Source organism: Mobula birostris, chromosome 17, assembly GCF_030028105.1.
Source record: "Mobula birostris isolate sMobBir1 chromosome 17, sMobBir1.hap1, whole genome shotgun sequence".
NCBI classification, from domain to species: domain Eukaryota; kingdom Metazoa; phylum Chordata; class Chondrichthyes; order Myliobatiformes; family Myliobatidae; genus Mobula; species Mobula birostris.
This window is the reverse complement of record NC_092386.1, coordinates 56,162,462-56,306,640: the sequence shown is the minus strand read 5'-3', so window position 1 is coordinate 56,306,640 and position 144,179 is coordinate 56,162,462. Positions and strand designations below refer to the sequence as shown.

The 144,179-nt window shown below is 40.6% G+C and overlaps 2 protein-coding genes across 10 annotated transcripts in view; both read left to right on the top strand.

Moving 5' to 3' along the window:
- LOC140211695 (transcription factor RFX3-like) overlaps positions 1-15,972 on the top strand; it is a 329,720-nt gene extending 313,748 nt beyond the window's left edge. For all 8 annotated transcript variants that reach the window (XM_072281765.1, XM_072281764.1, XM_072281762.1 and 5 more), the window contains 2 exons: positions 3,419-3,461; positions 6,568-15,972. In XM_072281765.1, coding sequence (XP_072137866.1) covers positions 3,419-3,461; positions 6,568-6,806 — 282 coding nt within the window. In that variant the 3' untranslated portion in view covers positions 6,807-15,972. The remainder of the gene's footprint in view (positions 1-3,418; positions 3,462-6,567) is intronic.
- Positions 15,973-64,381: 48,409 nt separating this feature from the next.
- carm1l (coactivator-associated arginine methyltransferase 1, like) lies at positions 64,382-132,964 on the top strand. 2 transcript variants are annotated; one of them, XM_072281755.1, is made up of 13 exons: positions 64,382-64,654; positions 90,803-90,928; positions 96,671-96,777; positions 102,338-102,442; positions 104,081-104,191; positions 113,960-114,137; positions 115,084-115,174; positions 118,478-118,559; positions 119,298-119,383; positions 120,357-120,446; positions 122,368-122,505; positions 127,472-127,561; positions 127,958-130,660. In XM_072281755.1, exons 1-13 carry the CDS (start codon positions 64,495-64,497, stop codon positions 127,971-127,973), a joined length of 1,380 nt encoding a protein of 459 aa, XP_072137856.1. In that variant the 5' UTR covers positions 64,382-64,494; the 3' UTR covers positions 127,974-130,660. The 2 variants fall into 2 exon arrangements, with proteins under 2 accessions (XP_072137856.1, XP_072137857.1); XM_072281756.1 differs by lacking the exon at positions 127,958-130,660 and adding an exon at positions 130,670-132,964 and having other exon boundaries at positions 64,383-64,654.
- The last annotated feature ends 11,215 nt before the right edge of the window (positions 132,965-144,179 follow it).

The window sequence follows — 144,179 nt, the reverse complement described above, 5'->3', positions numbered from 1 at the left end:
CCCCCCATCAGCAAAAAAAAGCAAGCATTAGCAACACTACCGAGCACTCAAGCATGAGCAAAGCAATAGCAAAGACACAGACTTTGCGTTTCACCCGGCATTCAACATACCACAGGTTCTCTCTCTCCCTAATAAAGGAGAAACTGGTATCTCCATTTTCCCAGCAAGTGGGGAGACATAACAAACAACTCTCTGGTTCACGATGTTAAAAGTCCATTACGTCGCTTTTTCAAGCTCTGTGCTTGAAGATCGCAAAGATCCCAGGTCTCCAGGCACACAGCAGATGTCCCGATTCCCCCGATGACCATACAGGTCTCCTGTCATGGACACATGGGTCTCCTGTTGTGGTCTCACCCAGGCCCTGTAAAAATTGCAAAAAACCTTCCCTACTGTTATGTTCTATACCCCTTGCATAAAGACCAATATTCCATGAATCTTCCTAATTACTTGTTGTACCTTCATGGTAACTTTTTGTAATTCATGTACAAGGTTCTTTTGTAGTCTCACGCTCTTTAAATATTAATTTTACTTTCCTTCCTTCCAAATTAATAACCTCACGTTTTTCCACAATATACTCTGTTTGGCAGCCTCTTAATCAGTCAACTTGTCTATATTTTTTTTAGGCTCTCTGTATTCTCTCGCAACTTGTTCACCTGCCTAAGATTTTATCATCAGCAAATTTAGCTGCCATGCATCCTGGTCAACAGAGTGGATATAAATTGTTAAGGCAGCACTGATCCTTGTGCCATCCCACTGATTACTGATATCTGTCTGAAAAAGATTAGTTTATTGCACCTTTCTGTGTTCTGTTAACTGATAACTGCTCAGTTCATGCTATTATATTACCCCCAATCCCATATTTTCTTATCATATGCAATAACCTTTTATGTGACATCTTATCAAATGAATAGATTGCTGGTTCTCATTTATCCACCCAGTTTATTACAATCTCAAAGCACTCCAACAAATTTATCAAGTTTCAGTTGCAATTTCTATGTTGACTCTGCTTGCGGTATGATTTTCCAAATGTCCTGCTGTTATCTTATTTTTAATGATTCTCAGCATTTTTCCAATAACAAATATTAGGATAACTCGCCTATAGTTCCTGATTTTTATCTCCATCCTTTCTTCAATAATGGCATTAAAATTACAATTCATTACAATTTGAAAAAAAATTCAGCGTAAAATAATTATACTCCACCTGGCAAATGGAACAACAGCGGCAAAAAAAAAAATAGGATTTCTAAGACTCATTGTGGGGTGCAGTAACAGATTTTTTATTGTTTTCTGTAATCTGTGGGACTGATCATATTAGTTACTGTGCATGCTCCAAGCGACAGGAGTGCCTAAACTGCTCTAATAATTTTTGAACAATTTTCTATACAGTAATTTAACAAATCCACCTAGAGCTTAATTGTCCTTTATTTTATCTGTACTGTAACAAGATATTAATGTAATAGTACTGTATTTTAAATTGTGTGAATATTTAAAGTCCTCAATATTTCAGCTTTAATTATCTTTGAAAAAATAGAAATACTGTAATAGGATCACAAAGCACTCGCTAACCATCAAATGCCTGATTACATTAATCATCCCCTAACACATTTTAGTCTCCCCATGTTCTCACAATTTATAGTTCTTAATTAATTTACCAAATTTGAGATATGGCAGTAAAATAGGGCACCCAGGTGAAACCCATGCAATCACAGGGAGAATATACAAATTTCATAGACACCATCCTAGGCTAGAGTTGAATCTGGATCAGTAGAACTGTGAGGCAACACTTCTAGCTATGCTACCTACCTGGATGCATAGTGAGGTAGAAGAAGGTTGATAATTCGTTCAGGTAAAGGATGTTGGAGAAATGGATAGGTGAAGTCTTGAAAGGATTGAAGCATAAGGATGGAAATTTAAATGAGAAATGCTGAGAGACGAGGAACCAGTGCAAATCAGCCTGGACAGCATGGATGAGTCGAGAGCACTTGGTGCCCAGTATGAAGAGTCAGTAGAGATGGTGCTGAGTTGAACTTTATGTAGAAGGATAAATAGGCCAGCCAAGAGAACAATGTAATTTTCAAATGCATGGATATCAAATGCATTGATGAGGGTTTCAAAGGCTGAGAGTATAGAAACTGGTGATCTAACAGAGAGAAGGGTGGTCTTGTTGATGTGCAGTATATGAAATCATCATCTAGGATGTTGAGATTGCACAGAATCCGATTCTTGAAACATTGGCTAGGGGAAGGATAGAACTAATGGTAATAGTTCCCAAAGTTTAACTAGAATATGATATCTGAGGCAGTGAAGGAATAGACAAAGGAGGTAATGTTAGAAGTCCCCATTTTGAGTGTAAACTCCAAAATAGACAGTGGAGAAGCCAATATATGTGTTAGAGATGAAGAGGTGGGAATTGAACAAGAACAAGTATTTAAATGAAGTAGCAAAAAGACCACAGACTGTATCATGGTGGAGGAAGAAAAATCTTATTTACAGATGCAATGGCTGCGATTGGACTGATAAGAATAGAACTGTGAGCATAGTACTATAAAGCGAGATAAATTACACTGCCCAGATCAAGGATTCCATCAGAATCTCAGGACTTGGAAATTAGTACACAGTGAGTGACATCAGGTACTTATTAGACCATCTGGGACATCATTGAAAAGCAGAGCCAAGAAATTATGACAAAGAAAATCGACCATACAGAATATGCAACAGGCCCGCAGAAAGAAAGATGGGGAAAAGATTGCTATATCCCTTAATAAAATCAAGGGCGCCACAGTAGTGTAGCGGCTAGCAGGACACTTTTAACGCAGGGTGTCAGAGTTCAATTCCAGCGCCATCTGTCAGGAGCGTGTACATTCTCCACTTCCTCTGAGTGCTCCAGTTTCCACCCACTGTCCAAGTGGGTCAATTGGTCATTGTAAATTGTCCCGTGATTAGACGGGGTGTAAGTGGGTGGGTTGCTGGGCAGCACAGCTCACTGGGCCAGAAGAGTCCGTTCCACACTGTATTTCTAAATATAAATATAGAGAATTGTTAAAGCAGTTTATTTGCTGACCTTAAACTTAGCATCTTGAATGCCTTTTTCAAATCACCATCTTAATGCTACCAAATTTAACAGCAACAGGTGCGTGCACACAGGCTGGGAACATCTGCCTTGCTCCATCAGAATTAGCCTGCATTCATTAGAAAATTGTTTGATGTCCACAACTATTTCCATTTATAAACTAATTTCTATTAATCAGGGCTGAAAATATTCAAAATTCTAGGTAAATTTAAAAATACATTTTAAAGCTAAACAGAAGTATTATGTGTAAATAGGGTTTTAACAGTAGGAGTTCCTTTTCCCAGCTCTGTTCTTGTAACACACAAATTGTGAAAGGAGCATGATAAATGAAGCTTGTTTATGTTGCAGTTTACTGATCTCAGCATGATGTCTCCAATAAACATGGACAAAGGCAAGTATTTCTTGAATGATGTTTTTTCAATTGTTGCATTTGAAAATTTACATGCATTTCAATATTTTAAAAACTTAAAACTGTTTTGACAGTAACAAGTATTAAATTTATGGTAGACTGATTTTCATTTTCAGATGTTCTTTCGCAAGCATAGAATGTTCCTAACTCACAAATACAATTAGCCTATAACAGTTTATAGAGTTATTCTTGCATATGAATGAACTATAGTGGTGTCTGCTTTTTGTGGTCTGCTTACCTTCTAAGTAGCTGGTCAGTGGTGTCGTGGCATCCACACTGGACTTCGGGGCGCGTGGTCCCAGGTTCGAATCCAGCCGGCTTCTTGCATGTTTTTTATCATGCTGGGTTGAGCGCCGAGCTATAAACTCGGTCTCGTAAAACAGATAAATGCTAAGGAAACGGCAAGGTTGTCACCCAATGCGCCAGTGAGGCGCTGGAGGATATTATTATTTTTATAAGTATGTTGATTCACTCCAGTATTCTTGAAGCTGATTTAAATTGTGATGAATGTATATATTCACAAAAATCTATAATGTACCACTAACTGTTTCTTAAACATCATGATTATTCAGTGTTTTTAGGTGCCATGTCTGCATGATAACGCAGAAATTTAGCATTTCACTATACATTTGTAACTGTGTATTTACACTGATTACTGCCGTGGAATTATAGAATAGGAATGGTAACATTCAGCCCACAGTGCCTGTGCCAGATTTGTGAATTATTTTCTCCTGCCTGATCCTTCTCCAGAGCCTTGCAAGTTTTTCCATTTCTTGTATTTTTCCAATTCCCTTTTTAACATTATCATTGATTGTTTAAGTCCATCTAACAGGCAGTATATTCCAGATCACAAAGATCTGCTGCACTTTGTGAAATATTTTGTATACAATAGTTCTACATACCATGCCAAGTATGCTTTGCAGTTTCTTGCCTTCCTATCATCTTTGCCTACCTCCTTCAGGGAAATGAAAATGTCTACCCCATCTCCTCAGTATTGTACCTACTCATGTTTTTCCAACATATTTAATCATTTCACCAATCTTCCTGATGTCTGCAACATTCCTGCTCTTTATTGTGGTTGTTATTTTGTTGCCAGTGCTGTCCCTAGCAGACTGCACTGCCTGCTTTTCTCCAACCTGAAAAGAAATATACTGGTCCCTACCTCATACTCATTACTCAGTTTTGTACTCATCACTGCTAGCCACTAAATTCCAGGAGTAATATGGAAAATAGAAGTTTATGGGATGATTTAAAATTGAAATATATACTATCTATTCTACCTCCTTCATCCATTCTTTATTTTACTTCCTTAAAGGATTTTGATTACTAACCACAGTTTGCACAAATCTATGGTATCTTGTCTTAACTAATTCATGCTTCTCTGAATGAGAATTATTTTTATTTTCTTTTGCAATTCTGTGTCCCACTGTTGGCCTTGGATTGATTGCCTTCTGGTTGTTAAGCTTATCCCTTCTTTGAAGAGAGGTGTGTAACATCTGCAGTCCTCTCACACCTACTAAACATTACTAAAAGGATTGAATGATTGTCCAAAATGTTTCTGTTCTTCAGCTCTGTCTCTGTCAGCAATCTAAGATGCACCACATCTGAATCAGGTTGTTCGTTAACCTTGAATGTTGCCAGCCTGTTCAGCAACTCCTTTCTAGCTACTTTCTTCAAAACATTGATGATCCTATTAGGGGATCAAGAGCATATTTGTTAAAGTCTCTGAAGTAACTAAGACTTGGACTATTGATCTAAGAATGTAAGTAGGAATCCTGCCATGTAAACTAGGCTATTTAATGCAAGTAATTTTTTAAAATCCAATTGTAAAAACAAGCTGGTTTTACTGTGCAACTACTGAATTGTCCTGAAATCTCTCTCTAGTTAATGAATGATCTTTGTGAAAGGAAATCTAGTGTCCAGACTCAGCAAAGCAAGTCCCAGTCCTGCTCTTATTTCACTTAACCACACTTACTTGTTCTTTCTCGTATACCTATCAACTCCCCTTTGAGGCTTTTGCCATGTATCTACTACACTGGTGACAATTTGCTGTAGCCAGTTAAGTTGCCAATGTATTTTTAGCAGGTGGAGGGAAATCAGAACATGCAGTCATGCAACGAACGTACAAAGTCCACACAGACATCTGATCAAACACACAAGACTGGAGATGAGGCAGAAATATGTGCCGTAACAACGTTCTAATGACAACGCAAGATGTCTTGGTGTGACTTGCGCTAATTTTTGTTACCTGAAATACAGGAGCTTTTGTAGTTATCACACAGGACCAGTCCCATGATCAGGCACAAGAGGAGTAAGCCCAAACATAACATTGCTCATTCCAGATGACGAGGGATGATATCTGCTGCAGATTACACAGTGCAATCCAATGCTTCATTTCCTCCCTCAAGAAGCTCCTGCAGGGAAGGAGAGGGAAATCGATATGCTTGAGAAAAGTTGGCAGTACATGTATGCACATTTGTTGGCACAGTGGTCTTTATATAGGTTGGGGAATTGCACCCAACACACAAATGGCATTGCAGGCTCCCATATCATTTCACAACACCAGAGATTTTCTGAACTCAGGGATGCCCGACCTGGTTTCATGCATTATCTAAAAAATGACACCTCTCATGATGCGACATTCCCTCAGTGCAGAATTTATGTCAGGTAGGACTTCATATTCTAATCCTGGTTTGGAGCTTGAACCAGAGCTGTCTGTTAATTTAGTGCTGTCAACTAAACCAAGCAGACAGCATGTTGCAGGATTGGAATGAACTACAGGAATGGTGAGGCTGAAATTTAGAAGTTAACATTTTTAACAGCTTTTTAATTAATTCCAAGTTCTGTACTAATCTTGAATGACTTAATCCCAAATCCAATCCACATTTTATCTTGCATATAACACATGCTCATTTATAGTTTCTTTTAATCCTTGTGTAACCTACATGCAATTCTAGATTCTATATCCTGAGATGCACAAGTTAAACCTCAAAAGCATGGCTATTGAATATTGTATGCTTCAACAGTGATAACCTTGTGATATAACATTTTCACTAAGTACTTTGTATTTTTTCCTTTCCTTCTGAAGATGAAGGAAGTGAAGTTGAGAGCGAAATGGATGATGAATTAGAAGATTCTGGAGAACCACCTTTCAAACGAGAGAAAATAGATCTAAACCAGACATTACAAGGTGTGTGTGTTGCATCGCCCCTCAACAGCACCATACAGCCAGACCCTCTGATCCCACTTCATGCTGATCAAATCATCACAAGTGTGGCAAGTGCCAGGCACTGCAATGCTGCTGGAAGCACATACACAGCAGTCTAAACAATAACATGAGCTTTGAGAGATTACCCCTCTTTACATCAAGCCTGAAGCGTCACACTGTTAAGGCTTCAGTTATTCAGATGACACATTTTACTATGCTGAATGTTACTCTCATACACTAAATGAGTGTATATAGATCTTTTGTTAAGTTTTGTTTAGTTCAATATTGATCAATGTTGACTACAGGAGATTCTCTGTAGCTATGGCAAATGTAATTATGATGAACTTATAACAATACAAGTTGTTTTAATTAGTTGAGGTTTTGATTCAGAATATATTCTTATACATAATTCAGGGCAGGATATACTCACTTGACAGCAGAAGTATAGAAAGGCCAGAGCTTGAATTCAACAATATCCTGTTATCTTACTGCTCGTGTTAGCATTTTAATTTGATTCTGTATTAGTGAGGTCCAGAGTGATATTGCTGCCACTTTATTTGAATGCACTTAGAAAAGTTTAAAATAGGATAAACCTGTAGTTAATACAAATTATAATACATAGGAGCTTCCATCTTCCCAGCATCATATGGGTTGGTATGGCATGGTAATCAACAATAGTATTCTTGACCAAAGTGTTTGCTTAAGTAACAAGGTTTGTGCCTCACCACCATTAATGCCTCAGATTTCAGTAATTTTGCTGTTACCTCAACAATTGTTCCAACTACGTTCAATTAATTTATAATCAGAAAATATAAACTCTTCAATATGTAATATTTCAATTTCTTTTGACCGTGCTTTTCAAGGATGTGTTTTTCCACCAGAAAGTATTTCTCAAAAGAATTGGAGGTTCCTTTTTAAAAGAAACACTTTTCTGCTTCTTGACCCAGCTGGTGGCGAAAGGTCCCGAGTTCGAATCCAGCCAGCTCCCCTGCACGCTGTCCATCTACGAGCTGGTGATCTCTTTGGAAACTCACCCAGCAGAAGGCAATGGCAAACCACTGCTGTAACTTGCCTCGTACGTGGTTCCCCACTACGTCAGAGAGGCATGGAGGGAAATTGTTCGCTAACTGGAGAAACTCCGGATGCGACGTTCCTTTCCTTTCCTTTATATAGTCACTAATCTGAACAAGTAATTGGGTTCTCTACTGGATTCCAGTCATTAAGCAGTTAATTTCAGCATATTGATGTGCTCTAAGCTTTGGCCACAAATATTTGACTGTTACACACAGAAGAGTCTATTTTTTTCCTTTAAAATGAGCCACACTTCTGCTGTTGAATGATGCAGTTTTGGAATGTAGATTGAGGTTAAAGTTGAAAGCTTGAGGTAGGAGGCAGTATTCATTGTTACTGATCTCCTAAAACTGTACTGTATTGTCAAAAATCAAAATCTATTAATTTCTTTTAAATGACCTCCTACCTTTACAGTAGGTCTAATGGAGTTCCCTTTGAAATATCAATTTTTTAATGCTACTGATCTGTATAGTAGTGCAGCCAGAATTAACATCTAGATTAGTTTATTAAAATTTTGGGGAGAAATGTGTTAATAATCAAGGCTGCGGTATTTGGTAAAATATATTGCATTTGTTGCAGTTATAATAACACTTTATAAATAGGGTCTTTTTAGACCAGCAAAAAGTATACTGTTTCATTGAAGTTCAGTGTACCTGTAGTTAATGTTAGGACAGACAAGAATCATTCATTGCGAATTGATTTGTCTGTGCCATCTGTTTTGCTCTAGTGTCTTTAGCTGCTATGTCTAATAAGACTTTACAAGGGGTTGACCAATACTACCTGTTGCCAGTGCTCCAAGATATTTTCAATGAATGAAATAAGTATCAATGTCAGTTTTTTTTCTGTAACGTTATATGTAGATTTCAAATAATTTTGACTTCAATATTAGAAATTGGACTGAAATTTCTCAAGATATATTTAAATTTGCTTAAAACTAGCTTGATTGCTGGTAATTACTGTGATATCCTAGCTGGTTCCAGTGGCTGTATTAGCCAACTCCTCAGTGCAACCACAAAATACAAGGAATGTAGCACTCAGCATAGTCTTGGCAGCTTTACATTGAGTTTTCTGTGTGTTCTGTGTGGTTGTCCAAAATGACTAGACCAAAAGTACTGTAGCTGGCACACCTCACACATACTCATCAATTCTGTAGGAACAGACTTGGTAGGCAGTTAAATGCCACTTCAGGAACGTACGTCAGGGATTACTGTACCTCGGCTATTACACAGTGCCTTAAACAGTTATGGGAAGAGTTAATTTTTGTAGCTCAGCAAGGTGTGCCTGCTGTTTTTCTATTATCCACAGGGGGAAGAAACAGTAAAGTTCGAGTGACAATTCTTAGAAACCTATGTCTTTTTCTTACACTAAGAATGAGTATATTTGTTCTTGAAGCCATGTGGAATAAGCAAGTATATACATTAATCAGGATTTGAGGCATTTCTCTATTAATTAAAATGGGGAATGTAATTCATCTGATATATTGAAGCACCCCAGAAGTTACTAATCAATGAAAGATTCTTGACTTATTTTAGCACACTCTAAAGAAAAACAGGTTATAAACATTGTCATAGGCAGTGCACACATTGTTCTCCCATATATAATTGCTTGAAATTTAATGAGCTACTCAATATGTTCTATATATATTCTGAAAATTGACCCTGAGGAAATGAAAATACAGTGTAAAAATATTAGATCCTGTAATTAAACATATTATAGGCATCCTGTGTGATACTATAATTTTTTTTTACAAACTTCCCTCTCACTTAGTGCTTTTTTTTTTGAGGGAAAATGGATCCCTCAACATCAGGCTTTTTATTGTGGCTTTCAAGAAATATGCGCTAATTAATCATTTTAAATTCAAAGTAATGGAAAAATCTTCTTACAGCATGGTTACTTCAGTTTGTTTTCAGACAAAATAATTTTCAGTGCTGTGACAGAGAACCATATAATTAAGATGATAAGTAAAAATCTGGGTTTTGAAATGTGTTTCCCTGAAGCCAGATATGGTTTTAGGTTTTGAAGAATAAATAAAATTTCTTAACAGTCCAATACATCCCCCATCCTACAGGAAAAAAAACAGTGTAAAAGTTTCTTTTTAAAGATAATTTGATATTAAAAATGTTACATGTTAAGGCCAATTGAAATAATTCCTAAACTTTAAAAAAAGAACATTGTTTCATTGTAATAAACTGATTTTTATTAAACTTGTTAGGTTTAAACAAACATACTCATTCTTTTTAGCACCTGATCATTATTCAACATTCTGATCAGGAACTACAAATGATCACTGGACAGCTTTGACTGCACCTTAGTGAGTTATGGGAGAGGTGGGGTGGGTCTCCTTGATTCTGTTTGCTGTGCTTTGAAACCAAATTCCAACGGTTTAATTTTTCTCACAGATTCTGGTCTTAACGGTTTTAACATTAATTAAATCAATTTGGGGCACATATTCCAAGCATTCTGCCTGCTTTCAATCTTACAAATATTGTATTACTTATTTCTGTTTTATGTTAACATTTGCATACTGTTCTGGACCAAAATGTGTTTATATTGTGTATCCAGTGTGTTTGTAATGATTAAGAAAGGCCTTCTATATATTTCTTATCTTTGCTCTTTTTTCAGTGTTTAGTTGTCCTGCAGATATATTTGGATCGTAATGTGCAATTTAGAGGATTGTTAAGGGGGTGGGGGGGTCCATTCATAGATCCTGTGTTGACAAAATGTAGTTCTGTAGAACAGAACACACACTGCTCTGATTAATCATTAGACTCATTGAACTTTGCTAGTAATGAGCATTTTACCTGGCATAAAAACTGGAATTGAAGCATGCCCTTTATATTGAGTTTCAGTACTGACGGATAACAGTCCAGTGAATTGTTCTCATACGTGAAGGTATGCATTGAAAGCTCTGTGTTTTGGCAGTAGAAGTGCTTCTCAGTCTGCATGCCTTTCTATATGCTGCTAGATAGTGGTTTTTGTTTTGGTACCAGTTAGGTAACCACATTTTAATTTTCTCGCACTTTTTCCTGCTTATACCATCATGTTTCAAAGAGCCACTTACAGAGTGAATTATTTCAACCTTTATTAAATATTTATACGTAAACTAAGTACAAACCCATTTAAGCCTTATCGCAAAATATAGTGTATTTATCTTTTTTGCCAAATGGCATGATGTGGAGTACAGAAGCATTGAACAGGGATTGAACATGTTGTGACATTCAATTATTAGTGTGTTTCAATCCCAGTCAATGAAAGTAGCAGCCAGCAGCTTTTCATTAAGTGTGTCATTGTTAAAAGTTTACCTAATTTGAGAACAATTATAAGTCAACCCCATTTTAAGACAAGTCCTTCTAGAAGAATTTCATGGCTTTAATTTTGTGAGCAATCTTCTTCCCTCTTGTTTACAGCAATTTTTGTGACTTAAGTACATAATATCATTTACCTAGCCATGAACCAATAGGATAATTTATGCTCAACCTTTTTCCAGTGGTACCTCCCTAACCAATAGGAAGTATGCAACAGTGGCACATATTAACTGATGTACTAGCTATTAAACCTCTGGAATTTCAGATAACCGATAAGAGGAGTTCCTTTTCCAGGGAACTGCATCAATAGTGGGAAAGGATTCATGTTTCTCAGCAACTGATGCTCCTATAGCATTGGTAACCTAAATTTCTAGGGTCAGAGTTACTTTTGGAATATTTAATAAAATATTCCAATCTGAAATGTTTCAGCAGATAAGGACCTTTTTTTTGTTGTTTTGAAATGTCAGCTTTTTATCCACAAAATACAATGTTTGACATCTATTTTACAGGTTGATTTTATAAACTTTGCTGGAAAGACTAGTTTATTAAACTATGTATTTAGAAAGAGAAATTTGTCTTTGGTCACAATACTACACACTTGAAGTATTGTGAGCAGTTTTGGACCCCTTATCTAAGAAAGGATGTGTTGGAATTGGAGAGGGTGCGATGAGGTTCTTGAGAATAATCCCAGGAACGAAAGGGTTAACATATGAGGAGCATTTGATTACTCTGGGTCTATACTCGATAGAGTTTAGAAGAATGGGGTGTGTGTAGGAGATCTCATTGAAACCTATCAAATATTGAAAGGCCTGGATAGAGTTGGTGCAGAGAGGATGTTTCCTATAGCGGATGAGTCGAGGACCAGAGGGCACAGCCTCAGAATGGAAAGATGGCCTTTTAGAACAGAGATGAGGAGAAACTTCTTAAGCCAGAGGATAGTGAATCTGTGGAATATGTTGACACAGACAGCTGTGAAGGCCAAGTAATTGGGTATAATTAAAGTAGAGTTCAGTACGTTGTTAATTAGTCAGGATGTCAAAGATTATGAGGAGAAGGCAGAAGGAGAGGGATAATAGATCAGCCATGAAGTAATGGCGGAGCAAATTCAATGGGCCAAATGGTCTAATTCTGCTCCTATGTCTTATGGCCTTATGAAGTCGGGAGAATGGTAGCAAATGGGTCAATCTGGTAACACTGCTATATGTTCAGGGAAGTGGAAAGAGAATAGTCATTTCATTGTATTGGCAGTGTGGGAGAAGTAAGGTTGGAGCTGAGTAATTTACTTACAAGGAAAATGTTCCAGTTCAGTTCAGTGCTTGTAAGACCATTTCCTGAGAATGCCCAAAGACAGGTGACCCAGAGAGCATGGCCCCAGTTGTCCGACAATACATTGTGTGGGAAAGGCAGAGGGGTGATTAGTGCCAACTAACTTTGCAGTGATGTTAAACAATCAATAAATGGTTGTTATCCTATTTAACTCTAGGAATAAAATATAGATTTTTAATTGCATGGCACTGTGGGGGAGAAAAGCAGCATGAAGCAATTAAATTCCAGATAAATAGAACTGGATGTATGGAGTCTCATTTGCATTTAGCAAAATTAACCAAAGACAAATTTCTCCCCTTGCTGTTTCATATAGTAATTGCATGGATTAATTTGCCTAGTGTAACCATGGCAACCATATTCCTGTGATGATTCAAGGAACTCAACTAGCAATTTTACAGTTGGATGTTCAAAAGCAGTTTGAACACTAATAGTACCATTTCATTAAATATATAATATGTATAGAAAATTAAAAACACTATTCCACTCAATATACCTGCTTCACATCTAAATATTGAATGGCATTTCTTATTTCCAAAAAATATTTTCTGATTCTTTATGTAATTTGTTTTAAAATTTCCAAGTATGAAAGATTCAAAGAAAAATCACTAAGTTATATGAAGGAGCATATTGATCAAGATAAAAATATTTACAAACATACTTTAGAATGCCATCACAACCAAATATTACTGGCCAAACAAATAAATTTTCATGCAAGTATTTTTTATAATCTTGTAGGAAAATGATACTTTTCCTTCGTTCCCTTTATTGTTTTCTGTCTTTCGCATCCCGGAACTGTTCAGGATAAATGTGCAGAAAAAGTTTCCAGGCTACAGTCCCTCTGCCACTGTCCATCAGGAAGACTGAAATACTTATCTTGGAATTCTGCTATGCTGACATACTAACTCCATTTCAGTCATGGGCTTGCCACTATAAACTTCAATAACACCCAAGGCTATTACTCAGTAAAATGTATATCAAAAGCCATTGTGAGCACAAGAGAAAAATATATAACATTAGATACTTGGAGAGGTGAGTCTCAGATAATGGGTGAGGTGGGGGAGGGAGTAGCTTAACAACAGCTTTATAGTGGAGAGGGTCTAATTTATAAAATGCAGATATGGTATTTAATGGTGCTGCATTATGAACACCTGCTCACAGAGTAATGCCTAACATTGACAATTCCTGAGACAAATTGTCAGATTTTCTTCTCTGTCATCCAAGAGAAGCCTTACATGAGTAATGATTTAATATTTTTATGTGGCTATATGGAAATTGCATCACAAATCAGAAACACACATCAAAGTTGCTGGTGAACGCAGCAGGCCAAGCAGCATCTGTAGGAAGAGGTGCAGTCGACGTTTCAGGCCGAGACCCTTCGTCAGGACTAACTGAAGGAAGAGTGAGTAAGGGATTTGAAAATCAGAAAATCCACAGATGCTGGAAATCTAAGCAACACACACAAAATGCTGGAGGAGCTCACCAAGCCAGGCAGCACCAATGGAAAAGAGTAGGGTCGACGTTTTGGGCTGAGAAGAAGGTCTCCATTGATGCTGCCTGGCCTGCTGAGTTCCTCCAGCATTTTGTGTCTGTTGCTTGGAAATTGCATCAGATGTGTAAGTATAACTCACACGTTAAGTACTGAAGAGCGCAGACACAAGACAACCATGGGAGTTTACTCGATGCTATTTTCTGTAAACAGTACTACACAATCTAATTTGTGGTCCACTATCTGTTGGGAACCTGCCAGTTATAATACTTTTTACTTGAACAATCCTACACTATTGATGCTTTTCCATTAGCAGATTACAAACATACCTCTTCCTCCCACTGAAACTTAAAACTGCGTATGGATTACCCCTTTGACCCAGTTAGTATTATCTATATCGTGCCCTTCCCTCATGCATTTTGTTTCAAGGATGAATATTTTATGTGTACAGTTCAACATGCCATGCCACTCAGGCAATTTTGCATTGGTCACCCTCTGCACACTTTCATTGCTTTTTACCCTTGCTGTCCATTTAACATGTAAACCTCTATCTCATGGCTATCTGTCATGCTTTTTTGAAATCAGGACTGTGGTCATGTTTAAGTAGCTATTTCATGGAGACTCCTAGCAGATTTTGCACCCTAAGCACTTGGGATGTGGAAGCCCTCCCGATGCCTTAGGTCTTGTTTTAACTAGAAGATTTGGAGACCTTGCCAGACTTGCTACCCAGCTGTCATGCAGAAGTGCTAACGTTTCAGCAAGGAGCCAGGCCATAGATGTATAGGATTAGTCCCCAACAGATGAGCCTCAGGCACAAAGGATATTATGGACTCAGTGAAACTGGAGGCAAACTGAAGCCCATGGATTCCTAGTGGGGCCTGGGAGAATTCCTGCTTGTCCTGGCTCTTACAAAACCTTCCCCTTTCCTACCTCTTTCCCCAACCCCAAATGCAGGGATTCATAGGCTGGTAAATTTTGACTACCAAATGGAGCATCAATAAAGCAACAATATACCAAATATATAAAAGTTATTTGAATTGATTGACCTTGAGGAGAAAAAGACAGTGCCTTTTCAAAACATTGGTTAATCTTGTGCCTGATTTGTACATAAGCACCCAGGCTGCAGAACAACATTGATTCAGTACTTCCATGCACTCCACATCATTTTTTTTCTTAATATTAAGTAAAGGCAATATATATTTTTGGCCCAAGAGCTGCAAATTAGGCAGCTGAATTGTCCCTTGTTACAGTGTTTTAAGCTTTAGACCTGCTGAGGAAAGTCATAATGTATAAAACTTTATATGATAATGTTCAACTCTAGCAAAGAGGAAGAAGAATGAGCTGCTCGATACACTCCACACTGTCATGTTGTCACATCAGAGAGGGCAATTCATTTTCTGTACAAAATGTCTGATGCAAAATTTCTTGTTGACAATTTATGACAGATTCTTACAACTACAGCCTTTAACACTGAGTGATTAATTGGCAATTCAGTATAGGATACTTTCCAATAGAATTTTTCAGTGCCATTTTAGAATTCACTTACTAAGTGGCAAATTGGAGTAATCAGATGCACAAGCACAAAAAGGCCCAAATTATTGGGGGATTTTTTTTTAATTGGTCTAACTACATCTGAATTGTGTGAAGTAATAATGTAAAAGTTAAGATTTTTTTCATAATTTTTTGTAGGGAATGTATTGTGAAATTATGTATTTTTTCCGGTTATTTTGAATGACAGCTACATATAGTTTTAATTATTTAAACACTTACAAGGAGGATGTGATTTTGAATACCCTTCAATTATGTAAATATATATTTCATGCTGTGATTTTTGTGAGAAATGTTTTATGAAATCTTTCAATATATCATGACCTTTATAAATTGGTTAAAGCAAACCAATAGTGTGCGTGTGAAAGGTTTGTACTGTGTACTGTTCAATGACAGGAACTTTTTGTAAACAAAAATATGAAATCTTACAGTGTGTTCTTATATGTAGACAAGCAACTAGTATATATTGAAGAGACTTGTGTAGAAAGTTTTTTCTTAATATTTCAGACTTGAACTCAGGCTAGCTTTTCTTGTCGTGTTTCTATAAGCTGTGGCTTGTCTGTAAAATCAATAAAATATTGTTTTTGTTATTCTTGTTTTCGGAAATATTTCATGTATTTTTCCACCTCAAGGTTCATAAAATTTTCAGCAACAATTAACTGATAAAGGCATCAGAGCTGCCTATCCCTGATAGAGTTTGCATGTGGAGAACCCTGTGCTATTCATTCTCTCTGTGATACCTGTCACCACCAATTGTTTTTCTCCATCTTGCTGATATAAATTTATTTTCCATTACTACTATTCAGAATGGGATATTTTCACAGGACTCCATGTGACCGAGGAATGCATTTACCAACACAGACCTATATCAAAGTGAGACTATTGTACATATTTTAATTTTGGGACAGAGACCTTAAAATATATAACTTAGCTAAAATAAAATGCAAAGTGATAGCTATAATAGATGATGTGTGTATATAAGCTATAGCAGAGAGAGATTAGTGGTTGCTGAATATTTTTTCAGTAAAACAATATTATAAGTGACATGAACTTGGATACAAGGACAACAATTTTGAACTTTGCACATAATAAAAAAAACTAAGTAACATTATTAATAGTGAAGGGGTTAATCGCACACTTTGGAAGGCTATGGTTCAATGGAATAGGCAAACAAACAATTAACAACACTTGTGGTGTGTAAGCTGTGACAAGTTTACTGGAAAGAAAGGCCTCCTGAAATCCTGCTCCCTGAAAATGATCGCGACAGCTTGCCCTATTATCCAAAACTTTTGTTCAGTTGTGGCGATAAAAATAATAATCCCAGTGTGACAGCCAAAACAGTGTCCTAGCTAGAAATAGAATTCTATGCAGTGACACTTTTATGCTGCAGTTTAGGAGAGGAATCACAAAGATACAGCCTCTATGAGTATTCTGGGTCTAGAGTCATAGAACACTTCAGCACAGAAACAGGCCTGTTGGCCCATCTGGACTGTGCCAAACCATTAATTTGCATAGTTCCAGTGACCTGCATCCAGACTATGACCCTCTATACTCTTCCCATCCATGTACCCATCCAAATTTATCTTAAATTTTGAAAGTGTGCTGGCAGCTCGTTCCACACTCTCACCACCCTCTGAATGAATATTCCCCTTAAACATTTCACCTTTCACTCTTAAACCATGATCTCCAGTTGTAGTCTCACCCATCCTCATTGGAAAAAGCCTGCTTGCATTTACACTGTCTATACCCCCTCATAATTTTGTATACCTCTATCAAATCTCCTCTCAGTCTTTTACATTCTAGGGAATAAAATCCTAACCTATTCAAACTTTCACTATAATTCAGGTCCTCAAGTCCCGGCAACATCCTTATAAATATCCTCTGCACTTTTTCAATCTTATTTACATCTTTCCTGTAGGTAGGTGACCAAATTAGACCCTTGCAACTTCATACAGTTTCAACATAACATCCCTACTCCTGTACTCAGATTTATGAAGGTCTATATGTCAATAGCTTTCTTTATGACCCTATCTACCTGTGACACCATTTTAAAGGAATTATGGATCTGTATCTGCACTCCTCAGTGCCCTACTGCTCACTGTGTAAACCTACTCTGGGTGGTCCTCCCAAGGGGCAATGCCTCGCACTTGTCTACATTAAATTCCATCTAACAGCCCATTTTTCCAGCCGGTCCAGATCCCGCTGCAAGCTTTGATGGCATTCCTCGCTGTCCACTGCACCCCAATCTTGGTGTCATCCGCAAATTTACTGATCCATTTTACCACATTATCATCAAAATCATTGACATAGATGACAAAGTAACAGCAGACCCAGCAGTGAGCCCTGCGGAACACCACTAGTCACAGGCCTCCAGTCAGAGAGGCAACCATCTACAACTGCTCTCTGGTTTCTTCCATGTTTAATCCAATTTACTACCTCCACTTGATTGCCAAGTGACTGAACCTTCTTGATCAACCTCCCATGTGAAATCTTGTCTAAGTGCATGGAAACAACATCCGCTGCTTTGCCTTCATCACCCTTCCTTGTAACTTCCTCTTAAAAACTCTATAAGATTGGTTAGGCACAACTTAACATGCACAAAGGAATGTTGACTACCCCCAATCAGTCCCTGTCTATCCAAATACTTATATATCTGGTCCCTTAAAATACAGTACCTTCTAATAACTTTTTGATACTGATGTCAGGCTAACGAGACTATAATTTCCTGACTTATCCTTAAACAATGGAACAACATTAGATATCCTCTAATCTGCCAGCATCTCACACGTAGTTAAGGATACTTTAAATATCTCTGCTAGGGCTCCTGCAATTTCTGCCCTGCCCTCACAAGGTGCGAGACAACAGATTGTCATTCCTGGAAATTTAACCGCCCAAACTTGCCTCAAGACAACAAACACCTCCTCCTCCATAATCTGTATATGGTCAATGACCTCCCTGCTGCATTTCCTCATTTCTGTGTCTATCTTCTGAGTAAATACAGATGCAAAAAAAAAATCATTTACGATCTCCCCCATCTCTTTTGGCTTGACACATAGATTACCATTCTGATCTTCCAGAAGACCAATTTTGTCCCTTGCTATCCTTTCACTTTAAACATATCAATAGATCCTTTAGGATTCTCCTTCACCTTGTCTGCAAGAGCAACTTCATGTCCTTTAGCCCTCCTGATTATCTTCTTGAGTGTTCTCGTGCATTTCTTATACTCCTCAAGTACCTCATTTGTTCTTGCCTGCCTATACTTGCTATTAAACTCCTTCTTAACAGGAGCCTCAATATCTCAAAATCCAAGGATCCCTGAACCTGTTACCCTTGCCTTTTATTCTGACAGAAACGTACAAACTCTGTGCTCTCAAAATCTCACTTTTGAAGGCCTCCCACTTACCAAGTACACCTTTTCCAGAAAACAGCCTCTCCCAATACAGAATTGCCAGATTCTTTCTGATACCATCAAAATAGACCTTTCTCCAATTTAGAATCTCAACCTGAGGACCAGATCTATTTTTCATAATTACCTTGAAACTAATGGCATTATGATCACTAGATGCAAAGTGTTCCCCTGCACAAGCTTCTGTCAACTGTCCTGTCTCTGATATCATGCTAATATGTACTGATTAAGAAAACTTTCCTGAACACATTTGACAAACTTTTTCCCATCCAGCCCTTTTACAGTTCAGGAGTCCCAGTCAGTATGTAGAAAGTTACAATTACTTACTATCACAATGGTATGTTTCTTGCAATAGTCTGTGATTGCTCTACAGATTTGTTCCTCTAAATCCCATGGACAGTTAGTGGTCTTAGAATATAATATAATAATGTGGTCATACCTTTCTTATTCCTCAGTTCTACCCATAATGCCTCACTAGACAAACCCTCCAGTCTGTCCTGACTAAGCACTGCTGTGACGTTTTCCCTGAATAGTAATGCTACGCCTCCCCCTTTAATCCCTCCCACTCCATGACATCTAAAATAACAGAAATCAGGAACATGGAGCTGCCACTCCTGCCCTTCCTGCAATGAAGCCTCATTAATGGTTACAATGTCATAATTCCATGTGCTGATCCATGTCCTAAGCTCATCCGCCTTTCCTACAATACTCCTTGCATTGAAATATATGCAGCTCTGAACATTAGTCCTACCATGCTCAAGCTTTTGATTCCTGACTTTGTATGTAGGCTTAACAACTTCTTTTTCCACTGGTTCCCAGCCCACTGCACCTCTAGCTTAAACGTACCCCCCCCCCCGACCCAGTGCAGCACTAGTAAACCTTCCTGCTCAGATATTAGTCCCATTCCTGTTCAGGTGCAAACTGTTTCTTCTGTCCTTCTGTACAGGTCCCACCTACCCTGGAAGAGAGCCTAATGATCCAACAATCTGAAGCCCTCCCTCCTGCACCAACTGTTTAGCCACTGTATGTGCTTCCTATTTCCGGCCTTCTTAGCACATGGTACAGGCAGCAATCCTGAGATCACAACCCTGGATGTCCTGTCCTTTAACATAGCACCCAAGTCCCTGAACTCACTTCGTCACCACCCCTAACCTCACTATTGGCACCGATGTGGACCACGACCTCTAGCTGCTCACCCTGCCACTTCAGAATGCTGTGGACTCAGTCCAAGAATTCTCTGACCCCAGCACGTGGGAAGCATCAGACCATCTGGGAATTTGTTCTTATCCACAGAACCTCCTTTCTGTTCCCCTAACCAACAAATCCCCTATCACTACAGCTCACCACCTCTCCCCCTTCCCTACTGAGCCACAATGCTAGAGACTTGACCAGTGTGGCTTTCCTCAGCTAGGTCATTCCTCCCCCCACACCGCCCCCCCAACAATATCCAAATCTGTTGCTGAGGGAAACAGCCACAGAACTTCTCTGTACTGGTTGCCTATCCTCTTTCCCCATCCTGACAGTCATCCCAGTTACATGTGTCCTGCACCTTGGGTGTAACTACCTTCCTGGTCCTGTATCAACCCTTCAGCCTCCCGAATGACCCGGAGTTCATCCATTTCCAGCTTCAACTCCTTTACATGGTCTTTTAGAAGCTGCAGCCAGATGCATTTCTTGCAGGTGTAGTCATCAGGGACACTGGAGGTCTCCCTGTCTTCCTACATCCTGCAAAAGGAGCATTCCAGCATTCCTATTGTTCTAAATGTACAATAATAAAGAAAGAAAAAATACTTGCCTATGGCCTACACTTCTCCTCATTGAAGCCTTGATGAGCCAAAGCTTCAAATCCCCACTCCAACACTTACCATTGCACACAATAGCTGTTCTGCTCAAAGCTAACCTATTTTTATTCGTCCTTGTCAGGTGCCTAACTATGCACAATCCAATATCACCTTAGGAACTGGGGTACACAAAAAAGAGCTGACTGCCCCTGATCGCAACTTTTAAACTCTCCTCTATGCAATCCAGTATCTCCTCGGGACTGTAACTCACAAGATGAGCCAACTGCCCCCACATGCTTCTTTTAAACTTTCTCTCCTACGCTACGTGATCCAGTGTGGCGTGCAAAACATTTAGATGGAACTTTCAGATTTTCTCACACCCTGCACCTTCAACTGCCCTGAAAGGAATATGTTTTAAGTATTTAAAGCTTAATGTTGAAAATTTTTAATGAACCTGCTTCCACCATTTCGCTTTTCATTTATTTGCCAACTACTCAGTATCTTTGGCATATCAAATACCACTGAAAACTATTCATTCTTACTATATCAAAAGTATTAATAATCACAAAACAACTATTTCCTCTTAATCCTTTTCGAGGGAATAACAATGGTTTCTGAGCATTCACTGAACTTGCTTTATCCTGGTACCATTTTAGAAAAATTTTCCACCTTCTTAAAGCTTTTTCTCTCAAGGTATATGGCATAAAACTGAATGTGGTCCATCAAAGGCCTAAACAGTAAACATTATAAAGACACGATAGAAGTTACTTGATTTTGCCTCAATTCCTATGTTAAAAATCCTGACTGCCTACTTAATCAGCATTTCACAAAATTGCACACATTTAATCCTGTATATATTGTCCTAAATATTCACTGATACCAAGGATGGTCCACTAAAGTGTAAATGTACAGCGAGGAACAACCTTTGACTATGGACACGCTCCAGCAAAATTCTGTACCAGTTTAGGCCCGATGTACTTGGTGAATGCATTTTGCACAGAGAAAAATGGAGCTCCAATCAGAGAGATCGGAAGCATGAGAAGACGCAGTTCACTCAGGTTCACCAATCGAGTAGAAAAGGCAGCGACTCAGGGCGGTTTAAAGCTTTGAACAGTAGCCACTCAGCCTTCAGGATTCATTGGCAAGAACAAATTAAAGTAAGGTGGGGCAAGCAGAGTGGACGAGTTAGAGCAGGAATTCTGAGGTTTTAGCTCTTTGAGGCTTCGGCAAGGAGACGCTTGAGTGAGAGAAGACAAAAAAGCTGTAGGTGAGTTTTTTTTTCTCCCCCCCCCCCCCCACAGTTTCCTTGAGTTAAGTTAGAACAGTAGCAGTGGAATGCTCCTCTTGCGGGAGGTGGGAAGACAGGGAAATCTCCAGTGTCCCTGATGACTACCCCTGCCGGAAGTCCATCCAGCTGCAGCTTCTAACACTCTGCATTAAGGATTTGGAGCTGGAACTGGATGAACTCCTGATCATTCGGGAGGCTGAGGGGGTGACTGATAGGACACAGAGGGGTAGCTACACCCAAAGTGCCCCTGTAGCCATCACCCTCAACAACTTTGGATACTGTTGGGGGGGGGGGAATGACCGAGGAGAGGAAAGTCACAGCAGTCTGGTCTCTGGCACTGAAAATAGGTCAGCAACTCAAAAGGAAGGGGGGAGAAGAAGCAAACAGTGGTGATAGGAGATTTGTTAGGGGAACATAAAGGAGGTTCTGTGGACAAAAATGAGATTCCCAGATGGCATGTTGCCTCCCGGGTGTCAGGGTCTGGGATACCTTGGATTGAGTCCTCAGCATTCTTAAGCAGTCAGAGATCGTGGTCGAGGTAGGTACCAATGGCATGGGTAGGATGGCAGCTGGCAGACAGACAGTGGCAAGGTTCGCAAAGTAAGTTCAGGGAGTTAGGTGCGACATTAAAGGGCAGGACCTCCAGGGATGTGATCTCAGGATTGTTACCTGTGCCATGTGCTAGTGAGGCCAGAACTAGGAAGACTATACAATTTAACATGTGGCTCAGGAGTTGGTGTAGGAGAGAGAGCATAAGACTTCTGGATGATTGGGCTCTCTTCCTGGATAGATAGGACCTGTACAGAAGGGACAGTTTGCACCTGAACTGTAAAGGGACTAATATTCTAGCAGGAAGGTTTGCTAGTGCTGCACGGTGAGGTTTAAACTTGAGTTGCAGGGGAATGGGAACCAGAGTGCCAGAGCATTTAGTGGAGAGGTTGTGGGGACAGATGTTGGTAAGACCTCAGACAGAGTCAGGAATCAAAATGTTGAGCATGGTGTGAACTGCGTATACTTCAATGCAAGAAGTATCGTAGGAAAGGCAAATGAGCTCTGATCATGGATCAACACCTGGAATTATGATATCCTAGCCATTAGTGAGACTTGCTTGCAGGAGGGGCAGGACTGGCAGCCCACTATTCCAGGGTTCTGTTGTTTCAGACACAACAGAGTGGGAGGGATTAAAGGAGGAGGGTAGCGTTACTAGCCAGGGCAAATGTCACATTAGTGCTCAGTCAGGACAGACCAGAGAACTCGTCCAGTGAGGCATTGTGGGTGGAACTGAGAAATAAAAATGGTATGACCACATTAATGGGGTTTTCAAGAGATACTGAGACCCTGATTAAGAAAAAAGGAGACGCATAGCAATATGGGCAGGTAGAAACAAATGGGGTGTTTGTGGAATATAAGAAATGCAAGAGACTGGGCTCTAAAAAAGGCATAAATGCCACCCAGCTGGAAGGAAGTGATATCTCAGCTATACCGAAAAAAGGCAAGGATAAAATGGAATGTGGGTCATTTAGACCAATATCCATTCTTAATGTAGATTATAGATTATTTACCTCCATCATGACCAAGCAATTAGAAGAGTTTCTACCCATACTGATACATAAGGATCAGACAGGTTTTATACAACAACACCAAACACAAGACAATATACGAAGGACACTTCACATTATGGATCATATACAAAACAAATCGAAGCAATAGTGATACGCGTGGACGCTGAAAAGGCATTTGATTCAGTTAATTGGAATTTTCCTTACAGAGTTTTACATAGATTTGGTTTCCATAACACAATTATTAAAACTATACAGGCACTATATGACAACCCTACTGCTTGGATTAAAGTCAATGGATATTTATCAAATAGTTTTACCCTAGAAAGGGGCACGAGACAGGGTTGTGCATGGTCACCACTACTCTTCGCATTATATCTGGAACCATTAGCTCAAAACATCAGATAAAATGAAGATATCAGGGGAATTACTATTAAAGGGACAGAGCATAAATTGGCCTGTTACGCGGATGACAGTTTGATCTATCTAGGGCAACCAACATACTCTTGACCTAATTTGATGCAATCCTTTGAACAATATGCTCAATTATCAGGATACAAGATCAACATAGATAAAACCCAACTACTTTCATATAACTATAGCCCACCAAGAGAAATTGAAAGTAGATATCATCAAATATTTGGGTATCATTATGCCAAAAGATCTGTCAAAATTATCAGAATGCAATTATCAGCCTATATATGAAAAAATTAAGGAAGATATAACAAGGTGGAACCTAATTCCTTTTTTTTAAGTCTCAGTTCAAGGATTGAATCTATTAAAATGAATATATTGCCCAGACTATTATATCTCGTTCAGACCCGACCAATAGAGATTAACCAAAGTCAATTCAATGAATGGCACAAAATGTTATCAAGGTATATATGGCAAGGTAAAAGGCCTAGAGTTTGTCTCAAAACTTTGCAATTAACCAAGGAAAAGGGGGGATGGGCCTACCTTCTCTTAGAGATTATTATTTTGCAGCACTGTTAATAGCTGTGATATGTTGGTGCAACCCATTGTTCAATGGAGAAACATTGAGGAGGGAATACTTCCCATCCCCATATAGGCAATTTTGGCTGATAACAACCTACAAAGGTACATAAATACTATTGATAATCCATGGGTGAAATGGACTCTTAAAATATGGAAAATTATTATAAAAGAATATAAACTAGAGGGAGATATTGCAATTCTTCAATGGCGTGCATATGACTCGGATGTAACCAAGGCAAGTACATGTTTGATAGAGCTATTTAGAAAAGCATATAATTCAGGTAATGGTAGCAGAGTCATTTCAAGCGTGTATAAGGGTTTGTCAAATCTTAAAACACATTCGACTTCATACATTAAAACAAAATGGGAGAAGGAAGGAGGGATAATTATATCTGAGGAAGAATGGACAATAATAAGAAGGTATCAATGGAAGTGCACCAGTTCACAGAAATGGAGGGAGTTTGGGTGGAAAAACTTGATAAGATATTTTATTACACCCTCTCAAAAATCCCATTATGATAGTAACCTCCCTGTTTGCTGGAGAAATTGCGGAAATCAAAATGTAAACTATTACCATATTTTCTGGGATCGCCCCGTTATCAAAGCCTATTGGAGTGGGATACACAATGCCCTACAAGATATCTTTAAATGTGAAATACCCTTAGAAAGTAAGACCATATATTTTGGGTATATACCTCAAGAATGGTTGAAAAAAGATAAATATTTAATGAATATACTGCTGGTGGCTGGTAAAAAGACTCTTACCGGGAAATGGTTATCACAGGAGAGCCCAACTTTAAACACATGGATGGAAATTACAAGGGAAATTTACAAAATGGAGAAGATAACAGCATCTGTCAATCATAAAGTGGAACAATTTTATTCATACTGGGAAAAATGGATTAACTACATAACACCTCATAGGCCTGATTTTATTCTCACAAACCAATGAATATGTTGTTAAAGAAAAGATCACTCCCTACTTGTACATAGTTTTCTCCTTTCGCTTGTTCTTTCTTTCCTCTCTTATCTATAGGTGTATACCTCAGGTAAATATTAAGTGGAGATTTGTGGCAAATATGATTATATGATATATATGTACAATACCTGAAATACATTTTATGGAAATGTTTGTTTGATGATGAACTTCAATAAAAAATAAAATTACAAACAAAAATGCAAGACAACACTTAAGAAAGAAATCAGGAAGGCTAAAAGGTGGCATGAGGTTGCCCTAGTAGACAAGGTGAAGGAGAATCCTAAGGGATTCTACAGATAAGTTAAGAGCAAAAGAATTGCAAGAGACAAAATTGGTCCTCTGAAAGATTGGAATGGTAATCCAAGCCAAAAGAGATGGGGAATCAGAATCAGGTTTAATATCACCAGCATATGTCATATGTTTGTTAACTAATTGGCAGCAGTACGATGAAACACACGATAAATATAGAAATAATCAATTACAGTAAGCATATATATGTATATTAAATGGTTAAATTGAAAATAGTGCAAAAACAGAAATAATTTAATAAAGTTAGGTAGTGTTCATGGGTTCAACGTCCATTTAGAAATCGATTAGCAAAGGGGAAGAAGCTGTTCCTGAATCACTGACTGTGTGCCTTCAGGCTTCTGTACCTCCTTCCTGATGATAACAATGAGAAGAGGGCATGTCCTGGGTGATGGGGCGGGGGGGGGGGGGTCCTTAATAACAGATGCCGTCTTTCTGAGGCACCGCTCCCTCAAGATGTCTTGGATACTACCGAGGCTAATACCCATGATGGAGCTGATTGATTTTACAACCTTTTGTAGCTTCTTTCAATCCTGTGCTGTAGCCCCACCCCAAACCAGTGATGCAGCCTGTCAGAATGCTCTCCATGAAGAAGAGCATGGAGTAGAAGTTTTCAAGTATTTTAGATGACAAACTAAATCTCCTCCAACTCCTAATGAAATACAGCCACTGTCTTGCCTTCTTTATGGCTGCATCGATATGTTGGGACCAGAATAGATCCTCAGAGATCTTGACACACAGGAACTTGAAACTGCTCACTCAACTTGGATCTTAAATTTAAGGTCTCAAATAATTTTTTTGCAGCTTTATTTACTCAGGAGATGGATACAGAGTAAACAGAAGTTGCCTGGATTGGGGAGCATGTCTTATGAAAACAGGTTGAGTGAACTTGGCCTTTTCTCTTGGAGCGACGGAGTATGAGAGGTGACCTGATAGAGGTGTATAAGATGATGAGAGGCATTGATCGTGTGGATAGTCAGAGGCTTTACCCCAGAGCTGAAATGGCTCGCATGAGAGGGCACAGGTTTAAGGTGCTTGGGAGTAGGTATAGAGGAGATATCAGGGGCAAGTTTTTTACGTAGAGTGGTGAGTGCGTGGAATGGGCTGCCAGCAACAGTGGTGGAGGCAGATACGATAGGGTCTTTTAAGAGACTTAGGGACATGTTCAGCACAACTTTGTGGGCCGAACAGCCTGTATTGTGCTGTAGGTTTTCTATGTTTCTAAGTGAGGCAAAACAGCATCAATTTCATGAACCCTATACAGATTACAGAGGTATTTGCAGTCCCTATGAAAATTAGGGTAGATAAATTCCCAGGGCCTGACAGGGAGGCAAGAGCAGAAATTGCTGAGTCCCAAGCAGAGATATTTAAATCATCCTTAGCGACAGGTGAGGGGCCAGAGGATTGGAGGATAGCCAGTGTTGTTCTGCTGTTCAAGAAAGGCTCTAAAAATAAAACAAAAAGATTATGGTCTGGTGAACCTGATATCGGTAGAGGGAAAGTTATTGGAAGGTATTCTGAGGGACTGGATATATAAGTATTTGGATAGACATGGACTGATTAGAGATAGTCAGCATGGTTTTGTGCGTGGTAGGTAATGTCTAACCAAACTTATAGAGTTTTCTGAGGAAGTTACTCAGAATGTTAATAAGGCAAGGTCGTGAATGTTGTCTACATGGACTTCAGTCAGGCATCTGATAAGGTCCCGCATTGGGAGGTTGGTCATCAAGTTTCACTCAACATTCAAGATGAGGTAGTAAATTAGATTGGACACTGGCCAGAGAGAAGTAGTAGATGGTTGCCTCTCTGACTGGATGCCTCTGACTAGTGGAGTGCAGCAGGGATTGGTGCTGTGTTCTTTGATGTTCGTCATCCATATTAACGTTCTGGATGATAATGTGGTTAACTGGGTCAACAAATTTGCGGATGACACCAAGATCGGAGGTGCTTAAGGGGAACACGAGGGGAAACTTAACTCAGAGGGTCATGAGAGTGTGGAATGAGCTAGTGATGCATGCGAGTTTGATTGCAACACTTAAGGGAGGTTTGAATAGGTACGTAGATGGTAGGGCAGGTCGATGGGAGTAGGCTGCTTAGATGGGCCAAAAAGCCTGTTTATGTACTCTATGACTTTAAAGTTCTTGGGCAAGACTAGGATTGACATCCTGAGAGAGAATGTACCAGATGTTGGTTGCAGAAGGTGTGTGGGGGGTGCAAGATCCAGTTGAGAGGTTAGGTTCCCAGAATGGGAATTCCAGGCTAGATTTAGGCTATTTGTGGAATCAGGATGTTAGAGAGGGAGTTGGTTCATGAAATCAGGGTTTCAAAGGGAACAAGATCAGTGTGTAGGGGCTATGGACCAATTTGGTGAGATTAGTGGGTTAGATGCAAGTCTTACACCAATTCGTACTGAGGGAGATCCAGTCTAGGAATCTCAAGCCTCCTTCTCCAGCCCCATGTTAACCTTACTTCTATGTCAATGAGTACGAGTTGTTCCTACCGTGCCTTTTAAATTACTCTATAATTCCTGCAAAATCCATCAGTGAGATCTTAACACATTTCCTACTCATATTCCCAGCATAGATGGCAAAATAATTTCAGCCTCCATCACCACTGTTTCTGTTTAGGATGTCTTTGGCTTAGCCCTAGGAAAATAACAGTTCATAGAAGACTGCCTTTGCCATCTGCAGAAACATTTGTGCAAACTCCTTATATTAAGTTACGTTGTTTGCAGTCACTGTGTTGCATGGACATGCTCCTGACTGCACTCCCCTGAGTCATCTTCATCTGCTTGTATATTGAATACTGAAAACTGACCTGAGAGTGTTAGAACTCAGGAGGAAAGCTGCACTGTGTCCCTCTTCCTATTTCATGGAACATCCTTCCATGAACTATGCATCGGAATTCTGTGACTGTGCTGTCACCACGCTGTAGAGCACACAGCCTCATGCACACATTGCAATGGCTCATCGAGCTCAAGAACCCAAAGTCTGGCTAAGCAGCTGAGGCTTGTCTGGCGCACCTGGCTATTCAGGAGACAAACCGAGCAATCCTAGGAGATGCCCAAGTAGTATGGAACACTAGCAGCAAAGCCAAAGAGCTCCAGTTGCCATGTCCCATTTAAGGTGAAGACAGAGATCCTTGGAACCTAGTCCCAGGAGCACAGGGACATTTGCTGCACCTCATTGCTGATGTCTGAGGAGTCAGACGAAGGCTTGGGCTGTGATTTGGCCTAGGTTTTCACTAAAGACTCAAGACTCTTATGGATCTATGGGGGAGACTCTGAGGTCTGCCGAATCACCCCTGCTACTGACAGAGTCTCAGGAGTCATCTTCAGAGGAAGGTTTGTGGGTAATTGCAGCACCCAAGTCGGTAGAAATCTCTTCCGCTAACAAGGGTTTGGAAGAGGTCTTCAGTAAGATAAAGGCCTTGACTCTTCCACCGCACCAATCCTTCTACTATCTACTATCTACTGCCTGGTACTTGTCTTCCACGGGGTCTATTATACGCACTTTCAGACCCAGAGAGAAGCGCTATGGAGGAGTATATTAAGGAGGCTCTTGCCGAGGGATTCATTCAGGCCTTCACCTCTCCAGCCAGTGCTGGCTTCTGCTTCATGTAGAAGAGAGATGGGAGCCTGTGGCCTTGCATTGATTATAGAGGGCTGAATCGGTCAAGATTTGTTACCCCTTTTTAGATTAGATTATGAGAACACTCAGTCCTCTTTTATTGTCATTTAGAAATGCATACATGCGTTAAGAAATGATACAATGTTTCTCCGGAGTGATATCACAGAAAACAGGACAGACCAAAGACTAACACTAACAGAACCACATAATTATAACATATAGTTACAGCAGTGCAAAGCAATACCATAATTTGATGAAGAGCAGACCACGGGCACAGTAAAAAAAGTCTCAAAGTCCTGAGTCCCCAGTAGCAGGCGGCAAAAGGGAGACACTTCCTGCCATAAACCTCCAGGCACCGTCAACTTGCCGATACCTTGGAAGCAGCTGACACTGAGTCTATCCGTCCGAAAACTTCGAGCTTCCAACCAGCCTCTCCGATGCAGCCTCCCGAGCACCATCCTCTGCCGAGCACCTTCGACCTCTCCCCAGCCACTGAAACACGCAAAGCCGAGGATTTCGGGGCCTTCAGCTCCGGAGATTCCGGTTACCACACAGTAGCAGTGGCAGCAAAGCGGGCATTTCAGAAGTTTTCCAGATGTTCCTCCGTGCTCTCATGTCTGTCTCCATCAAATCAGAATTGTGCACGGTCTCCTACTCGACAGATAACAGATATCATCTCTGAAGTGGCCGCACGCGCTGCTGTCACGTTGCCATCTTCTCCCCGCTCCCTTCCTCTCATGAACACTGCCTCTGAGATTCTCCAAGGGACAAGAGTATTCTCAAAGCTACACTTGTGAAGTGTGCACAACCTGGTTCGCGTAAGGGAGGGTAATGAATGGAAGGCGGCATTCAACACACCAACAGGGCACTATGAGTACCTGGTCATGTCCTTTGGCCTTGTGAGTGTGCCAGCAGTTTTCCAGGCCTTTATAAAGGATGTGCTCCAGGCTGCTCTCCATAAGTTCACCTTCGTCTACTTGGATGACATCCTAATTTTTTCGAAGTCCATGTAGGACCACCTCACTCAAGTCAGTGATATCCTAAAGAAGCTTCTCGATAGTGGAATTAAATCAAGCTGGAGAAGTCTGAATTTCACATAACCACCATTTCATTGTTGGGCTTCACCATCTCTAATGGCAGTCTTAAGATAGACCCTATTAAGAATCTAGCAGGTAGTCGGAGATTGACCGCAACCAATCAGTGTGAAACAAGTCCAATAATTCCTGGGATTTGCCAACTTTTGCCGAAAGTTCATCAGAAACTTCAGCTCAGTGGTGGCTCCACTGACAGCTCTAACCAAGAGATCCATTGGCCCTTTTGTTTGGACTACCTAAGCAGAGGCTGCTTTCGCAGAGCTCAAACAGTGGTTCACAACAGTTCTCATTTTGGTTGCACCTAACCTGGAATTTCCCTTCATTGTGGAGGTGGATGCTTTTGCCCCTTTTCCTGTCAGTAGAGATGGTTCCGCCAGGCTTAGTAGCTAAGCCACACATGAAGGCCAGGAGCTGGACTTGGTTGTCAGAGGCTATTTGAGGTGCACGCCATTGAGAGCAATTAATAGGTAGTGGGAGCTTGTCCCCATTACCACCCCTGGCTATAACAACCTTAAGGGGTCAACTGACCTATATTCTGCCGTTTAATAATCCTTTATCCTGTCCACAACCCTATCTATCTTGGTGTCATCTGCGAACTAGGCGAGAGGAGAAGATGGCGCGATGCAGCGCACGCGGCCTCCTCTCCGGTGATGAATATCTGTAATCTGTCAAGTAGAATGCCATGCACAATTCTGATTTGATGGAGGCAGATGTGAGAGCACGGAGGAACATCCGGTGAAACTTCTGAAATGCCTGTTTCGCTGCCGCCGCTACTGTGTAATCCAAAATCTCCGGAGGGGAAGGACCCGAATCCTTGGCTTTGCCTGTTGCTTGGCGGCCGGGCTGGGGTCGAAGCACTCAGCAGAGATGGTGCTCGGTGCTCAGTTTCGGAGGACTAGTCGGAGGCTTGAGGTTTTCGGACAGACTCAGAGTCGGACTGTGGTTGGGTGCTTCCAGGATGCTGCATCGGCAAGTTTGCGGCACTGGAAGTTCATGGCAGGGAGAGTTTCTCCCTTCTACCATCTATGTGAGATGTTGGGGCTATCGGGACTTTGAGACTTTTTTTTACCGCGCCCATGGTCTGCTCTTATCAAATTACGGTATTGCTTTGCACTGTTGTAACTATATGTTATAATTATGTGATTTTTGTCAGTTTAGTCTTGGTCTGTCTTGCGTTTCTGTGATATCATACTGGAGGAACATTGTATCATTTTTTAATGCATGCATTTCTAAATGACAATAAACGAGAACTGAGTGTCCTCATAATCTAAAAAAAGCTTGCTAATTCGTCCATCTACATTTTCATCCATATCATGATATATATCACAAACAAAAGTGGTTCCTGTCACCAATCCTTGCAGGACACCACTGATCACAGACCCCCCTGCCAGAAAAACAACATTTCCCCCCCTCCTTTCTGACTTCTATGGGCAAGCCAGTTCCAAATCCAAACTTGTAAGTCTCCCTAAACCCCATGCATATTTACTGTGCCTTCTGAAACAACCTACCACGAAGGACCTTATAAAATACCTTACTAAACTCCATGTAGACAACTTCCACTCCATACATACATCGAATTCCTTGGTCACCTCGTCAAGAAAACTTGATCAAGCTTGTAAGCCATGACCTGCCCTACACTTAAGGACATAAGAAATAGGAGCAGGAGTGGGCCATCTGGCCCATTGAGCCTGCTCTACCATCAATAAGATCATGGCAGATCTGGCCATCGGCTCATCTCCACCTACCTGCCTTTTCCCCATAACCCTTAATTCTCCTACTATGCAAAAATGTACCTAACCTTATCTTAGGTGTATTTACCGAGGTAGCCTCCACTGCTTCCTTGGGCAGAAAATTCCACGGATAAAGCCATGCTGACTGTCCCTAAGTAAGCCATGCCTTTCCAAATGCACATAAATCCTATCTCTCAGTATCCTCTAAATTCTTCCCTCCCACTCACATGAGGCTCTCTAGCCTATAATTACCTGGATTATCCCTACGTTCTTTCTTGAATCAATGTTGGCTACTCTCCAGTCCTCTAGGTCCTTACCTGTTACTACAGAAGACATAAAGATCTTTGTTTAAGCTCCAGCAATCTCCGCAGTTGCTCCTTTCAATATGCTGTCAGGCCCTTAATGTTTTTCAGGCGACCCACACTATCTTCTCCTTAATCTCAAAATGTCCCAGCACATTACCATGCCCAACTCTGTCCTCACTATCCTCAAAATCCTCTCTGTGAATGCCAAAACAATGTATTCATTTAATACTTGCCCTGACTCCAAGCACAAATTCCCTCCTTTATCTTTGCGTGGACCTACCCTCTCCTTAGTTATCCTTCTTTTCTTAATGTGGGTATAAAATGCCTTGGGAGTCTCCTTGATCCCGTTTGCCAAGGAAATTTCATGGCCCCTTATGGCCTTCCCACTCACCTGTTTTAACAGGGACTTGCACAATTTTTATAGAGTCCATGTTTATTGAGTTTCTCTAGTTTCCTTTAAGGTGCTTACTGAACTAGTCCATGCCTCAGAAGCATACAGGAAGGCAGGAACCACTGCTGCCCAGCAAACCAGGAGATTTATGCTGGGTTTAAGGCCATAATCTTCAAACATTCTTTTCTTCTGAGAGCCAAAATCTGGACTGGCACACTCAGAGCAATACTGAATCACCTTGATGGCTAACTTCAATGGGAGCAACACACACAAAATGCTGGAGGAACTCAGCAGGTCAGCCAACTTCTACAGAGAGAACATTTAGGCTGAAACCCTTCATCAGGATCTCCGACGGAGCTCAGCCTGAAACATCAGCACAGATAGAGACTTTGCAGATTTTGAATATAAAATCCTGTAAAGGAGGGATAGGCCAATCCATTCTACTGACAACAAGAAAGCACTCTTAAAGACAAAAACAAACAGTATAGGACATTAGATTCAGGATGTTGGACAGTGGGGCCAAATTTTAAGAAGGATGACCTGTTAAAACATGCGAAGACCATAAGGAGAAAGTCAAGAAATGGTGACTCTCACAAAGGATGTTGTTTGTACAATTGGTTCAAATTTCCTCAGTGCTGTGGCAGGTGTAGAAGCCCATGTGACAGGTTGTGATGGAGTAATGTCCTCATTCATGTGCCATTGGAAATGTGATGTGGGGTGTCAATCTTTCTGGGGCAGAGCTTCCCAGGTGCCCAAGAGTTCTTGGTTTCCAGACTTAGCTCTGTAATCAGTATTTCCATCAATCTTGTTGTATTGGCCAGTGCAATCCTCCACCTCAAATGAAACTCTTCCTTCCATTATTGCCTATAAGCTTCCTGCAGAAGTTCTACACAGAAGCTGAAATGAAACACATTCAAAGAAAATACAATCTGCAATGCCAAGACGACCATCCATCCCATCCCCTCTCATTCTAAGATTTTCAGCAACACTGTGCATCCTCAGAGTACACCATCAGAGGTTGTCATGAAAGTCCAGTGCTTGGCTGGACTGGATGCATTGATCAATGGCGATATTTGTCAGCATCCCACTGTGACAAAGCTCAGTGGTGACTGAGGGCAATATCAGGAGCATGGCTAGTTTCTAGGTATGTGTGGCAGGAGGGAGAAAGGTAGAAAAAAAGCAGCAATGGTGGAGAAGGATACATCACAGGTTTATCGAGCATTGTTCAGGGATTTGGTCAGGTACTCGTTAAATAGAAGCTAGTGGTTCCAGCTTGGAGACAATCCTCAAAACAGGTTGGACAGGTTGGGGAGAGCTTTAGTGAAGGCAAGGATTTCAATAATCTTGCAAGCCTCCCACTGCAGGCATCCCAAGTGTCCCAGATGACGTGGTCATAACTCCCCAGCAGAACTCCAAGAAGAATATTACACAGGAACTGACATCATCCTCTCTGTCTTTGTACTGAAGTTGTGTCACCATAAAGAAGATGACTCACAAGAAGAAGTGTGTAGTTTACCTTCCCAAATGGCATGATCTAACTTGAAAATGGCACCAAATACTGCTTATACTAGGGTCATCTGATTTACTGACAGAGTACAGACAGAGCACAGCCAGAGCAGTCATACACAGTTACTTTTTTTTCTAAACTCTATTTCATCTTAAATAGTTGATGTTTTGAACTTTATCCTAATCTAAATCCAGCTATATTTTCCTCAAGTATCACTTCCACACACCCACGGTTTTTGTCCACACTTTCCTGGGTACATTTAGTAAGATTTCTCTAACTGCTGCATTTCCCATTGCCCTTTTGCTATTGCCAGTTGCCCAGTCTTCAGATATTGTTTCATTTCCTCAGAATAACTTAGCGCTTGCATGGTCTCCACTGGGTGTCACTGCATTATTGAAGGCAGTATCTGGTTCCACGATGCATCAAAATTCATACCACATGATATATGTATACGTGATGTACTTAAAGACACCTTTACACAACAAAACTTTTGCTGAAAGTTGTTTATTCAGTTAAATAAACAATCCAAAATTTGTTGTAGGCGGTCTCTTAGTAAGAACTCTCCGGAACTCGCTCCAAACATAGACGACTTGCACACTCCATTGTGCTGCATAGTGTAAAAGATAGGTCTGCCAATTACTGAACTGAGTTATCATTCAAAAAGAACACTGAGCTGATAATACCATAAGGAATAAATAATCTGTTAACTCCCAGTCCTTATTCTTCACAGAATAAATAAACTTATTTGACTGTGTCCCACTTCGGAAACAACAGGCGCTGTAATTCATTTAAACATATTTCCTTTGGAGTTTGAAATAACTTACAACTATTTAAAGTTAGGATGAATGACTTATCTATAGAGTTCCTTGGTCGCTATGCAGCCAAGGCCAGCATGAACAGTTGTGGAGGGAGGAGGATAGAGGCAGAGGAGGTTCTTTACAAGTAACTGAAACTTTCATGCCCTGAGCAGAGTTTTTACGTTACAGAAACTGCAAATGTTGAGTTTAACCTACCCTGCAAGCAGTAACAATATGCTTGAGGAACTCGGCAGGTCCAGCAGCATCTGTAAGGGGAGAGGAACTGTCGATAATTGGAAAATCACCTCTTCTTCTTCTTTTGTGCTAATGGAGGGGGGGGGGAGGTGCATTACCGCCTCCTACCGTAATGGAGTGTATGGACATCAGATCCTGCCTCCAAAACCTGTTTTAGTTAAAAAGTTCACTAGGGCCCCACACGACTTAATCATCCCTGCCTCAGGTGTCAGAATATCTTGCAAACTAGGCACCCCAGATCTATCCAATAACTCCCAAACAGTTTCCTCCATTCCAATGAAAATCTGTGGCACACCATGATCACATCTTCCATTACCTCTAGGACCAGCCTTATAAAAAACACACCACCCATTCCCATACTTACCAACAAGTGCCAAAGTGGAGTGCAAACCCATATGTCTAAACCTCAGTCTTGCCAACCACATATCTTCCCTCCTATTCCTTCCCAAAGGTGCCTGCCCTAAACTGATGGAAATAAATTGTAATGCCACTCTCTGTCCCACTCCTATGCCACAATTTCTGCCATTTTCCAATCCCACTCAACGTAATACAAGTTTTGGCTTCATACTTTCCTATATTGACTATAATATCTACCTCTAAAGTAGTAAGTCCCTGTTTTGCTGTATCATCTGCCCTTTCATTACCCGTTACACGCTCACGTGTAGCTACACAACAAAACTGTACAACTATTCTCCAGAACATATAAATTACAATACACTTCCATCAACAGATCAAGTCTATTTGAATGCTTTGATTCCAAACTCTGCAATACCAAGGAAGAATCTGAGTAGATTTCAAGTCTATTTAGCTTAACTTGTACAACCCATAGCAAGCTCATGATAATGGCCATAAATTCTGCTGCACAGAGAGACAACCCATCTGTCAGCCTTTTCCCCACCTCAACATTAAACCAAGGGATAAATATCGCAGAGCCCACCAGTTATTAACAGAGTCTTTAGAACCATCTGTAAAAATAAGCAAAAAGGAAAGACACTGCTGACAACTTCTCATCACGTCTATCTCCCAGTAACATCAAATCTATTGCCACATCTGAAAGTTTCCAAGGTGGAGAGTTCTTGGCCAGGCCACTGTTAGGCTAATCCGCAAGTCCCCGAGACCATACTCCTGCACATATTCCCTAATTATCCACCCAACCCACTTCCCTTTCCGAGCCACCAACTAACCTATGGAGCGAACAAACTACCAGTGTAGTAGAAAGTTGGAGGGAAATTTTCATTCTATAGACAGTCCAGTGTGGTGATTTTTGAAGAGGAGGTGTGAGATGGAAGAGGAGGATTCTAGGCCTATGGACAATTCTGATAAGGTTAACGATGAAGAACTACAATCTTCTGAGTCATTTCACTGCACTAGTGCAACAACAGGCACAAAAAAGTCTGTCTTTTTTTAAACAAAACTGTAACAGTTTATTTACACAACAAATACACAAAGTACAAACATTAAGTATTTACAAGACAGTGCATAAATTCAAATTTAAATATGATTACTACTGTCTATAAAATGGTCAGTTACCGGGGGGGGGGCACTGCTCCCAGAAATCCCCCAATGTGACCACACGCTCCTTCTCCAAGAACAGCTGGGCACGAATCCCCAGAAGAGGGGCAGGCTGTTGCCCTGGCAGAGCCTGCGACTTGCTGCCGCCTGGACCCATGAATGGCCATCTTGGCCAGGCCCAGGAGCAAGCCCACAAGCGGATTCTCCTCGTGACCCACCCCCTTCCGTATTGGGTGCCCGTATATGAGGAGCGCGGGGCCGAAGTGTAACTAGAACCTAAGCAATAGACTCTCCAGATACTCAAACAGGGACTGCAACCTTTCACACTCCATATAATCGTGGTACACTGACTCCTCCCGGACACAGAATGGACAGGTTGATGGGGTGTCAGTGAACCTGACAAAAAAACCTGTTGCATGGTGCTGCCCTGTGCAACACCTTGCACCCCAGGTCCCCAATGTACAGGGGAAGGACTCCTGTTTAAAGAGATTTCCACCGGAGACCTACTCTGTTGCTATATGCAAGACGAGTCTGGTCGGCAGACAAAGGCAAGGAAAGGTGTGCAAGAGCAGCCTGTACAAGAAACGATTTGGAGCATCACGGAAGGACAAGGTGGGCATCCCTGAGAGATGGCTCACGTTGTTTGGAACCCTCTCCCGCTTGGTATCCTGAGGCCTGGGTCCAAAGAGCACTTCTGGCCCATCCACTTCCTTGAAACCCCCTCATCACCCACCTAGGTCCAAAGAGCACTTCTGGCCCTCCACTTCCCTGAACCTTCCTGTCACCCACTGTGATAGGATGGGGACTAGTCCCCCTCACAGCTAGAGCACCCGGTCTGGATGAGGTTAGACCCCATACCTTAACAGCTCTCGGCAAAAGCAAGGCAGCTCGCTCAAAGCAGCATGGCTGATGCTGTCTCCTGGAAGCCGTGTGCTCTCCTGCAGAGAAAGTGCGTCACCAGTGCATACCATCTCAGAGGTGGTCGGCTGAGGCTGAATTGCAGGAGTACTTTCAAGAAAATAGTGTGCCAGATTTTGTTAAGAATGAAGAATGGCTGCAGAAACTAGCCTACCTAACAGACATTTTTCATCATATGAATCAGTTGAACAAGTCTCTGGAGAAAATATTTTGACTTCAGGTGACAGGTTTTTAGATTTAAAAGGAAACTGAATCTTTGGAAAATTAATGCTGCAAAAGGAAATTTTGAAATGTTTCCATTGCTGCTTGGGCTTGAGAGTGAGGAAGGATATCAGAAAGTCTCAAGTCTTATTGAAAACCACCTGGAAGAACTGCAGAACAAAATTGAACAGTATTTTGCCTCCCTTTCAACACAACAGTAAGACTTGGTGTGGGGCCCTTTTCCTGAATCTTCTGTTCAACCTGAGAACTTGACTTTGAGAGAAGAGGAAGAACTTTGTGAGCTGCACTCTGATTATGCACTCAAGATGAGATATACTGACCTGCCCCTGGACAAGTTCTGGATTTCTGTGAAAGAAGAGTATCCTGCCATTCATAGGAAAGCAATGAACATTTTGCTGCAGTTTTCAACTTCTTACACGTGTGAGCAAGCTTTTTCTTGTTTAACAAGCATCAAGAGCAATGATAGAAATTGCCTCATTTCAGTTGAAGGTGAAATCTTATCTCAAGGTTATCTCAAGTTCAACTTAGAATTGAGAAATTTATTATGTTTGCCTTGAGAGTTTTTTAAATTTATGAAAGAGAAAAAGAGTAATTTCAAGAAAGGTAAGCTAAGCTTAACCATTTTTTTTCAAGAAAGGTTGGCTAAAAATTCATTCTCTACTCAAAAGTGCATTGACAATTATTTTTGGATTATTCTATCTACAACTTACTGATCACACTAACATACCATGAGCTCTAGATATAATCATTTTTAAGCAGGGGTTCCGAGACCTGAAAATTATTTCAAGGGTTCCTCTAGGCCAAATACGTTGAGAAAGGCTGCTCTAAACAGTCAGCAAGGGTTGCTTGGAATGTGAAGGCCAGGGTTAGGGTAAGGCTGTAATTATGTGGGTAGCAGGAAAATTACCCCTCTTGTGTTTCTTGATCTTAATACAGGTGATTCAGTGTCACTTGACCCTGGCACTTTGATCTGGCCCACACCTTTCATTAACCTGGCCCAACACTACTTGGTTTTACTAACCTGGTGTGCACCGGGACACATCATCAGTAATACAACCCGGGGTCTTTTGCTGTTTCATTAGATATTAGACACCCTCACCTATGGTGACCCAGCTAAGGTCTGATTAGACCCAGCTTTTGTTTTTCCAATGGACCAAGATAATGAAAGGCATGTCACTTCGAGGGTTTGGGTATTTTAGACCTCATTATTTGGTTTTATTTTGACTATTTGAGCTGTAGAATCTTTTGAGGCTTCATCTCAAATTAAGATGTAACTTTTCTACTTTAAGTTTACACTGATCTTTATCTTGTATCTGGATGTGTGGGGATCCCAATGATGAAATTAATCCATCTTCCAGTCAAGGAGGCATCAGTGTATAATGCTCCCTCGACCAACATCTTCTGTATAGACAATGAGCCTATTTATTTCACTTCTTTTACATCTGTTTTTCATCTTGAATGAGTTTCTGGAACCGTTGGTGCCTGCGATTTGCAGTTTGGAGATCGTTTGGGTGATCCAGCGCTTTGCTGTCTCCGAAAGGATTCCGGGAGACAGTGAGCATGAGACTTGAGGCGAGGAGTCTGCGGAATGGGCTGCGAGCTGATGTTCAACTCCATTTCACTGATTAAGGCTTCCATTCTTCACCGATTAAAGCAACAAGGGAGATTGAAATAGAGGCAAATGAGGAGGGACACTGTCTGCCTTCTGATGGCTGGTGGGATCACTCTGCTGCTGGACAGGGAGCCTGTGTGGCCTATGCCTGTGCCCAGATGGTAGGCCTCTGGGTTTCTCTCCTTCAAGATGTTAGAGTATGTTACCAAACTTTTCTGTGTCTATAGATTTGGACTATGAACATATTTTTCAGTCTTACAGGTTTTATATTGTGTTTTCACCTGTTCTTTCTTGTTTTTTTGTGCGGGGAGAGGGAGTCTGGGAAGGGGTCGATGTTCTTGTTTCATTTCATTCATGGAGTGGTTTTGGGTTCTATGTTCTTGCTGTGTTTTTGTTAGGCTTTTGGGCGGGGAGAGGGGGATTTGGGAGTCGATGTTCTTATTGCGTTTCATGCAGGGGAAGTGGGGCTTAGGGGTTGATGAGCATGTTGCCATTCTTTTTTGTGTGGGGTGGGGAGGGTTTTCTGTTTCTCTCTGAGCATGGTTCCATGGTTTTTCTTTGTTTCATGACTATCTGGAGAAGAAGAATCTCAGAGTTGTATACTATATACATACTTTGATAACAAATAAACCTTTGAACAAAAATACCAGTTGTAAAACCTAACATCCATAACAAGTTTACTGCATTTAATCAGAAGCCCCTCCCTCCATAACTTATCATAACCTTTTTCAATGGCCAAAAACACTGCAACTACTGGTTCTTTCACTGTAAAAGCTTTCTGAACATCATACAGGGAAATCAAATGTAGATCTCCCTTTAGAAAACCCACATTAGTAGCAACTAAGTAATTCTCTCTTCTCCAAGACAAACATCAGCCTTATTACTATCATTTTCCATTATTTTACATAATGAAGAAGTGACAGCAATAAATCTGTAGCAATGTTCCCTCTAACGTGTATACATGTGCACACACACACACCTCTTTTGCTACTAGCGCACAAAGGAATTTAAACTGTGCACAAAAGGTTGTCACCCTCTACCTCGTTGGCATGTTAAGTGTATTTCACAATCAAACACAATCATATTTCCTCTTCCGGTTTCTGATGCAGACGGTGTTGACAATGTGGAGTTTGTGCTGATTTGTCTGCAAATTTTAGAACTGGCTTATTTAGACTGTTTTTATTGAATAAGTTTCAAAGAAGCAAAGGGCATGAAGTGCAATAAAAACCTGTTAATTCACAAAGTGGAATAGCTTAATGAAACAGCAGAAATTGTGGTGTAGGTTTTGTGAGAGTGCAGATGAACAAGCGAAAACGATCAAACCCAGAGGAGATTAAACTTCTTATAGACAGTGTTTTGCTAACTGTTAAAATGAATGCTAAAATTCAGTGCGCACATGTTGCTGTCACTGGGCAAAAAGTTGCACAGCACAAGATTTTTGTGCACTCTGGTCATTACAAATTAGAGGGAACACTGACCTGTAGCTACCTGGCAGTGTCGGATCCTTCCCAGGTTTAACAATAGGCAGCACCAAAGCCCTTTCCAGTCTCCTGGGAGCATTCCTTGCTTCCAGACCTTATTTTAAAACTTGAGAAATTTCTTTAGGGCTGCCTCAGGCAGATGCTGGAGCATATGATACCTAACCATATCTCGTCCTAGGGCTGTAGTACTTGCACTATTGACAGCAAATTTCAGTTTAGCCAACATAATGTCATTATCTATGGCACTCTCAAACATCTCTTGCTTATCACAAATCTTCCCACTGTCCATCAAAATATGCTGTCGTCTCTTAATATACTCATCCCCTAAACTGTCTATTCCACGTATCTTTGCAAACCTGTTTCCCAGACATTCTGCCTTTCCTTTATCCATTGTAGCCAAATTTCCATTCTCCACTAACACTGGAATCTAGTTATAACCTCTGACACCATTCATTTTCTTCAGCATTCTCCACACCACTATCAGACCAGTTTCCCTCCCAAATAATGAGCAAAATGCCCTCCAAGCCACACTTCTAGCATTCCTAATCTTAATTCCCACTAAACCCAAATTCCTTGATGCTACATCCACTACTATTCTGAGTCTTATCAGATTTCTTTCCCACCTGTACTGTTCCATTAACCACAGCGCATAGAAATGCAAGAAAATCTATGCTTTAAAGAATCAATACCTCACTAGATGCTTCACCTCCCCCACTCCCGCCTATACAACTTCACTCCATCATCTTCCTCCATCTGATGGCGCTATTTTTCCCTTCTGAATTTCCCAAGCCTTTTGTAAAATAGGGCAACCTAAACAAGCAGTTCTATTAGCAGTCCCACACGTGGAGAATCTTCCCTCGGCGCCATCTTCACAATTCGCATATAGTATTCATGTTCACCTGCGCATTTTGCACGTCGTAGGAAGCAGCAACATGCCCCACTCGTTGGTATTTAACACGCAGTGGTGGAAGGTCATACATTCTGACAGAATAAATAGACTTAACGGTCGCTCTTCATCAGAAAAACACAACAGAACAAACTATCACATCTTTCTCTTCTCTCCAAGTCTGTAATCTCTTAGCCCAAACAAGCTTAACTCCTCTCAGGCTATCCCTAGATATCCATAGATACTCACAGAAATATGCCCGAAATATCACCCGAACCTTTGTTTTCCCTCCTACAAATGTCCTAACAATTTTACTCCTGTTCAGAGTCTTCATTTTTAGTATTTCTCCCTGTTCTTTTAAATCAGCACATGTAACCAACGCTCCACTATCCACAATTTACTGACGTTACTTTATCAATATCATTCTGAATAACCTTCGTCAATCTAACCGGGTGAAGATTTTTTAAATCACAATATGAACGTAGTCATTATCTGGAAATCGACGACATCTTCCGCCAGTCCTAAAACCCCTCATGGGCGACCTTTCTCTTCCAAAACCGCCCCCCCCCCGACTCACTTTCCTTTTATTTCTCGCAAAAATCCATTCCAAACTATCTTAATTCCCCATATGAATGTCCCGCCGCCACATTACATGTGGTGCAAACCGCCAGCCCTCATCACTCTCGCCGAGAGCCCAGAACACAGCGCAGTTCCGTCCAGCCACCGACAATCGCTCCTCGGCCGACCTCTCCGGCAACTAACTCGGCTTTCCCTCTCCTCGGGAAATCACCTATTCCGCGCCAGATGTAAACCTGGTGCACGGCCTGAGACCCATTTGAGTTGTTCCATTTAATGTTTCTAATTACATTTGGTTTCAGTATGTTTACCTTTACTTATCATAAAGACAATACAAATAATTTACGTTCACTTTAATACGGTATGCGTCGCTTAACGTCCAGGATACGTTCTGTGAAATCGGCCGTTGTGCGAACACCATATTATATACTTAGCAAACCTATATGGAGTACTGTAACGTACCCGTATTGATTAAATAGCCAAAAACTAACACTAAAACCGTATACTGTACATTATAATACATACATACACTATAATTTTTTAGCAACACACAGAAAAGTTGGTGGTGAACACAGCAGCCCAGGCAGCATCTCTAGGAAGAGGTACAGTCGACTTTCGGGCCGAGACCCTTTTATTCCAGCATCTGCAGATTTCCACGTGTTTGCGGCTATAATTTTTTATTTCATTTTAACCTTTTTAATTTTTTTTCACTTTTTAAACTTCTATGTAAACACTTTCTTAGCCTGTATCACACACAGTTTATCAAAGATGATCAGGATCATCCACATCACTGGTCTCAACTTCCTCATAGTGTTCCACTGGAAGAGTTTCAGGTCGAATAACCTGCGTTTGGAAGCCATGATGCACTTCACGGTAATATTTTAGAAAGAAAATTAAACAGAGAGATAACTCTACTACACTCAAGAGATGCGCGATACACGAGACTGGTTACGTCCATACGTCATGTGCTCCGATCGGGGCTACGGACGTACATGCGATCGGATATTGTCCGAATGGACGTTAAGCAGCGCACGCCTGTAGTTCTTTATTGTTGGTGCCTTCCTTTTGACTTCTCTTTACTGACGCCTCTATGCTCCGGGAAAGCTTCCGAGTCGCAGCGATTGACACTCCGACTATGGACTAGTTAGGGACGAGTGTGAAGCGCTTCCAATCAGAACGACTGAGAGTGGCATTAGCCCATATCATCAACGGCACGAACTCAGACTATGCCAAGCTCCTGTGTCTCATTTACAGTGAGGAATTTGCAGAAAATAATTTAGAAAAGACACATAAGGAACTTGTTCAGAAACTTTTAAATATATTGAAAATGAGATTTCTGGAATCAAAGTTATTGTACTTTTTAATCAATTACTTTGAATAACAAGGTATAATTGGCATTATATTGCATGGGAAATTGCATTGTAAGTGCTCCATTCAGTTGCTGATAAACTTGTTTTTTTTTTCCCCCCAGCATCTCTGGATACAGTACATACAATTTCTGGTTGAAGTCAGCCAAAAATTAAAAAATATTTCTCCTAGTCATAACACAATATTTCAGCAAACATGTGTTTCCTGTGGTAGTTACAGTAGAGTCCTTGCCAAAGTCCTTGGTATTTGAACGCAGGAACAAGATTCACATTCTTTTAATAGGGAAATTGGCAAACTTAGCAAGCTCATTTGACACTGCCAGTTACTTTATTAAAGTTCAAAGTTCCTTTTATTATCGAAGTACATGTATGTCACCTTATACAACCCTGAGATCCATTTTCTTGTGTACATATTCAATAAATCTTTAGAATAATAATCATAATGGAATCAGTGAAAGAGTGTTCAACTAGGGCATTCAACCAGAGCAGAAGACAACAAACCATGCAAATAGAAAATAAGAAATTAATTAATAAGCAAGCAAACAAGCAAGCAATAAATATCGAGAACATGAGATGAAGAGTCCTTGAAAGTGAGTCCACTGGTTGTGGGATCATTTCAATGGGGAGGCAAGCGAAGCTGAGTGAAGTGATCCCCTTTTGTTCGAGAGCCTGATGGTTGAGGGGTAATAACTCTTCCTGAAACTGGTGGTGTGAGCCTTGAGGCTCTTGTACCTTCTTCCAGATGGCAGCTGTGAGAAGACTGCAGGTCCTGGGTGGTGTGGTCCGATGATGGATGCTGTTTTCCTGTGACAGTGTATCATGTAGATATGCTCAATGGTTGGGAGGGCTTTGCCCATGATAGACTGGGCCATATCCACTATTTTTTGTAAGATTTTACTTTCAAGGGCATTTATATTTCCATACCAGGCTGTGATGAAGTGGGTCAATGTACTCTCTACTTATTATTGTCATTATTCAGCTATATTTACTGAATTATAGATAAAATCCATTTGAAATCACAAGAAGAAGCACTGTACCTCAGCACTGCACAGATACAAGCGTTCCAAAAGCAGTGTGAGAAGCACAAATGCAAAAGTAATCATTTGAACAATTAAAAACAAAAACAACAGGAATTCTGCTGATGCTGGAAATTCAAGCAACACACATCAAAGTTGCTGGTGAACGCAGCAGGCCAGGCAGCATCTGTAGGAAGAGGTGCAGTCGACGTTTCAGGCCGAGACCCTTCGTCAGGACTAACTGAAGGAAGAGTGAGTAAGGGATTTGAAAGTTGGAGGGGGAGGGGGAGATCCAAAATGATAGGAGAAGACAGGAGGGGGAGGGATAGAGCCAAGAGCTGGACAGGTGATAGGCAAAAGGGGATACGAGAGGATCATGGGACAGGAGGTACGGGAAGAAAGACAAGGGGGGGGGACCCAGAGGATGGGCAAGAGGTATATTCAGAGGGACAGAGGGAGAAAAAGGAGAGTGAGAGAAAGAATGTGTGCATAAAAATAAGTAACAGATGGGGTACGAGGGGGAGGTGGGGCCTTAGCGGAAGTTAGAGAAGTCGATGTTCATGCCATCACGTTGGAGGCTACCCAGACGGAATATAAGGTGTTGTTCCTCCAACCTGAGTGTGGCTTCATCTTTACAGTAGAGGAGGCCGTGGATAGACATGTCAGAATGGGAATGGGATATGGAATTAAAATGTGTGGCCACTGGGAGATCCTGCTTTCTCTGGCGGACAGAGCGTAGATGTTCAGCAAAGCAGTCTCCCGGTCTGCGTCGGGTCTCGCCAATATATAAAAGGCCACATCGGGAGCACCGGACGCAGTATATCACCCCAGTCGACTCACAGGTGAAGTGTTGCCTCACCTGGAAGGACTGTTTGGAGCCCTGAATGGTGGTAAGGGAGGAAGTGTAAGGGCATGTGTAGCACTTGTTCCGCTTACACGGATAAGTGCCAGGAGGGAGATCAGTGGGGAGGGATGGGGGGGACGAATGGACAAGGGAGTTGCGTAGGGAGCGATCCTTGCGGAATGCAGAGAGAGGGGGGGAGGGAAAGATGTGCTTAGTGGTGGGATCCCGTTGGAGGTGGCGGAAGTTACGGAGAATAATATGTTAGACCCGGAGGCTGGTGGGGTGGTAGGTGAGGACCAGGGGAACCCTATTCCTAGTGGGGTGGCGGGAGGATGGAGTGAGAGCAGATGTACGTGAAATGGGGGAGATGCGTTTAAGAGCAGAGTTGATAGTGGAGGAAGGGAAGCCCCTTTTTTTAAAAAAGGAAGACATCTCCCTCGTGATAGTGGAGAAAGGGAAGCCCCTTTCTTTAAAAAAGGAAGACATCTCCCTCGTGATAGTGGAGGAAGGGAAGCCCCTTTCTTTAAAAAAGGAAGACATCTCCCTCGTGATAGTGGAGGAAGGGAAGCCCCTTTCTTTAAAAAAGGAAGACATCTCCCTCGTGATAGTGGAGGAAGGGAATCCCCTTTCTTTAAAAAAGGAAGACATCTCCCTCGTAATAGTGTAATCGTATCAGTTCCCCTCTACCACCACTCTGCTCCGTCTAGCGGAATTAGTCCTTACTCTTAATAATTTCTCCTTTGGCTCCTCCCACTTCCTCCAAACTAAAGGTGTAGCTATGGGCACCCGTATGGGTCCTAGCTATGCCTGCCTTTTTGTTGGGTTTGTGGAACAATCTATGTACCGTGCCTATTCTGGTATCTGTCCCCCACTTTTCCTTTGCTACATCGATGACTGCATTGGCGCTGCTTCCTGCACGCATGCAGAACTCATTGACTTTATTAACTTTGCCTCCAACTTTCACCCTGCCCTCAAGTTTACCTGGTCCATTTCCGACACCTCCCTCCCCTTTCTAGATCTTTCTGTCTCTGTCTCTGGAGACAGCTTATCCACTGATGTCTACTATAAGCCTACTGACTCTCACAGCTATCTGGACTATTCCTCTTCTCACCCTGTCTCTTGCAAAAACGCCATCCCCTTCTTGCAATTCCTCCGTCTCCGCCGCATCTGCTCTCAGAATAAGGCTTTTCATTCTAGGACAAGGGAGATGTCTTCCTTTTTTAAAGAAAGGGGCTTCCCTTCCTCCACTATCAACTCTGCTCTTAAACGCATCTCCCCCATTTCACGTACATCTGCTCTCACTCCATCCTCCCGCCACCCCACTAGAAATAGGGTTCCCCTGGTCCTCACCTACCACCCCACCAGCCTCCGGGTCCAACATATTATTCTCCGTAACTTCCGCCACCTCCAACGGGATCCCACCACTAAGCACATCTTTCCCTCCCCACCTCTCTCTGCATTCCGCAGGGATCGCTCCCTACGCAACTCCCTTGTCCATTCATCCCCCCCATCCCTCCCCACTGATCTCCCTCCTGGCACTTATCCGTGTAAGCGGAACAAGTGCTACACATGCCCTTACACTTCCTCCCTTACCACCATTCAGGGCCCCAAACAGTCCTTCTAGGTGAGGCAACACTTCACCTGTGAGTTGACTGGGGTGATATACTGCGTCCGGTGCTCCCGATGTGGCCTTTTATATATTGGCGAGACCCGACGCAGACTGGGAGACTGCTTTGCTGAACATCTACGCTCTGTCCGCCAGAGAAAGCAGGATCTCCCAGTGGCCACACATTTTAATTCCACATCCCATTCCCATTCTGACATGTCTAACCACGGCCTCCTCTACTGTAAAGATGAAGCCACACTCAGGTTGGAGGAACAACACCTTATATTCCGTCTGGGTAGCCTCCAACCTGATGGCATGAACATCGACTTCTCTAACTTCCGCTAAGGCCCCACCTCCCCCTCGTACCCCATCTGTTACTTATTTTTATGCACACATTCTTTCTCTCACTCTCCTTTTTCTCCCTCTGTCCCTCTGAATATACCTCTTGCCCATCCTCTGGGTCCCCCCCCACCTTGTCTTTCTTCCCGGACCTCCTGTCCCATGATCCTCTTGTATCCCCTTTTGCCTATCACCTGTCCAGCTCTTGGCTCCATCCCTCCCCCTCCTGTCTTCTCCTATCATTTTGGATCTCCCCCTCCCCTTCCAACTTTCAAATCCCTTACTCACTCTTCCTTCAGTTAGTCCTGACGAAGGGTCTCGGCCTGAAACGTCGACTGTACCTCTTCCTACAGATGCTGCCTGGCCTGCTGCGTTCACCAGCAATTTTGATGTGTGTCATTTGAACAATTACACTGGAGAGGATGCAGAGGAGACTTACCAAATTGTTGCATGGGATGGAACATTCCAGTTACCAGAAGGGACTGTATTGGGTTATTTGTTTTGCTTAGAGTAGAAAAGGCCAAGAGCTGGAAGGAGGAGGTGCCTGGTTGAAATATATAAGATTATAGAGCTAATAATGAGAATCTTTATCCCCTAGCAGAGGGTCTATGATCAGAAAGTATAGGTTTGCATTAAGAGATTACGAGAGGATTTGAGGAAATTTTTTTTCCACCAGAGGTTGGTTGAAATTTAAAACACTGCCTGAGAAGGTGGAGGAGGCAGCATGGAAGTGGAGATGCTCACCTAAAGGAGAATGGAAAATGGGATTAATATAGGCAGGTGGTCAAGTGGGCTGAACTGGAACCAGATAGGGGAGGGAGGGAAGAGCCAGTGGAAAAAATGTCGGAAATGGGTTGATGGACTAAAAAGAGAAGATAGGTAACAGATCTTTTGGATATAGAATAGAGTGATGGCCCCTTAAAGGACTGTTGAATAGGATGGTGGAAGAAGAGTAAGATGGCAGACTGAGTAAGACAAAGCAACATACTCAAAAACACAAGAAATTCTGCAGATGCTGGAAAGCCAAAGTAACACACACAAAATGCTGGAGGAACTCAGCAGGTGAGTTTTAGGACTTACATGAGGATCCGATCACATTTTAGATCATATTCTTGCAGAAATAGAAGAAATTCTACAAAGTTTACTAACTTTCTAACACTACTGTAGGTGAAGCCAGCTGGGTAGGAAAGGTAAAGGGAGAGGAGGGAATCTGATAGTAGAGGAGAATGGACCATAGGAGAAAGGGAAGAAGGAAGGGCACCAGGGAGAGGTGACAGAAGGATAAGAAGACGTAAGAAGCCATAGTGGGGAACAGAAGAAGAGGGGAGGAAGTAGATAGGGTGAGAATGTGAAAAAAATTAAATGACTAGTTTAAAAGCATTGTATTTAAATACATGTTAAATCTAAATGAAGGTGAATGAATTAACAGTATGGACAGTCATAAATGGGAATGCTCTAAATGGCAATACAGAAATTAGTCGATAGAGTAACCAATGCTGGAAACTCAACTTTCCAGAATATTGAACATTTAACAAAGACAGACAAAAAGGAAAAGGACATGGGTTGTTCTGTCAGTGAGGAATCATACCTGTACAGTGGTTGGAATGGATCTTGGTTCAGCAGATATTAGATTCAGCTTGGATGGAGTAAGCAATAACAGGGTGCATAAACTATTGGTGAAGCTGTCTAAAGGACTTCAAATAAATATACAGATGACTTTAGGGAACAGGAGCTGGAGCTGGATGGCCTACAGATCATGCAGAAGAATGAGTAGGAGCCACAGAGAGGCAGTCACAGCTAAGGTGCAGGAGGCAGATAACTGGGTGAAAGTGAAATAGAATAGGCAGATAGTGCAGAATATGGCTCAGAAGGGAAGAGGGGAGAAGACAAGAACAGTGGCGATACCGAATCCAGTAGTCAGGGGAATGGATAGGAGAATCTGGGGACATGAAAGAAACTCTTGGATGATGTGTTTCCTCCCAGGTGCCAGGGACTGGGATGTCTCAGATCAGGTCCATAGCAATAGGGAAGGAGAGTAGCCAAAGGTCATGGTACACATTGGTACCAACAATATACACTTAGTGGCTGCTTTATTTGGTACCTTAGTGGCCACTGAGTGTACGTTCATGAACTTCTGCCGTAGCCCATCTACTTAAAGGTTCAACGTTGTGTGCTCAGAGATGCTATTCTGCACACCACTGTCGTAATGCATGGTTACCTGAGTTACTGTCGCCTTCCTGCCAGCTTGAACAATTCTCCTCTGACCTCTCTCATTAACAAGGCATGCTAGAGAACAGACTGTCACTCGCTGGATGTTTTTATTTTTACTTTGTTTGGTGTATTCTCCATAATCTCTAGAGACTTGTACGTTAAAATCTGAAGGGATCAGCAGATTCTGAGATACTTAAACCACCCCGTCCGCTACCAACAAAGTCAGTCAAAGTCACTTAGATCACATTTCTCCCCATTTGATGTTTGGTCTGAACAACAATTGAACCTGTTGACCATGTTGTCTGCATGCTTTTATGCATGTGATTGGCTGGTTACATACTTGCATTAATGAGCACGTGTACAGGTATACCTAACAAAGTGGCCAGTGACTGTATGTAGGAAACGGGATGAGATCCTGAAAAGTGAATACAGAGAGCTCGGTAGGAAACTAAAAGCAGGACCTCAAGGATAATAATCTCTGGATTGCTGCCTGTGCCAAGCACTAATGGGGTAGGAATAGAATGATGTGGCAGACAAATGTACGGCTGAAGAATTGGAGCAGTGGGCAGTGTTTCAGCTTTGTGGTTCACTGGGATCTCTTCTAGCAAAGGTAAGACATGTACAAAATGGAAGGGTTGCACCTGAACTCATGTCCTTGCGGGCAGGTTTGCTGGAGCTGTTGGGTTTAAACTAGGTTGGTGGGGATGGAACCAGAGACAGGTTGATGCAATGTGTAGAGAGATTGTGAGGAAGGATAGGCAGTGGATAGGGCATAAATTAAGTCTGCTGAGTCTGTTGAAATGTGCTTATTTTAATGTGAAAAGTATCAGGAACAAGGGTGATGAACTTAGAACATGGATCAGTACATGGAACAATGGCATTATGGCTGTCACAATGACAGGAATGGCTGCTGAAGGGTTTAGATGTTTCAAGGGAGATAGGGAGGGAGGTAAAAGATATGAAGGAGTGACGTGGATGGTATCACAGCTGCAGAAAGGGAGGATGTTGGGGAGAGATTGTCTGAGTCAGTGTTGGTGGAAGTCAGAACCAGGAAGGGAGCAATCACTCTATTGGAAATATTCAATCGACCCCCCCCCCCCAACACACACACACACACACACACACACACACACACACACACACACACACACACACACACACACACACCACACACACTGAGGAGCAGGTCGTGGAAAGGTGCAAAAACAACAATATTGTTGTCATGGATGACTGCAACTATCTTACAATTGATTGGCACTTCCTTAGTGCAAAAAGTTTCCATGGAGCAGAATTTGTTAGGTGTGTCCAGGAAGGATTCCTAACACAATATATGGACCACTCAACTAGAGGCAAGGCCATCAGTAGTTGAACATTTCGGAGATAGCAACCACAACTCCCAGACCTTTAGCATGGCCTTGGACAGGGTTAAGAGTAGATGGTATGGGAAAGTATTTAATTGGGAGGACAAATTATAATGCTATCAGGCAGGAATTTGGGAGCATACAGAAAATTGGAAACAGATCTACTGAGTGAAAGGTACAATGAAAATGTGGAGGATGTTAGGGAGATACGTTCCCCAGTACTTCTGCCCTCTTCAATAGGATTCTACTACTAAACGCATCTTTCACTCACCCCACTTGCCACTTTCCATAGGGATTACTTTCCATTTGACTCTGTTATCCACTCATTCCTCCGCACTGATCTCCCTCCTGGTACTTATCCTTGCAAGCCAGACAAGCGCTACACCTGCCCCTATACCTCTGCTCTCACCACAATCCAGGTGAGGCGACACTTCACCTATGAGACTGTTGGAGATGCCTACTGTATCCAGTGTTCCCCATGCAGCCTCCTTTACATCAGTTGGTCCTGATGTAGTTTAGGGGATTGTTTTGTTGAGCACCTTCACAAATCTGCCACAGAAGGTAGGATTTACTGGTAGCCACCCTGTTCAATTCCCATTCTCATTCCAACAAGTCTATCCATGGTCTCTTCTACTGTCACAAAAAGGCTACTCCCAGGCTCATTTTCCATCTGGGCAGCCCCCAGCCCGATGACATGAACATTGATTTCCCTAACTTCTGGAATTTCTCTCCCCTCTTCTTTCCCTCTTTTTCTATTCCCCACTTTAGTTCCCCTCTTACCACTTATCTTCTCCTCTGCCCACCATCTCCCTCTGGTGCCCATCCTCCTTTCACTTCTCCCATAGTCCACTGTCCTTTATCACATTCCTCCTTCTTCTGCCTATCACCTCCCAGCTTCTCACATCATCCCCTTCTCCCACCCACCTTCTTATTCTGGCTTCTTCACCCTTCCTTTCCAGTCCTGATAAAGGGTCTCGGCAGGAAAAGTCACCTGTTCATTCCTCTCCATAGATGCTGCCTGACCTGCTGACTTCCTCCAGCACTTTGTGTGTGTTGTTTAGGGAGCACTTGCATGGGGTTTTGGATAGGTTTGTTTCATTGAGATAGGACAAGGATGGTAGGATGGAGGAACCAAGGCTGACACAGAAAAGCTGAACATTTTGTCAACGGGAAGACAGAAACTACATTAAAAATGATGATTTATGGAAGCTTGTATGGCCTGTAGCTCCGGGTTTGTACTTCAAATGGGTTGTTTTTTTTCAGGGTTTTTTTTGTCAGCAGGGTTTTTTTTGTTTTAGTTAGTAGGGGTTCTTTTTCCTTCTTCCTTTTTTCCCAAAAAAAATAGCTTTAACATTTTGTTTTTTCCTATTATTATTGATATATTGTTTAGCTTAGTTGATAGTTTAACTCTTATTGTACATATTGATATGTTGACTTGATTACTTCAATTTTTTGTTGTTGATTTTCAATAATAATTAATAAAAAGATTTTAAAATAAAAACGAAAAACGATGACAAGTGGACCTGTAACAAATATACATTCTGAAAAGGCAGAAAACCCCGAAAACTGTTTCAATCATAGATTACAAAAGAAATTGATTATAGTATAAAATCAAATACTTTGAGTTTGTCCCTATAGAAGACCCCAAAAAAATCTCCTGAGATCCTGGAGAACTAAAGATTTAATTTAAATGGGCAAGTGAAAGAAATAAGTAAACAAGTTAATGAACCTGAATATTGACAAACTTCCAGGGCCTGATGATTTACAACCCAGAGTTTTGAAAGAGGTGACTGTGAAGATAATGGATGCTCTGATTATCAAAGTCCAAAATTTCATAGATTATAGAATGGTTCCTGCCAATGTGAACATAGAAATTATGACCCCACTATTTAGTAGATAAGTGGGAGAAAGAAAACAAGAATTATTGAACTGTCAGCCTGATATCAGTAATAGGACCAATGTTGGGATTTTGGACTACGCACAAAATGCTGGAAGAACTCATCAGGTCAGGCAGCATCTATTGGGGGCGGGGGGAGGAATAAATGGTTGACATTTCAGGCCGAGATCCCTTGTAAAGACTCATCTTTAATGTGATGCCAAGAGAATTAGAAAATAATATCAAGCTAAATGTTGAAAAAGTCTTCGAAATGGGAGATAAGGAGGGCAGATATATTCTCGTAAGGGGGAATATAGACGGGAATTCAGTTACTCTACTGAATATATACGCACTCCCAGGAAGTGATTTTAGTTTCTTCCAGAAAATCACTGGTTATGGTATAACCAGTGATATAACAATATTATGGTAACTGAAACAGAAGGTCTCTTGATATGTAGGGGAGAATTAAATTTACAATTACAACCAAACTTAGACTCTTCCAGTAGAAAAACCCATGAAACAAAGTCATTACATAAGAAAGCTAACACACTTTTTGAGGATGTTGGTCTAATTGATACATGGAGGGACCTTTTCCCTGACAGAAGGGATTACACTCACTATTCTGCCCCCAATTCTTTATATACAAGAATAGACTATTTCATAACATTTGGAAAAGATAAAGACAAAATAAACACCTGTGGAATTGGGACAATAGATTTAAGTGACCATGCACCTATATATTTATCTGTTGATTTTGACCTGCAACCAAAGAATATTATATGGAAACTAAATTCAAGTCTACTCAATCATCCCTATTTTAAGGAACAAATTAAAAAAGAAACTGGTCTTTACTTAGAATTCAATGATAATGGAGAGGTTTCACCTTCCATTCTATGGGATACTCTGAAGGCTGTCTTAAGAAGGAAAATTATAACAATATTTTCATATAAGAAAAAAATAAGGAATAAAACATTAGAGGAATTACAAAACAAGCTGAAGGAACTAGAAAAACAACACAAATTGAGTTTGGCACAGGATACATTAGAGGAAATTTTAAAAATTAGGAATGAAATTAATCGTTTGGCTACACAAGAAATCAGGGAAAATCTAATGTTTCTGAAACAGAGACACTATGAAAGTGGATCTAAATCTATGAAAATACTGGCGTGGAAACTGAAAAAAAAGGATAGCAGAAAATACAATTCATAGAATTAGAGCTCCAAGAACAAAAAGTGATAAAAAATAAGCTAAGTGAAATTCAGGAAGCTTTTGAAGTGTTTTACAAAACTCTATATTCTAAAGTTCCAGGGGGAAGCATAACCCAAATTGACACCTACCTGAATTCTCTGGAATTACCCACTTTAAACAAAGAACAAACTAGAACGATGATTGCTGACATAACTGAAGCTGAACTAAAAATTTCAATTAGTAGGCTTAAATTAAGTAAGTCACCAGGATCAGATGGTTATACAGCAGAGTGGTATGAAGAAGTTAAAAATGAGTTAATTCCTGTTTTACTCCCCACACTGAACTGGGCTCTAAGAAAGGCGCAAACGCCACCCAGCTGGAAGGAGGTGATAATCTCAGCTATACCAAAAGAAGGCAAGGATAAAATGGAATGTGGGTCATTTAATCGTAATGTAGATTATAGAATATTTACCCCCAATCATGGCCAAATGATTAGAAGAGTTTCTACCCACACTGATACATAATGATCAGACAGGTTTTATACAACACCACCAAACACAAGACAATATACGAAGGACACTACACATTATGGACCATATACATAAAAATAAAATTAAAGCAATAGTGATAAGTGTGGACGCTGAAATGGCATTTGATACGGTTAATTGGAATTTTCTTTAGAGTTTTACATACATTTGGTTTACATGACACAATTATTAAAACTATACAGGCACTCTATGATAATCCCACTGCTAGGATTAAAATCAATGGATATTTACCAAATAGTTTTACCCTAGAAAGGGGCACTAGACAGGGTTGTGCATGGTCACCGCTACTCTTCGCATTATATCTGGAACCACTAGCTCAATACATCAGACAAAATGGAGATATCAGGGGAATTACTATTTATGCTCTGTCCCTTTAATTGGCCTATTACGCAGATAACATTTTATAACCATATAACAATTACAGCACAGAAACAGCCCATCTCAGCCCTTCTGGTCCATGCCAAACTCTTACTCTCACCTAGTCCCACCGACCTGCACTCAGCCCATAACCCTCCATTCCTTTCCTGTCCATATATCTATCCAATTTAACTTTAAACGACAACATCGAACCTGCCTCAACCACTTCTTCTGGAAGCTCATTCCACACAGCTACCACTCTCTGAGTAAAGAAGTTCCCCCTCACGTTACCCCTAAACTTTTGCCCTTTAACTCTCAACTCATGTCCTCTTGTTTGAATCTCCCCCACTCTCAATGGAAAAAGCCTATGCATGTCAACTCTATCTATCCCCCTCATAATTTTAAATACCTCTATCAAGTCTCCCCTCAACCTTCTATGCTCCAAAGAATAAAGACCTAACTTGTTCAACCTTTCTCTGTAACTTAGGAGATGAAACCCAGGCAACATTTTAGTAAATCTCCTCTGTACTCTCTCAATTTTATTGACATCTTTCCTATAATTCGGTGACCAGAACTGTACACAATACTCCAAATCTGGCCTCACCAATGCCTTATACAATTTCAACATTACATCCCAACTCCTATACTCAATGCTCTGATTAATAAAGGCCAGCATACCAAAAGCTTTCTTCACCACCCTATCCACATGAGATTCCACTTTCAGGGAACTATGCACCATTATTCCTAGATCCCTCTGTTCTACTGCATTCTTCAATGCCCTACCATTTACCATGTATGTCCTATTTTGATTAGCCCTACCAAAACGTAGCCCCTCACATTTTCCAGCATTAAACTCCATCTGCCATCTTTCAGCCCACTCTTCTAACTGGCCTAAATCTCCCTGCAAGCTTTGAAAACCTACTTTATTATCCACAACTCCACCTATCTTAGTATCATCTGCATACTTACTAATCCAATTTACCACCCCCCACCCAGATCATTAATATATATGACAAACAACATTGGACCCAGTACAGATTCTTGAGGCACACCGCTAGACACCGTCCTCCAATCTGACACACAGTTATCCACCACTACTCTCTGGCATCTCCCATCCAGCCACTGCTGAATCCATTTTACTACTTCAATATTAATGCCTAACGATTGGACCTTCCTAACTAACCTTCCGTGTGGAACCTTGTCAAAGGCCTTACTGAAGTCCATATAGACAACATCCACCGCTTTACCCTCGTCAACTTTCCTAGTAACCTCTTCAAAAAAATTCAATAAGATTTGTCAAACATGACCTTTCATGCACAAATCCATGTTGACTGTTCCTAATCAGACCCTGTCTATCCAGATAATTATATATACCATCTCTAAGAATACTTTCCATCAATTCACCCACCACTGACGTCAAACTCACAAGCTGATAATTGCTAGGTTTACTCTTAGAACCCTTTTTAAACAATGGAACCACATGAGCAATTCGCCAATCTTCCAGCACCATCTCCTTTTCTAATGACATTTGAAATATTTCTGTCAAAGCCCCTGCTATTTCCACACTAACTTCCCTCAAGATTCTAGGGAATATCTTGTCCAGATCCGGAGACTTATCCACTTTTATATTCCTTAAAAGCGCTAGTACTTCCTCCTCTTCAGTCGTCATACTTTCCATAACTACCCTTCTTGTTTCCTTTACCTTACACAATTCAATACCCTTCTCCTTAGTGAATACCGAAGAAAAGAAATTGTTCAAAATCTCCCCCATCTCTTTTGGCTCCGCACATAGCCGTCCATTCTGATTCTCTAAGGGACCAATTTTATCCTTCACTATCCTTTTGCTATTAATATAACTGTAGAAACCCTTTGGATTTATTTTTACCTTACTTGCCAAAGTAGCCTTGTATCTTCTTTTAGCTTTTCTAATTTCTTTCTTAAGATTCTTTTTACATTCTTTATATTCCTTGAGCACCTCATTAACTCCAAGCTGCCTATATTTATTGTAGATTCCTTTCTTTTTCCGAACCAAGTTTCCAGTATCCCTTGAAAACCATGGCTCTCTCAAACTTTTAACCTTTCCTTTCAACCTAACAGGAACATAAAGATCCTGTACCCTCAAACTTCACCTTTAAATGACCTCCATTTCTCTATTACATCCTTCCCATAAAACAAATTGTCCCAATCGACTCCTTCTAAATCCTTTCGCATCTCCTCAAAGTTAGCCTTTCTCCAATCAAAAATCTCAACCCTGAGTCCAGTCCTATCCTTCTCCATAATTATATTGAAACTAATGGTATTGTGATCACTGGACCCGAAGTGCTCCCCAACACATACCTCCGTCACCTGACCTATCTCATTCCCTAACAGGAGATTCAACACTGCCTCTTCTCTAGTTGGTACCTCTATGTATTGCTGCAAAAATCTATCTTGCACACATTTGACAAAACTCCAAATCATCCAGCCCTTTTACAGAATGGGCTTCCCAGTCTATGTGTGGAAAATTAAAATCTCCCACAATCACAACCTTGTGCTTACTACAAGTATCTGCTATCTCCTTACAAATTTGCTCCTCCAGTTCTCGGTCCCCATTAGGTGGTCTATAATACACCCCTATAAGTGTCACTACACCTTTTCCATTCCTCAATTCCACCCAAATAGCCTCCCTAGATGAGTCCACTAATCTATCCTGCCAGAGCACCGCTGTTGTATTTTCTCTGACAAGCAATGCAACACCTCCCCCTCTTGTCCTTCCTATTCTATCACACCTGAAGCAACAAAATCCTGGAATATTTAGTCACTTCATTTTGATCTATCTAGGGCAACCAACATACTCTTTACCTAAACTGGTGCAATCCTTTGAACAATATGGTCAATTATCAGGATACAAGATCAACATAGATAAAACCCAATTACTTTCATATAACTATAGCCCATCAAGAGAAATTGAAAGTAGATATCCCTCGGCATGGCAAACAGAGTCTTTCAAATATTTGGGCATCATCATGCCAAAAGATTTGGCAAAATTATCAGAATGCAATTATTTGCCTATATATAAAAAAATTAAGGAAGACATAACAAGGTGGAATCTAATTCCTTTCTTTAGTCTCAGTTCAAGGATTGAATCAATTGAAATGAATATATTGCCCAGACTATTATATCTCTTTCAGACCCTACCAATAGAGATTAACCAAAATCAATTCAATGAATGGCACAAAATGTTATCACCGTATATATGGCAAGGTAAAAGCCCTAGAGTTTGTCTCAAAACTTTGCAATTAGCCAAGGAAATGAGGGGATGGGGCCTACCTTCTCTTCGAGATGGTTATTTTGCAGCACAGATCAGAGCTGTGATATGCTGGTGCAACCCATCATATGACGCTCAATGGAAAAACATTGAGGAGAAGATATCTTCCATCCCCATACAGGCAATTTTGGCTGATAGCAACTACAAAGTTATATAAATACTATTGATAACCCTTGGGTGAAATGGACTCTTAAAATATGGAAAACTATTATAAAAGAATATAAACTAGAGGGAGATATTGTAATTCTTAAAGGGTGTGTATATGACTTGGATTTTACGCTGAATAAACTGGATGCTAGATTTAAGGGCTGGACAGCTAAAGGAATAACAGTTCTATGCAACATAATGAAAGAAGGAACACCGTTCAATTTGGAAATGCTTAAAGAGAAATACTTATTAGAAAAACAAGATTCTTAATCGGTATTTGCAGATGCAACATTATGTTAATAGGAGGGTGAAAAATGTAACCGAGGCAAGTACATGTTTGCTAGAACTGTTTAGAAAAGCATATAATTCTGATAATGGTAGTAGAATCATCTCAAGCATGTACAAGGGTCTGTCAAATCTTAAAGCACACTCAAATTCATACATTAAAACAAAATGGGAGAAGGAAGGAGGGATAACTATATCTGAGGAAGAATGGACAATAATATGGAGGTATCAATGGAAGTGTATCAGATCACAGAAATGGAGAGAGTTTGGGTGGAAAAACCTGGTAAGATATTTTATTACACCCTTTCAGAAATCCCATTATGATAGTAACCTCCCTGTTTGCTGGAAAAATTGTGGAAGTCAAAATGCAAACCGTTACCATATTTTTTGGGATTGCCCCGTTATCAAAGGAGTGGGAGACACAATGCCCAACAAGACATTTTTTTAAATGTGAAATACTCTTAGAAAGTAAGACCATATATTTTGGGTATATACCTCAAGAATGGTTGAAAAGAGATAAATATTTAATTCAAAAAGGAAAAATTTAAAAATTTATTTCTTTCATGATTCAAAAACAGACACTTAAACAAGTCAATCTGATTCAAAAACAGACACTTAAACAAGTCATGACAAAAATGGGAAACAGATTTGAATATTAATATTGATGAAACAAATTGGTCAAGACTGTCTTGACAGTATGACAAATACAATAAATGTTCGACTCAGATTAGTACAATATAATTTTTTACACCAATTATATATTACACTGCAAAAAATAAATAGATTAAATTCAAACTTATCTTATCAATGTTTTCGGTGTAATCAAGAAATTGGTACTTTTTTACATTCTACTTGGTCCTGTTCCAAAGTTCAACCTTTTTGGATAAATTTAAGAGTTTTATTGGAACAAATTATTGGAACTCAACTTCCACATAACCCTATATTATTTTTATTAGGTGACATTGAAGGGATAAAACCGAAACTTAAATTGAATAAATACCAGAAAGAATTTATAAAAATTGCATTGGCAGTAGCCAAGAAGGCTATTGCAGTTACTTGGAAATCAGATTCGTATTTAAGCATGGATTGTTGGAATAATGAAATTTTTAGCTGTATTCCACTTGAAAAAATTAATTGTAATTTAAGAGATAAATATGATACATTTTTGAATATTTGGCACCCTTATTTACAAAAGATAGGATTGTATATATAGGTGCTCCGATGATAAAGATGTTGGTCCTTTGGGGAAAGAAACAAATAAATATATTAAATTTATTTTGAATTCCATGGAGCATGTGGAGACCTTCCAATACCCAGGCAGGCTTTCTTTCTTTTTTTTTTCTTTTTCTTTCTTTTCTTTTAGGTAGGGATATGTATCGGGGGGGGAGGGTTGGGGGGGGGTCGATATTATTATTCCATGTAACCAAGTTTGAAAACTCAATAAAAATATATATATTTAAAAAATGGTTGAAAAGAGATAAATATTTAATGAATATACTGTTGGTGGCTGGTAAAAAGACTCTTACCAGGAAATGGTTATCACAGGAGAGCCCAACTTTAAACACATGGATGAAAATTACAATGGATACTTACAAAATGGAGAAGATAACAGCATCTGTCAATCATAAATTGGAACAATTTGATTCATACTGGGGAAAATGGTTTAACTACATTATTCTCACAAATCAATGAATATGTTGTAAAAAAGAGATCACTCCCTACTTGTACACAGTTTTCTTCTTGTTTGTTCTTTCTCTTCTATAAGTGTATACCTCAGATAAATACTATGTGGAGATTTGTGGCAAACAGGAACATATGATATATACATACAGTATCTAAAATACATCTTATGGAAATGTTTGTGTGATGCTGAATTTCAACAAAAAATAAATTACAAAAAAAATAAATAATATGATTGAATAGAGTTAATGTGAAATTACTTTAACTAATCTATCAAAGTTCTTTAAGGATGAATCTATTAGAATAGATGAGGGCAGCTAGAGGCTGTGCATTTGGACTTTCAAAACACCTTCAATAAGAATGTTAGAATTGTTTCAAATATAATGTGTTTCAATTGCCAACAGGAAAGAGGTTAACAAGGTTAGAGCTCATGGAATTAGCAGTTATATGTGAGCATGGAGCATGCAACTAAGAAAGATATACAAGGTCCATTGCTGTTCCATTCAATAGAATCACAGCAAATCTGATCTTTAGTCTCAACTCTACTTTCCTGCCTGATCCGCATAATCCAATAATCCCTCCCAGTTTTGAAAATATTTAATGAATCCCACATCCACAACTCTCCAGGATAATGAATGCCAAAGATTCACATCCCCCTAGAAGTGTTATTAGGTTTTTACAGCTGACTGTCTTCTTTTGTCTGATTCCCAGCTCCCACTTTAACAGGCATTCTGGATGTTCCCTGTGCCTCGTCCCACCATGTCTTCACCTGATGAGTCCTTCCGGCACACTTCCAAACTTCCAGCAAAATTATGGCAAGGGATTTTTTTTTTGTCACATTAGGCTAACTTCATATTGCAATAAATATATTTGATTTTTAAAAAGAATTAAAATGAAATGCCATGTAATTCCTACACTATATTTTGGGGAAAATTAAAAACACGAAGCTATCACAAAGCAACACACACACAAAGTGCTGGAGGAATTTAGCAGGTTAAGCAGCATCTATGGAAATGAATAAACTGTCAACGTTTTTAGGACTGAGAAGGAAGGGGGAGGTGCCAGAATTTAAAAAGTGGGGGGGGGGGGAGAGGGAGAAGGAGGATAGATAGAAGATGATAGGTGAAACCAAGTGGGTGGGAAAGGTAAAGAGCTAGAGAAGAAGGAATCTGATAGGAGAGTGGCCCATAGGAGAAAGGCAAGGAAGAGGGGACCAGGACAAAGGGATAAGCAGGTGGCCAGAGTGGGGAATAGAAGAAGAGGGAGGAAAACATTTTTTTACCAGAAGGATTTTTTACCAGAATTTTTTTACAAGGATGTTGCCAGGACTTGAGAAATTGAGTCACAGAGAAAGGTTGAATAGATTAGGACTTTATTCCCTGGAGCGTAGAAGAATGAGGGGAGATTTAATAGAGGTATATAAAATGATGATGGGTATAGATAGAGTGAATGCAAGCAGGCTTTTTCCACTGAGGCTGGGGGAGAAAAAAAACAGAAGACATGGGTTAAGGGTGAACGGGGAACATTGGGGGGGCTTCTTCACACAGAGAGTGGTGGGAGTGTGGAATGAGCTGCCAGATGAAGTGGTAAATGCAGGCTCACTTTTAACATTTAAGAAAAACTTGGACAGGTACATGGATGAGAGGTGTATGGAGGGATATGGTTCAGGTGCAGGTCAGTGGGACTAGGCAGAAAAATGGTTCGGCACCGCCAAGAAGGGCCAAAAGGCCTGTTTCTGTGCTGTAATGTTCTATGGTTCTATGGTTCTAAGGAGAAATCGATATTCCTGTCATCAGGTTGGAGGCTACCCAGATGGTACATAAGGTGTTGCTCCTCCAAGCTGGGAGCAGCCTCATTGTGGAGGTAGAAGAGACCATGGACTGACATGTCAGAATGGGAATGTGAATCGGAATTAAAATGTTTGGCCACCAGGAATTTCTGCTTTTGGCAGCTAGAACAGAGCTGCTCAATGAAGCGGTTCGCCAATTTATGATCTTTTTTGCCAATGTACAGGAGGCCACATCGGGAGCACCAAACATAATAGATGACCCCAGAAGATTCACAGGTGAAGACTGAAAACATGTTTTTCTTTTTTTAATATGTTCTGCAGACCAGTTCACTCTCTGCATTAGCTCTTTAAATTTCCCAACAGGTGAAATGGAAATGGAGTGATCAACTCTCATCTGTTGGTTTTGCTCTGCTCTGACATCTTGTGAGAACTCCTGTCTCAGGAACTATTATAGAGTCACAGACCCTTGTCAGAGGCTGAAGTCAAGACAACAGGAAGATAGAAATGTTCATCAGTTGGAAGGGCTTAAGTGAAGATCATTACAAAAACCTGAGATACTGGAAATCTAAAGTTAAAATAGAAAATGCTGGAAATGCTCTGTAGGTCAGGCTGCATCAGTGAAGGGTTAATGCTTCAGGTCAAAGATCCTTTGGCAGAACTGGGAAGAAGAGAAGCTTGTTAAGATTGCAGAGAGGGTGGGCTAGTGACAATATCTTTGATAGGGAAAAAAACAGAATGACCATGGGGATAAGATCTAGACAAGGTTCTGTGGTCAGTTAAAGACACTGTTTAAGTGATTTTCACTTTAAATTATTGTGGAGTTTTAGTTTAACGAGACAAGTTTCTTTAAAAAAATGAATACGGTACATCTGCTATTGCTCTCTGTAATATCTTGATCTGCCAGATCTCTCATCCAACTCAGTGGCAGAATCATTTGGTCTCCGAACAGCAAATTAACCACATCAATTCCAATTGCACCCAATAATATTAATGAAGATAAACATTCAAAACATTGCAGTGAGAACACCTTGAACACCTTGAAGTTATCAGCCTTAAACCAAGGATATTTAATTTTTCCCCAATGCATCCCAACCAAGGAACAAACAAATCTGCTGGGAGAACTCCACAGATCAAGCAGCATCTGTGGGAGGAAAGGAATTGTCAGCATTTTCAGTTAAAACCCTGCTTCGGGACTGAGAGTGGAGTGGCGAGGTGAGGCGAGATGGCCAGCGGACAAGAGGATGGGAGAGGCGAGGAAGGACTCTGAGGTGATTGGTGGACTGAGGTGCACGTAGTGCCGGATGGCAGAGGTGAGCAGCATAGGAGATGGAAATCTGTGACAGGTGAATGATAGATGGATACTGACAAAGGGAAAAAGGAAAAGTGTGTGTGTGTGTGTTCAGATGGAGCAAGGTGAAGGAAGGAGTGTGAAGATGGAGACAGCTGCACCTTGCTTCACGAGTTTTTTTTCTTCTCCCACAGATCCTGCTGGAACTGCTGGGTTCTTCCAGCTGATTGTTTATTGCTCCAGGTTCCAGCATCTACAATCTCCATCCTAACCAAGTGTTTGCCCAACTCCATTTCTAGGGTGGAAGAGGTTAAATCCACAATGATCTCCAGGCTCTTGCTCCAGTGCCTTACTGGCTTGATTTAAAACGATCAATTCCATTCATTATGACGAGGTTTGATCGGTTTGCAGATCCGAACTGCCCGCCTAGCGTTGCAATCTCCGTGTCAGGGCGAGGTGGTGCTGGTGCTGGTGCTGGTGCCGGGACTGTGCGCCGTCAGTGGGCCGATCTCACCAGCAGGGGACGGAAGGTGTCCAGCGGATCTCTCCGAACAAGGCTGGCGTTTCCGTCGTCCTCCAGTCGCCGGTTTCTCGGAGTCGCCTCAGTGCTGTCGTCGGTGTCTCGCCTGGTTATGGCCAGCTCGGCTCAGCAGCAGCACAGTGTCTCGTTGTTCTTCGTCCAGGAGGATCAGAAGGGGGGAGTTCATTTCTCCAATTCGCTGCAGAGTGAACAGCCACTGAAACTGCTAGTGGAAACAGAGGAGGGGGGAGCGGAACTGCGCGTGATTGACGGTAAGTTTTGCTGCCTTTAGCTGCAGCTGGATCACAGGCTCCCGGCAGTTTACTTCCCTCTGCCTCGTACACTGCAATTGCCAATGCGTGCTCCATGCGCCGCAGGTAGACGTCGAGCCTGCACTAACGTGCAACCTTCTCCTGCAGATCCTGTGTGGGCTCTATTGTGTGTATTTTAAATGGCAGGAGGCAAATGGGCGGGCGCAGTCCTGCTTTAGTTATTGGGAAGGTTAGTAAGCACCCATATTACTTAGAGTACGCCTGAGTATTTCATGCCATATCAAAATTATCTTCCGGTTGTAGGGGTGAGGAAAGCGTCTTACCGCACCCCTAACTTCAGAACATTTCAGACTCTCGATCGGTAGCTGATAGTCGCCAATCTCTGCCTGGGTATTCATCTGGAGTTATCTAACACCATTCTGTGAGCACTTAATCACTTAGTGAGGTATTTGGCTCATTTCGTCGTGTTTTTAAAATATACAGTCAGAGGTAATGTAACTGCGAATTTTGTGATTTGAAATTCACAATATGACGTCAGTAGGAGACTAACAACGACAATTCGTCGGGTAGGGATGAACATGCTACAAATCCCTGTCTGCAGATCCAACCCACAATTGCTGATACAATAGCGGTTGCAGTTTACGTTTGTAATCACGAGGTGCTGTCAGCGTGTGTTTGTCTTACGCAGTGAAACTGACAACAACTTATATGTAGAGTGGTAACTTAAAGCTTCTGAAGTTCTTTCAAGAAGGCGAATCCTTGCATGCTGTCAGGCCCTGATGGTGTACCTGGTAAGGCACTGAAAACCTGTGCCAACCAACTGGTGGGAGTGTTCAAGGACATCTGTGATCTCTCACTGGTGCTGTTGGAGGTTCCCACCTGCTTCGAAAGAGCAACAATCATACCCATGCCCAAGAAGAGCAGCGTGAGTGGCCTCAACCACTATCATCCAGTGGCACTGACATATACTGTGATGAAGAGCTCTGAGAGGTTGCTTATGAACAGAATCAACTCCTGCCTAAGCAAGGACCTGGACACACTGCAATTTGCCTACCACCACAGTAAGTCTTCAGCGAATGCAATGTCACTGACTCTCCGCTGGCCCTTGCAATACCTACATCAGGCTGTTTACTGACTACAGCTCAGCCTTCAACACCATTGTACCCTCAGTATTAATCAACAAGCTCCAGAAACCTAGGTCTCTGTACCTTTCCCTGCAACTGGATTCTTCGCTTCCTCATTGAGAGACCACAGTCAGTGTGATCCTCGCTGACAATCAACACTGACGCACCTCGAGGATGTGTGCTTCGCCCACTGCTGTACTCTCTCTACACCCATGACTGTGTGGCAAGGCATGACTCAAACGCCATCTGTAAATTTGCCAATGACTCAACTGGTCTCTCAACTCTTCTGTCTTGCCGCCATTACAGACATTTACACCACACACTGCATTCGCAAAGCTAACAGCATTGTGAAGAACCCTATGCACCCCTCATACAATCTTTTCTCCCTCCTGCCATCTGGCAAAAGGTATCGAAGCATTCGGGCTTTCACGACCAGGCTGTGTAACAGTTTCTTCCCCCAAGCCATTAGACTCCTCAATTCCCAGAGTCTAGTCTGACACCAACCCACCTACACACACACCATTAAACACCACTCCACTCCCTTTGCAATTTTTGCTCATTTCTTTCTCAATTCCTGCTAAAACATTGTTTTACATTTACATTTACATCATTTATTATTATATTGTAAATTGTCCTTTACTGTGCCTATTGCCTTGTTTATTAATTATTGTACTGTCTTGCACTGTTTTGTGCATTTTATGTAGTCCCGTGTAGGCCTGAAGTCTAATGAAGTTTTGTGTTGTTTCACATAGTCTAGTGTAGCTTTGAGTTGTTTCACATAGTCTAGTGTAGTTTTGTGTTGTTTCACGTAGTCTAGTGTAGTTTTGTATTGTTTCATGTAGCACCATGGTCCTGGAGGATTGTTGTTTCGTTTTTACCGTGTACTGTACCAGCAGTTATGGTTGAAATGACAATAAAAGCGACTTGACTTGGTGATCAGTTGGTTGAGTGGTTGATTTGTTGATTTCAACAATCTTGCACTCAATGCCAGTAAGTCCAAGGAATTGATTGTGGACTTCAGAAAGGGGAAGTTGAGGGAACACACCCCAGTCATCATCAAGGGAGCAGTAGTGCAGTGGATGAGCAGTTGCAATTTCCAGGGTGTCAACACTTCTGAGGATCTATCCTGGGCCTAACTTATTGATACAATTACAGAGAAGGCACAGCAGTGGCTATATTTAATTAGGAATTTGAGGAGTCTTGGTATGTCACCAAAGACTCTCGCAAATTTCTGGAGATGTACCATGGAGATCATTCTAACTGGTTGCATCACCATCTGGCATGGAGGAGCCACTGCACAATATTGCAGAAGGTTGCAGATTCAGCAGGCTCCATCATGAGCTCTAGCCTCCCCAGCATCGAGGACACCTTCAAAAGGCGATGCCTCAAAAAGGCAGCATCCATTATAAAGAACTCCCGTTACCCAGGACATGCCCTCATCTCACTGATACAATGGAAGAGGAGGTACTGGAGCTTGAAGAGAGACACTCAACATTTTAGGAATAGTGTCTTCCCCACCCCTATCAGACCTCCAAATGGACAATGAACCCATGTATACTACCTCACTATTTTTTTCTTTTTATGCTCTCCTTTTGTGCTGTAATTTCTTACTGTAATTTATAGTTTTTATTGTTATGCATTGCAGTGTACAGCTGCAATAAAACAACAAATCTCATGACGTATGCAAGTGATATTAAACCTGATTTCCAATATTCTGTCCCTCCAGGATTTGTTTTCTAAAATACAAACTTCAGATACTTTATACTTCATACTTTATTGTCGCCAAACAATTGATACTAGAACGTACAATCATCACAGCAATATTTGATTCTGCGCTTCCCGCTCCCTGGATTACAAATATTAAATATTAAAAATATTAAAAATAGTAAAAAATTAGTAAATATTAAAAATTTAAATTATAAATCATAAGTAGAAAGTAGAAAAATGGAAAGTAAGGTAGTGCAAAAAAACCGAGAGGCAGGTCCGGATATTTGGAGGGTATGGACCAGATCCGGGTCAGGATCCATTCAGCAGTCTTATCGCAGTTGGAAAGAAGCTGTTCCCAAATCTGGCCATACGAGTCTTCAAGTTCCTGAGCCTGCTCCCAGAGGGAAGAGGGACAAAAAGTGTGTTGGCTGGGTGGGTCGTGTCCTTGATTATCCTGGCAGCACTGCTCCGACAGTGTGCGGTGTAAAGTGAGTACAAGGACGGAAGATTGGTTTGTGTGATTTGCTGCGCCGTGTTCACGATCTTCTGCAGCTTCTTTCAGTCTTGGACAGGACAACTTCCATACCAGGTTGTGATGCACCCTAGAAGAATGCTTTCTATGGTGCATCTATAAAAATTAGTGAGGGTTTTATGGGACAGGCCAAATTTCTTTAGTTTTCTCAGGAAGTAGAGGTGCTAGTGGGCCTTCTTGGCAGTGAACTCTGCTTGGTTGGACCAAGTCAGGTCATTTGTGATACTGACTCCGAGGAACTTAAAGCTTTTGACCTGTTCCACTTGCGCACCACCGATGTAAATTGGGTCGTGCAGTCCGCTACTCCAGAACTTCTGAAGTCAACAACCAATTCCTTCATCTTGTTGACGTTGAGGGATAGGTTATTGTCTTCGCACCATGCCACCAGGTTCTTAATTTCCTTTCTGTACTCAAACTCATCATTACCGGAGATACGGCCTACAATTGTTGTTTCATCAGCAAACTTATATATTGAGTTTGATGGAAACTTGGCTACACAATCATGGGTGTACAGTGAGTACAGCAGAGGGCTGAGTACACAGCCTTGTGGGGCACCGGTGCTCAGAGTGATGGTAGAGGAGAGCTTGTCCCCAATTTTTACAGCCTGGGTCCTGTCTTGAAGATCCAGCTGCAGATCTGAGTACTAAGGCCCAGGTTCCGGAGCCTTATAATATAATATTTTCACAAGAATTGCGTACTGATACTGTAAATGCTCAAGTTAAGCTTCCTGTAATGATTGCATGCTAAAACATTGCTGCTTAATACCTCTCCTGAATTAAAAAAATAGTTTTTGGAATTTGTAACACTCATTTCATGTCGTGGAGTTTATTGTCATGTGCACATGTATACTGATACAGGTACAAGGAGAAACCTTGAAGTAACATCACAAACATGTAAGTAGAGACAACACACAGAATATAAATTATGCAAGACAGTGAGAAGAGAAAAAGACTTCAAAAACAAACATTAGTGCAAAAAAAAGGCACAGAGACAAGTCTATGATCAGGCAAGAAGTCGTCCACAGTTCTCCATTGCTGAGGTTGAATTAAGGTGGTTCAAGAATCTGATGGTTCAAAAGTGAATGATTTAAAAATTGAATGGATTGTAAATCTTTTAAAATGAATTAAATATAAGAATATATAATTCATTTTTGCCTTAATTTCACACAACATACAACCGTCCAGCTAGCATACTGAGAGATTGCAGATGCCGGAATCTGGAGCAACAGATGATGTGCCAGAGGAACACAGTGGGTCAGGCAGCTTCTGTGGGAAGAAAGAAATTGTTACATTTCAGATCAAAACCCGGCATCAGTACTACAGATGCTGCATGACCTGCTGAGTTCTTCCAGTGCTTTGTAGAGAGGATGATATGTTGGGGTCTGTAGTGAAGAAGTTATTTCCTGGTGATTATATTTGGTCTTATCAACACAACCAGACTGATGGAGAGGAGTAGCTACAGGGAGCCCAACTAAATTCCAAGATTTTGCTTTTACGCCTCTGGAATTGTAAATGCCCTTCATTTTTCAGCTTGGATATTCTCTCTTGATTACCAGAGTGCAGAACAGCCGTTTGCACTGGAGACATTTGTGTGATGTTGAAATACATGAGAAATGAAAGATAATAGCTTTGAGGTGCACAGGTAACAAGGGTACAGCTGAGAATGAGCTATGCCAAAGTTACATGAATCTGACCTTGTACTGTGACTGTAATTAGGAAATTGAGGAGCTGGGGAGGACAGGGCAAGTAATAGACATTTTACTCAAAAAGCAGGGGAAAGTGAAAAGTAAAATCCTTGCTTGGTTCTGTAAACTACCTCCTATATTTTGGCTCCAACGTGTTTTACCTATGGCCCACTTTCTCAAACACGATCTTTTATTTGTCTGGGTAATGGAAGTAATTCTGAGTTTTGGATTCACACAAGTTGTTCTGCTCGCTGGTAAATTATCAGCAGCACTGCTTCTGCAAGATCCCTGAAGTCCACTGGCAGGAAAGACTGATTCATGTCAAGGTCCATGTCCAGTACTGAGATTACGTTCATCTGGGTGGACCACAATATTCACACATCTACACCAGACTGTCAAGGTGCACTCTACTCTGAGCTTCACCATGGTGGGCTACTTACTGGATTACAGAAAAAATTGATCCGGGTACATTGCCAAGGCAACTGCAATAGGTCTGTAGTGCAGCTAGTGGAGCTGCTGCCCTGTAGATCGGGTAACCCCAATTTAGCAACACAAACAGGAGGAAATCTGCAGATGCTGGAATTTCAAGCAACGCACATAAAAGTTGCTGGTGAACACAGCAGGCCAGGCAGCATCTCTAGGAAGAGGTACAGTCGACGTTTCAGGCCGAGACCCTTCGTCAGGACTAACTGAAAGAAGAGATAGTAAGAGATTTGAAAGTGGGAGGGGGAGGATGAGATCCAAAATGATAGGAGAAGACAGGAGGGGGAGGGATGGAGCCAAGAGCTGGACAGTTGATTGGCAAAAGGGATATGAGAGGATCATGGGACGGGAGGCCTAGGGAGAAAGAAAGGGGGAGGGGGGAAGCCCAGAGGATGGGCAAGGGGTATAGTGAGAGGGACAGAGGGAGAAAAAGGAGAGAGAGGGAAAAAGAATATAGATATATAAAATAATAAATAAATAACAGATGGGGTATGAGGGGGAGGTGGGGCATTAACGGAAGTTAGAGAGGTCAGTGCCCTGACTTTGGATGCTGCCTTTGCTGTGTTTGCATGTTTTTGTGTGTCAGCTTGGTTTTCTTCTTCCAGGTGCTCCTTTCATCCCAACAATGTGTGTAAGTCAGTTGACAGCTGTAAAATTCCATTGGGGCGTTGTTAGTTAATGGGAATGTGGGTGATTTATGGTTGGTTGAGCTCAGTGGCTGAAGGGTGTTTTACAATGTGTCTTACTCAGCATGTTCCAATCTTTGTATTCTATGTAGTAGAAAATGTTTAAAATATTGGTTAATAATCAGAGTCAAAGAACACTACAACACAGAAACAGGCTCTTCAGCCCATCTAGTCTGTACCAAACAGTTAATCTGTCTAGTCCCTTCGGCCTGCACCCAACTATAGCTCTCCGTAACATTCACATCCATGTACTTATCAAAGTTTCTCTTAAATGTCAAAATTGAGCCCACATCTCCCAGTTGCGGTGGCAGCTTGTTCCACATTCTCACCACCTTCTGAATGAAGATGTTCCCCTTAAACATTTCACCTTTCACCCTTAACCCATAACCTCTGGTTGTAGTCTCACCCAACCTCAGTGGAAAAAGCCCTGTCTATACCCTTCATAATTTTGTATACTCTATCAAATCTCCCGTCGATGTTCTACATTCCAGGGAATGAAGTCTGAATCTATTTAATCTTTCCCTATAACTCAGGTCCTCAAGTCCTGGCAACATCCTTGTAAATTTTCTCTCTACTCTTTCAATCTTATTTACATCTTTCCTTTAGGTAGACGACCAAAACTGCACACAATGCTCCAAATTGGGCCTCACCAACATCTTATACAATTTCGACATAACATCCCAACTCCTGTACTCAATACATTGATTTATGGAGGCCAATGTGCCAAAAGCTTTCTTTATGACACTATCTACCTGTGATGCCATTTTAAAGGACTTATAGATCCGTTTTCCCAGATCCCTCTGTTCTACTGCACTCCTCAGTGCCCTACTGCTCACAGTGAAAGACCAACCATGGTTGGACCTCCCAAAGTACAACACCTCACACTTGTCTACATTAAATTCCATCTGCCATTTTTCAGCCCATTTTTCCAGCTGATCCAGATCTTACTGCAAGCTCTGATGGTCTTCCTCGCTACCCACTACACCTCTAATCATGGTGTCATCCGGAAATTTGCTGATCCAGTTTACCACATTATCATCATCCTCTAGATTGTTGATATAGATGACAAACAATAACGGTCCCAGCGCTGATTCCTGCGGCACACCACTAGTCACAGGCCTCTGTTCAGAGAGGCAACCATCTAGTACCACTCCCTGCTCCTCTGGTGAATCCTATGTCTAATCCAGTTTACTACGTCGTCTTGAATGCCAAGCAACTAAAACAACTTGACCAACTTCCCATGTGGGATCTTGTCAAAGGCCTTGCTGAAGTCCATGTAGACAACATTCACTGCCTTGCTTTCATTAACTTTCCTGGTAACTTCCTCGAAAAACTCTATAAGATTGGGTAGACATGACCTACCATGCTCAAACCCATGTTGACACTCCCTAATCAGTCCCTGTCCATCCAGATCCTTATATGTGCAGTCCCTTAGAATCCATAACTTTTCTACTACTGATGTCAGGTTATAATTTCCTGACTCATTCTTAGAGTCTTATTTAAATAACAGAACAACATTAACTATCTTCCAATCCTCCCGCATCTCACCCGTGGCTAAGAATGTCTTAAGTATTTCTACTAGAGCCCCTGGAATTTCTGCACTAGCTTTGCGTAGGGTCCGAGGGAACACATTGTCAGGCCCTGGGAATTTATCCACCCTAATTTGCCTCAAGGCAGCAAACACTTCCTCTGTAATCTATATAGGGTCCATGACCTAGCTGCTGCTTTGCCTCACTCTGTGTCCATCTTATGAGTAAATACAGATGCAAAAAATACATGTAAGCCAGGGGTTCCCAACCTTTTTTTATGTCATGGAGCCCTACCATTAACCGAGGGGTCTGTGGATCCCAGGTTGGGAACCCCTGATTTAATATCTCTCCCATCTCTTTTGACTCCATGCATAGATTACCACACTGATCTTCCAGAGGACCAGTTTTGTCCCTTGTTCTCCTTTTGCTCTTAGTATACCTGTAGGAGCCCTAAGGATTCTCCTTCACCTTGTCTGCTAGAGTAACCTCGTGCCTTCTTTTTGCCCTCCTGATTTCCTTCTTAAGTATTCTGTTGCTTTTCTTGTATTCCTCAAGTACTTGATTTGGTCCTACCAGCCTATACCTGCTATGCACCTCCTCCTTTTTCAATATTTCTCAAAACCAAGGTTCCCTAAACCTGTCACCCTTGCTTTTATCCTAACAGGAACGTACAAACTCTGAACTCTCAAAATTCCACTTTTAAAGGTCTTCCACTTACCAAGTACAGCTTTACCAGAAAACTACCTGTCTCAATACACACTTGCCAGATCCTTTCTAATACCATCAGAATTGGCCGTCCTCCAATTTAGAATCTCAACCAGAGGACCAGATCTGTCCTTTTCCATGATTACGTTGAAGCTAATGGCATTATGGTCACTAGATGCAAAGTTGTTCCCCTACAACTTCTGTCACCTGCCCTAATTGGAGATCTGGCATCACACTCTGTTGATTTGGGACTTCCGTATGCTCATTAAGGAGGCTTTCCCCTGAACATATTTGACAAACTTTTTCCCATCCAGCCCTTTTACATCATGGGAGTCCCAGTCAATATGTGGGTTATTAAAATCACTTACTATCACAACCTTATGTTTCTTGTAATTGTCTGCGATCTCTCTACAAATTTGTTCCTCTAATTCCCACAGACTGTCCGGTGGCCTGTAATATAGCCCATTAACATAGTCATGTCTTTCTTATTCCTCAGTTCTACCCATAAAGCCTCCTTAGACAAGCTCTTCAGTCTGTTGAAAGAGCACTGTCACGACATTTTCCCTGACAGTAATGCCACCCGTCCACCTTTAATCCCTCCTACTCTATCATGTGTAAAACAACGGAACCCCAGAACACTGAGCTACCAGTCCTGCCCCTCCTGCAGCCAAGACTCACTAATGGCTACAATGCCATAATTCCAAGGGCTGATCCATGTCCTAAGCTCATCCGCCTTTCCGACAATACTCCTTGCATGGAAATATACACAGCTCAGAACATTAGCCCCACTTTGATCCTAACTTTGATTGTAGGCTTAACAACAACTTTCTCCACAACCACTCTACTATCTGTCCTGGTGCTCTGGTTCCCATCCCCCTGCAACTCTAATTTAAACCCTCCTCCCCCACTAGTGCAGCATTAACACACCTTCCCGTAAGAATAGTAGTCCCCCTGCAGTTCAGGTGCAAACAATCCCTTCTGTACAGGCCCCACCTTCCCTAGAAGAGAGTTTAGTAATCTAAAAATCTGAAGCCCTCCCTCCTGCACCATCTCCTTAGCCATGTGTTAAACTGTATGACCATCCTGTGTGTGCCCTCACTAGCACGTGGCACAGGTAGCAATCCTGTGATCACAACCTTGGGTGTCCTGTCCTTTAACTTAGCGTCTAACTCCCTGAACTCACTTTGCAGGACCTCGTCACCCCTCCTACCCATGTCATTCGTACTGATGCAGATAATGATCCCTGGCCACTCACCCTCCCACTTAATAATGCTCACCTCTCACCTCTTCTTCGCCTCTCCCCCCCCCCCCCAGAGCCACAGACCCAAACTCAGTGCCAGAGACCTGACTGCTGTGGCTTTTCAAGTCATTCCCACCCCAACCCCCACCCCCACCCCCAGCAGTATACCTGTTTTTGAAGGGAACAGCCACAGAAGTATTCCGCACTCCCTATCCCTATTCCCTCCTCCTGACGGTCACCCAGTTACTTGGGTCCTACACCTTAGGTGTAACTACCTCCATATATGTCCTGTCTATCAACCCCTGGGCTTCCTGAATGATCCAGAGTTTATCAAGTTCCAGCTCTAACTCCTTAACACAGTCTGTTAAAAGCTGCAGCTGGATGCACTTCTTGCGAGTGCAGTCATGAGGGAGACTCGAGGTCTCCCTGCCTTCCCACATCCCACAAGAGGAACATTCCAGTATCCTGCCTGGCATCTCCACTGCTGTAGGCGTGCAACAAGAAGGAAATAAAGAATAAATAGTGAAAAAAAATTACCTACTGCCTATGCCTCTCCTCGCTGAAACCTCGATGAGCCAAAGCCTCAGCTCCCTACTCTAATACTGGCCCATTCGCACAATGGCCACTCTGCTTATAGCTAACTTACATTTTGGATTTTCCCAAGTGCCTAATTATGCCCAATCCAATGTTTCCTTGGGAACTGTGGCATGCAAAATGTGCCGACTGCCCCACTTGCTTCTTTTAAACTCTTTCTCTCTCTCTACGCAATCCAATCCAATTGTGCCTTTTACCTTGTGGAGTGCTGTCTCAGAGAATTCTTCTAAGTTACCAGTTGCTTACGATGCTTGATAATGTCATCTCTGCTGAGTTATTATTGCACTGATTTATTGTATGAACTAATACGCAATAGTTGGCATTTCCTTTAATAGCTGCCAATTAAATGTAAAGGCGTCTCAAATCTCAAGAGAAATAACTGATGTCAAGTTCTGTATAATTCACAAAAATACTTTGAAATTGCAAATAAGATTCTGTAATCTGCAATTTAAATTATCTAAGTATATATTTGAAAAATCTTCTTGATATTATTAAAGTTATTCGAGTCTGCGCGGAATAAATTAAAAGCAGTCTATATGATCCATCGCAAACTCCAATTTATTTCTGTTCAAATTTCTCTTGTAGATAACTGTTGCATTGGAAATCTGAATTATTTCAGCAAAACTTGATTCAATTTCATCAAGTTTATTGATCCTGTTCTTCATGTATAATTTCAAATTAAAGCTTTCACTTCCTCTGATGCTCGTCTTACCTCCTGCATGTTTCAAATGCTCTGGTTTCCAATAAATGTCACCTGTTCCTGTTATACCACCTTAGAGGTGTATTGATCTTTTTCTCTTGAACTTCTCTAGTGCGTCATACAGAAATATTGGCACTGGTAAAGTTATGTTTATAACACTAAAATCTTACATTCAGTACAAGCACAAATACACTTCTTTGTCACTCGCTCCTTAACTGGCTGGGATAAAATTAACTTTAGAAATGCACAAGAGTCTAAGGGCGATAGGACTGTGCGGTTATAGATGTAGGAGGGGAAGATACGATGGAAGGATTTAAAAACATGGGTAAAAATTGAAACATTCTAAATCCAAGACCATCATAGTTCAGGAAGCAGACATTTGTTATGTGGATCTGGTGAGAATTAGGATATAGAACAGAACATTACAGCACACGATATTATGCCAACCATTTAGAACATAGAGCGGTACAGCACAGGAACAGGCCATTCAGGCCATAATGTTGTGCTGAACCAGCTAAAAAGCAAATGAAAAATGTCCAAAACACTAATCCTCCTACCTACACAATGTCTATATCCCTCCATCTTCCTTACATCTATGTGCCTATCCAAACATCTCTTAAAAGCCTCTAATGTATTTGCCTCTCCCACCATACCAGGCAACACATTCCAGTTATCCATGACTCTCTGAGTAAAGAAAACTTAGCCCTCGCATCCCTGTTGAACCTACCCTCTCTCACCTTCAATGCATGCCTTCGGATATGAGACATTTCTACCCTGGGAAACAGATACTCCCTGTCTACTCTATCTATGCCTCTCATAATCTTATAAACCTCCATCAGATCTCCCCTCTGCCTCTGTCACTCCAGAGAAAACAACCCAAGTTTATTTAGCCTTTCATATTCACACATGCCTCTAAACCAGGCGGCATCCAGATAAACCTCTTCTGCACCCTCTCCGAAGCCTCAATATCCTTCCTATAGTGGGATGATCAGAAATGTGCACAATACTCCAGATGTGGCTGAACTAGAGTTTTATAAAGTTGCAACATAACCTCTTGACTTTTGAACTCAATGCTTTGAATAATGAAAGCAAGCATTCCATAAGCCTTCTTAACCACCTTATTGACCTGCGTGGCCACTTTCAGGGAGCTATGAACTTGGATCCCAACATCTCTCTGCTCAGCAACAATTTAGCAGCATACTGTCTCGTTGCATTTGCCCTACCAAGCTGCAACACCTCACATTTATCTGACTTAAACTCTATCTGCCATTTGTCTGCCCGTATTTGCAACTGATCTATATTGCACTGTATTCTTTGCCAGTCTTCTGCACTATCCACAACTCCGCCAATCTTGGTATTATCCACAAACTTACTAATCCACCCATCTACATTTTCAACCAGGTCATTTATATAGATCGCAATCAGCAGAGGTTCTAGCTCTGATCCCTGTGGAACACCACTAGTTACAGACCTCCAGCTCAAACAAGACCCTTCAACCACTACCCTCTGTCTTCTATGTGCAAGCCAGTTCCGAATCCAAACAACCATTTTGCTACAGATCTCATGCCTCTTAATCTTCTGGATTAGTTTCCCATGAGGGACTTTGACAAACACCTTACTAAAATCCATGTAGCCAACATCTCTCATCAATCTCTCTTGTCTCCTTGTCAAAAAATTCATTCAAGCTGGTAAGACATGACCTGACCTGCACAAAGCTATGCTGGCTCTCCCTAATTAGGCCATGGGTTCCCAAATATTCATATATCCTATCCCTAAGAATTTACCTACAACTGATGTGAGACTCGTGGGTCTATAGTTTCCAGGATTTTCCCTTCTTCCCTTCCCAACCTTAGGCACTCACCAGTCCTCCAGGGGCTCTCCTGTGGCTAGAGAGGACAAGAAAATACTGGTCAAGCCCTCAGCAATCTCATCTCTTGCCTCCTTCAATAACCTGGGGTAAATCCCACCAGGCCCTGGGGACTTTTCTACATTAATACTCATTAGGAGGCCTAACACTTCCTCTTCCTTAACCCCTTAACACCCTGATGTATTTATCCTAGTTCTCCATATGCATTTCCTTGGTAAATACTGAAGCTAAGTACTCATTAAGTACCTCACTCACATTCTCCACATCCAAGGAAATATCCCCCTCCCTTATCTTTGACTTGTCCTTCCCTCTCCCTAGTTATCCTCTTACTCTTGATGTATGTATTGAATGCCTTGGGGATTCACCTTAATCCTACTTGCCATGGGCCCCTTCCTAATTCCCTTCTTTAGTTCTTTTCTGTCGTTAAACTCCTCATGTGCTTTGTTTGATCTAAACTTTCAAAGCTTTACATTCTTTTCCTTTTTTTTCTTGACTAAATAATTCATCACCTCTCTGGATATCCAAGGTTCTCCTATCTTTCCATCCCCGTCCTTCCTTCTAACAGAAACATTCCTTTCATTGAACTTTCATCTTTAAATACCCTCCACATGTTTGATGTGGACTTGCTAGAAAAAAAAGGTGTTCCCAACTCTGACCCTTCCCTTCTATATAGTCCATTTTCCTATCATTCATGTGCTTTTCTAAAAGGTTCTTAAATACCGCTAATGTATCTGCCTTTGGATACACCCACCACTCTCTGTGTAAAGAACTCTGACATCCACCCTATCCTTTCCTCCACTCACCTTAAAATTATGCCCATTTTGTTGGGGAAGTTTTGGAGGAGTTCACATTTATTCAGAAATGAATGAGAGAGGCAGGCCAGAAGATAATTGATATAGAGTTGTGGGATCCAGGTGGTGTGAATTAAGATTTCAACAGCAGATTAAGATGAGGGATTTGAGGTATTTAATATTACTGAACAGCTCCAGAGACAGATACTGTCTTGGAGCTCTACTCCCAAAATTAATGTTGCCCCGAGAAGTACTTCAGTGGTGGTGTCCTTTCTGTACTCCTCCTTGGCCTCTGATCTGACAGAATGGGAAGTATATTTGAAATTTCTCAAAAAGATAGTGTTTCTACGGGCTTCTAGAATGTATTCAGTAATGTTCTATCTAAAATTAGAGGCAGTGTTTGACCAGATAAGTATTTGGTTAGGAGATAAGAGTAGGACAACTGGATGTACACCTGAATGGTGTTATGTCTTCCCTGATGCGGTTTGTCTCTAATTACCAGTTCTTACTAATTGTTTAGTTCACAGCTGCTTTTGCACATTATCACATTGTTAAGCAATTAGCTTTTGTTATCAGGCTGGCCATTTTATATTGTTTGTACGTTTCAGTCAGTTAGAAGCCATTGTAAGTTGTGATCAGTGTTTGAACCTACCTTTTGTTATAACACTGGGAAGTACTGTCTTGGGGAATAATAAAACCGTCTTCAGCTACAGCTATGCCGGGACTGGCGTTGTCTGTCTGTCCAGTTTAAGAAAGCAGGGAATACTCTTGAGTGAGGGCAGAATAAGAGGGAAGTAATTCCTAACAGATGAGTGACTTGAGAGCCACATAGTCAAGTTTACTAATGACATCAAATTAAATGGCCAAATAAACTAAATAGATAGGAATGGAAAGTTCCAGAAAGATATTGAGAGGCTATGTGAGTAGATGAATGGGTGATATTTATTAGGGTACAGAAGGTGGAGAGCTAAGGGGGAAGAAAGTATGTGGTTACTAATTTAAGAATATGAGAAATGCAAATAGGAGGAGGCCATTTGACCTCTCACACCAGACCTCTCGCAGTAAAGGCCAATGTATTATTCGCTTCTTGTACCTACATGTTAACTTCCAATAATTATTGTCCATTGACACACTGAACAACACTCCTTACTCTCTCACCATTGTTAAAGTCACTTTTTAATTTTTTTTCTCTACCAAGTGAATGATCTCACTTTTTTCTGTTATATTCTATTTGCCATGTTCTCATCCTTTCTCATCTTCTGTCTATTACTCTTTGAAGCCGTTCTCCATCCTCCATGCAACTTGCTACTACCCTACAACGTATCTTCTGAATGCACTGCAGCAATTCCTTATTGACACATTGCAGCTGTTTCTGGACGGCTGATTTCAGGTTAACTGGTTTATTTTGGCCTGCTTTTCCTTTTCTCTTTTTGAACAGTATGCTTAGAGTTTGGACATAAGGCGTATCAGAGTATTTTGTAGTTAGTGAGGAGCCAAGGGCTTGTAATGAGCAGAAAATTATTAAAGCCTTCATTATAAACTAATACAAATACGTATAAGATGCTGGTGGCCTTTTCACATTTAAGACAAGGGGACTAGAACACACAGGAGGAGCAACACACACGCACAAAATGCTGGAGGAACTCAGCAGGCCAGGCAGCATCTATGGAAAAAAGTACAGTCGACATTTCAGGCCGAAACCCTTCGGCAGGACGGGAGGAGAGTGTGCAAAGCTGTATAAAGCGCCACGTGGGCCAGGACTGGGGATTACACCTCACAAGTCACCAGAGTGTTACCTGGGCTAAACAAGTTAAATGCATAGATATAGCTTACACAGACTATCCTCCATGCAGATGATTAAAGGGTGATCTAGTTGAGATAGTTAGTGAAGTGTAAACAGTTGACAGAGACACCAATTCCTTTGGTGGACAGACCAGAGACCATAAATCTAAATTTAATGACAAGCTCTTCATGTATGATGCCTGGGAGAATGAGAAAAATCATCCTCACCTGCAGTAATCTGTTAAGGCCTCAGACCAATTGAAAGCTGCAGTCTCGAGATTGATGGTAGTTTTGTTATGGAAGGGTGTTACAATTCACTAAAACAAGAGCAGCAGCTGGATCTAAATTCTAGATGAGCCATAATCTAATTTACTATTGGACAGACTTACAGAGCTGAATGGCCCACTTCCATATTATTCAGATTCTTCACCTTTATGTCAGCCAGTATGTACAATAAATTATTTTGCACAATGGTTAGTTTTCCTTCATCAATCAAAATCCCAAGGTGTGTGCTTAAAAAAATGAAGCTGTTTGCATAAAGCTGACATCAGGTTCCTGGCCAAATCTGTGTTTGCTGATAGCTGGAGATCACTTAACTTTTAATAGAATCAATACTACGTAGAACCTACTGACCCAGAAAGTGATTTTGTTGCACAGCCCTCCTCCCTTCATGTCACTCAATTAAAATATCCTTCTATTCCTTTCTCTGTCATCAATTCACCTGGTTTAACTTCCTGCTGTTCTTTCTGGTTACTCCCTGTGGCAGTGAGTGAGATGGTGGAACTGAGTAAAAGATTTCTTCTGAATACTGTTACCACCGATAAACTATATAGTTATGGCATCGTGCTTTAGAGCCCCTTTATTACCAGCTCCACACCTCCCCGTCACCCACACACACAACAGGTGGGTGTCAGCTGATTAAAGATTACTGCCATGGGTATATTAATATAGGTCATGCCTGATTAACACAGTTATTTCAGAGGCTGATAGTATGATGAAAAGGGCTCCGTGGAATTTCAGGATGCATTTGTGCTGGTGTCAAACAATAAATTAATTACAAGCAATGAAAGTTTAGCTGCTGGTAGTAATGTTATTAAATGTGTTTGGAAAGTAGGAGGGCGCGAACAGAGGGTGTGAAAAGTGGTTCATGTAGCCTCAGCTTTTCATCATTATATATTTATGACTAAAGATTTATATATGCATGATTGAACCGTAAGTTACAGGAAAGCGAGAAGGAAGTTGTGGGGGAACTATGCGAGTGGGAAAAGTTCTGGAGTTGTGATATAGAATCTAGCATAAAGAATGCAATAAAAGTAATTATGTAAGACTAATTTATATATATAGATTGATTGTATGTACATAAAAGGTGCTTTCCAATATGTCAATCCATGGCCTCCTCTGCTGTCATGATGAAGCCACACTCAGGTTGGAGGAACAACACCTTATATTCAGTCTGGGTAGCTTTCAACTTGATGGCATGAACATCGATTTCTCCAATAATGCCACCCCCCTTCACCATTCCTCATCCCCTTTTCCCTCTCTCACCTTATCTCCTTGCCTGCCCAACACCTCCCTCTGGTGCTCATCTCCCCTTTTCTTTCTTCCATGACCTTCTGTTCCCTCCTATCAGACTCCCCCTTCTCCAGCCCTGTATCTCTTTCACCAATCAACTTCCCAGCACTTTACTTCATTTTACTTTATCCATCCCCCTTCCTGGTTTCTCTCTCCCTTCCCCTATCTTTTAAATCTATTCATCTTTTTTTCTCCAGTCCTGCCGAAATGTCTGGGTCCAAAACATTGACTGTACTTTTTTCCTATAGATGCTGCCTGGTCTGCTGGGTTCCTCCAGCATTTTGTGTGTGTTGCTCGGTACAGGAGTATCTGTACATAAGGTGACATTGACAGGAAGTGATAAAGTAGTGGTGGAGGGGTGGGTTAATGGGTGAAGGTGCTGACCAGTCTGATGGGGGAAATAACTATTTTTGATTCTGGTGGCCCTGATGTGGATGCTCTGAGCACCTTCCATGATGGGAGTGGGACATGCAGTCCATGAGCAGGGTGATTGCTCATTATGTGGGATGTCAAGGCCACTCAGTTGGTCTGAGAGTAATAAATAGGATTTTTTTTTGGAAAATACGAGTCTGAGGAAGTTGAAAGAATTTGATCTTCACCTAACTGATACAAAGAAAGAACGTGGCTACCCAGTATTGCAGAGACCCATGGTCAGTCTCTGTCTGGAGTTCAGAATTGGGTATCAAGCCAAAATGAAGATATAAAGACTGTTCTGATGAATGGTCTCCATGTTGAAGCATTGACTCCATTTTCCCTTCCACAGTATGGCCTGCCCTGCTGACTATTTCTAGCATTTTCTGTTTTTGCTTGGATTTCTAGCATCTGCTGCTTTTTTTAAAAAAAAGAATTTTCACAGAAAATACTATACCTTGGAGTATTCACCAGAATAATCAGAGAAATATCAAGGTATGGAGGCTCAAAGTTTAAAGCCAGACAGAATAAATTTGTGATGTATTAAGAGATTGAAAGCTGAATCAGTAATGATAGCTGAGAGTTATGGAGTCAGACAATACGGAAATGGCTGTATTGTTCTACCGAGTTCACACCTTCACCCTAATTGCATTTAAAGTGGTATAAGGATTTGACAGACCAAGATGTGGTTAAACAGAAGGGCATAATAATAATAATAATGGAACTTGTCCATTTGTAAATGAAATCAGTAAATGTTTTGATTTAGTACCACTGAAATATGTTGTGTGCTCTGAATTCTTCGGAATATTGTAGTTGGAATTGTTTGTTAGGTGAATGCTTCAAGAGAAAGGGAGGACAATAAGAGAGTAAATAGTGTTAAGCTATAATTCAGCCATTTGATAAAGAAAAGTAGAAGAGATATGATTGCTTCTGTGCACCTTTGTTCAAGTGAATTCAAATTATTTTGCTGTAAATGTGTTATATTACTCTTGTTGAGGATTATGAAAAACAGGAAAATTGAGAATTCAGGAATGATGGTCAGAAATCTCACCCACCTTTTTGGGTCAACTCACTTGTTTTTGTTCTCATTGCAAAAAATATCCTGCCTTCTGTTAGAATGGAAGGAACATAAAATTGTTTTAACATTTTACCTGGATTTTTAAAATTCTCGTCAAGCTCATCAAAATACTTATTTATAGGTTATTTTTGGGCCTTTAAACACAAGCCCAGCAATTTAAATTTGGTGTAAGCAAAACCGAAGAGCTGATTATGGGAAGAGGAAACCAGAGGTCCATGAGCCAGTCCTCACCAGAGGATCGAAGGTAGAGAGTCAATAACTTTAAACTCTTCCGCGTATCATTTCAGAGACTCTGTCCTGAGACCAGCATGTAAATACCATTACAAACAAGGCACAGCAGCGCCTCTACTTTCTTAGAAACTTGTGCTAATTCATCATATCATGTAAAACTTTGATAAACTTCTATAGATGCACATTGGAGAGAATGTGACTAGTTGCATCATGGCCTCGTATGGAGACACCAATGTCCATAAAAAGCCTACAAAAAGTAGTGAATACAGTCCAGTCCATCACAGGAAAAGCCCTTCCCACCATTGAACACATTCGCGGGAAAGCAGCATCTATCATCAAGGACCCTACCATCCGGGCTATGCTCTCTTCTCACTGCTGCCATTGGGAAGGAGCTACAGAAGCCTTGGGTCCAAAATCACCAGGTTCAGGAACCGTTATTACCCTTCGACCATCAGACTCCTGAACCAGCATGGATAACTTCACTCACTTCAACACTGAATTGTTCCACAACCTATGGACTGACTTTCAAGAACTCTACAACTCGTGTTCTTGATATTATTTATTTATTGACATTGCACAGTTTGTCTTACGCACATTGTTTGATCATCTGTCTTTGTGCGTAGTTTTTCATGATTTTATTGTCTTTGTATCTAGTGTGAATGCCCGCAAGGAAATGAATCTCGGGGGAGTATACAGTGAATTATGTACTTTGATAATAAATTTACTTTGAACATTTTCAAAATACCAGGAGTAAAAAAAATCACGCTGCCTTCCCCTCAGCTCTGTTTATTCATTGCTCATTCGACTGTAACGTGGTTTTGTGGACAAGAATGTCAAGACGCAGCTGTGTATAAAGGCCATGCCATGTTCACAGATGTCTGATTTATTGACAGCTTTGCATATGAACAAGTTCCATAATATAAAATTCAAAAGTCCAGTGTATGTACACAAGTTCATTCCTACCAACGACGGAACTTGTTTCCTACCTCTGCTTTTAGTAGTTGGTTCCTTCTTGTCATTCTTATGTGCTTCCAATGACATTCAATACAGTACTGCAGAAGTATGGTTATCATATTGAGTGACTTCTGTGTATTTTCTGCCCTATGGATAGAAATTATTTGTGGCTGTCTGTAAAAATGAACCCATACCCAGAGGCAGTCTGTATATGTAAATCCTGAGAATGTGTAACTTGGCTATAATTATCAGTGACTTCCCCAGTTTCCAGTAATTTTCTGTGCTAAATGACAATGTGCAATTGAACCTTAAGTTTAACCACATTAAGGTAATTCTCACAGTAATATGATCAAGAACTTCAGAGGAAGGATAGGAACATAATTAAATTGCTAAAGTTTGAAAAGGAAATAAATTTTAAAATGTATAAACTTAATTGATATATTATTTCTTATTCATGTCTTTGGTGGTTTCTTCAGTAAAGTATGCTAAAAGAACACTTTAAAAATGTCAGCAAAATTTTTGATGAAAATATTCAGTCCCTGAATGTACTTGTGGTTTAATAAGTGATGATGCAATATGTTGTAAGACCCACAGAGATAGATATTAACAATTTAAAGATTTTCCATTACTTTCTGTAGAACAAAATGCACTATATTAATTTCGTTAGAATTAATCTGAGGTAGTTTCTAACTCCATTTGTAATGGATGATATATTTTGCAAACTCAGTCAAGGATATTGGATTTGCTTCATTCGGTCAGGACAATACATCCAAGGGTAACTGTGGAGTCTGAGTGCAATCAAAATGACGTATCTTTGAAACTAGGGGATAGTCTCCCTAGTTTATCACTATTTTCCACAGTAGGAGAAGATTAGTGGCAGGAGTTCTGAATTTATCCATCATGGTAGGAAAGGGTAACATTTATCCTGCGAGCTTGGCCTTTCAAGTGGTCCAGAATTTTTACTCTCTTTCATTTGGGCAGAAACCAAAGAGGGATGAAACTCCATAAAAGAGAGGCTGACCTCAGAAGGGAAATATGCCTGTCACAAATAACAGGAATTCTGCAGATGCTGGAAATCCAAGCAACACACATACAAGTTGCTGGTGAATGCAGCAGGCCAGGCAGCATCTCTAGGAAGAAGTGCAGTCTCGGCCTGAAACGTCGACTGCACTTCTTCCACTTCTTCCTAGAGATGCTGCCTGGCCTGCTGCGTTCACCAGCAACTTGTATGTGTGTTGCCTGTCACAAATGCCTGCTTAGTTTGAATGCAAGCTTTGATCAATTATTTTGGAATACATTTGAAAGTTATTGGAGTGCTCTGAAGTGGAATTCTGAAATACAGGATTGTCTAAAGCAGGATTGACTACGTTACTGTAATGGTAACTTAACAGCTATTACTGCGAAGCAGCATCCATTTCGCTGGACAGTACAATGATTTGTGCGGCTAGTCAATTGGTAATAGTGAGCTGGAATTTGTATAGCTTGGTTTGTGTCACAACCCTCACCGAACTCTATCAGTCATATAACAGCCAAACAGGCCTTTGCTGCTGACCACCAATTATCCTTGAATACCAATCTCATTTTCCAATAGTTGGCCCGTGATTCAGGTGTTTGACTTGATATTTAAATAGTACCCCTCAAGCAATGAATTCCAGAGAACTGCCGTTTTCTGAGTGAAAAATTTCTTCCTCAGAATCCTGTAAGCCTCCCACCCTTATCTTAAACCTATGCCCTATGATTGTATACACCTCTGTTCTTAGGGGAAATGTTTCTCCAAATCTGCACCGCCTCCTAATTTTGTAACCTTGAGCAGATGGCTCAGCCTCCGCTGCTGCATGGAAAAGTAATCCAGTCACACCTCATAACCGAAATTTCTATCCCAGGTGACATCCAGGGGAATTTCCTCTGCAACCTCTCCAGCGCAATCACATCTTTCAGATAGGGTTGTGACCAGACCTGCATGCAGTACCCAAGCTGCATCTTAATCATCGTGTTCTGTGGTTGTATCATAACTTCCCTGCTCTTGTCTTCTCTGAAGACAGGTATTCCATATACCTTCTTAACCATTTATCTTCCTGTGCTGTCACCTTCTGGGATCCTTGGAAGTATATCCTTGGGATCCAATTGCCCACCATTGAGAACATCTACCATAAGCGCTGCCTGGGCTGGGCAAAAAGCATTATCAGGGATGCATCTCACCCTAACCATGAACTTTTTACTCTCCTCCCATCCGGTAGGCGCTACAGGAGCCTCCGCTCCCACACCAGCAGGCACAGGAAGAGCTTCTTCCCTGAGGCTGTGACACTGCTGAACCTTTCATCACAGCACTAAGCGGTATTGCATCTGTATTGTACTGTCTCAGTACCTTCATATTTGTGTGCTGTGGCACTTTTTTTATATGCAGTTATTTTGTAAATAACACTATTCTTTGCATTTCTGGTCAGATGCTAAATGCATTTTATTGGCTTTGTATCTGTACTCGGCACAACGACAATAAAGTTGAATCTAATATACCAAAAGTCACTTTGTCCCTCAGTATGCCCTAGGACCCTACCATTGATTGTGCATTTTCCAGCTTCATTGGTCCTCCTGAAATGCATTACCTCGTACTTATGAGGATTAAGTTCCATCAACCAGCACTCTGCCCAAATAACCAATTCTTCAGTATTATCCTGTAACTAAAACCAGCCTCCCCATGGCATCATCAATTTTTGTGTCAGCTGCAAAGTACTAATTATACTGACTACATTCACATCCATATTGTTAGGTTATAAGTTTGGAATTCCTGTGGTACACCGTAATTTCCAGTCTTACATCATCCTCTGCCTCCGATTACCAGACCAATTTTGGAAACGTTTTAATAACTTGCCATTTATTCCATGAGCTTTAACCTTTTTGGACCAGTGTGTCATGTATGATCTTGCCAAAGGCCTTGCTGGAGTCCAAATAGACTGCATTGCTTTCATCAATACACTGCATCATCTATTTGAAGAATTTCATCTTCATAAAGCCAGGCTTTAATTAACGTTTGATTGGGATGTCTTAAATGGAAACCCCTCATTTTGAACAATGCCTCCCAATTCTAGACTCCATCACAAGAGAAAAGAAGGAGCTTCGATAGCCATGGGTGAGATGCCAGAATACTGGAGAGTGGCCAGTATTGTATTTATAAGAAAGCTACAGGCAAAATAGAGGGCGTAGGTTTAAAGTGAGTGAAAAAAGATTTAGCAAGGACCTGAAGGGCAACTTTTCAAGCAAAGTGTGGTGGGTACATGGAAGCGGCTGCTAGAGGAAGTGGTAGAGGTGGGTATGTTATGATATTTAAAATGTATTTGGACAGTTACGTGGAGAGGAAACATTTGGAAGGATATGGGGCCAAATAGGGCTAGCTCAATTTGGCAGCTTTGCATTGATGAGTTGTGACGAAGGGCCTATTTCCATGCCATATGGCTCTGTGACTCTAACCTCCAGGATCTTGCATGTATCAGTCAAGTTCCCCCCTCTTCTAAACTTCATTTGGATTATAAACCTAGCCTGTGGAACCTATTCTCATTAAAAAAAAAACACACCTACTTTGAAGTATTATTATAGTAAACTTTCTCTTGACTATTGCCAAAAAATTAGCATTCTCTCTTTAAGGATCAAGTATCAAGAGTAACTTTTTTCACCATATACATTTACAAATAGTAGGAAAGTATTGTGTTACATTGGTGCTACATGCAACAAAAAACAACAACGTTCACTAATTATACAGAATAAAGAATTATATAAAAATAAAGTCAGAGGTACAGATGTGGAATAAAATCTGCATAAGTACTGGCATGTACACATTTACAATGTAAACAACATTATAAAAAGTGGTTTAAAGTGTTCACAAGCACAATGTTGTCAGTAGGTGGTGCTGCTGTCAGGGATTCAGGGTGAACTCTGACCCCAGGAGCTGTTTGTCTGGAGTTTGCATGCTTGCTCTGTGCTGAACCCTGACCTCAGGAGCTGTTTGTGTGGAGTTTGCATGCTTGCTCTGTGCCTTTGGTATGCCTGCCCTGTTTGCATTCTTCAGCTCACTGATGGAGCTGGACGTGATGCGTCAACAAGACATTTTTAAGTGGATGTAACTTGAATGTTGTTCCATTTACTTAATGGATTCAAAGTTCAAAGTACACTTATTACCAAAGTATGCATACTGTATACAATCTTGAGATCCACCTTCATGCAGACAGCCAGAAAACAAAGAAAAATATTTGAACCCATTTTTAAAAAACCCTACACGCCAAGGACCACCAAACCCTCAATATGTGGGGGAAAAAGAACAAGTTGTGCAAACAATTTTTAAAAAGTAAACAAATAACACACAAAAGATTAACCACAGAGTCCCTGAAAGTGAGCTGACAGCCACTGAGCCAGATTAGTGCTGAGGTGAGTGAAACCGGTCCAGGAGCCCAGTGGCTGCAGGCCTTAGCCATGGAGCCAGATTAGCGCTAAGGCTTCATTCCATCAGAAACCTTCATGGTCATTATGTGTAATATTGTGACAAGAAAGATTTAGTGAGTTGGAACAATGATTATCCTCATTCTGTATGGGATTGGGTTTATGCTGGACCCATATTTCAGATTAGGGCTCGCATGCTATCACATTACAGAAGTAAAATAAAGATAAATGTTTGATGACAGGCAGATTTCTTCAGTCTCTGTCAACTGATAGAGTTAAAGGCTTTTGTAAGATTGAAGAAGGCAGTGTTTACATGTTAATCCTGTTTCTTGCATTGTTCTTTTGGGAGTTATCATGCAATGAAAATCTTTTGAAGAATAAGATCTATATTGTGATTCAAAGAGTAGCTCTTTGGTCACTGGAGACAAGTGATGAAGGAGGACCTACCTGTTGACTTTCCCTGTGGCACATAGCTGAGGATCTTTTTGTATTACTGAAACTGGATTGTCTCCATTCTTGTTCATCTGTGGCATTAGTGAGAACTAGGTATACTGTTATAAAGCTACGTTAACTATACATTCTGGTACATTGTGGTAAGTTGTATTGTAAAGGATTAATCTTTGTGTGTGTGTGTGTGTGTGCGTCGAATGTCTTCACCACCACGGCCTTGGGCATATGTGACTGGCTACAGGAGTTTCGATTATAACCGTGGGAATACAACAGTGAGAATATGAAAGTTAGGTGAACACAGGGTTGGGACTCACGAAGAGTGGTGACAAGTGATGATTGGTTCGTTGTTTTGAGCTGGTGCTAATGAATTGGTCCAGTTACTGTAGCATTTTCTATCAGTGGAAAATAGTACAAAAGTAGAGCGGTCGCCGATGGGCTTGTCACAAACGGCACTGCGTATTGAATGAGGGGTGTGCTGCAGTGAGAGGGGCCCGTGCACATGTGGAGAATTTTTTTAACACTTGCTATTCTGTCCTAATTAGCTAAGTTTTGGAGTTCTAAGTAGATAATTGGAATCTATGGGTTTTTTTCTGCCTTACCAAGGCAGGTCCACGATTGGTGTAATGTAATATTTGTGCATGATACATTAGTCCTTATCTGATACATTCCTTTCTTCCTCACATGCTAACTTGGTTTCTTCATAGACAAATTTATTTATATATTTATTTTGATATAGCACAGAATAGGCCCTTCTGGTCCTTCGAGCCATGGCACCCAGCAATCCTCGATTTAATCCTAGCCTAATCACGGGACAATTTACAATGACCAATTAACCTACCAACCAGTACATCTTTATGGACTGTGGGAGGAAACCCACGTGGCCATGAGAAGAACGTACAAACTCCTTGCAGACAGCAGTGGAAATTGAACCCGGGTCACTGGTACTGTAAAGCATTGTGCTAACCACTATGCTACTGTGCTGTCTCATTTAACGAGCTTTTCTTTCTTCAGTCACTTTGTAGTAGTGAATTCCACCGTCTAACTATACAGGATAAAAAAGTTTCTCCTGAATCCTTCATTGGATTTACAGCTGATTGTTTTGTATTTATCACCACTATATTTGATTTCCCTGAGAGGAAACATTTTCATTTTTATTCACCATTTCCTAATCTCAGAGGCTTCTATTCAGCTGCCTCTGAACCTTCTCCTCCTTGCAGTAATTTCTCAATTATGTATTTTGTACCTAAATTGAAGCTGACTGCGAAACCTCACAAGGATTATTTTTGCATTTGCAAATATTGTTTTGACTCTGCAGCTACATCTGCTGAGTAAGGATGTACTAACCCATGCACGGAAATAAATATCCCAAGTCATCCATGAAATCAGAATTACATAAGAAAACGATTACAGAAGTACAGCTATTGTTGTTGGCAAAGAGAGCATTTGTACACTGTAGTTGGCTGTGAGGAGGCAAAGGAAATAGCTTGCACTGTTGTTAAGATTGTGTATTAGTAAGAACTTCAGTGGATGATTGGAGTCACGTCACAGGTTCCAATGAGAAGTGGTGTTGGTGTTCTGATATGAGCTTGCTTTCTTTCAGGAAATGGTGTTTGTGTGTTCAAATGTTCCATAAACCGGGAGACGGAGAGCTGTCGGGTAGGAAAACAGGCCTTCCTCATCACAGTGGGATGCACCAGTGTGTTACTTCAGTTTAACTTGCTTAATGGTGAGTATGTGATGGAGAGCTTGTGTACCTTCTAATGGCTGACTTTCTATAGATTGTTCAGCACCCCTTCTAGGATTTGCCATGAAATCCTCAGTTTGGGTTGAAGCTTGACTCTTTCAGCTGATGCTGTGGGAGTTTGGGGAATTGTGGGACCCAAAAACAATTTGTAATTGAAAAACAGAGCAGTACAGACTTCTTAGATTGTTTCCTCCTCAATATAAATGGATAAATCCTGACCAGCAATCAGAATCAGGTTTAATACCACTGCCATATGCCGCAAATTCTTTTGTTTTGCAGCAGAGGTATGGTACAATACATTGTTTAAAAACTATAAATTACAATAAGACATTAATACACACACACACACACACACACACACACACACAACGGTGTAAAAATTTTAGGCATATGTAAAAACTTTTATAAAGTGAAGATGCTTTAAAGGTTTAAATATCAAAAAAATTACCATAAAAAGCAGTAAACCCTAAAAGCCATATCACGATAGCGTAGTTGTTAGCACAAAACTTTACAGTACAGGGTCCTTCTACACCCATTTCTGTTTCAATTAATCAGATTAGTTCATTCAACTCACTAGTTCATTGATCATTAGCATCCTGTTTGTTATCTGTGTTTCATTGTACACTGGGCTATATACTGTACCTACAAAGTAATCAAGGTTTTAGATGAAAACTGGTCTATTATTTAATATATTACCTTCATCTTATATATATGTATATATATATGTGTGTGTGTGTGTGTGTGTGTGTGTATATACATACATGTTCCAAAAACATTGAGTGTGTGACTGTAGGCTCTTGCACCTCCTCCCTGATGGTAGCAATGAGAGGAGGGCATATCTTGGCTGATGGGGGTCCTTAATGATGGATGCCGACTTTGAGACTTTGCCTTTTGAAGATGCCCTCTACGCTGGGGAGGCTTGTGCCCATGATGGAGCTGGCTGAATCAGAACTTCCTGCAGCTTTTTCTGATCCTGTCCCTCTATATCAGACGGTGATGCAACCAGTTAGAATGCTCCTTATGGTACATCTGTAGAAATTTGCTGGAGTCTTTGGTGATATACCAGATCTCCTCAAACTCTTAATGAAACATAGCTGCTGTAATGTCTTCTTTGTAATTGCAACAATATGTTGGGCCCAGGATAGGTCTTCAGAGATGTTGACACCCAGGAACTTGAACTCCTCACCCTTTCCACTGTTGATCCTTCATTAAGGGCTGGTGTGTGTTCCCTTGACTTCACTTCCAGGACTCCACAGGCAACTTCGTGGTCTTACGGACTTAGTGACACCACTCAACCAGCTGATCTCTCACTCCAGTATGCCTCCTCTTCACTATCTGAGATTCTGCCAACAACAGCTGTGTCATTGACGCATTCGTAGATGGCGTTGGAGCTGTGCCTAGCCACACAGTTGTGGGTTTAGAAAGAGTAGAGCAGTGCACTAATCACACGACTTGGGGTACACTGGTGTTGTCAGCGAGGAGGAGATGTTACTTCCTATCTGCATTGACTGTGGTCTCCCATTGAGGAAGTCAAAGATCCATTTGCAGATGGATGTACAGGGACAGAGGTGATGAAGCTTTTTGGTTGTTGATGATGTTGAACTCTCAGCCATAATCGATAAATAGCAGCCTGATGTAGGTATTGCTTTTGTCCAGGTGGTCCAAGGCCTAGCGGAGAGCCAGTGAGATTGCATCCACTGTAGACCTATTGTGGTGGTAGGCAAATTGCAGATTGTCCAGATCCTTGCTCAGGCAGAAGTTGATTCTGGCCATAACCGACCTCTCAATGCACTTCCTCACAGTAGATGTGAGCACAACTGGGCGACGGTCATTGGGACAGTTCACCCTGCACTGGTATGATTTTGAAGCAGGTGGGAACATCCAACTGCTGCAGTGAGAGATTGAAGGAGTCGTTGAACACTCCCGCCAGCTGGCTGGCACAGGTTTTCAGTGCTCTTCCAAGTACACAATTGGGGCCTGTGAGGGTTCACCCTCTTGAAAGATGTTCTGACACTGGCTTCCGACATAGAGATCACAGGGGTCATCAGATGCTGCAGGGATTCACACAGCTATAGTTTTATTCTTTCTTTCAAAGTGTGCATAAAAAGCGTTGAACTTATCTGGGCATTCTGGATCGCCGGTCTTGAACACCATAAATATAGCCCTCAGCGACTGCAAATCTCTTGGTTCATCCACAGACAAAGGTCTTGATGAAATCAATGAAAACTGTGGCATATTCATTCAGATTTGAAGAGGAATCCCTGAATATTGTCCAGTCCCCGGATTCAGAGCAGCCCTTTCAGCACTTCTCTGCCTTCCTTTCCTTTCCTTACCTTACCTTCATGGTCCTCCCCACTGATACTGCGGTCCTCAGCCTGGGAGTAGATGTACAGCCAGGTGATCAGAGTTGCCGAAGCACAGCTATGACCTCATTGGATTTGTGGCTAGGAGAGAAACATGGGACAACACCTGGAGCAACAGGTCCAGGTTAGGGTCAGTGGGACCAGGTAGAATAAAGTTTGGCACGGACTAGATGGGCTGAAGGACATGTTTTGTCTGTGTGCCATGCTGTATAACAGCCAACAGAGTTCCACGACCAAGGTTGGCCAATTGTTGATACTTGTTTCTGGTGCATTATTTATATTTTTTGATCAGGAGCAATGTTGGTATACTTTTATACCATTTTGCATGATCTTATTATTCTAGCTAATGAGAGAAATTTTACTGAACCACTGAATCTTTGTCATATTTTTGTTTGTGCTCCTTGGTAGAATAGATGCACTCCAGTCTGCTTATCTTATCTACTCCCTTCAGTTTTGCCAGGTTTCTTTTCAAATGCTTCATTAGTTTTCTTCCAGAATAGTATCATGGTGCAATGCAGATTTTAAATGTTCTGTACAATGCTAATCCTTATCTCTGCAGCTCTGGTGACTCCAGCTCAAATCTTCCAGTTCTTGACATCCTGAGTTATCCACTTTGTCCATTTAGAGTGCTTTCTAAAAGTATTCAGCCCCCAACCCTTTGTTCACATGAATGAGTAACACAACCAAAGATTTTGATCAATTGTAACTAAGAATTTTGATTTTTAAATCACACGCTGCCTCTTTTTTGACAATAGAGGCCAAATACAGGGATAATTGTAAGCATGCAATACTAAAAATTCAGAAAGTGAAATGTCAGCAGTTCAAAAGTTTTCATCCCCCTTTGCTTAGTACTGAGTTGAACCACCTCTCGCAGATATTACAGCCAGTAGTCTTTTTGGATCAAAATCAAATCAAATCAAGTTTAATTACCATTCAGACCATACATGGATACAGTCGTTTGAGACAGTGTTCCTCTGGGGCCCAGGTGCACAGCATACATTCAAAATAGCGAGAGAAAAAAAAACATTGTTACGCAAGAAATCACGTGTATAGTCCGAGTCCCTGAGCGACATGCAGATTGATGGTACAGCTCCTGACAATCCAGCCTGTCCTTCCGCCTGTTGAACACCGGAGGGCAGCACTTATGGGAGAGGCCAGCTCCCAACCAAGCACAGACTCCATGCTATACTGCCTCCAGCAACATCCTACCTGGACTGCAGCAGCAGGCAAGCTCACTTGAGGCTTTGTCCTCACCTCAACCGAGGTCACGCTGCTGTCTCGTCACCTGTCTTTCCACCAAACAAGGGAAACAGGCCTGCAGCATCTTACTTTATCAATGTCCAAAATGGTCTTGCGATTGCAAGAGAAACGTCCAAGATAGTCACTTACGGTTACACCGCACGCTGCTTTCGTACACTAATTCCAATGTCTTCGAGTAGCCAGCAGCAGCACTCCTCCGAACCCTCTCTGGCCTTCTCCTTCTGCCGGTGGAGCACCAGCTTCTCCTCTCCCAGCCGACTGCTGGCTTCTTCCTCTCCTGGCCCGCCTGCCGGCTCCTTCAACACCCCGGCTGGTGGCTCCGAACAACAACTCGATCACTGATGCGGTAGACCAGCTGTGCCCATTGTTCTTGGAGTCCATAAAAAAAGCACATTTTAAAAAGAAAAGTGCAGCATGGATTGGCCTCAAGGGGCCCTGTGTTTGAACGCACCACCATCTTACCGGATAAGTCTCTATCAGCTCTGCAAAACATGAAGGAGCAAGATTTGCCAATTTCTCCTTGTAAAATTGCTCAAGCTGTGCCAGTTTAGATAGGGAGTGGTGGTGGACAGCAGTCTTGAAGTTTTGCCAGAGATTTACAATTGGGTTAGGGTCAGGATCCTGACTGGGCCACTCAATGACATTGATTTTCCTCATTTTAAGCTACTTCATGGTTGCTCTGGCAGTGTGCTTTGGGCCATTGTCCTGCTGAAAGATGAACTTCCTTCCCAGTTTAAGCTTTCTGGCAGAGGCCAGCAGGTTTTTTATCCAGAATCTCTCTGTATTTAGCAGCATTCATCTTCCCATCAATCCTGACCAGGTTTCCAGTCCCTGCTGCTGAAAAGCACCCCATTGCATGATGCTACCTCCACCATACTTTATAGTAGAAATGGTGTTACCTGGCTGATGTGCAGTATTAGATTTACGCTTCTTCCGCATCTTTACAGTATCTTTTAAGTGATGCTTCACAAAGTCTTCACCAGCAAGCATATGCTTCCTTTTAGCCGGGGCTTATTCTTTGCCACTCTTCCAAAAATACCCTTTTTCTACAAAGCCTTAGAGATTCTGGAGCCATCAACTTCACCTCCAGTTGGAGCCACTGACTTCTGTAACTCACTCAGAGTGACTGTTGGCATCTCTTACAAGCCTCTCTTACAAGTGCCATTCTTCTCTGGCAGCTAAGTTTAGAGAGGCGGTCTGACCTAGGCAAAATGGATGTGGTTTCATATTTTTTCCACTTTTTCACAATGAACTGCACTGAGCTCTGAAGTACAGTGTGTTTAGTGTCTTTGAGATGGTCTTGCAAACTTCCCCAGATTTGTGCTTCTCTATTATCATTTATCATTTCTCTGACTTGTCTTGAATGCTCTCTTGTCTTCATTTTGGTTTGGTCTGAAGAAAATCTACCATACTGTTGGACCTTACAGAGAGAGGGGGTATTTATTTTTATGAAGACATTGAAAACAGGTGATACTCCATTTTTTTTACATCAACAAATAGGGTGGGTTGGTAAGGTAATTGCACCTGAGGAAAGTTAGCTTAGTAATTACGAAGGGGATGAATACTTTTTCAGTCTCACAATTTTGGTTTTTAATTTTTCATAAATTGTTGACAGGTTTTGGAATTTTTCTTTTGATTTGACATGATGCACAATGTTTTTTAGTTTGCTCAAAAATCCCACCTCAATACATTTTAAAATTAGAAAATGAGCCAGTAAAATGTGAAAATAGTTGTGGGGATTGAATATTTTTTCAAGGCACCATATGTTCACATATTAAATATTTGCTGTTTCAGACATCATTTCAGCAGCATAAGTAAATTATTGCAAACATCTGAGGACCAGCTGAGTAGTTTTCTTCATTTGAATCGCACCACAATTGCTTATAAATGAGGTTTCACGGAAACAATGTAAAGATTGGTGCATCATTAATCTAGATCAGAAACACCGTTAATACTTGGGTCACACTGTGTCATGTAGCGCTGTCAGGAGGGTGTTTCAAAGAATATGGGTGTTTTGTTAGCTTGCAAGGTTTTTATCTCTTCTCTTTTTTTAGAATGTCGGAACATATTTTCACAGACACATTTATTATCTTGTTTTCAGAGTTCCTTACTTTTTTCAATTCTTTAAAGACCTTTAGAAGCTCCAATAAAGCTCCCTCAGCTTTCAGCCAAAGAACAGAAGATGCTTCTGCAGCACAGTACTTCCAGGTATGAACCAGTCAGCTTCGTCATTGATCATTCCTTCCCAGTGACTGAAACAGTCGGTCTGTGATTGAAGAAAAGCATTGGAAAGCATAGGCCTAGGAATTTGATTTTACTCGTACTTGGTGTGCTAAATGAGCTGTGTTTTGCCCTGACTCCATATCCAAATACCGCTAAAAGACCAATGGAATTTCAAAATTCCAAATAAACTTGGATATCCCTTAAAAAGTTTGTTTTATAATTTCTTCCATTTTAATAATGCTAAAACTCCATTCAAATGCCTAAGAAATTTGACTTGGAAATGAAAGAAAATAATAGTAGGTGAAAGCCTGGGGGGAACTAATACCATAGCCGCTCAGATGGAGGTCTGCAAACACACGGAGTGAGCTGATCACTCTGTATCAATTGTTACAATTCATCGTCCATGGTAACCAAGGAAATGAAAAGATAAGCACACCAATGATTCAAATTATGTTAACTGCCAGCAATGACATCTTTAATACATTGGAATGGCGGTGTGGGGGACAGAATTGGTGGTGGTGTTCTTTAACAGATGGAAATAATGTCCCAGTGGATGTCAAGGATAATTCATTACTTTTTATTTAGAAATTAAAAGCAGATCATGGGTCTTGATCTTTTAAATGAATTTTTTTGTCGGAGTTAATTAAAGGCCACATTGCACATTGAGAAAGGTATCACATGCATGAATGCAGAATGAATCCACACCTGCCTAGGGTAAGATTGCAGCAGGAGACAACCCATCCAATTTCCCAGGAAGCAACTGATCAAATGGTTACAAGCACTTCAAAGCATGTGCAGAGTGCACTTTTGGCAGCTATTTTTATACACGTATGTATAATTTGTGCAATTGTGTCCATTTTCTAGGCAAGGAAACTTTGCATGCATTACATTAGTTTACTGCCTTAAAGAAAAGTGGATGAGGCCGGAATGATCCCACATATAAATTCATTATTTAAGAGCGGGAGTAGGTCCCCTGTCCTCTCAAATCAGCCCTGACACTCCTGTCTATCTGTATTCATATTTCTCACCATTGCTTATCATATACTTATCTACTTTCAGCTCATAAAAGAAAATGAAAGGAGAATCTTTAAATATTTGAGGGAGAGAATTTCAAAAATTCACAAGTGCCTGAGAGAGTACTTGGCTTCATCTCTGCTTTAAAGGGGCAACCTCTTACTTTTAAGTAATGACCATTAGTTCTAGGTTATTCCGCACGTATAAACAACCTCTCCACAGCATTGACTCCCATGGCATTCCGTTGATATCAATCTGAAAATGATCTACAGTGGCATGCATAAGTTTGGGCACCCTGGTCAAAATTTCTGTTACTGTGAATAGTTAAGTGAGTAGAAGATGAACTGATCTCCAAAAGTCATAAAGTTAAAGATGAAACATTCTTTTCAACATTTTAAGCAAGATTAGTGTATTATTTTTGTTTTGTACAATTTCAGAGTGAAAAAAAGGAAAGGAGCACCATGCAAAAGTTTGGGCACCCCAAGAGATTTGAGCTCTCAGATAACTTTTACCAAGGTCTCAGACCTTAATTAGCTTGTTAGGGCTATGGCTTGTTCACAGTCATCGCTGGGAAAGGCCAGGTGATGCAAATTTCAAAGCTTTATAAATATCCTGACTCCTCAAACCTTGTTCCAACAATCAGCAGCCATGGGCTCCTCTAAGCAGCTGCCTAGCACTCTGAAAATTAAAATAAATGATGCCCACAAAGCAGGAGAAGGCTATAAGAAGATAGCAAAGCGTTTTCAGGTAGCTGTTTCCTCAGTTCATAATGTAATTAAGAAATGGCAGTTAACAAGAACTCTGGAGGTCAAGTTGAGGTCTGGAAGACCAAGAAAATTTTCCGAGAGAACTGCTTGTAGGTTTGCTAGAAAGGAAAATCAAAACCCCCATTTGACTGCAAAAGACCTTCAGGAAGATTTAGCAGATTCTGGAGTGGTGGTGCACTGTTCTACTGTGCAGCGACACCTACACAAATATGACCTTCTTGGAAGAGTCATCAGAAGAAAACCTTTCCTGTGTCCTCACTACAAAATTCAGCAGCAGAAGTTTGCAAAGGAACATCTAAACAAGCCTGATGCATTTTGGAAACAAGTCCTGTGGACTGATGAAGTTAAAATAGAACTTTTTGGCCGCAATGAGCAAAGGTATGTTTGGAGAAAAAAGGGTGCAGAATTTCATGAAAAGAACACCTCTTCAACTGTTAAGCACGGGGGTGAATCGATCATGCTTTGGGCTTGTGTTGCAGCCAGTGGCACGGGGAACATTTCACTGGTAGAGGGAAAAATGAATTCAATTAAATACCAGCAGATTCTGGAAGCAAACATCACACTGTCTGTAAAAAAGCTGAAGATGAAAAGAGGATGGCTTCTACAACAGGATAATGATCCTAAACACACCTCAAAATCCACAAGAGGTGCAAGCTGAAGGTTTTGCCATGGCTCTCACAGTCCCCTGACCTAAACATCATTGAAAATCTGTGGATAGACCTCAAAAGAGCAGTGCATGCAAGACAGCCCAAGAATCTCTCAGAACTAGAAGCCTTTTGCAAGGAAGAATAGGTGAAAATCCCCCAAACACGAATTGAAAGACTCTTACCTGGCTACAGAAAACGTTTACAAGCTGTGATACTTGCCAAAGGGGGTGTTACTAAGTACTGGCCATGCGGGGTGCCCAAACTTTTTGCTTCAGGCCCTTTTCCCTTTTTGTTATTTTGAAACTGTAAAAGATGGAAATAAAAAAGTAATCTTGCTTAAAATATTAAAGAAATGTGTCATCTTTAACTTTATGCCTTTTGGAAATCAGGTCATCTTTTACTCGCTTAGCTATTCACAGTAACAGAAATTTTGACCGGGGTGCCCAAACTTTTGCATGCCACTGTACGTATCTTGACTGTTCTGTTAACTAGCCACTCCTCTATCCACATCAACTCTACATTTCTTATGTAGCAACCTTTTTTTTTGTGATACTTTATCAATAATTTCAGGCCTTGTTTATTACCTTGTTTCATTTTAAGTAAGGACAGAAAACGCTGGAAGCCCTGCAAGTTTCACTTATAACTTGATTTTAACTGACATGTGGCTGTTGTGTTTTACTATTTATTGTTATGTTTATTATTTAGTGTTGCGTTTGTTATGTTATGATTGCACTGCTCCTGAGAAATGCTGTCTCATTCTGCCCTGCAGAGCTAATGTACGGTTAGAATGACAATAAACTTTTTTGAATCTTGAATCTTTTGAAGTCAGGCTGACGCTGTCGAAGAGAGACGGCTTCTTAAAAAAATTTCATCCTGTTTGTTGCATCTTTAAACATATCCAGCAAATTTGTCAAATACAATTTCCCTTTGTAAAACTGTGTTAACTCAGTATGGTGTTTTTATAGTTTCCTAATTATCCGGCCATTTAACTCAATAATAGATTTCAGCACTTGCCCACATTACAGGCTAACACCATTCTGTCTCACAAACTTCTATTTTTTTTGTTACAAATTTTAGCATATACCAAGGAGGAATCAAATTTAACTCTTCCCTTATTCTCATTCGAACTATATATCCCATTGCAGAATCACAATGTCCTCGTCACAAGTGCTCTTCCACTTATCATTTTCAAACTTGCAAACTCCCTGTACTTTGTTGCCTCATTCAAGTCATTAACATATGTTATAAACAACGGAGTGTCAAGAACTGATCCCTGGCATATCGCACTAGTTAAATCCTTCTAGCCTGCAAAGGGCCTATTTATTCCAGCTCTTTTTTCCTATGTGACAAAATAGGTGACTTCTCCAGAATCCAATGAATCTTGGTTGATTATAACTCTATTGTTAGTGCATCCGTTTTCTCTCGGATGTGGTCCATTAAGCCCAGGTGACCCATCAATCTTCAGCACCATTAGTTTGCCTAGTACTTTTTTTTCTCCAGTGATTCATGTTTGTTTATGTATCCCCATAATTGTCCATAATTATTGAGATGGATTCAGCTTCTGCTGTGAAGTCTAATTGAAAATTAATACTTAGAATTTCAGACATTTTCCAGCTTTCCCATTATTCACATCTGGGATCAGAGTTTTTTTTTAAGCTTTCTTCCCTAACTGTAAAAGCTCTTGCTAAATGCTATATGTCATTTGCTTCTTTACACTCATACTTCATCTCCTTTCTGTTATTTTTTACTCATACTTCTGATTACTAAAATATATCCCAGTCCTCTGACTTATTATTAATCCGTGCAAAATTCGAAATCCTTTTTAATTTGATACTTCTGTGTCCTTTTAATTGATACCATTCTTAATTTCACCATAACTGCTATCTTCTACTTCCAGCCTGGGTTTTCTCCTGTAATGGATAACAAATGAAACTGCAGATCCTGGAATCTGAACAAACAGGAAGGGTCCCTGACCCGAAATGTTGGTTAGTTTCTCTTTCCACTGATGCTGCTTGACTACTTTATTTCAGCATATTTGTTTTAGCTTTTAAATGTTCTCTCTCTTGATTTACCAAGAGAAGCACAGAGATTTGAGTAGGGCAGAAATTAAGTTCTGGATTATCAAAGGTTCAGTGTTTAAATTGCCCAAAAAAGCAAAATTAAAGCTGCACAGTTCACTACATAAGATTTGGCACACAAATGAATTTGGCAGATTTATGATTTCATGCACATTGCACCCTGTTCATAATGCCCAAGCAAAATGCATGTCATGAAAAACATTGTAATTTGTAGTTTCTTGTAACATTGGGTTAGGCATCTGGGAGCTATTCTGAGTAAGGATCTGAAATGTTAACAGTTTGTCTTTCCACCTGGACTGCTGAATATTTAAGATGTTTCCTATTTTTATTTAAGCAGAGCCATGTTACCCATTGTTAGATCTAATTATAACATTTACACGATTATGACAAAGTTCTGGATATGATTGCAATATCCAACTATAATTAAATTTCTTTTACATCCCTGGAGAAACGTTTCCCCATCTCATTCTGCTGTCTTTAATGCAGGATAAATGCTTGAGGGTTTGAAATGAAAATAACAATCATTTCTTTTAAATTCCATGTGGAGATTGGAAGCCTAAAAGCAGCAAAAATTTAAGCACTTGCTTTCCAGAAAGTTAAACCATTTACAGTAAATTTCTGTGATCATCGGTGGGTGTGATATGGAATCAAATTTGTTAGCTCTTTTACTAGAAAAGGTTGCTGTATTCAATGCTGAATGTTTTGTAATGCTCAAATGATCCTTGTTCTCAGCACTTTCCCAAGACAAAAATGCATCATACTGAAAACTGAAAATCTACATCTCTCCTTTATCAGCAATATTCCTAAACAGATCAAGTGTTGTGCTGCAGTGTAAGAGGAGAGCTGCCTTGTTTTATGATGTGCTGAGGGCCTGATCGCTTTCCTTGGCATCTGTATCCAGCATCAAGCCAACACGGTGAAAACAGGTGATTTCACCACAGTGTCCAGATTACACCACAGCAGTCCCGTTGTTTTTAAAAATAGGATACTGGATTCATCAGCTCTTCACTAAAGTCAAATGTTTGTGTTTTCCATTCAGTTTTATGGCAGCCTATCACAACAGCAGAACATGATGCAGGATTATATAAGAACTGCCACTTATCAAAGAGCAATACTGCAGAATCATGTTGATTTTAAGGATAAGGTGAGTATTCAAAAGTTTGAGTTGGATGGAGTGGACAGGACTCAATCTCTCATCATTGGCTAATACAATTTTCCTAATCCTAAATTTACTTTCAAATTCTGATACAGTACAATTGCAAATGAGCAATAGCCTCCGCTAAAACCCAGCTCTGCAAATTTGCTACTTTAGGTAATTATACTATTTGTTTTAATGTTTATTCTAAGACTTGTTCTAGCCTTAATAGTCTTAAATGTAATACGCACCATTTGAAATGCTGGTCATGAGCATTCAGGTTGACTTAGATCTTAACGTGCACATTTTGAAGTCAATAAGCATATCTTAACAGTAAAACACTACGAAAAGTGAGCCTTCCTTAAGTGGTTGCCCCAAGTCTTCATGTGCATTGAACAGATATTGTGCACTCAGTGCACATGGAGACTTTGTTTGTTTGGTCTGACAATGTCGAGTAAATAGACAAACTTGAGTTGCATGTGGATTTTGTGGAAGAAGGAAGTTCTGGGACTTCCACCAGTTCACATGCCATACATGTGGATGATCTGGGAGCAATTTGGCAACCATTATGAAATGTAAATTAGACATCTGTCCATTCCAGCCAGTGGTTTTCCACTAGAGCTCATAACTATACCGTTATGTGATAGAATTTCCAGGCTTTGGATGTAGAACCATTTCTCATCCATCCCATTACCTGAAGGAGATAATCCTTTTCCCCCACTTCAACCTGAAAAAGCATATAATACTTGAGTAACAAACACAGAATGTCTTGAAATGTTGGGACTTTGTTGCAGGAATTAGAAGCAAAGCCAATGACTTTCATCGATGCTGAAGCAATGACTTTCTTCAATGTGAAAGGGGATGAGGAAAAAAGTAATTCCTGCAATATATCAGATTACAAGAGGGATTATATGAGAGAAGAGGCAAAGTGCAAAATAGGGAGGACAAGATAAAGATTAATTTAGACGTGGTAAAAGGGGAATAAAAAAAATCACTTGGAATTTTGTAGGTTTTCTTTTATCCATTAATCTAATCAAGAACTTGACAAATGTTCCCCTGCAAGATTAACATGTTAAAGGAATATGGTGTAACTATCAGATAATTTAAACAAACTGTCCAAAAAATTCATCTCTGCTCCATAGTGCTCCATGTATATTCCATACCAGCGAACATCTGGTTTACTCCACTGTTGAACAATGATTCTTTTGAGCTCAGTGGAGTGGAATTTTAGGAATAGAAACACAGATCCCTTTCTGTTCTATGTCCAATGAATTTACAGGCAACTGTTCCTTCATGTACATGTTTATTCATGCCAAATATTAATATTTATAAAAGTACATAACTTTAATTTTATTAAATAAGTTCTACCATAAAGCTCTCCCTAACTGCATTCCTCATTGGTGGATGTGTATGTCTTTTGTGTCTTTTCTACTGTAGCTTGCCGCAGAATCCCATAGTTTAACCGTATTATTTGTCAGTCATTGGCTGAGCTCGAAACCTGTAATTATGTACCCATCTGACTAATCTTGAAGGACTTAGTCATATTGCATTAGCTTTTGTAAAGGGTGTTTGGAACTTATTCAGCACACACTAAACTTTCGAACAATCGGGGAAAAAATGAGTTCTGACTTTTTTTTTTATTTAAAGGTTGTTCTTGATGTTGGCTGTGGCTCCGGAATACTTTCATTCTTTGCAGTTCAAGCAGGAGCTAGGAAGGTCTATGCTGTGGAAGCCAGCTCGATGTCAAAGTATGCAGAGGTACAGTACAGATATACTACATGGATTATGTATTAATAGATGTACAGTTGACTTTAATGATTTAACTGCTATTTTGTAATCGTCTTCAAAAGGCAGATTTAACAGAGGATTTGTATAAGTTTTTTAATGGAAATATTTCTACAAATTTCCTTGCACTTATTAGATTGGCTCATATGATAATCTCTCATTTCTGAATCAGGGTAGTATGAACCCTGTGCCCAATCTAGGCTTGAACCACATTTTTTTTATGTTTAGTACACATTCTTTAATTTCATCCAACTGCCACTTTCCCCTAGGATAATACTACAAATATAATGCCGATTCACAACGAATCTAGTTGCTTTCATGCAGGAAAGGCAATGACCTCATACAGTGCACAAAATGGTGCTGATTTCACATGCATAGAAATAAAGATTTCTTTTGAATAGCTATTTATTAGTGTGTGTGTGTACATGCAATTTCTCAAAGATGACAATGTGCCATCTCTAGTAAGCCTCCAGTGTTCCAAGTATTTTTAGAGTATATAATTTAAAAAAGGTTTTTAGACCATAAGGCATAGGAGCAGAATTAAGCCATTTGGCCCATCGAATCAGCTCGAATCATAGCTGATTTATTATCCCTCTCAATCCCATTCTCCCCATAAACTTTGACACCTTACTAATCAAGAACCTATCAACCTCCATTTCAAATATACTCAATGACTTGGCCTCCACAGCTGACTGTGACAATGACTTCCACAGATTCACCATCTTCTGGCTAAAGAAATTCCTCCTCATCTCAGTTCTAAGAGGATGGCCTTCTATTCTGAGTACATAGGGAACATGCTCTCCACATCCACTCTGTCTAGGCCTTTCAATGAGAGCCACCTTCATTCTTCTAAACTCCAGCGAGTAGAGGCCCAAAGCCATTAAGCACTATTTTCAATGTATAACTTCACTAGATCAAAGCATGAGTCATTATATTACCTTTGTTCTGATCTCTGCTTCTGAGCATTGCTAGGTTACCCAAGGTCTGGAGAAAGAGATACTGAGGTAATTGGAAGTACAGAGATGTTTTGCGACAGCAGGGTACATTACTGTCATGCCCTCCAATTAAAGTGAATAACTTGTCCAGAAAAGAGAAGATAAATAGTGCACTTCAGAGAATGACTGTGGAGCTTTCCAAGAAGGATCAGATGTGTGCCATCGTGTATTTCTGCCAATGACATTGAAGAAAATTTGGTCAAAACGAATCAAGCATCCACATTGTTACACAGAAGAACACAAGATATAGGAGCAGGAGCAGGCCATCCGGCCCATCGAGCCTACCCCGCCATTCAATAAGATCATGGCTGATCTGTCAGTAAATTCAGCTCCATCTACCTGCCTTTTCCCCATAACCTTTAATTCCCTTACTATGTAAAAACCTATCTAACTGTTTCTTAAATATATTTAGTGAAGAAGTCTCAACTGCTTCCCTGGGCAGAGAATTCCACAGAATCACCACTCTCTGGGAATAACAGTTTCTCCTCATTTCCGTCCTAAATCTTCTCCCCTGAATCTTGAGGCAATGTCCCCCAGTTGTAGTCTCACCTAACAATGGAAACAACTTTCCTACTTCTATCTTATCTATCCCTTTCAAAATTTTGGATGTTTCTATAAGATCCCCCCTCATCCTTCTGAACTCCAGAGAGTACAGTCCCAGGCGACTCAATCTCTCCTCATGGGTTAACCCCTTCATCCCTGGAATCAACCTGGTGAACCTCCTCTGCACTGCCTCCAAAGCCAATATATCCTTCCTTAAGTATGGAGACCAGAACTGCACACAGTACTCCAGGTGAGGCCTCACCAGTACCCTGTATAGTTGCAGCGTGGCCTCCCTGTTCTTGAATTCAATCCCTCTAGCAATGAAGGCCAATGTTCCGTTTGCCTTCTTAATAACCTGTTGTACCTGCAAGCCAACCTTTTGTGATACATGTACAAGCACTCCCAAGTCCCTCTTCACAACAGCATGCTGCAATCTTTCACCATTTAAATAATTATCTGCTCTTCTATTATTCCTTCCAAAGTGGATGATCTCGCATTTACCAACGTTGTATTCCGTCTGCCAGACCTTGGCCCACTCACTTTACCTACCTATATCCCTCTGCAGACTCTCCACATCTTCTGTACAATTTGCTTTTCCACTCAGTTTAGTGTCATCAGCAAAATTTGCTATGCTACACGCAGTCCCCTCTTCCAAATCATCAATGTAAATGGTAAACAGCTGCAGGCCCAGCACCGACCCCTGCAGCACCCCACTCACCACTGACTGCCAACTGGAGAAACACCTATTTATACCAACTCTCTGACTTCTATTGGTTAACCAATCCATTATCCATGCCAATACACTTCCTCTGACTACATGCATCCGTATCTTATTTATAAGTCTCTTGTGCGGCACCTTCTCGAACGCCCTCTGGGAATCCAAGTATACAATATCAACCTGTTCCCCTCTATCCACTGCACTCATTATGTCCTCAAAGAACTCCAGTAAGTTTGTCAAACAGGACCTGCCCGTTTTGAATCCATGCTGCGTCTGTCTAATGGAACCACTCCTTTCTAAATGTTTCACTATTTCTTCCTTAATGACAGCTTCAAGGATTTTCCCGACTACAAATGTTAAGCTAACTGACCTATAGTTGCCCGATTTTTGCCTATATCCTTTTTTAAAAAGTGGCTAAGCTGAAAGTTTCCTTTAACCAGTGGATAGGAGGAATCTTTACAAAATCAGTTTGGAGGGCTGTGCCTTAGGTCTCCAGGAGTTGTGATTTGGCATTATATTTGTAGTATTATCCAAGAAGGGAAATGTAGCCATTAAATGAAATTAAGGAATGTGTACTAAACATAGATGTCAACCCTGAAGAAGCATCTATTAATGTACAGGTACACCGATGGAGGCTTTGCTGCACACTTTACATTTTGTTGAGATAACTGGGAAGATTAGTAAAGGGAGTGCTTGTCATCCATATGGATTTTCAGAAAGCATTTGAGAGCATGTAGAAAGCTGGTGAGCATAATTGGTAAGAACCATCAGGAAAAGACATCAATGGTGGCAGAGACTGGAAAAAATGGCCCAAGGATAGAAAGCTATGTTGTGATATGTTTGTTTTTCAGATGGAGAATAATGGACAGTTCCCGCTGAAACATTGCTGGGATGTGCTTTTTTTCCAAATAAGTTGTGTACATTACAGCAAGGCTTTGAAAAAACCTGTCACTAATGCATAGCTTCATTCTTGTGAACTGTTCTTAGTTTCACAGCTGCTCCTTTGATGCCTGAAGTGTAAAGTGAATCCACCAGGTAAATCAATGCTGGCAACGTTCAGCTACATAGAAAACAGCTGTTCTTTAGTGTTCATGGCTGTAACTTTATAAGTGCTGAGAGACCCTGGAAATTCTGAACAGGAAAGAAAAGGTGTGTGCTAAATGAATATACTGGAATCAATAACCCTGTGACTATAAACCTTCAATTTTAATCAACTGCATTACTCTGGGATCTTTTCGGATCCTAATGTTCTCATTTCAACTATATTGGCATCTTTCTTGTGCATCGTGTTTTAAAGGGTAGTAAGGCAATTTGAGATTGTTACAAGGATCTACCCCTTAGTAATAATGAACTGAGAGGCACAGAGAGAATCTATATTTATCAACAAGTAACCTTTATTGTCTCAACTAAAAAGCACGTGGGTTCACAAACTAACTACGTGTGTGCACGACCACTAGGATTCCCTGACTCTCTATGAACAGTAAAGGAAGAGAAAAGGTATTACCTGGGATAGGAGTCTATGCTAGCCAGGCGTTCCTCGTGTCTGTGGGGTCCTCTACATCCATGATGGTTGGTATCTGGAGAGATACCACTCCTTCGTATTTGAAGCTCTTCACTCTTATGGTGTTCCCCATCAGTTCAAATGATGCATCTCCATTCCTTTGGCTCAAGGTCACCTTATTGGCTCTGGTCCAAGGCTACAAGCAGCATTGTTCTATGGTCTCTGCCCCAGCCCTATGCCTTTGTTCTTTTTTCAACTCGGTCAAACTAGGTGACCCAGGCACTGAGTCTATCGAGATTACAGATTGCTTCTCCAGCAAGCCTGCCACTTATTACATAGCTACCTATCTGAGAATGACTTCAGGTTCAGCAGGTCATTAACTGAAACTCCTCGTGTCCACATTTAATTGTTCTGATTAAATTATCCCAGATAAAAAATCAGTTCAAAGAGTTGGAGCTGCAAGGACAGTCTCACAAAATGGCCACCTCCATATTTCTTCAAGCTCATGGCAAAAACAAAGACAACTGGTTCATCTACTCCTACTGTCCTTGATTCATCTGAATTCACTGATTTGCAGACTGTAGTTCTTTCTGGGCAACAAGATATAGATGTTTGGGATCATGGAAGCCATGATCTTACTAAGATAGGATTACTAATTAGCTGCTTACAATAGAAGTGGTCCAGTATGTAATATGAAGATGTCAGAGTGTTACAGATGGACCAACCCATAAAGTTAAAGCAGATAGAGAAAGAGCTGTTGGACTCTTGGTAATGTGCAGGGAGGGAAGTGAAAGTTGATGGCATCAAGTGGGTAAAAAAAGACCTAGCTGTCAAAACAAGGCATGGTGTGAATTCATCTTAGCCCCATCTCTCCCCCTCCTGTCTTCTCCTATCATTTCGGATCTCCCCCTCCCCCTCCCACTTTCAAATCTCTTACTATCTCTTCTTTCAGTCAGTCCTGACGAAGGGTCTCGGCCCGAAACGTCAACTGTACCTCTTCCTATAGATGCTGCCTGGCCTGCTGCGTTCACCAGCAATTTTTTATATGTGATGGTGTAAATTCTGCCATGAATGTCTTCCAGTCTTATTTTCCTTAAATATTCCTCTACATGAAATTCTGCCCATAAATATTGCCCATTCCATTCCCTATCCTAAACACAACTGCTCGGAATGTGAAAGGGAAGAGAAAACACAGTCTTGTAGAGTGTGATAACAATAAAATAATGTAATCTGAAGATAAAACAACGTAAATACTGAAAAATAGCTAATCAAGAGATCCATTTTATTAAAGTTCTAATTTGACATTCTTGAAAGATATATTGTTTTCTTTTCATGATACCACATGGAAGACTTACTGCCCGTTACACCACTGGCATTTAGGGCGGCAATGTATGTCTCCTATCTCTGGCGGTGTTCATGGCTTTCTTCATCATGTCAATAGCTTCCTCTCAGTTTTCACTATTCTCAGTCATGCAAGTCCCAGCTGGAGACTCAGGAATACTATCACACTCAGTCGTAGAGGGATACTTCGTTGCTGTTTCTGTAACAATTTTGTTTTATCAGTCAGGGTTGTCACCCCTGAGCTGAAGCCCCAAACCTGGAGCTGCGGTGGACCACTCATAGTCTGGCTTCTACCCTTTAACCTGTTTGGCATGGGTGACCCTACCAAGAGCCAAAGTATAACGCCCTGGGTTGAGCTGATATTGCTCTCTGGATCTTTGAGGCACGCAAGCCTCTAACCCCTACAATAAGGTTGTGGTCCTCTTGGAGGAAATGTAACATTTTATGCATTCACCAGACTGCTCACTAGTGCAATTTTCTAGTAATTGTTGCCAAGCACATGCTGTGCAGAAATCTAATCACTCCCTCTGCTGCAATGTGTTGGAGATTGCATTATTTCAAAGAGTGGATCGTAAAAGTGCAAACTACTGAACAATGATTTCATTCTACATAGAGTGCAGGGTGTTGGGCTTATAAATTGACTTATTTTTCAATCTGAAGCAGATATTGAATTCTAAGACCTCCCAGAGAGTAGCAATTGCATTCACTGTCTTTGTGAAGATTAGATGCTGGTCCAGTAGTTACACATAAACAATCATCTGTGGATGCTGATGTATCCTCATTCAATTAAATGGAATCCAAATAGTTCACTGCAAGTTTCTAGTAGATGGGGTTTAATAACCTAAGCAACTATGTTTTCTTAAACATTATTTTATTAAAATAAAATCAATATCTGTAAAAAAAATCAGTTCCATGTTTGCTGTCAATTAAAGAACTTGCTTCAGTGATTTTCTTTTTTAGAAAAGAAAGTATTTGCTTTAGAGATTCAGGTTTTTACAAAAAAGCAACAGTTTATCATGGATTACAAGGAACCCTTTAAATGATTGATGTTGACTTCCAATTAATAATGAACTAGACATCAAGCAATGGCTTCTTATGATTGATCCTGACCCGCCTACTAGATACCAGCAGCTTGTATTTATTTTCTGATTCCTTTTATCCCCATACTTTTCCTCATGACTTGAAAAGTGCTGCTTGAATGAATTGGTATTATGAATCATCGCATTCACGAAAGAGCCAAGTTACACGGAACAAAACGTACGCATGGAAATAAACAGGAAATGGAAACGTGAGGTTTAACCTGACTGCCCAGGAGATATTTCCTGACATAGAAATAAAACAACACAAACTTTATCTGAAGTATATATAATGGTAACAAAGTTTAGAAATTTTCTTCAGCTAAAAGTAAAGAAATATCATAGAATCATTACAGAAAGTTCTGCAGGGTGTCTGCTGCAAGAGCAGGGCAGTTAGTTCACTTGGTTGACTCTTTCCCTGTGGTGGTACAGGCTTCTCTTGTATTATCCAATTTCTTTTTGAAAACTATGATCGTCAGGTAATGAATTGCTGATCATATATGTTAAGGTTTTTTCCAGCTCATCTTTCAGTCACCTTGAGTCACTACCAGTAGAAATTATTCATCTTTATTTACTTGTGACCTTGAATAATTCTTTTACACAAGCAATAATCCCATCTTTTTTGATTTATTTACCCAAATGATACATATAGATGCTATAAATCTGGGATAAAAAAAGAGCAAAAAACAGAAAAAAATCTGTAGAAAGAGGGACAGCTAACGGTTTCAGGATTTAATCTTTTGTCAGAAGTGAGGAAAAGAATTTCCTGGGAAGGTGGTGGGAGGGATGGATATGTCAAAGGGAATATCTGTAATAGATGGATATTAAGTCAACTGCAGTACTGGACCAGTTAAAGACAGAATATGTTCCTTTGTCTATGTTATTTGTTGCTGATAGCAGGGCTGGAGAACATCTCCAGCAGCTAATACTATACTAATGAAGAAAGAAAACTGAGTTTATCTCACAGGTAGATGACTTGCAGCATAAGTGGCCAATTCTGATACTTAGAACTTAGAAGATGACAGCACGGTACAGACCCTTCGGCCCACAATACAGATGCAGTCACCCAAGACTGGAGAATTTGATATTGTGTTTGGAAAGCTGCATTTTTCCTGAGGGTGTTATCCCTGAAATTTGTGTTGCACTGCATGGTAATATGACAGATAGGATTAAGTGAGAGTGGGATGGATGGTTAGTGACAGGCAGCAGGAAGCTCAGGCTCACCCCTTCTGTCTGACTGCAGATGATCCACAAAGTGATCACCCAATCTGTAACAAGAGAAAATCTGCAGATGCTGGAAATCTGGAGGAACACAGCAGGCCAGGCAGCATCTGTGGAAAAGTGGACAGTCGACGTTTTGGGCTGAGACCCTTCAGCAGGACTGGAGAAAAAAAGATGAGGAGCCAGATTTAGAAGGTGGGGGGGGGGGAGGGAGAAACATAAGGTGATAGGTGAAACCAGGAGGGGGGAAGAGTTCCTTACTGGGTGAAGTAAAGAACTGGGAAGTTGGTTGATGAGAGAGATACAAGGCTGCAAGTGAATGCTGGCCAACCATGGCAAAATAAAGGATATTGAGTTAAGCCCAGGATGTGCTTGAGCATTTATCAATTGCAGTAGGCTAGGTAGAATTTATTTGAACCTTCAGTTCCTCTCTGGTTTTGAGCTAAGCAGAAAGTTAAAAATAGAGCAAGAGCTCATGGATGGAGAAGAAACACACAAATGGAGTTGTCGGTAAGTTATCTTTGAACCAGCAAAACAGAGAGTATTCCTATAACCTTTGGAATAATATAAATTCAATTTTTTTCTCATTTTTCTTCTTTAACATTTTGTACATTTCCTAGCAGATCCGGTAACATTTGTTTCCAGTTAGTGACCTTTCAAGAAAGGTTCTGCAAAATTCAGTGTAACAAATTTTGAAAGCAGAGTGCACTGCATGCTTATATAACAGTGATCAAGGGTGAAGGTTTTTATCCTGGTTAAAAATTGTTCCAGGCTAGGAGTATGCTCTGAGAATAGTAAGCCTTTTGTAACAAGAGTCTGGGTTTTATATTGACTGTCGACTCTCTCTCAAGCCTTCAAGAGTAGGTTGCATTAGCCTGGATGGCATAGTGATGCAGTCAGTAAAACTGTTCCCTCAAATGGACAACCTGGATTCAGTAATGACCTTTACTGTCTGTGCCGGACTTGCATGGATTTTCACCCAGTGTACCCATTTTGCATCTAAGTTTGTGCAAGTGATAAGCTAGTTGGCCACTGTAAATTGGGAAATGTTAACATGGGAGGTGGAGAGGGGTAGGAGATGGGAGTATGGCAGTAACAGATGTTATCTGTTAAACTCTCTTGGAGTGATACTGGAAACATTTAATTTTAATATTTAAAATAGTGTGTCATTTAGTACAACAGCTAACATCAGAGCACATCAGTAAGACCAGACAAAGTCAAGCTAATCTAAAGCAAACAGAAAAGTGAAGATTATTAAAGTAAACTACTGAAGCTTCTAGCCAGTTGTAACTTAAAGCAACAATTTCAGTTGCAGATAATCATAATGGTGGGATTCCTCCACTTCTTGTGTTGAGAAACGGCACTGGGAACGCACACATCAATGTATATGCTCACATTTCCAGTGCTATGTCCCCAGCAGAAGTCTAAACTTAATATTGAATTTAATGGTTGAAACTTGCCAAGTCTCCAGTAGTTATATTGGGATACCCGTTTTTAAACCTCTGAACATAGATTAGACCAAACACAGGGTTTGCAAGGATGTTGATTTCAGTAGATGTAGGAAAAACGGTAAAAAGGCAAATTTTTCTTTGTAATTATGTGTTTATTCGAAGTTTGTAATAATTTTCATATTTTGATTGTTTTAATTGATTTTTAAAGGTTTTTTTAAAACAATTTTTTATTTCATTTACAAAATGCTTTGACAACAGGCAAACTGGTGACAAGACTTTGCTGGCTGTTCAAGGTTTCTAGAGGAGTTTCATAGTTGGGACTTATTCAGTCCCTCAGTGTGAAAACTTTATATTCAGGCTCCATGACCCTTCTTAGGGCCCCATCACCTGAAAATGGGGCTACCAGGCCCGGCAAAAATATCAGCCATATAGATTCGACTGAGGTTAAGTCAGGTAAGCGGTGACCATAAGGAGTAGTCCCTTGGCATTGGGCTTCGCTAGCATTGAATGTCATGATGAAGAAAGACTTCGTCCTCAATGACTTATTTTCGCCACCAGCTTTCTCATCTTTCAACTGCCCTATTTCAACTGTTCGCTCCCTGCACCCCCCACCCCGAGCTGATCCACCTAAATACCATTAAAGTAAACTTCCTTGCAGCATTGAAAAAGGTAATGGGGATGTTTCTTACTTAATTGAAAAAACTGAGCAGGGGGTTCAGTGGCAGTGCAGGAGGAATGCATGAAGTAGCTCAGTAATCATTGCAGTTGTGTTAAGGTAGCATGAGTTAACTTTATTCTTCTGGGTTTTTTTACTGTAATGTCACGTGACCCACAAGAAGCCAGAATGTTTATGATATCTCTATGCTAAGGTATTGCTTTCTGTTTATACCTTCAGATTCTAGTGAAAAGTAACAATCTTTCGGAACGGGTCATGGTCCTGGAAGGGAAAATTGAGGAAATTGCTATTCCTGAGAAAGTGGACATCATTATTTCAGAACCGATGGGGTATTTGCTATTTCATGAAAGGATGCTCGAAAGCTACCTCCACGCAAAGAAATGGTTGAAGCCAAATGGTAGGCAACTGCATACAACTTGTAGTCAGACTTCACAATCCTGTCTTGGGTAGCATCTGAGATCAGTTGCTATGAAGTTACTGCCAATGGTAATGAGAGTTGAATAATCAAAATAACTTATCTCTTGTAATCAAGAAAAGTGATGGTCTGCATATCATGGAGAAACGCAGCAATACTCTGAAGGGACATGTTTTTATTTAGTAGCAAGGGATGTTGGTTGAAAAATGTTACTGTATTTTTAACACCCATTGCAAGTGTTAAGAGCTGTGAAATCATGTCAGGACTCAGGCTAGCTGCAAAGTTTCCTGTTTTGTCACAATAACTATCTTTTTAATGGCTGAGAAGAAAGAAACCTGCAGTGGTTTCCTTACCTATCAGCCACTGGTATGTATGCCAAAAGAAAGATACACATATTTTAAAGTTACTAGTTTTAAAACTGTTGAAGTCATAAAATTTCAATTCATCTAGGACCCTTACAGTGGATAGCAAAGGTCATTTAATTCTTGACTTCATTAAGGCATCAATTTCACAGGTGAAAGTAGCATATTCTGACCAATGCTAGCTTCAGAGTCAACTCTTCAAAAAGTGAACCACTTTCTGCAGGACATAAAATCCTTGTTTATCAAGGATTCTGTTTTAATGAAAGTGAAATTTCTTTATTTTCAATTAGAACGTGTCCTGCTGTGGCACATTAGTACTCAGTAATAGGACCCATGCTTCCATCTTTCATTTGTAATGGCCATGGAGAAAAGCCAAGCATCCTGCTCATGGATAATAAGGGATCGGAGTGTCAGACATTCTGACTGCTTTTCTACACCTTTTACGCTTTAGTGAAAATAATGAAAGTATTAGCCATCCCTTTAAAGTAAAGCACTATTTATTATGTCACTATTATAGGCCTGTTTAAGACAGTGTGTTTACCCCACTGCTGTGTATGTTTTCTTAGGGATGATGTTTCCTACTTTTGGTGATGTTCATCTAGCTCCATTTTCTGATGAGCAGCTTTACATGGAACACTACACGAGGGCAAATTTCTGGTATGTCCTCGCAAGAAACTATGGCAATCGTTGGTATCACCATCTATAAGCCTTTTGGGTACAACTTGTTTTCTAAGGAAAGTTACTATATTCATGGATTACTGGAGAGAAATGGAAAAATGTTCTTTTTTAAATCTACTGCACCCAAATGTATAATGTAATGGTCCTGGAGAGTAAGGTGCAGTTATTGTTTGTCTTTTTAATGAGGACACATTATAATGTGGATCATTTGTGACAGCAGGCTTGAGGAGGCATTCCAGCATCACAACTCAGCAGACTGTGTTATAGCTTGCTTTATTTTGGAATCTGGTATTTACAAAAATATTTTTAAAACATAATAATCTGAATAATTTAGAAGTTGCTCTATACTATGATATTGACTAGTTTCCCATGTGATTTGCTTTCACTTTTTGCATGAAACTGCCCTCCTTGCACAACCAGAAAGCTCTGACCACTTAAACCAGAAACATTTGACAACTGACACATATTGAACCAAGATATTTAGCGAACTGAACTAATAGTCCTGTGGCACTCAAACACGGAGTGAAGACCATAATGAGTATTCGAGTTGTAAGGATTCGAGACCAGTGGAACAGCAGGATTCAGATGAAGCAAAAAGAAGGATAGAGGGTGGACATGGAGGGAGGGGACAGGAATAAGAGTTCAGAAGGAAAGGGTGGATAGCCTGGAAATGTAGAAGGTGGTATAAAAATAGACAATGTGGAAATATTCAGTAGGTCAGGCAGCACATGTGGAGAGTGAAACAAAGCTTATGTACCAGATATTCTACCAATGCACCCAAATTGTCCTGTGCTTCTAGCATTTTCTGGTTTTATTTTGGATTTCCAGCAATTTTTTGGGTGCATGGCTTTGGACTATGTTTTATTTTATTTTACAGCCGGAGGTGGGGAGAATGTCTGAGGAAGAGGGTGTGAAGGGTGAAGATAGAACATCGCAAGGTGGGAAAGAGTGGAGCGTTGCTGGGCAAAGATACCTTTCCAATCATTGGGAATAGGAGCTGTGGTATAAAGGCTAAGTTCCATTTAAAGTCATGGGGAGAGGAAATTTGCTTTCTTGAAGGGAGAATACTAGAGTGAGGTACTTTATACTTTGGTTGCATGTGGGAGAGAGATTGGAAAAGGCACATTGTCTGTTACAAATCTGTTGAGGACAGTGCTAGGGGATAGATTCATCAACATGGGAGACAGGAATAAGCATTTTTTTTTCAAATCCTATTCTGTGGACCGTTGTGGGAAGGGAATGTCAAGTTAGCTCTCAGCTTGTGAGAACTGGGGGATAAACAGAGAAAAGAAGTGTGAATGGTGGTGGTATTTTTCTTTAATGAAAGGAACATTTTCATTACTTTAAGGAATGGGTTGAAAATCCGGATTTTTGCTCATTGTAAGCAAAAGGTGATTTAAATCCCATGGTATGTAGGTTACAGTTTATTTTATCTATTATTAACATGCTAACATCTAACACTAAGCCTGATATGTGACTATAAAATAATAAATTGTCTAAAAAAACTGTTCCTTTTGCTAAGTTGCCAGTACTGCTAAGGCTGCATGAGAGTGAAGCAGGGTAAGTGATCCATTACAGGAATTCAGTTTCTCTCTGATACAGAGCTTTGTAAGCTCCACATCACTTGTTTCCACTGGAGCAGAGATCTCTAGCACTGTCAAGATTCCAAATCAGTTTTCATCTTATTATCATTGATATTGTTCATACTTAATGCTCAACACTGATGCCATTCTCTAAAGTTATTCCTGGGAATAAAATGAATCAACTTCATTGGTGTCATCGGCAACAGAAATGACTAAGAAATGCTAATAGAACAAACTTATCATTTAGGTTATCTGTTTAGAAGAGAATTTTCATCATTGCCAGCAATTTTTGCCCTAATGAAGTTTATCCTGTGTATGCGTGGCCAGCTATTACTATTGCTCTTTTATAGAACACGAAGGGTTCTGATATTCTTCCTATCTCAAAAGTCCAAAATGCATACAGTAATAGTGTAAAAGAAATGATGGAAATAAAAAAGATTGGGGGAAGATATTAAATAGGCTGCTGGCTGACTTCCACCAAACTTACTCTGCCGTGCAGAGTTAAAATCTCCTCTAGCAGTCTTTAGCAAGGACTAAGTTGTGAATCAATAGGTATGTAAACGATCCAATCATTCCACCGTCTCTTGTTAAAATGTAATAAGATACACAGTAATCATACAGGAGGTGGACATTGTAAAAGGAACTCATGGAGAAGTTATGAATGACTTAAAACTGCTTTAGTATTTTGTGAATCTGAAGTCAAGTGATGAAAATACTTTGGGGGAAAGAACTCCCATATCTTTAATATTTTATATGATGTGCCGACTGTTCGCAAATGTGCTTGTGCTGTGCAGGTTGCAATTGCGTTGAAAGATTCTGTGTGAAGCTGGAAGCAATTGGTGAAATGGTATTAAACAATGCCTAAATGAAGGTTTGTTTATCCACACAACTGACAGAAAATTGTATATAAGATTAGGTGTGCTGAGAGAGAACTAGGAAAGGACATGGGAACCAAGTAAAATATAATTACTGGGCCAAGTGAGTTCAAGCACTTCAAATGAGAATTGAGTATAAAACTTTGGATGTGGATTTGTAGCTAGCTAAGGGAGTGAAAATTATGATCATCACAAAGAGAACTGTATCCAAGTGGGGACAGTATTGGTGCTGCACTAGGAGCTTTGGGGTTGTTGGTATTCTTAAAAAGAAAGATCTGTAAGGCTTTTCAACTTTGAAAGGAGGTATCTCAAAGATTTATTGAAATAGTGACCATTCAATCAGAAATTCCAAAGCAGCCTCACTTGAGTTCATGGCTGTTGAGGGATGAAGGACAAACCATACGACTTACTTCTTCACACAGAATTGTCTACTGGACGTGATCCAGCTCAAGACTGTACCGGCTCTTAAAGCAAAGATCATATGAAAATGGAGAAGTACTTTGAGAAAAGAGGATAAATGGTTGAATGGATGTCTTATCATGGAAATAATTTTCAGCTTTGCAGTTCTTATTGCTTCATTGCCAAATTGAGATGCTGAATGCTGAACTGCTTTGTGAGATTTGAGCTCAAAACCTGGTTCAACTCAGTCATGAAAATACCTTGCAAGGCATGCCTTTATTATAACACCTCAGCAAAGTATGTTGGACATTTTTAAATTCCTGGGAGAACGCTTGTATTTACTGGTTGAATTACAGTTTTTTCTGTACACTGAATTACACTGAAAACAGTGTTTTCTTTAACCTATTGATCTGCCTTCACTCCAGGTACCAGCAGTGTTTCCATGGAATTAATCTGACTGGGCTTTCCAGTGCAGCTATGGACGAGTACTTCAGACAGCCAATTGTAGTAAGTGTAGCCAATTGTAAGGCATTTCTTTTAAATCAAGTAAGCTGAAATTTTGAACAGTTTTTGGCTAAAGTGTGAATTAAATTTGTCATTGGGAAACATAGGATTAATCATTGACAAAACCAAAGTGTATGGGTGAGTTAAAGTTATTAGCCAGGGATCTTGTCATCAGTTTGACCTGAAATCTGAGTTAATTTTAATGATTCTTGATGTGCAGCCAGAGCCAGCCATGCAGTAGTATGCTTTAGCCTGTCAAGTCAAGCCTGAATTTTGTGAGCGGTTTGCACCATTTCAAAACAATTTGTACTCTTTGAAGTTAGCCTGCATCTAATAAAAGAGGGGCAAATGAATGGGCAATGAAAGTTGTTGTGGTGATGGCACTAATTTGCTAAAGAATTACCATATTGTGAGGGAGGGGGGTCCGTGCTTGTGAAGGGGCATAGATTGTTTTTACTCGAATGCTCAGCTGCATCTAGACACAGTTCACAGCCTTCTGCCAGTGCACATGACTGTTCGTTGAAGCATGTGTTTCCCACATTGCTAGCCTTTCTTTCCTAATAAGTTGTATTCACTATCATTATTTTTGAGTCAGAAGTTAGATTGCTGAACACTACAAATTGCTAAAAACTTAGTACTGTGTGGATTTCAGAAGTAAATTGCGCTTTCTCAAATGCTCAAAAGGATTTGAATAAAATGTCAGGCCACCAGTTTAACGTCTATTAATTTTTCCTATCTTAGGATACCTTTGATGTAGTCATTTTGATGGCACGATCTGTCAAGTACACTGTGAACTTTCTGGAAGCTAAAGAAAATGATTTGCATAGGTGAGTCGATAATATAGTTGGAGTTCTAACTTGCTCTCCAGTGTTTGTTGAAATTAGCCATAATCATAGGAAAAGTCGGAGATAGAATGAGTATAAGAGATTTGTATGCATGAGAGTGAGTTACCAGGTTTAGATGTTAGAAATCATTTTGATGTCTTCCTCACAGATAATCTCATCAATGGTGCTATCCATAATTTGCAGCTATTGTCGAAATTTAATATTAGATGCAACATGATCCTTTTACCTTGCTATTCTTGATGACCCATACCTGTGTATGAGGGAGGTTATCAGTTTAAAGACATTTATAAGCCTTTCTATTCTGCAAGTCCATGCTAACCGGGGATTAAGTACAAGACTGTGCAATTTCAAAGAGAAATTGCAGAAGACTTAAAAGCCATTATGTGAGTGGCCAGAAATTCACTTTATATCATACAACTGAAATTTAGGTTTTTCCTCCTGGAGCCCAAAGACACTTAAGGTGAAGTGGAAAACCAGCCATAATCATGAATAAACTCCTCTCAGGCTTCCAGCCCAGGTACAAGTATCAATTTTAATAACCTATGTTTCAATTACAAACTCTGCCAGTGTCATCAGGAATGATGTCTAGGCGTATCTAATCCAGTGGTATTTATACTCCCATCATCCATCCCTCTTGATTGGTTAGTCCTCATCCGCTGTCCCACCTTGTACCGTTTCACTCTAAGTAAGAACTGGAATTCGATTGCAAACAGAGTTTGTCATTGAAACATCAGTTAAAATCGATACCCAGCTGGAAGCCCAAGAAGAGTTTATTCATCATATACACCAGGAAAGCAGTAGATCCTTTTTCAATAGCCATGATCAGTTTACTCTTTGATGCTGTGTGAGATATGAAAATGCAGAAATTGCACCTATGTTTCTTGAGGTCATTAGATTCATAATAAACAAGTTTCTGTCGTAGCACTGGTAACAATTTTTAAATTTGCCCATGTAGAATGGAGATTCCCTTTGCCTTTCGAATTTTGCAGTCTGGGCAGGTCCATGGCTTGGCATTTTGGTTTGATGTGGCATTTGTAGGTTCACAGTAAGTATACTTTGCTTTTCCCTATATCCCAAGGAGCTTATATTTATTCTCAATGCATCATTTGTGAGAGGACCTTAAAAGTTCTTTCTAATAACAATAGTATTCACTTCATATCTTCAGAAAAAACATAACAAGTGGCTTTGCAGAAAATATTAGAAGGCATGATCAATCGTTTCAGGTTTTATCGATATTAATACAGGTCCACAATCCCTTATCCGAAATCCTTGGGGCCAGTTGCATTTTGGAATTCAGAATTTTTCAGATTTCGGACCCCACCCCCACCCCCGATAACAAAAACACATATGTTCAAGTCCCTTATTTAACCTGGCTTAGTATGGTGGACTTTAGGACCCGGGGCACACCAAACCTATGCACATCCTCCCGTATACTTTAAGTCATCTCTAGGTTACTTATAATACCTAATACAATGTAAATGCTATGTGAATAGTTGTTATACTGTATTGTTTAGGGAATAATGACAAGAAAACATTTTATTTCCAACAAAAACATTCAATAAAACATAAAAATATACAGCTTCAAAGGAACCGAATCAAACACATGCTAAATGACCTATTGGAATAAATGTAGAACGTCACTGTCACTGTCACTATAAAACTTCAGTAACTTGTCTTTCTGTCTATTTAAATCATATACAGTGGTAGTTCCGACACTATTTTCTTCAGTAAGACGCCACAGAGACACACCACGGTCAAGTTTCTGCAATAACTCCACTTTCTGCGTCATTGATAATGATAGATGCTTCCTTCTCTTTTTCTCATTGTTACCCATAGGGGTATCTTCAGCTCTTTTTGATATTTTCACAGTGAAATTCAACACAAAGTCAACAGTGAACACAAAATATCAGCGAACAGCAAATGCACACGTAACCAATACGAGCGTTGAGCCACAACTGATGTCTGGCGGCCTCTGCTAGTGCTGCCACGTCACACCTGAGTGACGTCAGCTGTTGGCGAAAAAAAAACGGTTTTCGGAGCTTTTTGGATTTCAGAATTTCGGATAAAGGAATGTGCACCTGTACATGCGAAGGAAATTCCATTAACTTGGATAACAAGGAGACATTTGGAAGAAGACAAAACAGAATAATTCATCAAAGATTGCAGATGTGAAGAAGGATAAAGTCAATAGTTACTTATGACCTTGTTTATGGGTATTTAATGCAATGCCATGTATAAAAACTTGATTGGATTTTCAGATATGTAGGTACAGGAAAGATGGAAAGTTACAATATATTGAAGGACTTGCAGAATCTGATGTGGTAAAGTTTTGCCCTTATTTATATTCATTAATGCAAAGCATGTATTGAGTAAAATATTTCCTTACAATTTGACTGGAGCTGAGGAACATCAGCTATGCTCTTCATCAATAACCTGTAATTGGGCAGTGGCTACACTTCAGATGTACTCGACAGTGAAATCATGTGGCATGTCTAAGGTCAAAAAGGCACTTTTATGCATTTATTTCTCTCCATCTGACATTTGCATATTTTGTTTTACTTTTTTCTCATGTCTTTTTTAAAACCAATGAATGAAAGTTATACTCCAAACAGAAAGACCCGAATAAATTAGAATCTAGGCAGGGACTTATTTCCTCTTCCTACACTTTCCTCTGTTCTGTCCATCACTTTCCATGTTATGTCAACTCCCACTTGTACCTTTGGCCTAACATTTATCTCTTTTATTCTCCTTTCTCTCATTCTTTATGTGGAAATTATAACACACAAAGCTATCATACAACTAAATTACCGATGTCTGTGTAAACTCCTCAAATGAAGCTCTTTAAAGCCCTTCATCTCTTTTCCCAAATTTCATTCATTGGTGTTCTCTGCAATCAGGATACCAAACAGGAAATATATGTTCAAAACATATTTTCAAAAAACTCCTAACTGATATTTTTTTTCCAGAAAAACAGTCTGGCTATCAACTTCTCCTGCTGAACCTTTGACACACTGGTACCAGGTGCGCTGTCTCCTACAGACCCCACTGTTTGCCAAAGAAGGCGAGACGTTCTCAGGGAAAGTCTTACTTGTGGCAAATAAACGGTGAGAATTGAACTGCTTCAGATTTTAACAACTCCCTTGTGTCTCGTTCCTATTTGGTAAGAACATAATTTAAGATGAACAAGAAACAAATGAAAAAGTGTTCATCTTAGCTAGTAGTGAGGTAAAAATGTGTTATAGAAACATAGAAAATAGGTGCAGGAGTAGGCCATTCGGCCCTTCGAGCCTGCACCGCCATTTATTATGATCATGGCTGATCATCCAACTCAGAACCCTGCCCCAGCCTTCCCTCCATACCCCCTGATCCCCGTAGCCACAAGGGCCATATCTAACTCCCTCTTAAATATAGCCAATGAACTGGCCTCAACTGTTTCCTGTGGCAGAGAATTCCACAGATTCACCACTCTCTGTGTGAAGAAGTTTTTCCTAATCTCAGTCCTAAAAGGCTTCCCCTTTATCCTCAAACTGTGACCCCTCGTTCTGGACTTCCCCAACATCGGGAACAATCTTCCTGCATCTAGCCTGTCCAATCCCTTTAGGATTTTATACGTTTCAATCAGATCCCCCCTCAACCTTCTAAATTCCAACGAGTACAAGCCCAGTTCATCCAGCCTTTCTTCATATGTAAGTCCTGCCATCCCAGGAATCAATCTGGTGAACCTTCTTTGTACTCCCTCTATGGCAAGGATGTCTTTCCTCAGATTAGGGGACCAAAACTGCACACAATACTCCAGGTGTGGTCTCACCAAGGCCTTGTACAACTGCAGTAGTACCTCCCTGCTCCTGTACTCGAATCCTCTTGCTATAAATGCCAGCATACCATTCGCCTTTTTCACCGCCTGCTGTACCTGCATGCCCACTTTCAATGACTGGTGTATAATGACACCCAGGTCTCGTTGCACCTCCCCTTTTCCTAATCGGCCACCATTCAGATAATAATCTGTTTTCCTATTTTTGCCACCAAAGTGGATAACTTCACATTTATCCACATTAAATTGCATCTGCCATGAATTTGCCCAGTCACCCAACCTATCCAAGTCACTCTGCATCCTCTTAGCACCCTCCTCACAGCTAACACTGCCACCCAGCTTCGTGTCATCCACAAACTTGGAGATGCTGCATTTAATTCCCTCATCCAAGTCATTAATATATATTGTAAACAACTGGGGTCCCAGCACTGAGCCTTGCGGTACCCCACTAGTCACCGCCTGCCATTCTGAAAAGGTCTCGTTTATTCCCACTCTTTGCTTCCTGTCTGCTAACCAATTCTCTATCCACATCAATACCTTACCTCCAATACCGTGTGCTTTAAGTTTGCACACTAATCTCCTGTGTGGGACCTTGTCAAAAGCCTTTTGAAAATCCAAATATACCACGTCCACTGGTTCTCCCCTATCCACTCTACTAGTTACATCCTCAAAAAATCCTATGAGATTCGTCAGACATGATTTTCCTTTCACAAATCCATGCTGACTTTGTCCGATGATTTCACCGCTTTCCAAATGTGCTGTTATCACATCTTTGATAACTGACTCCAGCAGTTTCCCCACCACCGACGTTAGGCTAACTGGTCTATAATTCCCGGTTTCTCTCTCCCTCCTTTTTTAAAAAGTGGGGTTACATTAGCCACCCTCCAATCCTCAGGAACTAGTCCAGAATCTAACGAGTTTTGAAAAATTATCACTAATGCATCCACTATTTCTTGGGCTACTTCCTTAAGCACTCTGGGATGCAGACCATCTGGCCCTGGGGATTTATCTGCCTTCAATCCCTTCAATTTACCTAACACCACTTCACTACTAACATGTATTTCGCTTAGTTCCTCCATCTCACTGGACCCTCTGTCCCCTACTATTTCTGGAAGATTATTTATGTCCTCCTTAGTGAAGACAGAACCAAAGTAATTATTCAATTGGTCTGCCATGTCCTTGCTCCCCATAATCAATTCACCTGTTTCTGTCTGTGGGGGACCTACATTTGTCTTTACCAGTCTTTTCCTTTTTACATATCTATAAAAGCTTTTACAGTCAGTTTTTATGTTCCCTGCCAGTTTTCTCTCATAATCTTTTTTCCCCTTCCTAATTAAGCCCTTTGTCCTCCTCTGCTGAACTCTGAATTTCTCCCAGTCCTCAGGTGAGCCACTTTTTCTGGCTAATTTGTATGCTTCTTCTTTGGAATTGATACTATCCCTAATTTCTCTTGTCAGCCACGGGTGCACTACCTTCCTTGATTTATTCTTTTGCCAAACTGGGATGAACAATTGTTGTAGTTCATCCATGCAATCTTTAAATGCTTGCCATTGCATATCCACCGTCAATCCTTTAAGTGTTATAATCAGTTTAAATGTGGGAAATGAAGGGAGTGGGGAGTGTAGACAGGAAGAGAGTTTGCCTCAGCTTGGCCAAAGAAGTGGAATTTACACTCAGTGGCCATTTTATTAGGTACAGGAAGTACCCCATAATGTGACTACTGAATGTATTTCTGTCCATTGTTGTCTTTGCTCCTGTAGCCCATCCACTTCAAGGTTCAATGTGTTGTGCATTCTTCTGCACACCATTATTGTACCACGTGGTTACTTGAGTTACTGTCACCTTTTTGTCAGTTTGAACCAGTCTGGCCACTCTCCTTGACCTCTCTCATTAATGAGGTATTTTCGCCCACAGGACTGCCACTCACAATGTTTTTTTTGTCTTTCATACCGTTCTCTATAAACTCTAGAGACTGTTGTACATGAAAACCCCAGGAGATCAACATATTTCTGAGGTTCTCTGACCTCCCCATCTGGCAGCAATAATCATTCCACAGTCAAAGTCACTTATATCATATTTCTTCCTCATTCTAATGTTGGGTCTGAACCTCTTGGCCATGTCTGCATGCTTATACTGTATACATTGAGTTGCTACCACATGATTGGCTGATTAGATATTTGCATTAACGAGTTTGTGTACCTAATAAAGTGGCCACTGTATGTATCTTGATGCCTAAGCTTGCCTGATGTGATTTACAAGTGGTCCTGTAAATGAGCAAGTATTTTTCTCATCTGACATGAGCTGATTAATATGCAAATTAGGACTGTAGGTTAATTTTTCGTTTTCATTATGGTTCTCAAAAAAAATCCCAAACATTCTCAAGAGAGTTTGTCTACCCAGTTCTATTACAGCACCATCTCTCTTGACATCTGAACCAGAATTATTATCTCTGACATGTTAAATTATTTGTTTTGCAGCAGCAATACAGTTCAATACATAAAATATACCATACATTATGATAAGAAATATATAAATTAAGTAAGTCGTGCAAAAAGAGAGTAAAAACAATGAGGTGGTGTTCCGGAGTTCATTGTCAGTTCTGAAATCTGATGGTGGAAGGGAAGGAGCCGTTCTGAAACATTCAGTGTGTGTCTTCAAGCTCCTGTGAACCATATGAGTATAATCATCTTCTGTATCCTGCTTTACCAAAAAAAATTACTTTGTTCAGTGTTCGTGTATTATTTTGCTTAAAGATGCTTAACGATATCACCTGGGATAATAGAATGAAATTATTTCTCCATAGTTCTCATAAATTATGCTTTTATTGTCAGTAGTTGATATATTTTTCCTTAAAATTTAAGTACTTTTAAAGGTCCTTATTAAAAGAACAGATATACTTTTCTGTCTTGACTGCAGTCTGGTCTCCTTACTTGAGAAGAGATATACTGGCTTTGGAGACAGTGCAAGGGAGGTTCACCAAGTTGATTCCAGAGATGAGGAGAGACTGTGTTGCCTGTACTCGCTGGAATTCAGAAGAATGAGAGGAGATCTTATGGAAACATATAAAATTATGAAAGGGATTGATAAGATAGAGGCAGGAAAGTTGTTTCCACTGGTAGGTGAGACTAGAACTAGGGGACATAACCTCAAGATTCGGGGGTGAAGATTTAAGACAGAGATGATGCTTTTCCCAGAGAGTGGTGAATCTGTGGAATTCTCTGCCCAATGAAGTAGTGGAGGCTACCTCAGTAAATGTATTTAAGACAAGGTTGGATAGATTTTTGCATAGTAGGGGAATTAAGGGTAATGGGGGAAAGGCAGGTAGGTGGGGATGAGTCCATGGCCAGGTCAGTAATGATCTTATTGAATGATGGAGCAGGCTTGACAGGCCAGACAGCCTACTCCTACTCCTATTTCTTATGTTCTTACGTTCTAATGAGGTTTGCAGCACCAGAGTGGATGTTGTCTGATGTGGGTTCTTTTAATATTGGGTAGCCATTGCATTTGAGGTGCTTTCTCTAGGTACAGCTGCTCACATTTCCATCCGTGTTTCAGTCTGTTTCTCAATCCCAGCCATGTTCCATCCCTGGCTTCTGGCAGTGCTTCCTGATTGCACTCTGGTTCCCAATTCCAGTCTCCAGTTTCTGATTGCAACTCTGACAATTCAAACCAAAATGTTCAGTTGAAGGCCTAATCATTGATTTGCACAAAATTACAATTTAGATAGGGCTTTAACAATTATGTTACCTTCAAGAATGTTGTTAGTTCCCTCTTTCAATAAGTGATGGATCCAGAGAGTATTTAGGTCAGTCTTGGGAAACTGTATGAAAGGGCTTATTGTGCATTACCTGACAATCATGAGAGCTCATGGAGAGGACATCTTGGCCACTAATCAATGGGTGACAAAAATGCAGACCTTTATGTAATAATGAAAATTCCTTTGCAGTGAATGTATTATCCAACATTTTTAACTGCATCATTGTGAGAGGAATAAATTGTTGGCATGAATTACTTGGGTTCTTTATTGCGATGCCTTATAATGTAGGCATGGGCATAATGATTCAATGTGCATTATAGCCATGAGTAGGTAGTCAAAGGAGGTGATAATTGACAGTAAATTACTATTCATGAAAACTTACTGGTATTAGTTCTATATTTCCATCAATATCCCAGTTGTAATAAACCCCTATTCTCTGACTGTTGTTCAAAAAGTAAATACATTTGTTTTACTTAGGATTTCTTCTGCCTTCAAATTACAGACAAAGTTATGATATTCACATTATGGCAATGGTAGAACAAACAGGGTTCAAATCTGGGAACCTGCTAGACTTAAAGAATCCTTTCTTCAGGTAAGCCATTATTTTCTGTTCCTTTATAAATTGCTATTGTCCAAGGTTACAGTTTACATTAGATGAACACTGGAGTGTAGTTTTACTGCACTATAAAACGGGGTTCACTTCTTGAACTTATTAGATGTACACAACATTCAATGATGTTGGAAGAAATATTGGTTCTTAATACAAGACTTTTGAGTTCTAATGAATCAATGAGTAAAGGTCTTCAGATTCTAAAATAATTAGTCCAGTGTAAATTCAAGCATGCAAGAATAACATCTTTATACAACTGGATGAGCGATATTATTTGGTTCTGTTACGTTTTTCCTCAGGAGCCTGTAAAGGAGTTGAGGACATTTAGAACTGGTGAAGGGTCTTCAATCTGAATTAACTCTGTTTCTTTTCCCACAGAAATAGCCTGACCTGAGTATTTCCAGCACTTTCTGTTTTTACTTTAGATTTCCAGCATCTACAGTTTTTTTTTGTTGTTGAAGATATTAATGTATAAAATTAGACTAAAATGTATTGAAGGATTAAAGGAAATGTATTGAATCCGTTGAAGGAATATCGAATTGGTAGAAAAAAAATGTAACAGATGGCATTTAATTGTGAGCGCACATGAAGTTATCCACTCAAAATAAAGTCAAAGTCAAATTGGAATGTTTCCTTAATGTTCAAATATAGAAACTGAGGAGCAAAGAGATTTAAATATTTTGCTGAATTGAATTAGATTTACCTCATCATCCATACTTCCCACCCATCTTTCTTCATCTGGCCAGATGAGGAAAGCCCAACATGCTGACCCTCCTGACCAATCCAACAAGAGTGATCAGGGAGAGCTATAGCGGTAAGTTAGCCTGATGCATCATGAGAACTTCCCCACCGCAATCCTGGAGTATTCTTAAGCTTCATCAGAGATTGCAGAAGTGGTGCAAGGGACTCGAAACTCAAAGGGAAATATCACTTGAAGCGTTTTTTTTTGCTGAAGCATAGATTAACACCACAAGCTACTGCAGGTATATATCTGATGAACAAGGGTGAGAACACACTTGAGACTTTGTCAAACAAATGAGACTACTTGGACTGAAGAGAAGCAAAGCAAACGTGTCAAACATATACACCAAGACATCAATCAGAAAGAATGCCATTAAAAACAAAACGAGCACATTCTTTTCCTTAGCTTGACTAACAAGTTGTGCTTTTGTATAAGGTAGGAACTCAGAAAGGATTGGATTTGATTAGTGATAAAAGAGTTCATGTATATGATCCTTCCTTGAGATGAACTAAGTCTGAGTTAATAGATAGTGGCATCTGAATTGAATGTGATACAGACCTCGCAAATTGAAATAATCCAGACATATTTGACACAAAAACAAACATTTCCTTGAGTTCAAATTCAAAACCAAATAGTTCAAAAGTTGATTCAACACCAAAATGTAAGTAAGTCAGAAAGGCATTGAAACCCGATGCTGGATTAGATTTCTTGATGAGAATTCAAAAGGCTGCTTTTAAAAAGGGACAGTAACCAAAATCTTTCTGATCTTCTTTGTCCATTTACGTTCAAGTTATATCAGAAGAGTCATGTAATATCCTTGATTTTTATCAATATAAAATTGCCAAAATCAGTTTGGAACAAAAACTAAAATCTCAACATGTGAATAGTTTGTGTGTTGCTTTAAAAATAAACAGGAGTCTGTGCTGTATCTCAATGCACTCATATTACATGCCCTGAAATTATTATAAATATATAAAGAGAAAAATTAGGGGTACTAAAGACTAAAACACATCTTGAATATAGAGGTGAAAGACATGAATATGGATCTGTTTGATTTTGTGTCTGTCTTTGCAAAACAGGGAATCAATACTGAATATTAAATATGGAATCAATGCTGAATATTAATATTAAAGAGGAAGACTGGAAAGATGGCAGAGTACAAAGAACTATTTAAGCAAATGTGAAAAATGTTCCTTGGGAATTTCAGTGCCTGGTTTAAGTGTAGGGGTTCTGCAGCATATGTTAGGTCCCTTGTATTTTGTGATGAATATCACTAATTTTCATTAAAAAAATTATAGATAACGAATTTAGTTATGAGAATAAGTGAGGAAAAAAAGATTAAAACTGAGTGCGACAAGGACTACAGGAAAGCAGCGTCCATCACCAAGGATCCCCACCATCTAGGCCTTGCTCTCTTCTCACTGCTGCCATCGGGAAGGGGGCCCAGGAGTCTTAGGTCCCACACTACTAAGTTCAGGAACAGTTATTACCCTTCAACCATCAGGCTCAGTGTGGCGCGTGGCCAAGTGGTTAAGCCGTTGGACTAGCGATCTGAAGGTCATAAGTTTGAGCCCCAGCCGAGGCAGCATGTTGTGTCCTTGAGCAAGGCACTTAACAACACACCGCTCCAGTCCACCCAGCTGAAAATGAGTACCAGCAAAATGCTGGGGGGTTAACCTCGCGATAGACTGATGTCCTATCCAGTGGGGGGAGTCTCGTACTCTCAGTTGCTTCACACCACAGAAACCAGCATAAACATCGGCCTGGTGGGCCTATAAGGCTCGGGACAGACTTTAACTTTAACTTTAGCCATCAAGCTGCTGAACCAGAGGGGATAACTTCACTCACACCAACACTATGATTCCACAACCTTTGGACTCACTTTCAAGGACTCTACAACTCAAGTTATCAATGGTGCTCCTGTAAAAATTGGTTAAGATGTGAGAGGTGGGGGGAGGGGGAGCCTCACTCACCTCATTCTTCTCAAGAAGTGGAGACACCATTGTGCTTTCTTGACTGAAGAGATGGTATTGAGTGACTAGGTGAGATCGTCCATTATGTGCATTCCAAGAAACTTGGTGCTCCTAAGTTTCTCCACAGGGCAGCCATTTAAGTGCGGTGAGAAGTGGTCAGCCTGCTTATTCCTAATGTCCACAATCATCTCTTTGGTCTTGTCCATGCTGAGATGCAAGTTGTTGTGCTCGCACTATTCTACCAGCCGCTGTCTGTCCTCTCTATGCCATCTCATCGTTGTTGCAGCAAAATGTAGAAACCAGGTAAATACTGCTTAGTCCTTAGATATAAATGTTAGAGTTCTTTTATTTTTTTTAAATTTTCCTTTTTTTTAGTTTTTACGAATGATGAGTTCTGGAAAAGCTCAGCTGAAACCGACACCAGCATTTCTTCTGAACAAGGTACTCAGGTGACTGCAGTAGAACAAAATCAAGCTGCAGCTTGAACCAGCTTTTTTAAAATGATGCTTCCAAATTGCAGCATCCGTTCTCCAGAATACTTTTATCAACCTTTACTAGTGAACAAAGCACATGTGTAAATACAAATGTCAACTTGCTAGCACTTGTGCAGAGCATCAGATGCAGCCCAAGAGTTTGAATTTAACAAAAGGCAGCCAGATATACATCTGTTGTCAGCTGCAAGGCAATAAAATAATAAATTTGTAGTCTGTTTTATATATGTATGTGAAAAGTATTACTGTGTACATGTAAGATATTATTAAGTCAGATACAATCAAGAATATTGTGTAAATAAGACAGTTATATAGCAATTTGGTTAACTTGCAACTTTAAGAGATAAATTACAAGAAACAGTTTCAATATTTACCTAAATGAAAACAATCAATAAGTATGGCTTATTTATAACTCTAGCATTCTATACTGTATATCAAATATATTTTTCACTGTGATGTTTTGGCATTTGTGCTCTATGACCTGCAACAATTATTAAATATTTTCACTGATTAAATTGCAATTTGTCCATGCTTGGGCCTGTACCATTGTTTTGCCCAATATCTTGTTAGATATAACTAAATATAATTTACACATTCCACTGTTCCACAAATGAACCAAAGCAGAGAATGATGCCCTAATTCACAAGCTGCTGATTGTATCTACCACCAATCACCTGGGCAGTATTTGCAAACAAAGTTTAGTTCTAACAATGTATGGCTGGTTTAATCATTATACATGCTGATGTCATGGCCAAGAGAGCTCACCAATGCCTGTACTTCCTCAGGAAGCTAAAGAAATCTGGCATGACCCATTGATCCTTGTCACCTTTTATTGACGCACCATGCAAAGCCACCGATCTGATGCAGTATGGCTTGGTGTGGCAGCTGCTCTGCCCATGACCATAAAAATCTTCAGACACTTGTGAACACAGTTCAGTGCATCACAGAAACCAGATTCCCATCGATGAACTCCATCTACACTTCTCACTGCCTCAGTAAAGCAGCCAGCACAATCAAAGACCGACCCACCGTGGACATTTTCTTTTCTCCCCTCTCCCATTGGCAGAAGGTATAAAATCCTGAAAGCACATACCACACGGCTCAAGGACAGCTTCAATCAAACTGTCGTCAGACTTTTGAGCAGTAAACTGGACCCTGTTAATCATCGTGCATCTGTATAGAATTATAGTTTTATTTATTATTATTTCAGAGGTTGTTTAAAAGTTACCAGATCACCCACATCAAAAGAAAACCAAAATTGTTGGTGGCCGTTTATATGATCACACACGTGAAAGAAATAGAGTGGTATGTCTTTGTTTCTTTTCAATTTTCTAACCATGTTTACAAATCATATCTCAACATTTTGCAGATTTGAACCTTTTCCAAGCCATAAAACATCTGTTCCCAAAATGATCTAAGCTAAATGCCAGTTGTGATACCGCATTAAATTACTCCACCCATCTCCAAGGAGGGAGTCAAAAGCGTTGCTACACTTCCCTTACCAAGGACTTTCTCCCTTGTTTTTTCTCTTTAAAAGGATGTGAGTTTCCCAGAATATACAAATATTTTTCATGTAAACCATCTGCACTCCAAAACCAAATGCTTATCTGGAACTTTGTGTTCCACTCACATCACTTTTTAATATGTATTCAAATGAATTTGAGAGCTGAAAATTGAATTGATGCAATAGATGTGGACACATTCTCGTAGAGTCTGTATGGTGGAATATCTGTATTAAGGCCAGCCTGATCAGCAATGCACTTCTTTCAGAGAGAGGGCAAGAGTCACTGCTCACTGGATAAAAAATGTTAGCTTCATATACCAGTGACTTTGGGAGTAGCAGCTAATAGGATGAAAGTGAACAATGGCCTTAGGTTATGTGAAGGTTGTTTTCTTTTCTGTCATATTTACTTGACAATTGCATGAATCTTTGTCTAACATTAAAGATGTATCCTTTCATTGTCTCAAAATGTAAGCATTGTCATGGGCAGTTTTGTACTCCATACCATGCTTTTGCTGTTGTATACAGCATCATATTTAGAGTATGTCTTACAATCCTTGGAAATACTGTACAAACTCTGCCCCCAAGAAGGATGAAAAAATTTTTTTGACATGCTCTGCATTTAGCTAAAAGTAAATATTTTTAAATGTATGAAATAATTTTAAAAAAGAAAATCGATAAACATATTGCCACACTTAATAAAATAGGAAAAATACTTGTACTTCATTGCAACCATTCTTCTCCAAGGTAATGAATGCTTGAGCAATCTATAGTTTCCGTTACAAAGAGGTTGTTAGCACAGGCTGCAGAACGAGTAGAGAGAATTATGAAAGGCCAACCTTAAGTCAGCAACAGGAATAATAATGATTGCCTAAAAGTGGATAATGTTTTAAGTTGAACTTCTTTTGTGATTTGTCACAAAACTAGATTTAAATAAGAGTATGATATCCAGGTATGCATACCCTTCAGAGTTTTGTGAATGAATTTATTACATCATTCCCTGATCTTAAATTTCTCAATATCTGCTGTGATAATTTTTTGTCATGCATTGTAATCATTGTAATCATGTCATCATTGGCCCATTATCGACAGATTGATTTTCAGACATATTACAATTTTGATCTCTGTGTGGCTAATTGTGTGGTAGAGACAATGGTTTCTATTTAAAAACCATCATGATTTCCAAGAACTGCACTTGGTATCATCTGGAGATGGGAATTTTAAAATACAAGAACATAAACAGAAAAAGAGTTGGCCTTTCAGCCCCTTGTATCTACTTCACCATTCAATTATAGATTAGATTAGATTATGAGGACACTCAGTCCTCGTTTATTGTCATTTAGAAATGCATGCATTAAGAAATGATAGTGTTCCTCCAGTATGATATCACAGAAACACAGGACAGACCAAGACTAAAACTGACAAAAACCACGTAATTATAACATATAGTTACAACAGTGCAAAGCAATACCGTAATTTGCTAAAGAGCAGACCATGGGCACGGTAAAAAAAAGTCTCAAAGTCCCAAAAGCCTCATCATCTCACAAAACTCTCCCTGCTATGAACCTCCAAAGCGCCACAAACTTGCCAATGCAGCACCCTGGAAGCACCAGCCGACTCTTGAGTCCATCCGAAAACTTCGACCCTCCGACACCGAGCACCATCTCTGCCGAGCACTTTGACCCCGCCCCGGCCGCCGAGCATCAAGCAAAGCCGAGGACTTGGGGCCTTCCCCTCCGGAGATTCCGGACCACACAGTAGCAGTGGCAGCGAAACAGGCATTTCAGAAGTTTCACGAGATGTTCCTCCGTGCTCTCAAGTCTGTCTCCATCAAATCAGAATTGTGCACAGCACCCTACTTGACAGATTAACAGATATCATTCACCAGGAAAGCTGCTGCACGCTGCGTTGCGCCGCCAACTCCTCTCCTGTGTTTGATTTTATTTATTTAGTGATAGAGTGTGGAGTGGGCCCTTCCAGCCCTTCGAGCAACCCCACAAGCCCAATTAACCCTAATCTAATCATAGGACAATTTACAAAGTCCATTAACCAACCCCGTACATCTTTGGACTATGGGAGGAAACTGGAGCACCTGCAGAACACCCACACACTCCACAGGGAGGACGTACCCGAGAGTCCTTACAGAACAGCACTAGAATTGAACTCCAAATTCGGGAACACTGCAAGATGCAGTAGTGTTGCGTGAACCGCTACATTACCATGGCGCCCAAGGGATCTTTTACCTCTGCATCACTTTTTTTTTTAAACAGAAAACTCATATTCCATTATTTCTTTAATTTCCAGAAATCTGTCGATCCATCTTGAAAGTGCTTAATGACAAAGCCTCACAAGCATGTTTGAAAGAGAACCTCAAAGATTCGGTAAACTCTGGTGAAGAAGTTCCTTCTCATTTCAGTCTTAAGTAACACTGTATCCTGAAACTGTAATCCCTGATTTGGGAAACACGAGCCATAAACATCATCTATGCATTTCCCCTTCATGACCCTGAAGAATGCTGTAAAGTTTAGGTCTGCCCTGCATAATCTCTCCACATTTGCAGTCCTACGATAGCAAGTACATGTTTTCATTGTTAGGGAGACTGGATCTGTACATAGCATGATAGATGCAGCCCCAAGGCTTTTTTAAAAAATTACGTTGACATTTATGATATGATTATGATTATGAGGACACGCAGTCCCCTTTTATTGTCATTTAGTAATGCATGCAATAAGAAATGATAAAAATGTTTTTCCAGAATGATATCACGAAAACACATGACAAACCGACTTAAAAGCTAACAAAAACCACATAATTATAACATATAGTTACAACAGTGCAAAGCAATACCGTAATTTGATAAGAACAGACCATGGCACAGTAAAAATCTCAAAGTCTCTCAAAAGTCCCATCATCTCACGCAGACGGTAAACCTCCAGCGCCGCTAACTTGCCGATGCAGCATCCCGGAAGCATCCGAGCACAGTCCGACTTCAAGTCCGTCCGAGAAACTCCGAGCCGCCGACCACCTCTTCGACACCGAGCACCATCTCTGCTGAGCGTTTTGACCCTGGCCCCGGCAACAGGTGATACGCAAAGCCAAGGATTTGGGGCCTTCATCTCCAGAGATTTTCGATTGCACAGTAGCAGCAGCAGTGAAGCAGGCATTTCAGAAGTTACTCCAGATGTTCCTCTGCGCTTCTCACGGCTGTCCCCATCAAATCCGGATTGATGCACGGCACCCCTAGTTACACATATTGATATTCATTCGGAACGGCCGCGCGCGCGCCATTTACCCCTGTACCCAAATTTTTACCCTTGTACCCAAATCTTCCAAGAAAGAAGATACTCTTTCCCTTCCTGCTTACTACATGCAGATTAACTTTAAATAATAGTGCACAACGATGCACAATTCCTCTGAACACCAACACCTTTCAACTTTTCGCAATTCAAACAATACTCTGGTTTTCTACTTTTTTTGTCAAAGTAATTGCTCTCACATTGTTGCTTATTTCATCTGCATTTCTTTGCCCTTTCATAGTATGTCCATGTCCTTCTGAGGTCTCTTGGCATCATCCTCACAACTTCCAACACTACCCAGCATTGTACTTCCACAAACTTGTTAAACTTGATCTCATCTAAATCATTCGTATAGATTGTGAATAATTGGGGCCCTTGGAATATGCTTGTGATATAACATTCAAAATAACCCATTTATTCTCTTTGTTAACCCAACCTTCAATCCAATATTTTAACCCTCACCTCATGTGCTCCAATATTTTTAATAACCTTATTTTGCACCTTAGGGAAGGCCTTAAATTCCAAAAGTACCACATGAAATGCTTTTCCCCTCATTCTGTTATTTACAACCTCAAAAATCTCTTATGATACCTTTTTTCCCTCTTTCATGACTTCATATTGACTCTACCCAATCCTAACATTATTTTCTGCCCAGTCACTACCTCCTTAATAATTGATTCCAGAATTTTTCTCACTTTGATGATGGGCTAAGTGGTCTTGTTATGTCTTTCCTGGTGTGATTTGTTTATCTCTAATTACTGGATCTCATTACTTAATTGTAAATTCACAGCTATTGTTGATTACTCATTATTAAGCAATTAGCTTCATCATCAGGTCAGCCATTTTGTATCATTTGTACCTGGGCTAATAGGTCTGCTGTTCTCCAATTTATCTAGCCCTCCTTTCTGAGGTAATGGGTTTAAGACTATAAGATATAGGAGAAGAAGCAGGCCATTCGGCCCATCGAGTCTGCTCCACTATTCAGTCATGGGCTGATCCAATTCTTCTAGTCATCCCCACTCCCCTGCCTTCTCCCCATACCCTTTGATGCCCTGGCTAATCAAGGATCTAGCTATCTCTGCCTTAAATGCACCCAATGACTTGGCCTCCATAGCCACTTGTGGCAACAAATTCCACAGATTTACCACCCTCTGACTAAAGTAATTTCTCCGCATCTCTGTTCTAAATGGACATCCTTCAATCCTGAAGTCGTGCCCTCTTGTCCTGGACTCCCCCACCATGGGAAATAACTTTGCCATATCTAATCTGTTCAGGCCTTTTAATGTTTGGAATGTTTCTATGGGATCGCCCCTCATTCTCCTGAACTCCAGGTAATACAGCCCCAGAGCTGCCAGATGTTTCTCATTAAGTAAACCTTTGATTCCTGGAATCATTCTCATGAATCTTCTCTGAACCCTCTCCAATGTCAGTATATCCTTTAGAAACATAGAAAACCTACAACACAGTACAAGCCCTTCGGCCCACAAAGTTGTGCCAAACGTGTCCCTACCTTAGAAATTACTAGGCTTACCCATAGCCCTCTATTTTTCTAAGCTCATGTACCTATCTAAAAGTCTCTTAAAAGACCCTATTGTATTTGCCTCCACCACTGTTGCCGGCAACCCATTCGATGCACTCACCACTCTCTGAGTAAAAACTTACCCCTGACATCTCCTCTGTACCTATTCCCCAGCACCTTAAACCTGTGTCTTCTTGTGGCAACAATTTCAGCCCTGAGAAAAAAGCCTCTGACTATCCACACGATCAATGCCTTTCATCATCTTATACACCTCTATCAGGTCACCTCTCATCCTCTGTCGCTCCAAGGAGAAAAGGCCAAGTTCACTCAACCTATTCTCATAAGGCATGCTGCCCAATCCAGGCAACATCCTTGTAAGTCTCCTCTGCACCCTTTCGATGGTTTCCACATCCTTCCTGTAGTGAGGCGACCAGAACTGAGCACAGTACTGTACTCCACGTGGGGTTTGACCAGGGTCCTATATAGCTGCATCATTACCTCTCACTTTCTAAATTCAATTCCATGATTGATGAAGGCCAATACACCATATGCCTTCTTAACCACAGAGTCAACCTGCGCAGCTGCTTTGAGTGTCCTATGGACTCGGACCCCAAGATCCCTCTGATCCTCCACACTGCCAGGAGTCTTACCATTAACGCTATATTCTGCCATCATATTTGACCTACCAAAATGAACCACTTCACACTTATCTGGCTTGAACTCCATCTGCCACTCTCAGCCCAGTTCTGCATCCTATCAATGTCCCGCTGTAACCTCTGACAGCCCTCCAACCTATCCACAACACCCTCAACCTTTGTGTCATCAGCAAACTTACTAACCCATCCCTCCACTTCCTCATCCAGGTCATTTATAAAAATCATGAAGAGTAAGGGTCCCAGAACAGATCCCTTAGCACCACTGGTCACCGACCTCCATGCAGAATATGACCCATCTACAACCACTCTTTGCCTTCTGAGGGAAAGCCAGTTCTGGATCCACAAAGCAATGTCCCCTTGGATCCCATGCCTCCTTACTTTCTCAATAAGCCTTGAATGGGGTACATTATCAAATGCTTTACTGAAATCCATATACACTACATCTACTGCTCATTCTTCATCAACGTGTTTAGTCACATCCTCAAAACATTCAATCAGGCTCGTAAGGCACAACCTGTCCTTGACAAAGCTATGCTGACTATTCCTAATCATATTATACCTCTCCAAATGTTCATAAATCCTGCCTCTCAGGATTTTCCCCATCAACTTACCAACCACTGAATTAAGACTCACTGGTCTGTAACTTCCTGGGCTATCTCTACTCCCTTTCTTGAATCAAGGAACAACATCCACAGCCCTCCAATCCTCTGGAACCTCTCCCATCCTCTTTCTAAAACAAGGAGCCCAAAACTGCACACAATACTCCGTCATAAGTGCCTTATAGAGCCTCAACATCACATCCCTGCTCTTATATTCTATACCTCTAGAAATGAATGCCAACATTGCATTCGCCTTCACCACCACCAACTCAACCTGGAGGTAAACCTTTTGGGTATCCTGCACGAGGACTCCCAAGTCCCTTTGCATCACCGCATTTTGAATTATCTCCCCATCTAAATAACAGTCTGCCTGTTTATTTCTTCCACCAAAGTTCATGATCATACACTTTCCAACATTGTATTTCATTTGCCACTTCTTTGCTCATTCCTCTAAACTACCTAAGTCTCTCTGCAGGCTTTCTGTTTCCTCAACACTACCCATTCCTTCACCTATCTCTGTATCATCAGCAAATTTAGCCACAAATCCATCAATCCCATATTGACATATATTGTAAAAAGCAGTGGTCCCAACACGGACCCCTGTAGAACTCCACCAGTAACCAGCAGCCAGCCAGAATAGGATCCCTTTATTCCCACTCTCTGTTTTCTGCCGATCAGCCAATGCTCCACCCATGCTAGTAACTCCCCTGTAATTCCATGGGCTCTTACCTTGTTAAGCAGCCTCACGTGCGGCACCTTGTCAAAGGCCTTCTGAAGATCCAAGTACATCACATCTACTGCATCTCCTTTGTCTACCCTGCTTGTAATTTCCTCAAAATATTGCAGTAGGTTAGTCAGGCAGGATTTTCCTTTCAGGAAACCATGCTGGCTTTTGTGTATCTTGTCATGTGTCTCCAGGTAATCCGTAATCTCATCCCTAACAATCGATTTCAACAACTTCCCAACTACTGATGTCAAGCTAACAGGTCTATAGTTTCCTTTCTGCTGCCTCCCACCCTTCTTAAATAGCAGAGTAACATTTGCAATTTTCCTGTCATCTGGTACAATGTCTGAATCTATCGATTCTTGAAAGATCATTGTTAATGCCTCCGCAATCTCTCCAGCTACTTCCTTCAGAACCCAAGGGTGCATTCCATCAGGTCCAGGAGATTTATCCACCCTCAGACCATTAAGCTTCCTCAGCACCTTCTCAATCGTAATTTTCACTGCACATACTCTCTGACACTCTTGAATGTCTGGTATACTGCAGATGTCTTCCACTGTGAAGACTGATGCAAAATATGCATTCAGTTCCTCTGCCATCTCTGTCTCTCTCATTACAATATCTCCAGCCTCATTTTCTATTGGTCCTATATCTACCCTCAACTCTCTTTTACCCTTTATATACTTAAAAAAGATGCCACTCTATTCTAGAATCTGTCAAATTTTGTAAGATTGTATTTAGTGTATCTAGATTGCCAAATTTTTCAAAACTTTGTCCTGAGTATTTATAAGCCTTCAGTTCCATTAATTTTTTCCAATTTTTTTTTTAACTAATGCTGATTTCTTTTAGCTCCGTGCTCATGCTGGACCTTTGGTTTACAGCTTCCAGGTTGGAAAGAACGATAGAGTCAAGTACTGTCTAGGCGATTTAAGACGTACCTGGATGAACACTTGATTCACCCAATCATAGAAGGCGAAGGACCAAGCGCTGGTAAATGGGATTGGTATGGATGGGTTCTTTAGGATAGTAATGGAAATGATGGGCTGAAAACACTGATTCTTTATCACTCTGAGGTTTTCTGTGGCTTCCATAAAGGCAGATACAAAATACTGCAATTATCTCCCATTTATTTTCCATCACAATTTCTCCCCTTTCTGTACACTCACATTAATTTTCACTAATCTCATTCCTTGTATGTAACTATATTCATCTGGTTCAATACAAGCCATTTAAAAGCATATTCTGAAGAACTCAGGAAATGCAAAATGATGAAACCTGCTATTCTATTTCTCGTATAACAAGAAAATGAGAAGAACAGAAGAACGTTGCAAGAATCTCAGACTATGCATTGTTCATTCCCTGGCAGGCATTTTCATTGAGATACATTTTCAAGGTCGAGGTTGACCAGAAACCAAAAGCAGAAAATGTTGGAAATATTCAACAGGTCAAGTATCATATGTGGTGAGAGAAACTGAGCTGATGTTTCAAGTTGAAGATATTCTGTCAGAATTAAAGGAAATATGAAATTACTGGGAAAGGAGGGTGAATAGGGAGAATATAGGAAGGTCTGTGCTGGGGTGGAGACCATGTCAGATTAAATGATGGTGAAGATGTAGACTGAAAGGGGAAATCAAGGCTAGTGAGTGACAATGTTTATGCCTTAGGGACATGTAAATAAGAAAAATTGAACAAAATCTGAAATTTTCAGAAGATAAGCAAATGAATGCTTTAAATTGATATGCTGAATCGTTGAATTTAATGTTGACTGTGGAAGACTATAATGTTATATTAATATTAAAAAATAAGTAATATTTTTGGAAACTGAGCCTTAATCTTTCAATACTGGGTGTGTGAGAGGATGAAGGGAAACATACATTTTTGCTTACAGCCTGTTTATATTACTCATTCCCTACAATTTCCATATCTCAAGCATTTCAAAATCTGCACTATTAAATAACATCAGCATTTTAAAACCTATTTTCTGCAATAATTTAAAGCACCATGTGAAACATGGATAACCAACAACCTAGATTTATCCACTAAAGCAGTAGTCATGGTTATCATATGAGTTGATGGGGCAAAGCCAGGAAAAATTATCCAAGTGGTGGTTGCACCCAGATTTTGCTCAGTTGAGATATCCTCCTTTTGTGACAACCAAGCCGACTCTAAACAACTGAGCTGTTGCATCTGGAAAGTTGCCCTCTCCTGTTCGCTGCTACAACTACAACCATCAGTTCTGAACATCCTGGGCTTGCTGGCAAATGGGACCTATTTCCTATGGTAATTAAATTCTTTGACCAAGATGCTACAGTGACCATCAGGCAACACCTTGTGTTTTGCTCAATGCAGTCATAACTCTACGATAATTGAGAAGTTATACCTGAACTTCCTGTAGTGGTTCTTACAGTGAACCGTTTTTCAACAAGTTACAGCTATTAAGCAGGTTTTATTTATTAAGTTATTAGATGCATACATCCTGGCAAAACCAACATATATTGGCCATCTATGTCTTGTCAATTCAGAGACAATTAACTCAGCTGCATAAATGGCTCCACATTCAAAAGCAGGCTTTCCTTAAGCACCATGAATGCACCAGATTGACTTTTAAGACAATCCCATAGTTCCATAATCACGATTATTGATATAGGATCTGAATTTCAGAAACTGGATACACACAAACCTATTTGACCTATGTACATGAAGTACAATTCAAGTATTTATGGCACTGAAGAAGACTATTTTGCCCTTAAAAACTGTGCTGGCTCAGTAGAGGTAATCTGTCAGATTTATTGAGCTTTTTTCCCTCCCCCACAAGCCTGAAAGTTAGCTTCTCTCAAACACCTATCCCATTCACTGTTGAAAGCTAAGATTAATTCTGTTTTACTGCCCTTATAGACACTGACTATGCTGTACACAGAACCCTGCATCCCCTTTGCACCTTTTGCCCAAAGTTCTGTCTGTGGTAAATCAAAATTTAAAATGGTAAACACATTTGGCAATCAGGCAGTGTCTATGGATAAAAAGAGTTAATATTTTAGGTCAGAGATCTTTCTTCAGAAGTGAGGAAACAAGTTACAGCAATGGCAGAGGTAGGAAAGGAACATTAAGGGAACCTCTCAGGGTGATGAGAGGGTAGTCTAAATTCTCTAGATGCTAATAAGTTACGAGGGATTTTGGAAAGCAATAAAACAGAGGAATGTAAAAAAATTTCTAAGTGCATATCAGGGCTGTTGTTGAAAACTGAAAATGTGCAGAAGGTCGGCTCCTGTCTGTGGAGAAAGAAGACAAGCGAATTGTTGTTACAAATAGATAACCTTAGAACAGAACTGGCCATTTCCGATACAATCAGGTAAAGCAGGTTGTCTGAAATTATTGAATACAATATTCAGCCCTGAGGTATGCTACGTGTCCAGCAGATGTTGAGGTACTTTGTTGGGACGGTATACAGAAAGAGGTTTATGGCCCCTGTCTTCAAACCTGCCCTATTTGGCTGATGTATTAAACTCTTAAATCAAATCTTGCCTGGAATGTCATTGCTCCAAATCAAAGAACTCCAGCTTCCCCAGCTGAACCTGGCACACATCTCTTAAATCAGCTCCTTAAGCAGTACATTACCATATCAGTGCTTGCTCCTTTGGCTAGTACAATTTCTAGCTCACATTAACAGTTATGCAAGTGATGTCAAGGTTTGGTTTTATTTAATGTAATTATTTCTTGTGTTATTGTATGTTTATTGTCTTTCCCAAGAGACACAAACAGTCTTTTCAAGTGGCTACATTTATCGTTATGGTACTGTTAAAATATGCATATATTCAATTGAACCAACACCGGAAAAAAGGGGGCGCTGTTGTGCGGCGGACTGGCCTCTAACTTGCTGAGGCCCTGCAGCAGCTCTCAGACACTTCCTCTTACTTAACCCTTGAAAAGGACCCCACTCCAGACCATCAGAAAATTGTCTCAGTTACCATCACTAACCTCACCAACACTCGAGAGCTCCCATCCACTGCCACCAAACTCAGAGTTCCCTCACCCCACACTGCTCGTTTCTACCTCCTGCCCAAGATCCACAAATCTGACCGTCCAGATAGACCTATTGTCTCTGTTACTCCTGCCCTAGTGAACTCGTGTTTGCAAACCTCAACTCCATTCTATCCCCCTTGGTTCAGTCCCTTCCCACCTACATCCACAACAATACACACGTTCTCGAGCTCCTCAACAATTCCCTGCCCCTGACCGCCTTATGTTCACCATGGCTGGCCTGTCTCTACCTTTCTGTCCTCCATCAAGAAGGCCTTGAAGCTTCCACTTCTTTCTCGACATAAGCCCCAACCACCCTCCTCCATCTGACAGATCTGCTCTTCACCCTCAACAATTTCTCCCATTCCCTCCAAACTCAAGGGGTAGCCATGGGCCCCCGCTATGCCTGCCTTTTTGTTGGCTACGAGAACAGTCCATATTCCAAGCCTTCCCTGGTAATGCTCCCCGACTCCTCCTGCACAACATTGACGACTGCATTGGTGCTGCTTCATGCACCCGTGCTAAGCTCATTAATTTCATCAACTTTGCCTCCAACTTCCACTCTGCCCTTAAATTCTTTTGGTCCATTTCTGACACCTCTCTCCACTTTCTCAATCTCTCTGTCTCCACCTCTGGAGACACATTGTCTACCGATGTCCTCTATAAACCTACCAATTCCCGCTGCTATTATGACGATACCTCTCCCCACCCTGTCTCCTGTAACAATGCTATTCCCTTTTCTCAGTTCCTTTATCTCCACCACATCTGTTCCCAGGATGAGGCTTTCCTTTCCAGGACATCAGAGATGTCTTCCCTCTTCAAGGAACGGGATTTCCTTTGTTCCACCTCACTGGCATCTCCTCCATTTCCTGGACATCAGCACCCACCCCATCTTCCCAGTCATAAGAGAGATAGAGTTCCTCTTATCCTTACCTACCACCCCATGAGCCTCTGCATCCAACACATCACTCCCTTCAACTTCTGCCATCTTCAAAGAGTTCCTACTGCCAAACACATCTTTACCTCCTCCCCCCCCCCCTTTCGACAGAGGTCATTCGCTCTGTGATTTCACTGTCTATTCA

Bases quoted from the DNA above. Each gene is read 5' to 3' on its own strand.
- carm1l (XM_072281755.1), top strand. From the start codon at position 64,495: ATGGCCAGCTCGGCTCAGCAGCAGCACAGTGTCTCGTTGTTCTTCGTC. The intron at 114,138-115,083 runs GTAGGCAACTGC...ATGTTTTCTTAG, and splicing joins GAAATGGTTGAAGCCAAATG to GGATGATGTTTCCTACTTTT. The intron at 118,560-119,297 runs GTAAGTGTAGCC...TTCCTATCTTAG, and splicing joins ACTTCAGACAGCCAATTGTA to GATACCTTTGATGTAGTCAT.